Source organism: Armigeres subalbatus, chromosome 1, assembly GCF_024139115.2.
Source record: "Armigeres subalbatus isolate Guangzhou_Male chromosome 1, GZ_Asu_2, whole genome shotgun sequence".
Classification (NCBI taxonomy): Eukaryota; Metazoa; Arthropoda; class Insecta; order Diptera; family Culicidae; genus Armigeres; species Armigeres subalbatus.
The window spans coordinates 4,996,496-5,131,469 of NC_085139.1; the positions used below are offsets into that span (position 1 = coordinate 4,996,496).

At 41.3% G+C, this 134,974-nt stretch overlaps 3 protein-coding genes and 1 non-coding gene across 4 annotated transcripts; 2 read left to right on the forward strand and 2 right to left on the reverse strand.

Moving 5' to 3' along the window:
* Positions 1–4,129: 4,129 nt before the first annotated feature.
* Positions 4,130–60,487, forward strand: LOC134220046 (lipase 3-like). The gene is made up of 4 exons (XM_062698993.1): positions 4,130–5,385; positions 58,732–59,113; positions 59,178–59,377; positions 59,763–60,487. The coding sequence occupies exons 1-4, from the start codon at positions 5,014–5,016 to the stop codon at positions 60,306–60,308; spliced, it is 1,500 nt and encodes a 499-aa protein (XP_062554977.1). The 5' UTR covers positions 4,130–5,013; the 3' UTR covers positions 60,309–60,487.
* Positions 6,843–6,983, forward strand: LOC134208433 (U4 spliceosomal RNA). The gene has a single exon (XR_009978667.1). It is a non-coding gene; the product is annotated as a U4 spliceosomal RNA (small nuclear RNA).
* On the reverse strand, positions 30,911–32,225 carry LOC134211963 (lipase 3-like). Its single transcript, XM_062689388.1, has 2 exons — positions 31,539–32,225; positions 30,911–31,474 (listed from the first exon to the last, which is right to left on the reverse strand). The coding sequence occupies exons 1-2, from the start codon at positions 32,184–32,186 to the stop codon at positions 30,911–30,913; spliced, it is 1,212 nt and encodes a 403-aa protein (XP_062545372.1). The 5' UTR covers positions 32,187–32,225.
* Positions 42,097–52,381, reverse strand: LOC134211980 (lipase 3-like). Its single transcript, XM_062689422.1, has 3 exons — positions 52,337–52,381; positions 42,811–43,440; positions 42,097–42,740 (listed from the first exon to the last, which is right to left on the reverse strand). The coding sequence occupies exons 1-3, from the start codon at positions 52,379–52,381 to the stop codon at positions 42,168–42,170; spliced, it is 1,248 nt and encodes a 415-aa protein (XP_062545406.1). The 3' UTR covers positions 42,097–42,167.
* Positions 60,488–134,974: the final 74,487 nt, after the last annotated feature.

Here is a 134,974-nt window from a genome sequence, read left to right on the forward strand (position 1 = left end):
AGCCCCTGGGGTTGACCAACTACCAGGAGAGCTATTTAAACACGGTGGTGAGGCACTGGCTAGAGCGCTGCACTGGGTCATTACCAAGATTTGGGAGGAGGAAGTTTTGCCGCAGGAGTGGATGGAAGGTGTCGTGTGTCCCATCTACAAAAGGGCGATAAGCTGGATTGTAGCAACTACCGCGCAATCACATTGCTGAACGCCGCCTACAAGGTACTCTCCCAAATTTTATGCCGTCGACTAGCACCAACTGCAAGGGAGTTCGTGGGGCAGTACCAGGCGGGTTTTATGGGCGAACGCTCCACCACGGACCAGGTGTTCGCCATTCGCCAAGTACTGCAGAAATGCCGCGAATACAACGTGCCCACACATCATCTATTCATCGACTTCAAAGCCGCATATGATACAATCGATCGGGACCAGCTATGGCAGCTAATGCACGAACACGGTTTTCCGGATAAACTGACACGGTTGATCAAAGCGACGATGGATCGGGTGATGTGCGTAGTTCGAGTTTCAGGGGCATTCTCGAGTCCCTTCGAAGCCCGCAGAGGGTTACGGCAAGGTGATGGTAATACGAAGAGCAAGGATTAACACGAGTGGTACAATTTTCAATAAGTCCGTCTAGCTATTTAGTTTCGCCGACGACATAGATATTATGGCACGTAACTTTGAGAAGATGGAGCAAGCCTACATCAGACTGAAGAGGGAAGCTAAGCGGATCGGACTAGTCATCAACACGTCGAAGACGAAGTACATGATAGGTGGTGACGAAATCGAGGTGGTAGAAGAATTTGTGTACTTGGGCTCACTGGTGACTGCCGAAAATGACACCAGCAGAGAAATTCGGAGACGCATAGTGGCTGGAAATCGTACGTACTTTGGACTCCGCAAGACGCTCCGATCGAATAGAGTTCGCCGCCGTACCAAACTGACAATCTACAAAACGCTAATTAGACCGGTAGTCCTCTACGGACACGAGACCTGGACGATGCTCGTGGAGGACCAACGCGCACTTGGAGTTTTCGAAAGGAAAGTGCTGCGTACCATCTATGGTGGGGTGCAGATGGCGGACGGTACGTGGAGGAGGCGAATGAACCACGAATTGCATCAGCTGTTGGGAGAACCATCCATCGTTCACACCGCGAAAATCGGAAGACTGCGGTGGGCCGGGCACGTAGCCAGAATGTCGGACAATAATCCGGTGAAAATGGTTCTCGACAACGATCCGACGGGCACAAGAAGGCGAGGTGCGCAGCGGGCAAGGTGGATCGATCAGGTGGAAGATGACTTGCGGACCCTCCGTAGACTGCGTGGTTGGCGACGTGTAGCCATGGACCGAGCCGAATGGAGAAGACTCTTATATACCGCACAGGCCACTTCGGCCTTAGTCTGAATAAATAAATAATAACAGTTCTGAAGTACAGCGTTTTGTTTGGAAACTAACTTTCTTCAATGTATATTTTTCCTTTATTTTAACTAGAAAAAAAGGATGAACCCAAACTTTTCTCGAAGTACACGTTTCAGCAGCTCGCAAACGGCGCCGGCCAAGTCCTTACAGTCAGTTGGGAAAGGGAGGGAATGTGAGTGTGTGGTAATTGTTGCTACTAGAGACCGAGAATACCTCTGCATCTCCACAATTACCACGGGAAGGAAGTAGTGTTAGTTGGGTGGGGTAATCAGTAACATAGATCGGGATTCACCATGGAAAGCGATGTGACCTATGCAACTTCTACACAGCAGTATTAGCATTTCCTTAATTTGTTCAACTGTTCATTCATCGCGAGAATAAACAATCAATCGCTCAAAGTGAGCGATTGTTCATTTGAATTTCGGATTCGGCGCCCGCGTCATCATTTCTTTAACGTTAGAAAAGTAAAAAAGAAACGGGATTAAATTTGAAAATAATTGATAGTAATCGGAAAGCTAATGTCATTCAGCAACCCTTATTTTATCTCTATTTGTGGTTAAATACGAATGTAAATTTACGTTAATTTTACATGTCGTTTATTTTGCATTACCGCTTGCCGCTTGCCGTGACCAGTATACCGTAATCAGGATCTCACTGGTATTAATCCCGATGTGCCTGCTTATAGACACATGCAGCATTTTGTAGAGGTTTAACAGGGCCCACTGTCAAACCCCACCATATCCTAGGCAGGCCCCCAACTCGCAGTGGCCATGGGGAGGGGTCGTCAAGCCCTTGGACATAGTCCCTGCTGCCCCTAATATTTTCTTTGACTTTTAGGATGTTAGAGAAAATAAACTCATAATTGTGTTAGAAGTTAGTGGAAAAGAAGATGTTGTTTTCTGCAATAGCAAACCACCGTTATAAGGCCTGTAGATGAATTTGTATCGTATTTTGATCCTCCCTTTATGGAATTGTACTGTGGCGGAACTAAAAGGCGGAATGGCAACTGAGTACGCTTAACAAGGATGCCGCATCAGCTACGAGCCCCATGTGATCATAGTGATCGCTCTATAACAAAACCCTGATTGATCCACCTAGCGGTATTTGTGCCTTACTAAAAAAAAATGAGTAAGATTTTCTTAGCGTTTTTTTTTGTATATAAATCGTATTTTGGCCATAACTTTTGATCCCATAGCCCGGTCTGGCCAATTTTCAATAGAAAAGAATTATCCGTCGAATGCAACTTATTGCAAACAAATCGGATCCGGATCCCCGTAACGCTGGGTAGACACCTTTGCGTGGTGTGTTGCGGTGTAAGATCTACCACGGTCACATTGTCAGCTACAGGCAAATCCTGACCCAACGAATACCTTCCCCAATATCCAACTCCGTGGTACTTATGAGGGTGTCGCTGAGTCGGGGGCCTCTCGTTAAGTAAGTACTACACCAACACTTCCTTCCCCTCCCAAGTTACGGTGAAGATGGGCGTGGCCAGGAGTAGTAATCCTCATGCTTTTGTGATTTTTATCCTAGATTGAAATCAAGGACCACACCCACCTTGATTTCTGATAGCAATCTGAATAAGGATTTCAAAAGAGAAACATGAGTATCACTAGTGTCCAATCTACGAAGTACACCATAACTATGCTATGCTATGCTATGCTATGCTATGCTATGCAAATCGGATCTAGATAAGTGCCTAAAAGATGAGTGAGTTTTATTTTGCGCACATACATGCACACACGCACACACATACACACAGACAGACATCATATCACTAGACCGATAGTCTTCTACGGGTACGAGACCTGGACGATGCTCGTGGAGGACCAACGCGCACTTGGAGTTTTCGAAAGGAAAGTTCTGCGTACCATCTATGGTGGGGTGCAGATGGCGGACGGTACGTTGAGGAGGCGAATGAACCACGAGTTGCATGAGCTGCTGGGAGAACCATCCATCGTTCACACCGCAAAAATCGATCGACTGCGGTGGGACAGTAGCCAGAATGACGAACAGTAATCCGGTGAAAATGGTTCTCGACATCGATCCGACGGGCACAAGAAGGCGAGGTGCCCAGCGGGCAAGGTGGATCGATCAGGTGGAAGATGATTTGCGGACCCTCCGCAGATTCTTATATACCGCACAGACCACTTCGGCCTTCGGCCTAGTCTGAATAAATAAATAAAAAATCACCAACACTTGAAACTGACACGTTTGCATCAACTATTAGAGTAAATACAGATCCAACGATGCCTACCAACTAACTAATGTTCCTCCATGTAGTTTTCGTGGAGACGCAGAGGTTTAATTGGATTAGGATGAGGTTAAGGCATCTAAAGTTCCATGCACCGAGAGTTGTCTTCTTCGTCGCAATAATCTTAGCTCTCGTTTTCGTTGCTCTTATTTTCCGGAGATAATATTCAACATCAGTTCTACCTAAAGTATATGATTTATCAACATTCTAACCATTGAAAGCTTGTAAGCCTTATTAATATGAATGAATTGGAATTAATCAAGCTGACTAAATCATCCACATCGCACGTTCGCCTGGCATCCCTGCTTAATAGTCACATCATGCAGGCCGCAGCACTTTCTCTCGAGCGGCTCTCCCTATTCTGCTCGCTATTCATCCCTTTTCCCGCACATGCTGAAAAGAGCATCTCGGACGGACTCCTTCTGAATGGATGGAACACAAGCTTGCAATGGAGCGAACCCGTCCGTTCATAATCAGTCTTTCCCACGACGTGGGCCAATTAGGACTTATTTTTTGATTAGCTCTGGACCTAAAACGCTCGGAAAATATTGTGTTGGTGCAACACGACTGGTTGTTGAATAATCCTGTGCTGTGCATATTTGTGTACAAACAGTGAGTGTATTTCAGCCGTTTTCGTAAACTGAGTGACATCTTTGAAAGTTCGGGCGTGAAAGTTTTGCTACTGAGGCGATTGAAAAGTCAATTGAATCTCATTACAAAGAGTGTATCAGTGATTGAGGAAGCGCTTGTTGTTACACACGCTGGAAGACCAACAGGATCTAACTAATTCAGAGTTTGACTTTTGACCGAACTCTTTATCACAATTCGAACGCAATTATGCATAACAAGGAGTATCATGTTTACATACAGTTGTGATTAAGGTTGATAATCGAATTGCTGTTTTACGTCTTTTCTGAGACATCAACGCCGCGAGTGTATTTGATTCCGAAGGGAATTGTTTGATGAGTCATTGAATTCCGTGTTTATACGAGACGTTTACTTCTACTTGATAGCTAAACTCATTGTTGTGGTTATCGGATTGGCTTTTGAACCGGCGATTCGTACGAAAGTCTAAAGATCAACAAACTAAACCTCTTGGCCTATATTGTACGATAAAGTAAGCCACTTTGCTAGGTGATCGGTTCCCGTTATATATGCGCCGTGACGGAAGCCAGCGACAGAGATTTTCTGCTACTCTATATGTCAACCTGAACCGGCTTTCTTCAGTGTCCTCTTTCACAGCAGAAAACAAAAACACCAACCAGTGGCATAAAAATCCATCGTGAATTCATCAATAAAGCGCGCTCGTTAAGACACCGGGAACCGGTTCTCACCTGGCAGCATAACCATGACCTTGGCTAACGCGAACTGTGCGGCAGTCGTTTGGTTGGTGCTCCTCTGCTGCTTTGGCAACGGTCGACTGCCAACAGTTGCAGCAGGTGAAAGCATCTTCGATAACATCATCAATCAGCTGATGTCGACCGCGGCGACGGCACAGAACTATCTGGACACTACAGCTGAGTCGCCGCAGTCCCTCGGGGAGCCATCGGTGGATGTGTCCACTGCGTTTTTTGGTGTGACCACGGGAAATCGTGCTCCGACGACCAGTGGAACCTTTAGCAGCTCGAACGAGGCGATAACGCCATTCTGGAATCCGTTCACCTGGCTGAAACCACGAGCGGTATCCATTCCGTACAACCCTGATACGGATTTGACTACGGTAGGTTTTGATGAAATGCATTACACATTATTACCTATAATAATAGATGAGATCATAAATAGATTAAGAACTCATCTCGCAACGTTTGTGATTAATTTTTTGTAGTTTTTTAAATTCAGCATTTGCTTATGATGATACTCCTAAACCACCTAAACTATGATCCATTCCAAACATCTAACTCCTTGACATCTATGAGGGTTTTGGTGACTTAACTGTATCGTTAAGTAGATGTCATATGTGGTCATATCATCATTTCCTTTCCTTCCCTCGTAACGGAAAAGATGGGCGTGGCCGACAATGGTAGCTGGTAGTTTCCACGATTTATAATTTTGCATCCCCAATTTGGTTGCTATTAAGTTCCAAATATTAATCCATAAGTAGTTGGGGTAATAAAATCCAACAATATATTTACATGTCAGCTATCTGTATGAAATACTCCGTTACAACGCAAATCATTTTTGTAGTTTCAAATATTCAGTTGTTTATGGGATTATGTGTTATCGAATATACTAGTTATGGACCAAAATTTATTTTTAGTGAGATCTTGGATGACGCTATATGATTGGATCTTCTTTTCCGATTAATTGATTTCCTGGTAAATAGAATTAATATGCATACATTTCATAACACTCACCTAAACCAAATAAAATAAACTGATCGGATTTAACAATCAAAATAATGAAATAGCTTTTCAGTAAAAACTGTGTACATCGTTGAACAAATATTTGGTGGTTCAGCACAAACTTGAATGAATCTAGGACGATAGAAAAATTAAATTATAAAATGCTGATTCAGATATTGTGTATACTTACATTCCTGACTTTCATAATAATTCCAATATAATGAATTATTATAATATCATTTAACTAAAAACTCAATTAAACATTCACCTTGTCGTATTCGTACATTCACTGAAGAGCGTTGCTTCGTAATTTCGATCAATATAAAGATGATTATTTTCCCATTTCCATTCCCATTCTCGTGCATGTGTCAGATTCCAACTGGAATGCAACTACTCTATTTGGATTTGAAACACATTTATAACGTTCCATTTCGTTCTGAATGGGATTCTCTTTTCTGACTTTATGAGTCATACTCACACTATCGCGCTAAAGCACACCGACACCACACATTCGTTCCAGAGGTAGAGAGCGTGTAAGCATTCTCTCTGCAGGAGGGTGCCGGTTGCAGGCAGCTGTGCTGTGCCGCGTGTTTTCTATAAAAGAAGAAGCAGCCCTCTTTTCGGTTGTTTTTCGGCGCACTCGCGGCAAGACAACCGCGTGCGGTTGTGAATAAAACGGAAAAGAATAACAGCAGCGAAGCCGCTCCTCTGAATCCAATAGGAGAATAAGAGGTAGTGAAAACTGGTGAGGAAAAACACGATTGAAACGGAAAAATTTCGCTAGCGTAGAATGGCGCTCCGGAGTCGAGTGGCGGCCGGCGGCCCTGGTTGAGTTAGCTTTGCGCAGTGGCGATATCGTAACCAATGAGGTACAACCGAGGTGCGATTATTGCTAGTTGAAAACTAATACCAATACCCCGCCTTGAGGACGTGAAATACCGTCCGCTATGGCAATTTTTGACCGCCCCGGAAGGGGACATAATTGTAACATAAACATTTAGATCGGCTGGAAATCGGTGACCATCCAGTAGTGTCTATCTTGCGTGACGAATCCAAGTAAACACAAGAAGACACACGGTCACGACGGTGTTAACTGTGGCAGATCCTACAGCTACAGCACAGCGTAGGAAGATCATTTTAAAATGCCTAATATAATAAATTCAAGATAAAATGTAATTAAAATCTGATTGATGTACGATACGGAAAAAGTTCTGAAGTAGGGGTAACGGCTCAAACCTTGGCCCATTATGCTACGGTTGAGCACATTTATCGTTATAAATCTTCATATATTGCATTTCCAACCAAAATTATTCCACCAGCCGGCTTGCTTACATTTGGTTTTGACGCCAAACAGCAAAATACGACGATGTATGTCCGCAATATCTCATTTAAACCAGCGAAAGTCTCGAGAGAAATGGACAAAAGGTCGGCATCCTTGTCCCTATCAGGTGGATCATTTTTCAGCCCACTTAGGACGAGTGATTGTTGATTTCGAACATACGAAAGATAAAGATGGGTTGCTGTTTATAGTACCAGTCATTTTGCTTGCGTTGAATAAAGGCAGCATGCAAACAAATAGAGAAAATCAAATCATCTTATTGAGCGTGAATTCTAATTGGTTGCATGTAAAATACTACCACACTGATTGTGAGAGTGCGTTTTAGATTCCCCAATAGCACGCTTACCAAGGACATGCTAACGAAAATATTATTATATGACTCATTTATTTCCCAAGTATTTACCATATTTGCAAGTGGAGAAGTTTAGAAAAATGAAAACTGTATTAAAAACTACAATTGCAAAAAGGCTACATGTTCTAGCCCTCAAGTTGTGCCTTCAAACAAATTGCATACGTTAATTATTGGCTGCCGCATAATTTTGAGATTTACTGCTAGTTGAAACCATGGCAGTTGTGTTGCTCTCGCTCTCGCGATACTCTCAAAGAAACTTTTTTCCAAACCGTAAACAATGCTTTAGGTGGGGATGATGCATAACGCACTACTGAAGAAAGCCAATTGTAAAACTTATTGTAAGCAATTCCTTGCTTTGTAGTGTGCATAAACAGTTATAACTGTGCCAACTTCCTGATATTATTACACAATCATTCATAAATACAATTATTGGATGCTTGTTTTTAACTCTGCCTGCATTGAAGTTTCATGATTGGTACGTGCGTTTAATTCCACTCCTCTTTATATCGATCAGCTGTTGTGAATCCTCTCAAAACTCTCACGTGTTTCAACTTCCCGAGTTGAAAGAATACTTTTTCGGTATCATTTTACAGATCAAAATACTTTTTGCAAGCAATAATAAATCTAAATTATGATGAAGGTATTTGTCAAGTAATTTGACTTGAAATTATTCACATGAAATGACGTTGAAAGTTTATCTAATGAAACATACGATCCATTGTATCTATCCATTATTAAATGAGAAAATGTTTGTAGGTATCGTGCGAAAGATGATAAAATTAAATATTCATGCACTAACTGAATCATTTATTTGCGAAATTATGAAGAAAATGTTGTATCGAACCACGAAAGGTTGATGCTTGAATCGCTTTTGCTTCAATCGTGTTTGGAAGCCGTAAGGTAGGCAATTATTTTACTACATAATGTTTTAGGCTGTGGGAGGGTAATTGTCTGAGCGTTAATTACTTTATAAATTTCAGAACCCTACCATACATGAAGCATTACTAGAGGCTTGGTGTGGGTTGAGTTTAGCGTTATGTAATTTGCGAATGAAACTTAACCGCTGAGTGGATTAACCTGTTTTTACAAAAATTCTCAGCAACCTAATCGCAAGCATCGGATATTCTATCTGCAGCTTTCGGTTATTTTCTCCAGTACGGGTTATTGGTGAGAATGTTTTGATTTTAGAGTTTCACCTATACTAACGTAGTGCTACAAATGGAAAGCGTATGCCATTATTTGGATACGGGTGCCCCCAGTATTGTCCAAAAAAGTTTTGATTAATTATGTCGCTATACTATTGGAAATTGTGAAATAAAAATGATTGCTGACATAGTGTGGTTGATATCCATTCATCTGAAGTGCGAAAGCAGGTATGTTCATTCAGAAAACTCTTTTATTGGGCAAAAGAAAAACTCTAGCACAGCCAGCCTGCATAAGTCAACGAAACATGGCTGCTAAAAAACCGAGTCAAAGTGATTTTTCACGCAAGATAATTGTTTTTAATAGCTTAAGAAGTGTTTAAATCTAGAGTTATGAAGCAGATGTGTGTTTGATACACTTTTCTAAAGAAGCAGTGGTTAATATCTCCCTGCAAATTGACGTATTATCACTGAAATATTGATTTATTTGCGTGATGAGCCAATGTTACATCCAGGGCCAACATTACCGCCGGTTACCCTACATATTTGGAATGATTATTTATTTTTAGAGCGTCTTAACCTCATATTTGAAAGCTTATTTTTTGGCATTTATTTTTCAAAAATGTATCTATCATACAGTTCGGAACTTTTTCCGTATCATACGTGAATCAGATTTTAATTACATTTTGTCTAGAATTTATTATATTAAGCATTTTGAAATGATCTTTCTATGCTGTGCTATAGGATCTGTCACAGTTAACATCGTCGTGTGTCTTCTTCTTATTTTTACTTGGATTCGTCCATAGACGTGGACATGTGGCGTGGCTGCAAATCAGAAGTAGGTATGGTAGTGAGCTAATTCCCGTAACCAATGATTTACAGGCCTGTTTTGTAAATGTAATGTACCCGTTGTGGTACATATGATATAATGTGCGTATGGAAGATCTTCACGGTTATCCAAGAAATCCCTGAAGTGAAGGTCATCAGGTCTACAGGCATAACCAATGATCTACAGGCTTGTTTTGTAAATGTAATGTATCCGTTGTGGTACATATGATAGAATCTGCATATGGAAGATCTTCACGGTTATCCAAGAAATCCCTGAGGTGAAGGTCATCAGATCTACACGCGTAACCAATGATTTACAGGCCTGTTTTGTAAATGTAATGTACCCGTTGTCAACGTCAATTGTCAACGCATTCTGTTCTTTGTACTACAGAGAGCATGTACCATATTTGAAACCGGAAAACTGATCTTCAGTTACGCGTGTAGATCGAAAGGCCTTACTCCAGAGATTTCTTGGATGACCAAGAACATATGCTGTGAACGCATTCTGTTCTTTGTACTACAGAGAGCATGTACCATATTTGAAACCGGAAAATTGATCTTTAGTTACGCGTGTAGATCGAAAGGCCTTACTCCAGAGATTTCTTGGATGACCAAGGACATATGCTAAGAACACATTCTGTTATTTGTACTACAGAGAGCATGTACCATGAAACCGGAAAACTAATCTTTAGTTACGCGTGTAGATTGAAAGGCCTTACTCCAGGGATTTCTTGGGTGACCAAGAACATATGCTGTGAACGCATTCTGTTCTTTGTACTACAGAGAGCATGTACCATATTTGAAACCGGAAAATTGATCTTCAGTTACGCGTGTAGATCGAAAGGCCTTACTCCAGAGATTTCTTGGATGACCAAGAACATATGCTGTGAACGCGTAGGAAATTGTGCAAAAAGTCACAGTCGCAAAGTTAAATTTAACTGTATTTCAAGTAAGTAACACCGGAATGTAATTTAAATGAATGCAGATCGTAGTGTACACTTTTTTCTATCTCGCCAGATGATTAGTTTATTATGTTAGTTTACGATTCGTGAGTATTTAGTGATTTAGAATTTGATATGACGGATACTAGCGCCATAGACGAATTAGCGCATAACCCTATATGCTGTATTCAGGCACGCTTAATGCAAACAGCAAAAGCGAAAGTGTGAACACGATGTGGTATGATGTAAAATAGCGCTAATTTGCTAAGTTGTTTCACAGCAAATACAAATCAATTGTAATGGTTTTACTATTTTATTAAAACGTTGGTATTTCAAGCAGAGAGTCAAAACAAATTTGTTCGGTAAATAGCAGAGCATTAATGAATAAAGCTTCCAATGAATGATTAAATTGGTAATGATTAAATCATTTAACTCTATGATTAACGATTATGATTGATGATTTATTCATTTTTGACAATGATTAAAGATTATGATTAAAGAATAAAATATTTTTTTACGATGATTAACGATTATGATTAATGAATAAAACGTTTGAAGTATGATTAAAGATTACCGATCGTGATTAAATGTTGACAGAATATGTGTATGATTAATGATTAACGATCGATATGATTAATGAATAGTGATAATGAATAATCAAATTGAATGATTTGTACAGTGATCAATAGTCAAGAAACCTTTCTCTCAAATTGGGTTATTGAAAGGTATAGCATTATATGATTATGATTAAAGATTGATGAATAAAAGCAATGTATGCAATGATTAAAATTGATGATTAATAAATAAGCTTAAAACTATTATGAATACGATTAGTGATTAATGATTGAATGTAAAAGTATATGATTAACGATTAGTGACTAATGATTAAATCATATTTTTGGATGATTATGATTAATGAATAATGATTAAATAACCCATTATTCATTAATCATGATTAAATCTATGATTAATCATTAATGCTCTGGTAAATAGATAAATTGTGGAATCCAACATAAAAAAGTAAAATCCCGAGATTCCTGTCGGCAGCACAAGAATAATACAATTACATGTATCATTCTCAATTATGTATAACAACCTGTCATATAGGATTACTGTTTCTAGACTTCATCTCATAGCTCCGATATTCATCCCACGAAAAACAAAGCAATGAAAAGGTATTCGCAGTTCCTTATTTTTGTGATTTTTTTCAGTATTGAGTACGAATGTTATCAAAAAGTGAGATGGAAAACGGATCAGTTCCTCTACACAAATGCGTTATTATAGTTTGTTTGTGCAGCATTTATACAAGACTTTAACAAAAATAAGTTTGGTATTAGAATTTTGTACAAATTTATTTTAAGGATTAAACTATTAAGGAACTGAGGAATTAAGGAATAACGAAATTAAAGACTCAAAGAATTAAGAAGTTAGGTAATTAAGGAAATAAAGAATCAAGGAATTACGGTATCAAGGAATTAATGCATTAACGAAAAAAATAAGGAATTAGGATATTAAGAAATTACAGAATTAAGGAATTAAGGAATTAAGAGATTAAAAAATTTAGTAATTAACCCTTAAAGGCGCAAGGCGATTTTTTTAGAAATCGTTGGAAATATTTTTAACGTAAATAACCATTGAAATTATTAACATTAAACGTATTTTCGGTTTGTTGTTTTAAAACAACATTGCGCATTTAAGGTGTTGGGAACAAAATCCGATCATAGCAACCATAGATTAACAAGTTGCTAGGCTACTGAGCGCTATAACAAAAATTTTAAATTTTAATGCAATACATCAAAGCAATCATAGAATCTAAGTAGGTTGCTAGGCAACGCGGTTGAAGAAATTCAAATTAAACTTTAGGCATTCATTCGTAAAGTAAGCGTGATGGAGAACACGTGGAAATAAATTGAATTTGTAAACCGTCGAAACCGTTGTTCAGTGAAAAGTGGTGTTTATCCGAATTGCTAGCGTGGCCGTTAGTAAAAATAGCGATGGTATATCGGACGCATTGGTCCTTCTCTCCCCCGGCAGGTGAGCCCCGGTGTATATTGCGCTGCGTTGCAATTTGTAACATTGGTCCTTCTCTCCCCCGGCAGGTGAGCCCCGGTGTATATTGCGCTGCGTTGCAATTTGTAACATTGGTCCTTCGAGCCGGATATCCTAACCACTAGACAATATGGGAGGAGTAAACACTCATCCTTAGAAAGTATGTCAACCAAACAAATCAGGGCCTTAGAATTAAGTCAGCAGTTAGAAGATGAGGAGCTTAGGGCATCCTTAGAGACAGACAGAATTCAGGCAGAAACGCAATTGCAAGAATTGGAGATAAGGAAAAATTTAGAATTGAAGAAACAGCAGAAACAGATTGAATATTTGAAGAAAAAGCGAGAACGGGTAATGCTAATGGAAGAGTTAAGATCCCATTCAAGTGTGTCGAGTCAATGGTCCAATACGAACAGTTCAACAAATCGAGTGAACGATTGGGTGGAAAGTGTAGTGAACAATAATCGTGATCCCACTGGTCTGGATTTCGGTATACATACGTCTCCTTTGCCTAACTGGAATGAACAACCTACAATAAATCCCAACACAAGGAGTGACCTTCCACGTAATGCTGATGTCTCACCAGACATGACGGATTTACTTTCCCAAGCATTCAAAGCTCTACAAACTCGACATGTAAGAGAGCTGCCTGCGTTTAGTGGGAATATTATGGACTGGCCCGTTTTCGAAAACGAGTTTAAACTTAACAATCGCGATAATTTGCGTAGACTAAACATTGCTTTGCAAGGAAAAGCGCGTGAAACTGTTGAAGCTTTATTATCATCAGCTGAAAACGTAGACCAAATTATGAAAATGGTGAAATCAAACTTTGGGCGCACGGAATGGGTTGTTGCGAACCGACTGGAGGTACTACGGAAGCTGGATTATATCAAAGACGAGAACATTGAGTCGTTCAGATTTTTTTTCAATACCGTAGTTGGTACTGCAGTAGCGCTGAGAAACGTCGGGGCAGACGCATATTTGATGAATCCTGAGCTAATAGCACATCTAGTCGAAAAGCTTCCCAACTTTAGCAAACAAATGTGGATCCGATATAAGGCTGAACTGTTGAGGACAAACGAAATCGTTGACTTCCAGGCATTTTTGCGGTGGTTGGAGGAAGAAATGGACAACCAGTTAGCAAGCATAAATCCTGTATTTGCTGGGCGCAAGCAAATATCGACTACGAAGCAGAAAGCACCAGTTTTTTACGTCAATAACGAGAACGCAGAAACGAAGTGTCCCCTATGCAGCGCGACGGACCACAATTCTTTGGCAAAGTGTGAAAAATTCCGCAAACTCTCAGTGCAACAGCGTCGGTCTACGGCTAGAATTTGTAAAGTTTGCTATGTCTGTCTGAAGGCAGACCAAAATCGTCAGAAATGCACATCGAATAAGACGTGTTCGGTATGTAGCAAGAATCATCACGAGTTGGTACACTCGGATGATATTCCAAAGCAATCAACTCGCAAAGCGAGCATCGAATCTGAATCAGCTGAAAACCTATGCCACCTGACTGCAAGAAGTTCAAACACCTTGCTTCGCGTAGGTAAAGTTCGAATCCGAAGCGGTAGTGAAATACTCGAAATTTTCGCACTATTCGATGAGGGGTCATCCAGTTCAATGATTGACGCATCCCTGGCTGATGTGATGAACCTGTCTGGTCCGGTAAATCCAGTTACCTATCGTTGGACGAACGGAATCACTCACAGAGATGAAGACTCGATGATACTTTCGCTACAAATATCAGGGCCGTCTGAGCAATCCAAGTGGCATCAGCTTAACAATGTGCGTACCATCAAAGGAATTAATCTGCCGAAAGTGAATTTGGACATGGAACAAATACGGGGCCTGTATCCGCTGTTAGATGAAGGCAAGCTGGAAGCTATTCAAGGTGCTGTTCCGAGGATGTTAATTGGATCTAACAATGCTGGTCTAATTGTTCCTTTGAAAACTATCCAATACTCACTTCACGGTCTACAGCTGACGCGTTTAGAGATGTCGCAAATTAATCGATTACTTCGATTAATCGATTCATCGTTGTGATAATCGATTAATTTTGAATCGATTATTACCCAATGATTAATCGATTCAATAATCGAGATGAATCGTGAGTAATCGATTAGTTACTAATCGATTAATCAGAATTTTACGACATCATAAGGATGTCGAAAATTAATTGATTATTTCGATTAATCGATTCATCGTTGTTATAATCGATTAGTTTTGAATCGATTACTATACAATGATTAATCGATTCAATAATCGACAAGAATCAAGAGTAATCGATTAGTAACTAATCGATTAATCGGGATTTTACGACATCTCTAGACGCGTTGTCATCTAGGTTGGACGGTACATGGACAAATTGAATCAACAGAAGCTGATCGGGAGGAAGATCGCTTTCATGGCGGACATACAGGAGATGTTCCACCAAATCTACATACGACCGCAGGATCAAAATTCTCAACGATTCTTCTGGCGAGGATTAAACAGAACTGATGATCCAGGGATCTACGTAATGAATGTGATGATTTTTGGGGCGGTTTCCTCTCCGTCCATAGCGCAGTACATCAAAAACTTCAATGCGAAGGAAGTTGAAGAACGGCTTCCGGGTGTCGAGCGAGCTATAGTAGAGCAGCATTATGTTGACGATTATTTTGACTGTGCGGATTCTGTACAAGAGGCAGTGGATCTTATTCAGCGCGTGATTGTTGCACACGAAGCAGGAGGATTCAAATTGGTGAAGTTCCGTTCGAATGCACAAGCAGTGATTCAATCTATTGATCCTTCCCTTCGCGTAGATACAGATGATAGTCATGCAAAAATACTCGGACTAAACTGGGATTTGGATACAGATGAGTTTGTTTTCTCAATGCAATTTCCTCAGCTAGGAAGAACATTCCGATCTGGAGAGCAGATCCCCACAAAACGCGAACTACTTAAATTCATGATGAGCATATTTGATCCTCTGAACATACTGAGTCCCATCACTATACACTTGAAAATATTATTCCAAGAGCTGTGGCGTCTCCAGGTGGCATGGGATGATTCGTTGCCCGATGGTTTGATACCAAAGTGGAAGGAATGGCTAACCGAAACCGCAAGATTGGGTGAAGTCCGTATTCCGAGATACTACTTCCCGGAGCTCACAGCTTTCGAAAATGTTGAACTCCACGCGTTCTGCGACGCAAGCGATAAAGCCTTTGCCTGTGCGGTGTACCTGGTCCATAGATGTAACGAAAAATCACACGTTGCTCTTGTAATGGCAAAATCCAAAGTGGCGCCACTGAAATCACAAACCATTCCTCGCCTGGAGCTACAAGGCTGTGTTCTGGCCAGTCAGATAATGCGAACAATACAAGACGAACTAAAAGTTGAGGTAACATCCTGTCATTTCTGGACAGACTCCAAGATCTGTCTTGGCTGGCTCAGCACTAAGGAGAAGCAAACAGCTTACGTGGGATCGCGAGTGATGAAAATCAAAGACAACGGTCACAGCACATGTATGTGGCATTGGATACCATCGAACTTGAACGTCGCGGACTTGGGAACAAAATCGTCGAAGTTTCCGTGTATTACGGAATGGATGAATGGTCCTGACTTCCTTTACCATCCTCGTAATATGTGGCCATTAGAAGATGATGTCGTCATGTCCAGTGACGAATCGGTACACTTCTTGGAGGAATTAGAAGGTTATCCTGAAGAATTTACTTCGTGTCTTCAAACGTCAGCCGCAGAGGTGAAAGATCTGCCTAACATCAGCCGATTTTCCGATTATAATCGCTTGATTCGCTCAACAGCATACTACCTAAAAATGAAAAAAATTTTAGGTCTGCGTAAAATTGAAAAACCTGAACAGTTTAAAATCGATGTACATGACATAAACCAAGCCAAAGAAGCGTGGTACACGAAGATCCAACAGGAGGAGTTTGGGCAAGAGTTGTCCGATTTGAAAACAAAGGGGTTTGTGAAGAAAACGAGTCGGTTATATACATATTCTCCATTTCTACATAAAGGAATCATACGGATGAGAGGACGGATTCAATGTAGCGAAACGGCTTTCGATATAAATAATCCAATAATTCTGCCGAATAATCATAGCTTTACAACTTTATTAATTAGGATGTACCATATTTCAAATGGTCACCAAGGAATGGAAACTGTGATCAATAACCTACGGCAGCGCTATAGGATACTTCACATGAGATCGCAAGTACGGAAAGTAGCAAGGGTGTGTTTGAAATGTCGAGAACTTCGTGCGCAACCAAACGTAACACAAATGGGTGATTTACCTCTTGAACGGACGTCACCTGGTGTCTTTGCATTTTGTTATACAGGTATCGACTATTGCGGTCCTCTAATGGTAAAAGTAGGAAGACACTTGGAGAAACGTTGGGTTGTACTATTTACCTGTATGACCAGCCGAGCAGTTCATCTAGAAGTGGTACCATCTTTGGATACCGCCAGTTGTATCATGGCGATACGATGCTTCATGGCGGTACGTGGAGTGCCGAAGAAATTATTTACGGACAACGGTACTAATTTCACTGGAGCAAACAACGAAATGAAGAAACTGATTGCACAACTGGACCACCGACAAATAGACGAAACTTTGAGCGTGAGAGGAGTAGAGTGGTCCTTTATACCTCCTGGAGCTCCTCATTTCGGTGGCTGCTGGGAGCGGCTAGTACGTTCCGTGAAGACGGCTCTAAAAGTCATGCTGAAGGAGCGCCACCCAACAGATCTTGTTCTTCGAACAGCGTTGTGCGAAGTTATGAATGTTTTGAATAATCGTCCGTTGATTCAAACATCTGAAGACCCTCAAGACCCAGAACCTTTGACACCAAACATGCTTCTTCTGGGACGCAACAACCACATGCAATACGATCACCAGTTCGATGAACGCGATCTAGATTGCAGAGCAGCTTACAAACATGCACAAGTGTATGCAGATAGATTTTGGAAGAAGTGGATATCTACATACAGACCAGAACTTATTAAGAGGAATAAGTGGCAGGACAATAGAAACTATTATGAGTACAAACCAGGAGATTTGGTAATGATTGTCGATGAAAGTATGCACAGAGGATGCTGGCCCAAGGGATTGATTGAAAAGGCATTCTATGGTTCAGATGCCAAAGTAAGGACGGTAACGGTTCGTACCTCACAATCAACCTACACAAGGCCGATAAATAAGATTATTCTTCTGCAGAGCAATTCTACTTTGGTTCGGGATGATGTTGGGAACAAAATCCAATCATAGCAACCATAGATTAACAAGTTGCTAGGCTACTGAGCGCTATAACAAAAATTTTAAATTTTAATGCAATACATCAAAGCAATCATAGAATCTAAGTAGGTTGCTAGGCAACGCGGTTGAAGAAATTCAAATTGAACTTTAGGCATTCATTCGTAAAGTAAGCGTGATAGAGAACACGTGGAAATAAATTGAATTTGTAAACCGTCGAAACCGTTGTTCAGTGAAAAGTGGTGTTTACCCGAATTGCTAGCGTGGCCGTTAGTAAAAATAGCGGTGGTATATCGGACGCATTGGTCCTTCTCTCCCCCGGCTGGTGAGCCCCGGTGTATATTGCGCTGCGTTGCAATTTGTAACATTGGTCCTTCTCTCCCCCGGCAGGTGAGCCCCGGTGTATATTGCGCTGCGTTGCAATTTGTAACATAAGGGTTAAGGATATTGATGTGTACAGACAATTTAAGCTAAGCTAAAGAATTGAGTAATTAAGGTATTAAGGAGTTAAAAATCTAAGGAGTTAAGAATTAAGGAATGAAGGAATTAAGGAATTGAGGACCTAAAGAATTAAGGGATTAAGGAATAAGGAAATCAAGAAATTAAGGAATTAAGGAATTGAGGAATTGAGGAATTGAGGAATTAAGGAATTAAGGCAATAAAAAATTGAGGAATTAACTGCCCATGATCGCATATTTGTAACATTTGCATTTTCGGCGATTTTGAGTTAAGCTTAGGGATCGTCCCCAAATCGTTAGTTATTTAAGCTGACTAAGTGAAATCAGAAACTTGGAAAAACCATCAAGTTGTTTTGTAACATTGAGCGAAGTGACCGCATATCGGTAACACTGGAAAATTCTATCGCCGGTATGCCGTATTCCTTGAACAAAAAAATTCGCAATTAATTTGCACTCAAATAACAAGTAATGTAAAAGATGCTATGGAAAATTTCAACTGAAAAAAGTGTTTCTTTAATTTTTGATGATTTTTGGAAATTTAATTAGATTTCCATACTGATGTATATCACAAACTTAAACGTTCAATTTCTTCCATGCCTACTTTTGTCGATTGTTACAAATATGCGAACATAGGCAGTTAAGGACCTAAAAAAATAAGGAATTAAGGGATGAAGGAATTAAGGAATTAAGGAATCAAGGAATTAAGGAATTAAGGAATTGAGGAATTGAGGAATAAAGGAATTAAGGAATTAAGGAATTGAGGAATTGAGGAATTGAGGAATTAAAAAATTAAGGAATTGAGGAATAAAGGAATTAAGGAATTAAAGAATTGAGGAATTAAAGAATTAAAAGAATTAAAAAATAAAGAATTAAGAAATTAGGGGATTAATGAATGTTGGAATTAGAGAATAAAAAAGGAATTAAAGAATTATTGACTTGAATTAAGGAATTAAGGAAGTAAGAAAACAAAGATTTGAGGAATCAGGGAATCAAGTAATGTTGGAATAAGGGAATAAAAAAAGGAGAAATAAATGAACTTTGTTAACCCTTATGCGGCCGACGGGGTACCCGTGTTCCTTTTTCAAATTCAAGTGGTGATATTTCAATGAATTTTTATAGCTGAAAGCTGAAACTCAGTGACATCTAAGAACTCCATAAAATGTAGCATCTGTGAGAAAATCACGTTGATACAGTGAGGAGGGACGTGGGGAGGGGCATCTGATTTTTTTTACCACGTGGATGGCCGACAGGGTACCCGTGTTCCCATAAATTGATATTTTCATAACTTTAACAATTTTCAACCGATTTAGATAATTTTGAGTTTTGGAAACAGAAACTCGTATAATTTTTGCCCATTGTCAAGGTTTACAGCTTTTGTCCATGGTTATACAAGAAATCTTTAAAGTAAGGCTTAAGAGTCTACACACGTAACCGAAGAACTATCAACCAGTTTCAAATATATTACATGCTCATTGCGCTTCTTAGAATAGTCGGTGTTCACAGTATATATTCTGGGTCTCCAAAAACCCCTGAGTAAGGCCTCAGTCATCCAAAAAATCCCTGGAATAAGATCTTATGGTCTGCTGACGTAACCAAAGGTCTATCGTGCAAATTCGAAAACGGTACATGCTCTTTATGGTGCATAGCATATAATGCTTTCACAGTATATGTTCCGGGTCATCCAATGACCTTTTCTTAAAACATGTTTGCATTCCAAGTAGTTATTGTTGCTGTCATTGATTCCAGGTAGTCTACGAACTCCATACAGTCAAGGTCTTCGGATCAATCTCCTTAATGGAGGCAGTTAACGAAGAATAAACAAGTTGCGTGACCCCTTCTTTGTATATGTTTGTATTCTAAGTAGTTCTTGTTGTTGTCGTGGGCTCCAGGTAGTCTACGAACTCCATAGAGTCAAGATCTTTGGATCAACCTCAGTAACGGAGGCAGTTATTGAAGAAAAAACAAGTTGTGTGACCCCTTCTCGGTATTTGTTTGTATTCCAAGTAATTCTTGATGTTGTCATTGGTTCCAGGTAGTCTACAAACTCCATAAGTTCAAGGTCTGTGGATCAACCTCCGTAATGGAGGCAGTTAATGAAGAATAAACAAGTTGTGTGACCCCTTCTTGATAATATCTGTTTTTCATGTAGTTCCTGTTGTTGTCGTGAGTTCCAGGTAATTTCGAACTCCATACAGTCAAGGTCTTCGAATCAATCTCCGTAATGGAGGCAGATATCGAAGAATAAACAAGTCGTGTGATCCCTTCTTGGCATATGTTTGTATTCCAAGTAGTTCTGGTTGTTGTCGTGGGCTCCAGGTAGTCTACGAACTTCATAGATTCAAGGTCAGTGGATCAACCTCCGTAATGGAGGCAGTTATTGAAGAATAAACTTGTTTTGTGACCCCTTCTTGGCATATGTTTGTTTTTCATGTAGTTCTTGTTGTTGTCGTAAGTTCCAGATAGTCTACGAACTCCATACAGTCAAGATCTTCGGATCAATCTCCGTAATGGAGGCAGTTATCGAAGAATAAACAAGTAACGTGACCTTTTCTTTGTATATGTTTGTATTCCAAGTAATTCTTGTTGTTGTCGTGGGCTCCAGGTAGTCTACGAACTCCATAGAGTCAAGGTCGCTGGATCAACCTCCGTAACGGATGCAGTTAATGAAGAACAACAGGGAGGGACGGAAGGTAGCGGTTTTCCTCCAATAACTTTTCCGAACTTAATCTATCACATGTTGTGCATATGCATAATCGAGTTTCAGACAGTAATTAATTTCCACTCCGGGTGGCTCAATACCCGGAACATAGGCAATTAACTTTGAATGTACTGAAATCGAAAGGCGATCTCTCTTCGCTTATGTGGTCGGGTTGGGATCTGACGACCAACTGGCACAATCTCACACAACCCTACTTCATCGAGCGCCGTTGGTGATGAAGTAAGTGTGTAGGAGCCAGATAATACTAAATACTCATCCTACTTGGTTGGCATTGTACAAAAACATATATGAGAGAGTTAGTTATGAGAATGTATTGCGAGAGTTCGGCTACATGCTCGGTGCTGTGAATTTGGTTTCATCAGTACCCGCTAAGCTGCGGAGGACGACGGAGGTCCTTCGTAGCTTAGTAGGGAAAACACCTGTCTAGCGTACTGGTTTTGTGGGATCAAACCCCACCGAAGTTCTGTAGATCAATCTCCGTAATGGAGGCAGTTATCGAAGAATAAACAAGTTTTGTGACCCGCTCTTGGTATATGTTTGTATTCCAAGTAGTTCTTGTTGTTGTCTTAAGCTCCAGGTAGTCAATAGAGATAGTGAAATAGAGTCAAGGTCGATGGATCCACCTCCTTAATGGAGGCAGTTATTTGAAAATAAACAAGTTGTGAGACCCCTTCTTGGTATATGTTTGTATTTTAAGTAGTTATTTTCATAGTCGTGGGCTCCGTAATGAAGGCAAGGTAAAATACGTGAATGAAATCCGTATTTTTTGTCGAAGAGACTTACAAACTTACTTGTCTCTGCTTATGGAACCACCCCACCCATTTTTGGCCCTTCATACAGGAGTCTGATGAAATACAAACAGTAGTATAATCATGATCGAATCGTTTGTCAGATATGGCCAGTGCTATCGGCAGGTGCCTTGCTACAATAGATGGTAGTATCATCATCATCATCATCAAGAGACTTACAAACTTATTAACAGGTACTCATAAATGATTCATAATAAGCTACAGGCAGTGAAAGTTAATTCATGAAAATATTTATTGCTTGCGGCTAATTGGGTCGAAAATGTGATAAAATCGGGTTAGGCAAAATCAGGGGTAGACAAAATCTGAGAGTGACAAAATCGGGTCAACCTCATCTGAATGAATGTACGCACTCCTAGTACAGTAGCCGATCGATAACTGCAAAATGTTTACTTTTCAGTTATCGAATGCCGTTCGATAACTACAACGCACTCTAGACGTCAGACGGTTATCAATCGACGTCCGATGCAATAAAAGTGCATCTAAATGCACAGCGCAATGCAGCTGTCATTGAGTCTGACATCGGTTTGAAGTTTACCGGTCCGATAACTGTAAAACTGTTGCAACTATCGAATTGCAGTTAAATAGCATTGCAGTTAAATGACTTGCAGTTATCGAACGTCTGCTGTAGTTTTATTTGCCATGGTACTAGGTAGTCTATGAACTTCATATAGAAATGATCTGCAGATCAACCCACGAACGCAAGGCTATTGGTATATGTTTGCATTTCAAGTAGTTCAAGTTGTTGTCATTAGCTCTGGGCAGTTATTGAAGAGTAAACAAAATGTGAAACCTAATCTTGATATATTAGCATTCCAAGTAGTTATTGTTGTCTTGTTGTTGTTGGTTCCAGGTAGTATACAAACTTCATTCATATCACTAATATGAAGTTGTCTATTCTTTGGAAATGCAAAATGTAAATCAATTGTAACGATATAACTTCACGCCGAGAACGTGAGGGAAAAAAACGGACTAATATCGCAAAGATCATGTACCATATTAAAATTAGATCAAGGACACTCCTCACGGAATCCAAGTTTCAAAGTGCTCGCGTTTTCGGGGCACACCAATCGATACGGAGGCGGCGCACAACTGTCATTTTTGTTGATTTAGCTTTGCTGAGTCGCAGCATGCGTGAAATAATAAAAATGACAGTTGTGCGTTGCTTCCGTATCGAGTGGTGTGCCCCCGAAAACGCGAGCACTTTGAAACTTGGATTCCGTAAGGAGTGACCTTAAAGACCCTCTAGATATTCGTGTAAGCCTAGAAGTCTTACTCCTTACTTATTTCTAGGATGACCATTATCATATGCCATGAACGCATTTTATTCATGGGCCCCAAAGGCATGTACCAAATTTAAAACAGGTTGATATATCTTTAGTGTAGATCCTAATGCCTTACTTCAAGGTTTTCTTGGATGACCATGAACAATTGAAATGGGTGCATTGTATTCTACGTACCATAAAAGGCATGTATAACTATTCAAATAGGCCGAAAGAACTCTGGTTACGCGTGAAGTTTTTGAGGATTGTTCAAGTGTTCTCTTGGGTACCCATGAACATATGCAATGAAAGCGGTATATTCTATGTACCACAAAGGGCATATGCCACTTTTGAAACAATCCGAAAGGTATCTGGTTACGTGTGGATATCCTAAGGCCTATTCTAGCATTTTCTTGGAAGACCATAAACATATGCATTGAACGTATTCTATTCTATGTACCACGAAGGGCATGTACCACTTTTGAAACAAGCCAAAAGATCTCTGGGTACCCATGCAGATTTAAAGGCCTATTCCAGGGTTTTCTTGGATGACCATGAACCTATGCAATGGACGCAATCTATTCTATGTACCACAAAGGGCATGTAACACTTTTGAAAAAATCTGAAAGATCTTTGGTTACGCGTGTAGATCTTAAGGCCTTTTCCAGGATTTTCTTGGATGACCATCAACATATGCAATGAAAGCGCTCTTTTCTATGTACCACAAAGGGCATGCACCACTTTTGAAACAATCTTAAAGATCTCTGGTTACGCATGTAGACCTGAAGGCCTTCTCCAGGGTTCCCTTGGATGACCATGAACATATGCAATGAGGACTTATCCGAGAGATTTCTTCGATAGCGCAGAACATATGTAGTGATCACATCTGATTTCAAGATGCGCAAAGAGCATGTACCACTTTTAAGACAAGTCCATAGACCCATGGTTACGAGTGTAGACCTCAAGGCCTTACTCCAGAGATTTCTTGGATGACTCGGAACATAAACTGTGAACGCATTCTATGCTAAGTACCACAAAGAGCATGTACCGTATTTGAATTTGCATAATAGGCCTTTGGTTACGCGAGTAGATCTTTAGGCTTTACTCCAGAGATTTCTCGGATGACTAAGACCTCATTTCAGGGATTTTTGCATTACCCGCAGCATATACTATGAACACCTTCAATTCTAAGAAGCACAAAGAGCTTATAGCTTATTTGAAACTGGTTGAATGGCCTTTGGTTACGCGTGTAGACTCTAAAGCCTTACTTCAAAGATTTCTTGTATAACCATTGGCATAAGCTGTAAATCTTGACAATGGGCAAAAAGTATATGAGTTTCTGTTTCCAAAACTGTCAAAATTATCCAAATCGGTTGAAAATTGTTGAAGTTATGAGAATATCAATTTATAGGAACACGGGTACCCTGTTGGCCATACACGTGTGTTTTTTTTGTTGGCCGCATAAGGGTTAAACGTTCAATTTCTTCCATGCCTACTTTTGTCGATTGTTACAAATATGCGATCATAGGCAGTTAAGGACCTAAAAAATTAAGGAATTAAGGGATGAAGGAATTAAGGAATTAAGGAATCAAGGAATTAAGGAATGAGGGATTAAGGAATTAAGGGATGAAGGAATTAAGGAATTAAGGAATCAACGAATTAAGGAATTGAGGAATTAAGGAATTGAGGAATTAAGGAATTGAGGAATAAAGGAATTAAGGAATTAAAGAATTGAGGAATTAAAGGATTAATGGAATTAAAGAATTAAAAAATAAAGAATTGAGAAATTAAGGAATTAAAGAATTAAGAAATTAGGGGATTAAGGAATGTTGGAATTAGAGAATAAAAAAGGAATTAAAGAATTATTGACTTGAATTAAGGAATGAAGGAAGTAAGAAAACAAAGATTTGAGGAATCAGGGAATCAAGTAATGTTGGAATAAGGGAATAAAAAAAGGAGAAATAAATGAACTTTGTTATTAAAAAATGATATTACAAAAATCATAACTTTTTCAATTCTTGACCGATTTTGCTGATTCATTCAACCATATGTCAAAAATCATGCAATAAAAAAATAGAAGTTTTAAGCGTCATAAGATTTCAGTAAATTAAAAAGTGGCCACATTCCCAAAAGAATCAGATTCTCGGTTTGCTGCGGAACACGTTCGAACCCATCCAAGTGTCTTCAGTTATGCACTATTGATCATTTTTTGAAAAACGTCACAAGACGGATTTCAAAACATATCAACAAGTGTCACTTCCCTTGAGGAACCAGGTTCCCGGCAAGCCGCGGAGCATGCTCATACCCATCCAAGTGCCTCCAAACATACTCCATCGAGCATGATTTGTGTAATAATGAAGTTTGATATGCCCCAGGATGAGTTTCAAGGCTTGTAGAATGCGTTCACGAAAGTTCTATGAGAAGTTGAACCGTTCACGTAAGGGCCACGTGCCATAGCCCGATATGTGTAAGGACATAAACGGGAACCTTCTTACGAGCGAGCGTGAGGTGATCCAAAGGTGGCGGCAGCACTACGAAGATCGGCTGAATGGTGATGTGGCAGACAACGGTGGCGGTATGGAAATGAACCTAGGAGCACGCGCGCAGGGCATGCGACTTCCGGCTCCGAATCTCCAGGAAATCCTGAAAAACAACAAAGCCCATTGAGTTGACCAACTACCAGAAGTGCTGTTTAAACACGGTGGTGAGGCACTGGCGCTCTGCACTGGGTAATTACCAGGGTTTGGGATGAGGAGGTTCTGCTGCAGGAGTGGATGGAAGGTGTCGTGTGTCCCATCTATAAAAAGGGCGATAAGCTGGATTGTAGCAACTACCGCGCACTCACATTGCTGAACGCCGCGTACAAGGTACTCTCCCAAATTTTATGCCGTCCACTAGCACCAATTACAAGGAAGTTCGTGGGGCAGTACCAGGCGGGTTTTGTGGGCGAACGCTCCACCACGGACCAGGTGTTCGCCATTCGCCAAGTACTGCAGAAATGCCGCGAATACAATGTGCCCACACATCATCCATTCATCGACTTCAAAGCCGCATATGCTACAATCGATACAATCGATCGGGACCAGCTATGGCAGCTAATGCACGAACACGGAGAAATTCGGAGACGCATGGTGGCTGGAAATCGTACATACTTTGGACTCCGCAAGACGCTCCGATTGAATAGAGTTCGCCGCCGTACCAAACTGACTATCTACAAAACGCTCGTGGAGGACAAACGCGCACTTGGAGTTTTCGAAAGGAAAGTTCTGCGTACCATCTATGGTGGGGTGCAGATGGCGGACGGTACGTGGAGGAGGCGAATGAACCACGAGTTGCATGAGCTGCTGGGAGAGCCATCCATCGTTCAAACCGCGAAAATCGGACGGCTGCGGTGGGCCGGGCACGCAGCCAGAATGTCGGACAGTAACCCGGTGAAAATGGTTCTTGACAACGATCCGATGGGCACAAGAAGGCGAGGTGCGCAACGGGCAAGGTGGATCGATCAGGTGGAAGATGACTTGCGGACCCTCCGTAGACTGCGTGGTTGGCGACGTGTAGCCATGGACCGAGCCGAATGGAGAAGACTCTTATATACCGCACAGGCCACTTCGACCTTAGTCTGAATAAATAATAAATAAATTTCTCTGCGTTGGTGGGACGCCCGCAAGAAGAACGGTGTTATTGTGGATCGGAGAGATCAGGTGGAGGTGTGTTCGATAAAAGTTGAAGTGGTGGTAGTGATTGAAAGTACAAGTGAAATGTTGCTTCACGAGTTGCTAGTCGAGACGACCACTGCACGGAAGAGTGGTTTCCCATATTTAGGTGTGCAACTATTTAAGTGTGTTCTTTTTTGGTTTATTTTTTCGGTGTGAATGTTGATTATTAAAATAAACGGGAATATGCAATTTTAAACGAGTGTTACATGCCGCTATATTTTTTAAACAAGTTTTATGATACTTTGAAGGCATTTTGTCATATATTTATGTGATTTAGAAACATTTTAGATTTCTCGAATATTCTTGATATCAAGAAATATCAACACTTTTCGTACAGTGCATGCCATTTTGAAGTTTCCGACACTCAGTCTGCTTCTTCTTCTTTGCTCCGCAAAAATAGAATTTTTCTCTTTTCTCGCAATACTTGTTTACGAAAGCAGTGTTGTCGATTCTATTTTTTTCAGAATTTCCAATAGCATCATCACTAAGGGTATGCAATACCAAACTTTTTTATGTGGAATGTTGGTTGGAAACAAAATATCGGTTTATTTTTGAAACTTCAAAACCATACGGAATTTAGATCCAATATGATCAACACAAGGACCAATCTTTGGCCCTAGGTAGACAGTAATTGATCCTCTAGAAGGTTCTGAACGTCTAGAAAGTGAATAAAATAACAAATTAGTACTAGAAATTTACATTTTTCTAATAGTTTGTTATAGAAATCTTATTCACTAGGAGTTAATCCCAAAAGGGCACCATGTGTCCTTCGGAAAGACCCGGGAGGTAGTGGTAACTTGCTAAAAAAGGAGGACATTTTTGGCTGAAAGTGATTGTATGAAAAAAAGGACATGTCCTCCCAAAGGATACCATCTGGTAAGCCTTTACCTATATCCTTTAATCTTCGGAGGAAGAATCGCCAATTGGCCAAGTGGGACGAAATTGCACAATAATAATCGCGTATAAACGATTGTATTACTGTTTTTACTCAAAAATGTGCCCAATACTATTTCAGATATGACAAATAACGAATACAGTCAATATTTCTACAGATGTTCTACGCGCTTCAAACCATTCTGGAGCTCAGAACCTTGATCTACCAGGTCCATTGCGCTTGCTACAAAACCAATAGCAATCCATATGGTGTCCATGCAGAGAAGAATGCAGCATGGGCGAGATTGCTGCAACACCGCACGAGGGTGAACAAAGCATTTAGGGGGAAAGACGGCTTTGGCAGGTTTTGTTCTATTATTGGCAGGGGGTTTTTGTCGACCAAATTTTATGAAATTTGGCCACAATATTCTTTGATATGCAAAGAATGTTTAGGCCAAATTTGAGCCTAGTCAGTCATAAAAAAAACCCTGCCAATAATAGAACAAAACCTGCCAAAGCCATTCCCCCTAGTTTGTCTGTTCAACTTTTGTTGCTTTACGTTTCAGGCAGGTGTACAGTCATTCACGAACCAAATAATTTACTGTCTCTGTTTAAAATCGCCGGCTGTTACACGCAGTTCTCCACATTGTATGACAGGTTCTAGCGCAATGCATTGATAGAAGATATAGAAGAAAGGCAAAAACCTCATCGAACAATTACAAGTAATAAAAACAAGTTTATCAGAAGCTGTGCTTCTCACTTTAAGAGCAAAGTTTCATTATTTTCACTCTTCAATAAAGACATCAAAAACGAAACGGAAAAAGTTCAATTCTGTTGTATAGTGTAGGTACCTAACTTATTCTTTCTGTTATTGACAGAAGAATTTTCTAAAATAAATCAATATTAAGTAGACCAAATGAAATACATAATTCTCAAGTATTTCAAAGTCGTTTTGTTTGTATGTATGTTTGTTTGTTTTGCTATCCTCTACGTCTCCCATTAATTACACAACACTTGAAAGGAACTTTCTTCACAGCCATGCAACTATGTAATAAAAGTTCTGAGCGATCAGAAGTGCCTTGTGTTAAGATGCATGAAGATATGTTAATGGCGTTCAGGTTACACCTTCGAGTCACGAAACGTAGATGCCTTTTAGTAGGCCCACAGAACCGATAGGAAGCAGCGCAATAGGGCAGCTCACTCACTGTTGACGAGGTCATTTGAAACTCGTAAAAAAGAGCGAAAGGATATTCGATACTACGTTCGTGCATGCAACATTCCAATTAAAGCGAACCATGCACAGAAAAAAATAATGAAATGTGAACAGCGCGTAAAACTTGAGATGCGGAAATTTACACTATTCTACGCGGAAATGGAACTCTTCCTAACAAGTTTGCTTACAACTTGCAAGCAATATCGACGATTCACGTCAAATATTATATACATTTAGGCTATATCACGCATGGAATTAAGCTAATAATGGCGTTCCATTTATGTGCATGATCTTTAGCGTAAATTTCATTGGATTTTTATATCTGTGTGCTTGAGTTTTAATAAAACGCAGATGAATAAATTCTTAGAACATAGTAGTACCTTGATAGGTACATAATCGAGATTGTAAGAATAAGAGTTCATAATTTGTGTTGAATTCAAATGGTATTGGTTTTCATTTGAGGCTACTCAAGTATCATACAAATCAATACATCCATGGAAATAATTATAACATCACCGCTGGTTTTACATACAAAATGGTCATGTATAAGGATCAATATCTCGACTTCTAGCTATTATATTAAGGACATATTTTGCATCCCGGCCTGGTATGACCTGAATTTTCAAATAATGATTGTTATTTGTATGGTCAAACATGACCATTTTGTATGTAAAACCAGCGGTGGTGTTATAACTATTTCCGGGGGTGTATTATATTAGGTAATGAAAGAAACGAGCATACTTTCACTATCTAGTCTAGAATTTGTTTGTTTGTGGAAAGGTTTAATAATAAAAAGCTTAAAAACCGATAAACGAGTTTTATTACGAGTAATAACGTGACAACAAACTGTTAGAATATTCGAATAGAAAATATAAACAAAAAATAACACACTTAATTCCAACTTAATCGATATTGAAAGGACTATCGGATATTGAGTGAGAGAAGCAATCATTTGAAATTGTAATAATCTGTTTAGTGTTGCCAGTAGGTGCATAAGAGTAAAATCACTAATCGCGCAAACCTTGGAATCAACTTGCAAAATATACATAAGGCGGTTCTTCAACGAGTTGCATCACAGTTTCCTAATATTCATATTTGAAAATAAGAAAACATTGACATTGTAGGTACCGAACTTATGCACAATTGGCGACATCTTGGTTACTATGTTTGAGTCATGTTGATCATAACATTTTTTTTGGTATGACAGCGCCACTAACTTTCTTAAACTTCTGCTTCAAATATGTTATCAGAAATATCACTTCGAATTAGAATACACGTCGAGTTGCAGCACATCTAATAAGAGGAAGCATTTTACCGCTTTTCTTGGAATCTCTCTAATTGATAAAAGTTTGATAATCACGTGTTCTAGTAAAGCGGCGATTGTTGTGAAAGCATGAAGCATGTGCTTTTTGTACTGCGGACTTACTTTGCTTATTTATGAGAGGCCTAACAAATGATCGCAATAGTTGTCACTTTATTGCAAGGCATAGATGTGTAAAGATTTCAGTTTTTTCACACGATTGGAAATCGATTATATTTAAATTGTTGCACCACAAATGCACCATCATGGCTTGGTTTAACTTTGTTTTGCGTTATTGACCCGAGTATTATTTTAAGTGCCCCTTTGCTCCAGGTGAAGACAACGAATTTTTCTGTTCATTGGTTTTAGGATGTGGAATAATGCTATCGGAGGTAGGTATAGTCAGAAACGAAAATAATTTCATTTTTGCATTGAGTATTTTTCATAATAGCCATATTCTCGGGACTCTCGGTTTCTCGTTAAATGGTGTTGTGTTTCTGCAAAATCTACACCCAAGTGCTCAAACTTGTAACACGTTTATCGGTTGTTTTGTTGACATTCCTTTAGTCGATAATTTCCAGAACAGTTATTCATTATTCTCGTTGCCATGATAAAAATGTGATCAGCAGTTGAATTAATAAATCACAACTAGACCAGCTATGAATACTTCTCGGCTTTGTTCTCATCATACTGCTCCATCAAATCTATGACCCGATTGTACAGCAAACTTTTCGCCCCGACAGCGTAGATGAAGTCCAGATGGTTCCACAGTTTGTCCGGAATCCGAAGTAGTCGAGAGGTATTACCGAGTTGCCGGTGTAGCAGACGAACGTCCGGAACTGCTGCCAGCCAATCGTTGTCGCCGTAGTGTAGAAACACTGGCGCCGTTATGTTCCTCAGTGGATAGTCCGGTGGAGTTGTTGATCCATAATTGGCCACGTTGCCCAGTGTTCCTCGATCGTACTGTTGGAAACGACCACTGTTAATCCCTTGACCGTAGTGGATCAATTGTTTGACGGCAGCACCCGCTGGGATATGCTGCATAATAAGCGGTAGCATAGTGCGATTCAACTGAGGCGAATTGTATCCTCCGATTAGAAACAGTACATTCGCACAGATTTCTTGGAACATGGATGTATCCTTGCAAGCCTTTTGACCTCCTGAATCTAACATCTTGTTGCTAGGCATAAACTCGTTGACTCCCAACATACGCAACGTCCACTGAAAACATCCAAGTCAATGACTTGGTTAATTAAGTCAACTGGTGAAAGTGATGACAACTCACCTCCAGCTGGTTGGAAACTGGAACGATCGCTCGTATGAATGGCGACTTCAGTCTACTCATGAACGCGACAGGAGCCAGGGCATGCATTGTGCGAATTTTCGCATTGTAGCTCGGTTTCAACGACGCCATAACAAAAAACGCTGTAGTCCCTTGCGAGTGGCCTACGTAGTGAATCGATTTACTGCCGGTTTTCTTCAGCACGTAGTCGATCATCGCCGTCAAATCGTACAGACCGATTTCGTGCCAACTGAAGTCCCAAAACTGCGGTTTATCTGGTGACAGTGACACGTGCTTTCGCGAGTTGGTGTTCCCGCGGGCGTTGCCCAACCACACGTCGTAGCCACGAGTGGCTAGGGAATGGCCGAGAGATTTATCGGGACCCAAAATGACCCAATCGGCGGATGAGCCCAAGAGGCCATGTTGTAGAAGCACTACTGGGCAAGAGGTTCCATTTCCGGGAATGCGAAACATCGTAAGGAGGTAGCCATCGGTTGTCGGTACTTGATGTTCCTCAAGTGGCAGACCCATGCGTTTTATAAGTTGCTCCGTTCCACAATGCGTTAGGTGGATTAGCGCGAATATTATTAGTAAAACGTGTATTGATGCGTGCTGCTTTGGTGGAATCATTTCCTGCAGAAAATGAAACATTGAGAAATTAGGTTGTTGTCCAATTGAAATGTGGCTGGGAGCTGAAATTCGCCGTACAAAACAAAAAAAAAGGAAAATCACTCACCCTAATGACAAAACTGCACTTCTATAAAGCAAAGAGTGGCTGGAGTGACTCGAACCCACGAACCACGACCCTCACGAGTTCCATTGAAGGGAAAGTGGTTACCTCCAATACATTTTTCACATCAAAATCTTCCACAAACATACATATTCACATCTGAGTTTTCAGAACATTGTAAAATGTCCAAGTTGGGTGGTTTAACACCCGGAAAATAGGCAATTAACTTTGATTGAACATTCCCTGCAGGCTGGAAGCATAGCTACGCAATCGCCTTAACCAGTTGTGTGGTAAAGGTTATGGAACTGATGGTCAAACGCAAGCTGATTGATTAGATCTAATAATAGTTAGAATTTCACATTTTCTGATTTTATTTTAAAAGTAGGGAAAAATTGATATGCTACCATGTTAAAATTAAATGTAAAATGTTTGATCTGAATGTTTTTCTCCTCGTATAAAATTGTGATTTTCACAGTGAGAGCAATCAGAACAAAATTTGTAAAATTATCAAACCTACAAATTCATATTTTTAGCAACCACGACAACAAGAAAAATGTAACTGGCAGCTCATGACGATCTGTCAAGATATGCCCACCAAGTTTGTACGAAAAGGAAGAATTCGGATTATCTGCGATTTGTGGATAGAAAAATACAGTGATTACAGTATTCCGGAGAATCTAGATTTTTAAGGTTCCACAGCAGCAGCAGCACGCAACGAATTGCAATTAATCAAAATGACACTAAGGAACACTAAACACCGGTAAAGGGTTATGTTTTTTTTCGACGCGGCCAACAAAACTCGGCCGATACTGTCTTCAACGTCACCAGATAGGAAGTCTGTCGGAAGAATCATCCAGCTACACAGAAGATTATCCTATAGGCTGTATATAGCGCGTCCGATTTCTATAAAAATAGGAGTTACCGAAAAATTCGAAGCCGATTACGAATAGCCGACTAATGTATGGATTGCATTGTCAGCAACACCGTCTTCGACCACGATGCTGGGTCATTAGGTTGTGTTGGAACTAGGGAATGGAATAAACAGAATGGCACCTCGAATGTGCGTAGGAATCGGATAAAAATAACGGAACACCGGAGAACTAGTTTCGACACGTGTGTATTTTCTCGAACTTGTTTGGAGTTAAAAATGACAGATAGAAAAGGTACACTGTTTGTTTTTCTGCTCTGCTGGCCCTGTGACTCTGGGCGTTTACACCGTTTACACACCGACCCTCCTCCTCGATGATCACTTCCGGTAAGATTTCCGGTCACGGCGTAGACCTAGCTTCTCCTTAAAACATTGCATCTTGGTTGCGTCCAGAGGTTTGGTGAACACGTCTGCGATCATCCTATCGGTAGGGCAGTAATGTAGCTGGATGACTTCGCGGCTACAGAGATCCCGGGCGTGGTAGACCTTGGTATCGATGTGCTTGCTTCTTTTGTTTTGGCGCTCCAGTGAAACGAAGTCAATGCAACCTCGATTATCCTCGTTTAGAATGGTCGGTTGATGTTGTACGTGGTCAAGCTCACCCAGCAATCGTCGGAGCCAGGTCGCTTCCTGAGCTGCTTCGGATAGCGCGATATACTTGGCCTTTATAGTCGATGTTGCGACACACGCTTGCTTCCAACTCGCCCAACTAACTCTTGCTTCTCCTATCTGAAACACGAAACCGCTTGTAGAATTCCGACCGACGGTATCGCCGGCCCAATCAGCATCGCCGTATCTCACCAATTCCAAATTCTTCGTCCGATCGCTGACTAGTTTCAGTTGATAGTCCTGGGTTCCAAGCAAATATCGCACTGTACGCTTCAGCTCCAACCAGTCTAGCTGCGTTGGACAGTTGGTTTTTCGGCTCAAAACGGAGACTGCCGCCGCGATATCCGGTCTTGTGTTAGTAGAGATGTAGAGTAAAGCGCCGACTAACTTGTGATACTGTGTATTGTCCGGAAGTATCTCTCCGCCGTTGAGGCGGAAATAGCCAGGGTCCACTGGATACTTCGATGGTTTTGCGTCCAGTAATCCAAAGCGATCCGCCACTTCACGAATCATGCACTTCTGGCTCAGACTGTACATTCCGCTCTCGTCCTTCGTCACGCAGATGCCGAGAAATTGCTTTATCTCCCCGAGCGAGGAAATCTCAACATGCTTCCGCACAGCGACCTCGACCTCGATGCGACGTCCATCCCGACACACCAGGATCATGTCATCAATATAAATCAAAATATAAATCCACACACCGTTCGGTAGTTGCTTACTGAAGAGACAGGCATCCGCCTCCGACTGCCAGAATCTAAGACCGATGAGCACCTCCTTGATGGTCGCATTCCACACTCTCGCCGCCTGTTGGAGTTCGTACAGGCTACGAGTCAGCTGACAGACGAGCTCCTCCTTTCCCGCCACCGAGTAGCCAGGCGGTTGGCGCATGAAAATCTTCTCTTGTAGCACTCCGTTCAAATAAGCGTTCTTCACATCCACATGCCACATTTGAAGCTTCTTATGGCCCGCCACAGTTAGCAGTACTCTGAACGTTTGCTGCAGTGCAACTGGTGCGTGCATCTCGTCGAAATCTTCGCCTTTTTGCCTTTTTTTTACAAGGGAGAATGCATTTACACACTAACCCAGCACACGAGCATTGTAGTTGCCAAACTACCACACGGAAGTGTACTGGAGTGCCGGACTCGACCGTACCGGTAATACCGACTAAACTTCCTTGGGCTCCGCCATCGTTTCCCCCAGGAACTACCTCCCAGTACTACTTCTGGGGAAATCTTCGCCTTGCCCTGGGCAACCAGGCGCGCTTTGAATCTCACGGTAAGTCCATTTGAGTCCTTCTTCTGTTTAAAAACCCACTTCGACCCGATTGCGTGGCGCCCTTTTGGCAGAGGAACGAGCTTCCAAGTATCGTTCGAAAGTAGCGATTCATATTCACTCTCCATAGCCTTCTTCCACTCCTTCTTATTCACACTTGCTACTGCTTCTTTGTAGTTCTTTGGATCACGCTCCTCCATTTTTGCCACGCCCACCACAAAATTATCAAGTTTCTTTGGCAAAATGTCCGCCGTACTTCTCTTCGGCCTTGTATCACTCACTTCATCACTTTCTCTATCACTTTCTTCATCCCTTTCTTCGCCATCAGGCTCTTCCTCCGAAAACCCAAGGAACTCCTCATCACTTTCCGTCACCTCGGTCGGCACTGATTTTTCTTCACCTTCTTCGCCGTTGTCCCCGTCGCTGAGCATCGGCATCGCCATTGGTCCGCTGGCCGATGCTTGCACCTTCGTTTGTAGCTCCTCCTCAATTTCACCACCGAGTTCCAGAAATTTCGCGTCGCGGCTAATGATGATTTTACCGGTTTGCTTATTCAGGAACCGGTACGCCTTCGACCCGCATTCGTAGCCGACGAACGTCAGCTTTTCAGCCCGCTTGTCCATCTTTTTACGCTTGACGTCCGGAATGTAAACATAGGCGTCACATCCGAACACCTTCAGTCCGCCCAGATCCGGTTTTTGTCCGCTCCACAGTTCCATTGGTGTCTTTCCCACCGATCTCGAAGGCAACCGGTTCTGGATATAACCCGCTGCAGCAATCGCCTCTCCCCAGTACCGCTTTCCGAGAAACACAGACAATATTTTGACCATAGTCCACCAGCTTCGAAGAATCCGATCCAGAACCGCTGGATCACGATGACCGAACCTTCTGTGCCAAGTGTGCTGACAGTTCACCGAATGGCACGCATTTGACACCGCTGCATATTCCTGGTCCTTCAGCTCATACAAGCCGTCGTTCCGTACACCCGTGCCACAACATTCTTCGATTGGTCAATGATTTCAACACTGTCGAGATCCGGCGGGAATAAAACGTTGTCCAGCCGAACATCAACGGACTACCCAGCGTCGTCGACACACTTCACTAATCCGCTACCGTGGCCGCCCGACTTCGTGTGGTTCACATGGTTTGCCATCACAACCTGAACGCTATTCGACTCATCTAGCATGTCGGAAAATTCGTTGCTGCTTGTCATGTAGCACGACGCACCGCTATCGACGGTCCACAAACGTTGTTGCGCCGCTGTGGCACGACTGACGTAGCTCTCCTCCTGCACGAGAAAGCTCACAGGCTCCCATTTCTTGTTTGTGACTTGCTTCGCTTTGGCTTTGCGTTGACCACCGCCGTTTGACTTACCGCCGCTGGACGATCCTGCTCCATCTTATGAGCCCTTCTCTGCGAGCCACTTCCGACAATCCTTTTTAAAGTGGCCGGGGTGCTTGCAGAATAAGCATGTCTTGCTTGACTGCGTCTTGAGCACCTGCTCGCCACCGGGTCCATTACCGTCTCTCTCGCGCCGCTTATGAAACACGTCCAGTAGTTTCGATTTGACGAGCTGCATGGTAATATCTGCGTCCGAACGTGCCTCTAGGGCCGATGCCAAATGGTGGTAGGACGCTTGTATGCTGCGCAACACCACGGCTACCTTCATCTTCTCATCCATAGGGACATAGGCACTCTGCAACCGTGCAAACAACGTGTCCATATCGAGTAGATGTTTTGTCGGCATCTCCGCAGTAACCTACCCAAGAGGGGGGTCCTCCTTAGCTGTGCGGTAAGACGCGCGGCTACAAAGCAATGGATACTCTGGATACTCTCGACTTCCCTGGGCATAAAAGTATAATCGGGTTGGCCTCATGATATACGAATGCAAAAATGGTAACTTGGCTTAGAAACCTCGCAGTTAATAATTGTGGAAGTGCTTAATTAACCCGCTTTTCACCGATCCGCTTCTGGGACCATCACCTGTTGGAACTAGGGAATGGAATAAACAGAGTGGCACCTCGAATCTGCGTAGGGATCGGATTGAAATAACGGAACAACGGAGAACTAGTTTCGACACGTGTGTATTTTCTCTTCTTCTTCTTCTTCTTCTTCTTTCTTCTGCTTCGGATCTGACATTTGTAGATCCTAATGTTGAGGGCTAGCTGCTATGGCTATAAGGCAATCCATAAGACAGCTGCGAACAGCTGACTATTTTTGTTTACCTTGATTTTTTGACAGATTCTGACCGGACTGACAGAACAATTCAAAGGAAATTGTTAAGCGCGGCTTACACCAGAAGTGAGTTTCGTTCAACTGCATACACACTTTGTTTTGATTTCGATTGTCAGTCCCATCGCTGAATGTCCTCATGGATAGCCTAATATGCCCTGTATTTTCTCGAACTTGTTTGGGGTTAAAAAAATGACAGATAGAAAAGGTACACTGTTTGTTTTTCTGCTCTGCTGGCTCTGTGACTCGGGGCGTTTGGTATCAGTGCATCAGCGCCCTGTGGCTGGATACACCGACAGGCTGAAACTTAGGCCAAATTAGTGGTGTGGAATGAGTATTGCAAAGTGAGGAAGAAACAGAACGGAAGAAGGAAGATGGAAGATGGAGGAAGGAACCAGAAAGAAGAATGAAGAAAGGGGAAAGGAGAAGGAAGTAGGAAGAAGTAAGAAGGAAGAAAGAAGAAGAAATAAGGAAGAAGGAAAAAGGAAGAAGGAAGAAGAAAGAAGGAAGAAGTATAAGGGAAAAAAAGAAGGAACAAGGAAGAATGAAGAAGGAAGAAGAAAGATAAAAGAAGGAAGAAGGAAGAAGAAATAAGGAAGAATGGAAGAGGGAAGAAAGAAGAAATATGAGGAAAAAAGGAAGAAGAAAGTATGAAGAAGGAAGAAAGAAGAAATACCCGAGCAGCACAAGTTAGACGAAAATAGCTGCAGCAACTTGATTGTGACTGAATCCGGTCACATATGAGTTGCAGTAACCTATGAGGAATTTGTGTGCTGCTAGGGTAAGAAGGAAGAAGGGAAAATGGAGAAGGAAGTAGGAAGAAGGAAGAAGGAAGAAGGAAGAAGAAAGAAGAAACAAGGAACAAGGAAAAAGGAAGAAGGGAGAAGGAAGAGGAGGGAGGAAGAAGGAATAATTGAGAAGAAAGAAGCAAAAATGATGAAAGTAGAAGAAGAAGGAAGGACAAAGAAGAAAGGAGAAGGAATAAGGAAGGTAAAATAAAGAAGAAAGAAGGAAGAGGAAGAAAGAAAAAGAAAGAAAGAAGAAGAATGAAGGAAGAAAGAAGGTAAAAGGAAGAAGAAATAGAAAAGAAAGAAGAAGAAAAAAGTAATAAAGAAGAAGGAAGAGCGAAGAAGAAAAAACGATAGAAGAAGAAAGAAGCAAGAAGAGAGAAGGAGAAAGAGGTAAGATGAAGGAAGAACTTCTCATGTTTCACTTTTTGCTTCTTTCTGTTCATTCTGTTCGGTCTTATGACCATTCGGCCTAATGATCTTCGACCAAATGGCCTGACATCTTCGACCACATGTCGTACATACCGTCGTGCGGGGCTTCTTTTGATAAATCGGAGGCAACTTTGGACATTTTGAAGCAAGAATTGCAACGTTTCTTATTTGGTATTTTTCCGTTTAATTTGTTTACACTCAACAACCCAAAGTAGCCCTCGGAGTCAAAAGAAGCCTCGCACGACGGTACTAGACCTGTGCGCCAATTTCAATGATATCGGCGAGGGCATTATAGATCATTTTCAGCCAGTGGCAGCAGCGCGGCGGTGTGGGTTGGCGTGGGCTTATTTTATGCATAGAAAAATCTGCGATTTCGAAAAGCTTCTAGGAGTTCCCCCGTAGGTTCCTCCAGGAATTTTCACGGAAGTTCCAAAGTTCCTCCAGGAATTCCTCCAGGAATTCCTCCGGAAGTTCCTCCAGGAATTCCTCCGGAAGTTCCTCCAGGAATTCCTCCAGAAGTTCCTCCAGGAATTCCTCCGGAAGTTCCTCCAGGAATTCCCTCGGAAGTTCCTCCAGTAATTCCTCAGGAAGTTCCTCCAGGCATTCCTTCGGAAGTTCCTCCAGGCATTCCTTCGGAAGTTCCTCCGGAAGTTCCTTCAGGCATTCCTCCGGAGGTTCCTTCAGGCATTCCTCCGGAAGTTCCTCCAGCAATTCCCTTGGAAGCTTCTGAAGGAATTCCTCCGGAAGTTCCTACAGGATATCCTCTGGGAGTTCCTCCGGAAATTCCTTCAGGAATTCTTCTCCGAAAGCTCCTCCAGGAATTCCTCCGCAAGTTCCTCCAGGAATTCCTCCGGAAGTTCCTCCAGGAATTCCTCCGGAAGTTCCTCCAGGAATTCCTCCGGAGGGTGATCCAGGAGTTCTCTGGAAGCTCTTTCAGGGATTCTTCCGGTATTTCTCCCAGCAATTGCCCTTGAAGTTCAACTAGGAATATATCTTAAATTCCTCCAGGAATTCCTACGGAAGTTTCTTAAGGGATTTCACCGGAAGTTCTTCCAGGGCTTCTCAGGATAATCATCCCGAAATTCCTCCGAAAATCTTCCGAAAGTTCTTCCGGAATTTTCCCTGGAAAATCTTCCAGGAGCTCCGCCAGGATTTCCATCACGAGCTACTCCAGAAACTCTTATGATAATTCGATTAGATTTTTGTATAAATCATCTCGAGAACTCCTGAAATTTCCTTTGAATTCCTTTCGAAATTCAGCTCCCGGGAATTCTACTGGAAATTCCTCCAGCTATTTCTCCCAAAATTCATCAAAGAATTCTACTCGGAAATCGTTTAGAAATTCTTTAGAAGTTCCTTCAGGATTTCTTCTGCAAGTTCCTAGAAGAATTCCTTCAGAAATTCTTTCGGGTATTCTCGAAATCATGTACAGTGAGAATAACTTTCTAATCCCAAGAAGACTATTCAATTGGTGAGATAAGCATATTTGTTGTTTCTTGGCCAATCACGACTATCAACTACGATAAGCACAGTCAATCAAGCTAAGCTAACCTACATCCGACCAATCGAAATGACAAAGCAAAAAAACGTATTTGATACTTATTAAAACTGCTATCGCCGAAGGACCTTATGTGTGTATCTTCAATTGAACTCCCACTGTCCGGCAGTGGTATTATGGAAAAAAGCTGTCTTTAATAAAGTCAGCTTTAGCCCGGGAGTTAGAAGGTGTTAGCTCTACTGCAGCTTCAGTGACCCATTTCAGACTGCCTGGTAACTCACGTCCAGTCCGAGGTCACTTTCACTTGCAATAATCCCCGCCTGTTTATGCTACCATTATCAATTGGATAATGGATCCATAAACAAACTTCCGGATTTTTAAATCCAGCGCGAATTTAGTTTTGGAATCATATAAAAACATATTGAAATAATCACCAAATTGATCCAAATAAGAATACACTTGAGTAAAAGTCACCAAACTCGAAAATCGCAAACATCAAATAACTTAAACTTTTTTCTTCTAGTACATATGCAAAATATATACATCAGCCGAATCTATTTCTTGCAGAACCGAACAAAAACCGTGACAGCAAATTTAAAAGCAACCGTCCGCGCGCATGGTTTGCTGCGATCTCATCCTATTGCCGATGGACCTTAGCCACAAAAATACAACTTCATTTGTCAACCCCCATATAACTTCTCCAGAATTTACTCCCGAATTTCCCCTTCAAATAATTCTCCAGGTTTATTAACAGTTTATCAAAAATCGGAAATTCGTTTTGAAAATCCTCACATATCTTAAAAATCTATTAGTTCCTTCATAAATTTAATCGTGAAATTTTTATGTTGGGTTATAACTTGCAATAATTGCTAATAACTTGTAATCGAAAGAAGTGTTTGAAACATTCAGACCGACCAACATGAGAAATAATCGCTCTAAACTGTCCAAGAATGGTGAGCAGTCTATAAATAAACTTAAATTACGAGGAAAGCAAAACTCTCTTCCAAAATTGAACAAAAAATTGTTTTTAACCAATTTACTTACCTATAAACTAGACCAACTGAATAACCGAATTTATGAGTATCACGAGGTCGAGTTTTTCCTAATAATTCAAAATGACTCCACGTAACAAGTCCATTCTACGTCTTCAATGCTTTGCAGAACCCCTGAAAGGCACTTTCTTCACCGCCTTGCAACTATGTTTACCGAAAGTCCACTGTGTTCTGATGTGCTTTGTATTAAGATGACTGAAGATAAGCCAATGGCATTCCGGGCTACACCGCACTTCCGAGTCACGAAACGTTGATGTCCCTGGCCTCTGACATAGAACCGATTGGAATAAGCAGTAGGGCAGCTCACTGGTGACGAGGTCATTTGCAACACGTAAAAAAGGGCGAAAGGATGTTCGATACTACGTTCGTGCATGCAACATTCCAATTAAAGCGAGCCATGCCAGTGTTTGAATGAAACGCAGATGAATAAATTCTTAGTACATGGCTAGGTACATAATCGAGATTCCAGCATGCAAAATAGTTCATAATTTGCGTTGAACTCGAATGCTCTATGCCGAGGCCACTTAAATATCACACAAATCAATATTAGATTAGACAATGATAGTAACAAATTTATCTTTCAATATCGAATCTAATTTTGTATTGTTGGGTAAAAAGGTCTAATAATAGATAGCTTAATAACCGATAAACAGGTTTCATGTCGGGTGATCACGAGTAACGTGATGTCATGATGGATATAAATTTTCACTTTTCCAAAAATACATGCAGCTCCATGCTCATCGTGTTTCATTCAAGCTTGCGGCGCACGCATTGTTCATATCAACACGAATGAGATTTAATCATGAGTATTTTAGGCATTCTAACTTGAGGACAAATTCAATATTAAAATTTAAAAAAATCTTATGAAATGATGCAACTGAATATGCTTACGAGGAATTGACAATGGCAATGTTGAAGCTGGAACGCAAATCAATCACTTTTTGCATGATACTAGTTCTTTATAACCACTTTTTTCACGTTATTCGACTGTTTTGTTGATATTTCTATAGTCGTTAATTTGCCTAATAGATATTCATTATTTTCGTAGCATTAATACAGATTTGTTCAGCATTTGAATCAATACGTCGCCACTAGACCAAAGAGGTATATTTCTCGGATTTGTTCTCATCATACTGCTCCATCAGACCTATGACCCGATTGTACAGCAAACCTTTCGCCCCCGTACCGTAGACGAAGTCCAGATGGTTCCACTGTTTGTCCGGAATCCGAAGAAGTCGAGACGAATTACCCAGATACCGATGCAGCAAACGGACATCCGGAACTGCTGCTAGCCAATCGTTGTCACCGTAGTGCAGAAACACCGGAGCTGTTATCTTTTTCAGTGGATAGTCCGGTGGAATTGTTGTGCCATAATTGGCCACGTTTTCCACTGTGCCCCGATCGTACTGTTGGAATCGACCGCTGTTAATCCCTTGAGCGTAGTGCATCAATTGTTTGACAGAAGAACCCGCTGGTACATGCTGTAAAAGAAGCGGCAGCATTGTACGGTTCAACTGGGGCGAATTGTATCCACCAATTAGAAACAGTACATTCGCACAGATTTCTTGGAACATGGATGAATCTTCGCAAGCCTTCTTACCTCCTGAAACTAACATCTTGTTGCTAGGCAAAAACTCGTTGACCCCCAACATACGCAACGTCCACTGAAAACATTCAAGTGAATGTCAATAGCTTGGTTAATAAAGTCAACTGGTGAAAGTAACGACAACTCACCTCCAGCTGGTTGGAAACTGGAACGACTGCTCGTATGAATGGCGACTTCAGTTTACTCATGAACGCAACAGGAGCCAGGGCATGCATTGTGCGAATTTTCGCATTGTAGCTCGGTTTCAACGACGCCATAACAAAAAACGCTGTAGTTCCTTGCGAGTGGCCTACGTAATGGATCGATTTGCTGCCCGTTTTCCTCAGCATGTAGTCGATCATCGCCGTCAAATCGTACATACCGATTTCGTGCCAACTAAAGTCCCAAAACTGCGGCTTATCTGGTGACAGCGACACATGTTTTCGCGAGTTGGTGTTCCCGCGGGCGTTTCCCAACCAAACGTCGTAGCCACGAGTAGCCAGCGAATGGCCGAGAGATTTACCGGGACCCAAAATGACCCAATCGGCGGATGAGCACAAAAGGCCATGCTGTAGAAGCACTACTGGCGAGGTCGATCCATTTCCGGGGATGCGGAACATCGTCAGGACGTAGCCATCGGTTGTCAGCACTTGATGCTTCTCAAGTGGTAAACCCATGCGTTTTATGAGTTGCTCTGTTCCACAATGTGTTAGGTGGATTAGCTCGAATATTATTAGTAAAACTTTTATTGATGCGTGCTGCATCAGGGGAATGATTTCCTGTAGAAGATGAAACATTCAGAAATAAGGTTGATTGTTTTGTGTTCATTAGTATGTGATTTTTTTTTTGCGTAGACCCTAATTGCAAGTAACTCGAGAACTGAATCCTGTGAATCTTAAAACCCAATGCGGATTCTCAAAAATGCTTCTTATAGCCTGATAGGAGATAATATTCCTGATGAAGCTGTGCAGATATTCTTTGACGCCCTTAAGAAGTTCAAGGACTCCAGGGCACAGTGTTTTATTTAGTCATTTTTATGATCGTAAAAGTATTGATTTTAGATATGTGATCTGTTCTGTTGGTTTGAACAATTTTAGGAGCGCATCTTTTGATGAGTTGAGAAAATTATTTTTCCACCAGAATGAGATGGAAGTAGTTCGGATTTAGTGCCTGTTGGTTGACACATTTCAAAGAGAAGGTGATCAATGATCAAGAGATTTCAATTCTAATGCAGCTGTCAAGGAAGTTGTGTCGTTCAAACTCTATTTACAATATAATTGGGTGAGTGTTGTTCTGACGCACCTCACAAGCAGTTCACCCTGCTTCAATCCATCTAAGGTCACAATAATTGAGGCTGATACGTCTGCAATCCGAATACTTGATTTCAAGCTATCATGCATCAGTCTAATCAGTTTCGATGGAAAACCATGTTTAGACATTATCTGCCACAGCTCATAAATTTTCACTGAATCGTACGCTGCTTTAAAATCAATGAACAGATGGTAAGTCTGCAAGTTGTACTCCAGTAATTTATCAAGGATCATTTGACAAATGACACATAATTTGGTTAAACATACAATCCGCCGATGATCGGGCCTCACGAAAACCTGCCTGGTATTCGCCGACGAAGGGCTCAGTCTGCTAAACATAATACGCGACACAATTTTGTAGAAGAGTGATCCCTCTGTAATTCTAGTCTGTCTGTGCCCTATCTTTTATATTGGGCATTTGAGGCCATCCAAACAGCCGACAGGCAGTTCTTCATCCTCCCATATTTTCTGAATATTTTTCCCCACATATAGTGGAAATTCTCGAGAGGAAAGAGAGGAAAGAAATTCTGAAGGAGTTCCTGAAGGACCTTCCGGGGAAGTCCTGAAGAAACTTCCAGTAGGAATTGCTAGAGGTACTTTCGGAGTAATTCCTGGAAGAAGAAGGAATTTAGAAGGAATTCCTAGAGGACCTTTCGGAGAAATTTCTGGAACTTCTGGAGGATTTATTGGAGGTATTGTTGGAAAAACTTCCGGAGGAATTTATGGCGGAACTCCATGGGTGAGCCCTGGAGAAACTTCCTTTACTGAGGATTTGAGGACTTGCTGGATGAACTAATTCTTGAAGAAATCGATGATTTCTGATAATTCCTGGAGGCAATTTCCAAGGACTCAATGGATATCTTTATAGAGGAATTGCTGGAAGAACTTCCGAAGCAGCACCTGAAGGCATTTCTGGAGGATTACCTAAAGCAAGTTTGCAAGGAGTTCATGAACTTCTGGATCAATTCCTGGAGGGAATTGTCATGCCTGGGGAATTCTTAGATGAACTTCCTAGGGAACTTCTGGAGGAATTCCTGGACGAAGTAATATCTGGAGTAACTTTCTTAAGAATTTCTGGAGGAACTTTCGGTGGAATTCCTGGAAGACCTAATTGAGTATTTCTATAGTAAAATTCAACGTAATCAAAAGAAAAATTTCTGTTTTGCATTCCGAAGAAATTTGAAATGAAAAATCTTGGAGATTCAGCAGAATTAATTATATTTGTTTGTTTGTTTGTGTGTCTTTACTTACTTGATACTTGATGGGCTACAGCTCTTCGATGAACCTACGCCGAATGGAGTATCCTTCTCCACTGGACTCGATTCTGGGCCAATCGCTTCCAGTCGCCCTGATTCTGGGCCAATCGCTTCCAGTCGCCCTGAACATTGAGCGCCCTCAGGCCCACTTCAACTGCAAAAAGCCATCGTGTACGCGGCCTTCCACGGAGGAATCGGACCTGGGGACCCTGGACGTTCGGGAAACTGGAGGAACATCACCTAAGACCGACGATTATGGAGCTCTACAATACGCCAGGCATAGGTGTATCGACGCTGTAGCCAACCAGGTATCCAGGTTGGTATGGTGCAGAACTTCATAAAGCTGCTCACTGCCATGTTTGAGAAGTTCAGCCGGAAGCTGGCCCTTCCCCGCAGCGTTATTGATAACATCCGGGTTTCACCATTTGGGTGTATCCAGGTGTGCTTTCGGATGTTCTTTCGTGCAAAGTAGGTGCTACTGATGGCCATCCCTCTGGCAGCAGCGAAATTTACTAGCCGTAGGCCGTTGTCATTGGTAGCGGAATGAAGGCTCTCCCTACCGATTATGGGACGGAAAAAGTCCTCTCTACCGACCTGAGTGTTAGCGTTCCCGATAACAATTTTTACGTCATGCTTTGGGCACTCTCCATAGGCTTTATCAAAAATAACGTTCTTTTTTTCTTCTATCTCCATTTTTCGTGGTATTTGAGAGGCTTCAGTAAGCCACCTTACCGGGGACGGGTTACCTACATCGCGCTAGTGGGGCTGCCACTTAAGGTATAGCTGACGCGATACAGCATTTAGTTAATCAGCCGCTGAATACCAGGCAGACGCTGTTTGAGCCGCACCTTCCGGTGAACAGACGCTCAAGGCGTACCTTCTCACTCTAGCTGATGCCAGGTGGACAATAGCCCAGGCTGCACTACCAGCTAACTACACAACCCTTAGAAGGCGGTCTTTTGTCATCGGACGATCCGTGGAAGCGTGAGATACGAACTTGTTGGGACCAGAGCTATGTTGGGCGCTCCTTGCTTGATGTCAACCCACCATTTTGCAGTTCAGTGTGTCTTTAGTACACAGATATTTCACTCTTCTCAAAATCTCAGTAGGGTTACCTCTCCTAAACCTCTAGCGTTGCCATTGTTGCGAATGAGTTTTCTCCGATGATCGCAACGCCATCAGCGGTTCTCAACTTTTTCTTGAGAGGTACCCCTTCGAACTTATGCATTAATTGAGCTACCCCCAATTTTTTGCTGTAAATGAAAATAAGTGTAAATCACGGGATCCTTAAAAATGGACCTGAAAACTAACGGGATATATGGCTTTCCATAAGTTGGGCTGAAATTTTCATTATTTCGTGAAACTTTCCAATTCAAGTTGAGTCTATACATCAAGCTTTCGAATATCTTGAAAGTAGGCTTCCGAGCCTCTTGAAGGGAAGTTTCTGAACCTCTTGAAGGGAGGGTTCCGAGCCCCTTTAAAGTCGGCTTTTCAGCTACTTAAAAGGAAGCTTCTGAACATCTTGATAAAACGCCTCTGAGCCTCTTTAAAATAGACTTCTAAGCCACTTGAAAGAATGATTCCGAGCCCTTTGAAGGGAGGTTTCCGAGCCACTTGAAAGGGGTTTTCCGAACCTGTTGAAAGGAGTTTCCGAATCTCTTGAAAGTTGGCCTCTGAGCCTCTTGAAGGGAAGCTTCCGAGCCTCCAAAATGGCGGCTTTTGAGTCTCTTAAAAGGAAGCTTCCTAGAATGTTGAAATGACGCTTCTGAGACACTTGAAGGTATGTTTCCAAGTCTCTTTAAAGAAAAATTTCGAGCTTCTTCAATGGATGTTTCCCAGCCTCTTGAAAGAAGGCTTCCGTCCCACGTGAAAGGAGGCTCTTGAAAGGAGTCTTCCGAGCCTTTTGAAAGAAAGCTTCCGCGCCTCTTAAAAGCGGCTTCCAAGCCTCTTGAAAGGAGGCTTCCGGGTATTTTAAAAGGAAGCTTCCAGGTCTCTTGGAAGGAGACCTCCGAACCTCTTGAAAGGAGGCTTCCGGGCCTCATGAATGGAGGCTTCCGGGCCTCTTAAAAGAAAGATTCCGAGCCCCTCTTGAAAGGAGGTATCTGGGCCTCATGAAAGAAGGCTTCTGGGCCACTTGAAAGAAAGCTTCTGGGCCACACGAGCTGGAAACAGCTGTCATAGTGATGGGCGATATGCAAAGGCGCGTGATCGGGTGGTGGCCTCCCGTATCGGTACACCTGGAGATCACCACTGCAGACAGAATCACAAATGGACCACGTTCTGATTGATGGACGGCACTTCTCCAATATTATCGACGTCAGAATATATCATGGCGTCAACATCGACTCTGACCACTATCTGATGATGGTGAAACTGCGCCCAAAACTATCCGTCATCAACAATGTTCGGTACCGACGACCGCCGCGGTACGACCTAGAGCGACTGCAGCAACCTGATGTCGCCACTGCATACGCGCAGCATCTCGAGGCAGCGTTGCCGGAAGAGGGTGAGCTCGATGGGGCCCCTCTTGAGGACTGCTGGAATACAGTCAAAGCAGCCATTAACGACGCAGCGGAGAACAACGTCGGGTATATGGGTCGAAGTCGACGGAACGATTAGTTCGACGAAGAGTGCAGACAGATTCTGGAGGAGAAGGACGCAGCGCGGGCGGTCGCGCTGCAGCAAGGTACCCGGCAGAACGTGAAACGTTATAGACGGAAGCGGAGACAGCAGACCCGCCTTTTTCAGGAGAAGAAACGCCGCCTGGAAGAAGCGGAGTGCGAGGAGATGGAACAGCTGTGCCGTTCTCAAGAAACACGCAAGTTCTACCAGAAGCTCAACGCATCCCGCAAAGGCTTCGTGCCGCGAGCCGAAATGTGCAGGGATAAGGATGGGAGTATCTTAACGGACGAACGTGTGGTGATCGAAAGGTGGAAGCAGCACTACGAGGAACATTTAAATGGCACTGAGAGTACAGGCAGTGAAAGTCAAGGCAGCGGAGGAGATGACTACGTCAGTTCAGCGGACGATGGAAGCCAACCAGCCCCCACCTTGAGGAAAGTTAAGGATGCTATCCAACAGCTAAAGATCAATAAAGCAGCTGTTAAGGATAAGCTCCGATAAGCTCATCAAGATGGGCCCGGAAAAGCTAGCCACTTGCCTGAACAAACTGATAGTCAGAATCTGGGAAACTGAACAGCTACCGGAGGAGTGGAAGGAAGGGGTTATATGCCCCATCTACAAGAAAGGCGACAAGCTGGAGTGTGAGAACTTTCGAGCGATCACCATCCTTAATGCCGCCTACAAAGTGATATTCCAGATCATCTTCCGACGTCTGTCACCATTAGTGAATGAGTTCGTAGGAAGTTATCAATCCGTCGTCGAGCGGCCGTCAAACTCGACAAAGGACCAGATCTTCACTGTACGGCAAATCCTTCAAAAATGCCGTGAATACCAGGTCCCAACGCACCACACCACCACACACACACACACACACCGTGAATACCAGGTACGTTGATTTCAAGGCGGAATACGACAGTATAGACCCCGTAGAGCTATGGAAAATTATGGACGAGAACAGCTTCCCTGGGAAGCTTGCCAGACTGATCAAAGCAACGGTGGATAATGTGCAAAACTGTGTGAAGATTTCGGGCGCACACTCCAGTTCGTTCGAATCGCGCCGGGGACTAAGACAAGGTGATGGACTTTCGTGCCTGATGTTCAACATTGCGCTAGAAAGTGTCATGCGGAGAGCCGGGTGTAACAGCCGGAGTACGATTTTCAACAGATCCAGTCAATTTATTTGTTTCGCGGATGACATGGACATTGTTGGCCGAACATTTGCAAAGTTGGACTGGTGGTGAATGCATCAAAGACAAAGTACATGCTTGTGGGCGGAACCGAGCGCGACAGGGTCCGCCTGGGAAGCAGTGTTACGATAGACGGGGAAACCTTCGAGGTGGTCGAGGAATTCGTCTACCTCGGATCCTTGCTAACGGCTGATAACAACGTTAGTGGTGAAATACGAAGGGACATAATCTGTGGGAGTCGGGCTTACTACGGGCTCCAGAAGAAACTGCGGAAGTTTGGCCATCGCCTCAAATGTGTCATGTATAAGACGTTAATAAGACCGGTTGTCCTCTACGGACATGAAACATGGACAATGCTCGAGGAGGACTTGCAAGCACTCGGAGTATTCTAGAGACGAGTGCTTAGGACCATCTTTGGCGGTGTGCAAGAAGACGGTGTGTGACGGCGAATAATGAACCACGCGCTCGCCCAGCTCTACGGCGAACCCAGTATCCAGAAGGTAGCTAATGCCGGACATGTTGCAAGAATGCCGGACAGCAACCCTGCAAAGATGGTGTTCGCTTCCGATCCGGCAGGCACGAGACGGCGTGGAGCGCAGCGAGCGAGATGGGCAGACCAGGTGCAAAACGACTTGGCGAGCGTGGGGCGTATTCGAGGATGGAGAGATGCGGCCTCGAACCATGTATTGTGGCGTCAAATTGTTGATTCAGTGTTATCTGTTTAGATGTATACTAAATAAATTAAATTAAATGTTCGAACTTTTTCTTCAAAACGACGATTGGTGCTGCTTATTTGAAGGAATTCACAAGAGTTATAATGTTATGTTATGCTACTGTAAACGGTCCAATTCTTCAACAACTTTTTGTACACCATAGAAAGGTACAGGCCACTTCGGACGAAAACTGGCTTTGCTTGTGGTCTCAGAAATAGCTTAACCTTCGACCACCTGCAGTCCATTTTAAGATTATAAAAACACCTGTGGCGAGACACAACTATAATGCTTATCACACCATTTGTATGATAAAATAACATCCAGTGATGTGACACACAGTAGCTACTCACACATTGTATCACAGTCACTCAACAGAAAATATCCTATCGAATGTAATATAGATTTTAGTATTAAATTGACTCTACTACCGATAACACGTATCTTTCACTCCGTGAAATCTTAGGAACACCCCAAATTTTGGTGACCCCGACGTGATCGGTACGTCAAAGTCGCGAATCGAAAAGCTGTAGAATTTGTCGCGTACCCGAAAAACCGCGTGTGCGAAAACTCCGTGCCACTTTTGTGAAAAGTAAAGCACTATTGTGAACCCAACCGCACTTCGTGACATCTTGTCTCGAACAATGTCTGAAGACGACAAAAAAGACATGTCCGGTACGTCGCACTAAGGGGTAACTGGACCAAAATCCTGGCCAAAATTATATTTCGGCGTTTTCTGGTAGGTTTTGCATTTATGATGCAAAAACATAGTAACAATCGATTTTCGAACATTTTTACAGGTGCAAATTCACCTACCAGTGAGAAATGACCTTTCTTGATATGTTCAAAAATGAAATTATAAACTGACACAGAAGCGACAGCTCCATGACAGTTCATTTTTTCACACACTTTTGTCCTTAATTCACGTGGGAAACGTGGAAAATGAAAAATCTCGCGTAGCATTTGATAAAGGCCTATTACAGAAAGGTAAACATTAATCGATTCAAAACAAAACATTAGATTTTCAGCTCCTATTTCACAAGTTTATTATATTTTTGGCAGCGAAAGCTACCCAGAACGTACAATCAACACTGATTACTCACGCATAACATCAGTTGCATCGTAAAATTTGAAATTGATTAAACAAAAGTCTGGCTATTGTTTTCGCACCCTTATGGGTCGTTCATAAACTTTTTTAGCTTAAAACATCTTCATCTTACAATAACATAGGATTGATTATTTTTGGAGAGGAAATGTTTCTTTCTATGTCCTGTTTTGGTCCTATGTACAAGGTTGCTTCATATGGTTACTTCACTTAAGACCAAGTAGACTGCTTATTCGAATTGTTTCTATTTAGCTTGAAGTGGCACTTGCCCGTTTTATCCCCTACCCCATATTATTTCTTTGCTTCAACTTGTCTACATAATATCAGCTATTATGTATTTAAGTTATATCGAGTTTTACATAGGGGAAAAGACAGCTTTGGCAGGTTTTGTTCTATTATTGGCAGGGGGTTTTTGTCGACCAAAGCCACAATATTCTTTGATATGCAAAGAATGTTTAGGCCAAATTTGAGCATAATCAGTCATAAAAACCCCCCTGACAATAACAGAACAAATCCTGCCAAAGCCGTCATTCCCCCTATCTGTTGTCAATGCAATCGCCAAATTCAATACAATTGATATTTAGATTTTCCATAAGATTGGTTAGTGAGAAGGAGATGAAAGATAATAGAGCATTATCTATGCTTTGTAGAGATTTAAATGAGTAGCAGATGCCCCAAACTAACATTATTATTTGAGGGTTGGGTTACAAAATTGTATTTAAAAAAAAATTATTCGGCTCCTTAACGCCCTACAGCATTTGAGCCTACCAAATGAACGAATGAATAACAAAAAAACAGAGTATGTTACTGTTGTATTCAATCATGTCTATGTGTCAAATGCCTCGAAAACCAGAAAAACCAGCTATCTGCGGAATTTTTCTGCCTATATACTGTTGAAAACAATGGCGGAAAATATGAAAACAACCTATTTTGAAGTTACTCGCAAATTCGTTTGCGGACGAATGCGGATGATCTTTAATCCGCAATGGAAAGATGAAATCCTATATTTTCATGTGTACAATCTCGTAGCGGAATACGAGAGAGTACTTCTACTTTTTTAATAATGAAGTTTGTTAAAAAATGTCAAAAACTCCATGTTATTTATGTTTATGAAATAATATCTTAATGTTAAATATAATTCATTTCAACTCATGGAGGTCCTAGGGCAGTCTATAAATGATGTTTTGTGTACTATAAACCTAACATTATATGTGTTATTTAGATTAGTCAGCAGTGGTAACTGATCTTTGTCTTACGGCACGCTAAAAATCATCAAATTAACATGATTTTTGATACGTTGTCATTAATACTAACAAGGAACATAGGTCAAAATTTCAATGACACATAATGGAGATAATATTAAAGAATATTCTAAAAATGTAATACCGTGCAAAAGTATGAAAAAAAGAATGGGTTTTTGGCCAGCCATTTGTTCTAGCTACTCCACCGTGCGTCGTCGGGCTTATCGCGAGTGAATGAACCCACTATTATCGCGAAAATCGGATATCCGGAGTTCGACGCCGATGACATAGATACCTGGTTTATGTGCTTGGAAGCAGCGTTTAGTGTCAACCAAGTGAAAATGGACAAACAAAAGTTCAACGCTGTCATTGTCGCTCTCGGACCCCGCGCCAAGTTCGTGTATAGCACTATCGCGATGTGCAACGACGCTAGCAACAACGATCGCTACGATACACTCAAAGCCGCTGTGATCGCTCACTTCCAACCATCGGAAGCTCAAAGGTTGACTAGTTTACTGTCTGGCATTACACTCGGTGACCAAAAACCTAGTGTTCTTTTGTCAGAAATGCGTCGTCTTGGCGGAAAAGGGTGCACTGATAGCGTGCTGATGAATTTGCTTTGCCAACCACAGTGCGCTCCACCATCGTCGCCATACCTACGGCCACCTTGGACGAACAGGCGAAAGTAGCCGACAAAATCATGTAAGCCCCTAGGAACGAGATTTCGGCAGTCCAATCGACCAGCATTCCGCAGCATATTGATTTGGAGCAACGTATCGAGGCGTTAACACATCGATTGGAACAAGCTCTTTCCGGAAATTTCCAGCACCTTCAGCGGCCTCGTTCGTACAGCCGATACTCTGGGCGCCGAAGATCATCGACGCCATCGCAGCCGAAGAACCGCCGATGAATCTGTTGGTTCCACTATCGTCATGGCGCTCAGGCAAGGAAATGTGAAAAACTAAAAGGCGATAATCCCAATGTTGCCTACATTTTCTACGATGGAAAAATACCAGTGTATGTTCGCCAAGAAAAAAAAAGTACGTGCAGTCCCCTGATTGCACGCAAAATTCCAAACCCCTGTTTGAATCAACCATCTCGAAAGAAGCCAGCACCGATCTGAACCACCCCATACACATTCGCCGTATTCATGTCCACGATCAAAAATCGACCCAGTTTTTCCTCGTCGATACTGGTGCGGATATTTCCGTAATTCCGCCATCGCCTAAGGAGAAATTCCACCCAGTGAAATCAAGACAACTTTTCGCTGCGAATGGAAGCCCAATCCCGACATACGGAACGAAACGTCTCACTATTAACATCGGCCTTCGTCGCCCCTTTGAGTGGATTTTTACAATTGCCGACGTGAAATCACCTATAATTGGCGCAGACTTCCTCAAGCACTATGACTTGCTAGTGGATCTGCGGAATGGCAAGCTTGTAGATAATACCACGCGACTAGAAATCAACACCATCAAAGCGGATGCCGAATCTAGCACCATTACCACCTTCGACGTAAAGAACCCTTTCGCCGAGATAATGAAAGAATTCTATGACATAACCCTGTTGAATATGCGGCATCAGCCGACACAAGCAAAAACTCTTCACCACATCATCACCACAAGTCAACCCGTTTTTTGCCGTCCCCGAAGACTCCCGATAGACAAATTGAACGAAGCGAAAGCTGAATTCAAATTCTTGATGGAGCAAGGAATATGTCAACCCTCCAAAAGCTGCTGGGCCAGCCCATTGCACATGGTGCGCAAAGGGAATGGAAAGTGGAGACCGTGCGGTGATTATCGGGCTTTAAACGCAATAACAGTACCAGACCGTTATCCCATTCCGCACATCCAGGACTTTTCCACCATCCTACACGGAAAGAAGATATTTTCGTGCATTGATCTTCAACGCGCCTATCATCAGATTCCTGTCGCGCCAGAGGACATCCCGAAGACAGCAATTACAACTCCTTTTGGACTTTTTGAGTTCAAATTTATGACTTTCGGCCTACGGAACGCTGGACAAACATTACAAAGGCACCTTCATGAAATTCTTGGTGACCTAGGGTTTGTATTTCCATATGTGGACGACTTCATCATCGCTTCAGTCGGCATCCGACCTACCCCAAAAAAAAGTTGAAGCCGTGCTGAACTTTCCTCGGCCGACCACAGCGAAAGAACTAAAACGTTTTCTCGGCACCATAAATTTCTACAGAAGATTTATCCCGCATGCAGCAGAACGACAGCGAATTCTTCAAAATATGATCCACGGGAATGTGAAGAACGACCGGACACCGCTCACATGGGACGAATCCACCAACCAAGCCTTCCAACAATGTAAACAAGATCTCGGAACTGCAGCACTCCTGGCACATCCATCTCCTGATGCTAAACTGGCGCTCGAAGTAGATGCCTCTGGCACTGCAATAGGCGCTGTACTCCATCAACTCGACGAAAGCGGCTTACGACCATTGGCATTCTTCTCACGTAAACTGAGCGATGCCAAACAAAAAGCAAGCACCTACGATCGAGAACTTCTGGCTATGTATGAAGCGGTTAAATACTTCAAAGATCTGATAACTGCCCGTGAATTCTGTATCTACACGGATCACAAACCTCTCGTTACCGCATTTCAACAGCGCTCTGACCGAGCGACACCAACACAGCAACGTCATCTTAGTTTCATCAGTGAGTATACAACTGACATTCGACACGTGCCTGGAGAGGCGAACAAGGTTGCTGATATGCTAAGCCGCATTACTTCGATCACCACCACCATCGATTACGACCTCATGGCAAAGCGGCAAAACGACGATCCAGAGCTGCAGCAGTATTTAAAATCACCACCACAGGGATGCGGTTTGATACTGAAGGCACTGCAATCACCGTTGTCTTCCTCACCTATGTATTGCGATATCTCCACAGCAGCAATCAGACCATTCGTTCCGAGAGAATTCCGGGACTCAATTGTCGCAAACCTACACAACGTTTCACACCCTGGAGTCCGAGCAACAGCCGCAACAGCCGAGCAACAGCTGGTAGCCGATCGTTTCGTGTGGCCGTCTCTCCGACGAGATTGCAAAATTTTTGTCACGCATTGCATCCCGTGTCAAAAACCGAAAGTATATAGGCACAACAAATCACCAATACTGCAGATCGCCACCCCAAATGAAAGATTTGCTCATCTGCACATGAATTTAATTGGACCCCTTCCACCAGCCGATGGATTTGTCTACTGTCTAACACTAATAGACAAGTTCTCTCGCTGGCCAGAGGTTATCCCCATCGAGAATATGACAGCAGCCACGGTAGCCCGAGCTTTCATTAGTGGTTGGGTCGCACGATTCGGAGTACCCATCAGAGTCACTACCGACCTCGGTCGGCAATTCGAGTCCGATCTATTTCGGGAACTGACGAGAGTTTTGGGAATAACACATCTAAAGACGACGCCATACCATCCGCAAGCGAACGGACAAATCGAGAGAATGCATCGGCAGTTAAAAGCCGCGATCATGTGCCACCCCAATACTAAGTGGACAGAATCGTTGCCGATCGTTCTCCTCGGATTGAGATCATCTCTACGAGAAGAACTGCAAGCATCATCAGCCGAAGCTACGTACGGAACTACGCTTCGTTTACCGGGAGAATTCTTCTCCGAAGTTCCCACCAAGCCACTAACACCAGAGTTGGTTATGGATCTCAAGACGATCATGGCTAAACTTCGGCCGAAACCCATGAGCAACCACACATCCTCTCAACCGAATCACAAAGTCAGGCAGCTGCTGAAACTGTTTTCAACCAAGCGTCTCCATCAAGTTGCCAAAATGACGTGGAACCAAAGCCATACCAAACGAAATCAGGACGTCATGTCAGGATTCCTCAAAGGTTTTGGTGAAGGGGGAGCAGTGTGGATAGACACAACTATAATGCTTATCACACCATTTGTATGATAAAATAACATCCAGTGATGTAACACACAGTAGCTACTCACACATTATATCACAGTCACTCAACAGAAAATATTCTATCGAATGTAATATAGATTTTAGTATTAAATTGATTCTACTACCGATAACACGTATCTTTCACTCCGTGAAATCTCAGGAACACCCCAAAAACCTAAATAAAGATTTGAAAAAGTATCCTGCAGTGCATCTTTGAAAACTTTGGGAAATTGAGTAAGTTAACGGTTTCCGCTATCAGGATTGGAAAACGGCTAATTTACCTGATTACAGATGGAGGCGAACGGGTTTTTCGGGGGTTCGATGAAATCAATTTCCAAGAGGTTCAAGTTCTGGATTAATTGTTGATGGTCATACGGCATTGGAATTCAATACAAAATTTTCAAAACGACTATTCTGCTTTCGTAAACAAAGATTCAAACGTCGATTTGACGAATCTGACAACGCCATCAATGCGTAGGTGAAGCCTTCTGCTACTGCTACCTGTTGATGGTGTTGGTATTACGTGGGAGTCAGATCTATCAGATTCGTCAAATCGACGTTAGAATCTTTGTTTACAAAAGCAGATAAGTCGTTTTGAAAATTTGGTATTGAACTGTCCCTTCAGCGCCTGAAGCTGTATTCGCACGATAGAATAAATTGGTGATTGATGGTGAACCAAGCTTCTTTCACGATTGGACGGAGATGATTGTAATTTCCGAACCACAATCGAGCTGTAGATTATCAGTTTATTGTTTTTCAGTTGCGAGTAGGTGCTGCTACTGCGTAGACGGGAAGAATATGATGTAACTGCGGGCCCTCCTTAGCCGTGCGGTAAGACGCACGGCTGCAAAGCAAGACCATGCTAAAGGTGGCGAGGTTCGATTCCCGGTACCGGTCTAGGCAATTTTCGGATTGGAAATTGTCTCGACTTCCCTGGGCATAAAAGTATCATCGCGCTAGCCTCATGATATACGAATGCAAAAATGGTAACCTGGCTTAGAAACCTCGCAGGTAATAACTGTGGAAGTGCTTGATGAACACTAAGCTGCGAGGCGGCTCTGTCCCAGTGTGGGGATGTAAGGCCAATAAGAAGAAGAAGAAGATGGTGTGACTGCGATGAATTCTTGCCTGGATATTCGTTGATAAACCAAATGCAGCTCCTGACTTTGAATTCTTCAAAATTTGCATTTATGGATTGAAAATTGACAACTCTTGACGAACTGCATGGTACTACATTGCCAACAGGGTGTTCGAGGAGCCTTCTCGACGATTGAATGTTGAGTACCAGTAGATTTCGGTTGCTTTGGTTCCGGGCCATTCTACCATCGAAGCAATTCGAGCGGTAACGGATACGGCCAAGATAGCGAAAGGTTTAAACAGAAGAGGTATTAGGTACTGCGCGTTGATTACACTTGATGTAAAAAACGCGTTTAACAATGCTAGCTGGGCAGCAATTGCTGACTCCCTGCACCGATTGAGAGTTCCGGATTACCTGTGCAGGATACTGAAAAGTTATTTTCAGAACAGGGTGCTGATATACGACACGGATGCTGGTCAAAAGTCGATCGTAGTGTCTGTGGGTGTTCCACAGGGATCGATCGATCAGACTGAAGGCTTCATACGCGATTGGCAGAGTGGAGGAATGGCTCAACTCGAGACGGTTGTCCCTTGCACACCACAAGACGGAAGTCATGGTGGTGCATAACCGCCATGGGTTGCAGCAAGCGAGGATAAGAGTAGGGACCTGCACAGTTAACTCCGTGAGGTCTCTCAAGCATCTGGGCGTGATGATCGACGATAAGCTCAATTTTACGAGCCACGTCGATTATGCATGTCAGCGGGCTTCATTGGCGATAAAATCTTTATCACGAATGATGTCCAACAAATCGGCGGTGCATAGTCAAGTGCGTAGGCTGATAGCTGGCGTAGCATTGTCTATCATCCATTATGGCGTGCCGGCATGGGCCGTAGCACTAAATGCCGAGTACTTTGTAAAGAAATTGATCAGAGTACACCGGCTGATGTGCCTCCCCATGTCCCGTTACACTTTATAAATGAAAGAATTCCTACAGCTTCAAACTATCTTTTGGCGCCTTTCCACGGTGGAACCTTTAGTAAATTCGCATATACCCTTAAATTATTCTTAAACTGATGAAAATTGTCGAAAAAAGCTAGTGTGTTTAGGCGAGCAATCGTGTATGAGGCAGAAACATTGCTCCAAGAGACATGCTGCAGGTTAACTAACTTACTCGAGACACTTAATCCGAAGCTATGCGGAGGAGATGGAATTGGTCTTTAACGTTTTCAGCTTCATTTTCCTTTCATGCTCAAAAGAATGTGCAACCAAACTAAAACACAGGATGCAGAACTCGAGATTTACAAACCACGTTTAACAAAGACTTTCAAGGTTTTATAAATACGCACTGAATAAACTTACACTGCACGTGTTCCCACAAAATTTATGACTCGCGTTAAAAATTATTCGCTGGATATTAATTCGCCCATTTCACGCGAATAGCTGGTCGCACCGAAGTGACCCTCGAAATATATAGGCATCATTTGTGTTTCATTATTCCTATTGATACTGACGATTAATTAACAACGAACGTTGCGTGACCACCGAACCGATAGATTATTATTACCCACTTCAATGTTCAACGGACATTTAAGCGAGCACTCATTTTTGTCTCTTGCAGCCGGAAATCGCAGTCCGCCATGGCTATCCGGCCGAGTCGCACACTATCAAAACGGGCGACGGTTATCTACTCACCATGCACAGGATCCCGTGTGGGCGAATCGGATGCTCCGGCGGGAAAGGCTCCGGCCAACCGGTGTTCCTCCAGCACGGGCTCCTGTCGAGTTCGGCCGATTGGCTACTTAGTGGGCCGGAAAAGGCACTGGCATTCATCCTGGCGGATATCGGATACGACGTATGGCTCGGCAATGCCAGAGGCAATACGTACTCGAGAAAGCATGTTTCGATGAGTAGCGATGAGACGGCATTTTGGGATTTCAGCTGGCACGAAATGGCCCTGCATGACATTCCGGCGGAGATTGACTTCGTTTACGCAATGAGAGGTGAGTATCTGCTGAAGTAGAATAGAAGGCACTTATGTATAACCCAGAGCTCCTATGTTTTCAGAATTGGAACAAAATAACACCCAGCGGAACTTGCTTTACATTGGACACTCGATGGGAACGACAATGGCGTTCGTAATGCTGGCCAACAAACCGGAGTATAATGAGAAGATCCAGGCGATGTTCGCTATGGCACCGGTGGCCTTCATGGGTCACGTGAAGAGCCCTATCCGGTTGCTGGCTCCCTTTTCCCACGACATTGAGGTAAGTTTGCGGAAGCGTTGAAGATCGCATCCTCCAGGAAACTCATCTTCTCGCAATTCTCATCCACTTCGACGTCGCTCGACAGATTGCACTAAATCAGTTCCCATCTCTCCATGTTCCCAATTGGGTAGACGGGGTCGCGACTGATATCCTCAAGCGGTTATCGTTGCGTCTATTGGTGAGTTTTGTCTCAGTTCCGTTCGCTACAGCGACGACTTCCGTTAACACAAACCTGTAAATAGAACAATTCTATCAACACGCGCTAATCCATTCCGCTTTAAAGCTGCTTCACCACTCCTCAATTGGGATCAGGAAGAACTTTCGGTTAATGATTGAACATCTTACTGTTTCACGCCTTAACTTTTATTCCATTCTATTCTCGTAGATGATCCTGAAGTTCTTTGGCGGTAACGAATTCATGCCGCAGAACAAAATCATCCGCTATCTGGCCAAGTATGGCTGTGAGTTGACTGAGGCGGAAAAATACATCTGTGAGAACACCGTTTTCGTCCTGTGCGGGTTCGACAAGGAGCAATACAATGCCACCCTGATGCCGGTGATTTTTGGTCACACCCCGGCAGGAACGTCCACCAAAACGGTAGTGCACTATGCCCAGGAGATTCACGACGATGGCAATTTCCAGCAGTTTGATTACGGCGAGTCGGAGAATCAACGGCGCTACGGACAGGCGCAACCTCCAAGCTACAATCTGGGCCAGATCAACACTCCGGTGGCGTTGTTCTACGCCAACAATGACTGGTTGGCAGGGCCAGTGGATGTGGCCAACCTGTTTAACCGGCTGACGAAGACGTCGATCGGCATGTTCAAGGTGCCGAACGACAACTTCAACCATGTCGATTTCCTGTGGGGTAACGATGCACCGGAAGTGGTCTACAAACAGCTGCTCATGCTGATGCAGAGGTATAAATAGAGTAGGGTAGCTTAGCTTTTAGGGAGATTTTAGAATAGAAAATGTGGCATTTCAACACCCAACATGACAAAATCGATGCTTTAATATGTTGTTACACTTTTAGGCCGTAGTATACGTAGTTGATGTCTAGATGACATTAATTTTTACACACACTTTATGTATAAATCAGTTTATAGATTGTGGAGCATACTTATTGAATCCGAAAGTCCTGGACAGATGATAATGCCACAATGTTTAGTTGTAGAGTTGAGATGCACAAACATCTGTCTAAAAATGCTGAATCAACATTGACTTCGCTAAGCTTGAGAGCAAAACGATAACCCGTTCTGATGTGGTGAAATCGCCGAATATGATTACTTAAATTGATATCTTTTTGGTCGTTTTAACGGTTATAATAACAAAATGTATAGCAGAAAAATCTTACTGTGGCATCAAATCGATAACTGTTCCTGCTATCGTTGAGAGCAAATGGAAAACTAAATTTGATATTGGTTTCCGATAGCAAAATAAGTACACAGTTTGATGTCATATCATACAATTAAGAAATCTACAGCAAAATGAGATCAAAATATGTATTCAATCATGATGATTTATATTTGAACACAAATTATGATTTCAATTTGATGTCAAAATCAAAATATGTTTTCAATGGTTGTAGGTCATTTGGCCTAAAGTCGTTTGGCCTAATGACGTTTGGCATAAGGTCGTTTGGCCTAATGGTCATTTGGCCTAAAGTCGTTTGGCCTAATGGTTGTTTGGCCTAATGGTTGTTTGGCCTAATGGTCGTTTGGCATAATTTGAAAAACGTAAATTATTCTTTGTAGTAAAATATGTGAAAATGTTAATATTTTATTTAATGCTACATTTGGAAATCAACATTACTATTATTGGTGTATAACAACATCATCCGATAATCATCGTCAGTCACATACGATATGTACACTCCCGGCCAAAAGTTTAGGTTCACCCTAAAAAAATATAGGCAAAAGTTTTTGGTCGTATTTTCGCCGTCTTACATTCGATTTCGGGTATTGTTAGCTCGATACAAAGAATTTGAGTAGATCTTGCACCGTAGGTATTTGAAACTAATAATTTCCAATTTTTTATGTGCTAAAATATTACATTAAGATACTCATTTGTCTTATTATTATGTTGTAAAAATATGTTGATTTTCATCTAAATTGAGCCCACAAAATTTCGAAATGAAAAGTGAGATGGAACCCAATTTTATTCATCTTTGAGGGACGTTGATAATTTTTAGGCGGAAAAAATTGTTTTATTTTTAAAAATCAAAATGTTTACTCAAGTGCATAGTATGCATCGGCCAAAAGTTTGGGTTCACTTATTTAGCCGCTCACAATTTTAGCCGAATATTGTCTGAAGTACACTGCCGTGAATCGCATATTTTTCCCATATGAATAGGAAACCCAGCAAAGATGGGAAAGATATGCGATTCACGGCAGTACAGTTCTTGATGTTTTTTTGGAAACTCACTTTCTTCAATGTATATTTTTCCTAAAATTATACTAAAAAAAATGATTAAAATTGGGTTTCATTTCACTTTTCATTTCGAAATAAAATTCTGTGGGCTCAATTTTTGAGAAAAATCAACATATTTTTACAACATAAATATTAGAAAAATCAGTATATTAATGTAAAAAAAGGTCACAGTGTGTCTAGCGTCACAAAAAGTGAAGAAATGTTAAAGTATCATAAGAAAACAAAAACCATTCGATTTTGGCAACATAAATGTTCCAAACGTGATGCCAAAATCGAATGGGGTCCGAGTTTTGACATTGGATAGGTTACATACAATCTTTACAATATGGTTCACACTTAAAATAAATCGCCGACCGCGGTAAAATTTTACCGAAATCTCAACCGCTGAACTGTTCGGTAAATTATTTTACTGATTTTAGGTGATTTTGACAGTTGAGCAATGGAAAAAATTACAAAAAATCTGTAAATTAATTTACCGAACAGTTGATGCCAAACCACGGGCAAGAGTTGCAGTACAAAAAGGCGTAGAGATAATTGGAATCAATCATTGAACTAAATTAAAACAAAATTAATTTGATTTCATTAAATTTTTCTTGTATTGAGTTTTCAAAGCGCAGAGTATAATATATAAAATAAAAGTGGGTGGTAATCCACTTGCGACAAAAATACTACTCGACTACGATAGAAGATTTAAACGATACCGATGCTCCGGTTGTTGAAACGCTTGCGTCCGCCACTGTGGTTGATGACTTTTCGCTTCAATCATTGATTTATTCAGCAATCCACGTTCAAAACAGTTTATTGGAAAAATAAAATGTGAGCATTGTAAACATGAGCTTGTTCAGACTTCAGAACATATTGAGGCCAACAAAGCTGATCTTTTAATTTGCAAGATCTCGAAGACGGAGTTAAAAATACTTATTAACGATTAACCGAAATACGAACTTCAACGTCGGGAAACATTATGCGCAGCTTGGATATCACATCGTTATGAACATCTACAACACCCACCAACATGTTTTCTTAACAAGTTAGCTTAACACATTTTAGCACAGGAAGCCATTAATAATCATCGAAGTATTTTGATGAACTTAGCCATTGATTTTAACCTGAAATATTGGCTTGAACAATATGCCTAAAATTTCGAAGGCATAAACAATTCATCCGTAATAAAACTCATAAAACTGATTCTTTTCCGCGCCGAATAAAGCCCCAAACACAATGTTAGCGGAACGGAAAGGACAAATTTGACAGAAAATATATGGGCTAACTGTTGTCACACGTTGTTCTATTTCAATAAAAATATAATGACTTAAATTAGACAAATATAACCATTTCTACTAATGTCAAAATTTGCTATTTAAAGTGAAGAACTGAACTCATTTCAAAATTCACTAAAATAAAGAACAAAAAATTTTGCTATTCGCTTTTATCACACCCATCTGAAATCAAATGAACAAAAACTATCTCAACAACAACACAGTAACCATCGAACTGTCAAATTGTAACTAAAAGTTAATCGAATCGGTGGAATGGTTCACAGCCTAAGTACTCCTATAATTGTTTCGATTATTCCAGCGCCAAATCAGGTTGTGATGATATCTATATAATTCATCACCCAGGTCCGTAGAGCTTGTGTATATACGAGCCTATATCAAAATAACTAATGTGTAATATAATTGTGTGATAAATGAATAAAAAATATATATAATTAAAATTTGGGTTTATTTTTAACTTTTTACGCCGTATTCAGGAAATGCTCACGAAATAATCGAGTTTGACAGAACCACCTGAACCAATTTTTCGGGGTACACTGACAATGTACTGGAGCTGTCAAGTTGCTCACGGGTTGGTTGACACCTTCTTTAAAGCATGAGCTGTTCTTTCTAGTTTTACTGCATGTTGCTTTGGTATTGCATATGACAAGCATTTTCCAAAAATGTTGATGCCTTCTTTGAAGCATGATCAGTTCTTTCAAGTTATACTGTTTTCATATGTCGACATTGCCAAAATATATCTGATTCATTGTTTTTTATACCTTCCTTTTTATAAATTCCTGGTTTTATTGTATTATAAAAGTGATTTGCAATATTTTAACGTTAGTTTGTATTACGCTTTTTGATCACATTCACATGGCTTTATTTTGCACCTACAAAAAGAATTTCATATAACAATATATTTCAACCGTTTACGCCTATGTGTACCTATTATGCCAAACGACCATTAGGCCAAATGACCATTAGGCCAATCGACCATTAGGCCAAACGACCATTAGGCCAAATGACTTTAGGCCAAACGACCTTATGCCAAACGGCATTAGGCCAAACGACTTTAGGCCAAACGTGGCACAATCGTTTTCTATATGCTCTCAATATGTTTTCAGACTTTGCTGGGGTAACGCTTTCAGGCCCACGGGGTCAAATATGATGGATAAAAGTGAACACTGTCTTTAACCAAGTTGATTGGAATTAACTCCACTATCAGGGGCCCTCCTTAGCCGTATGGTAAGACGCGCGGCTACAAAGCAAGACCATGCTGAGGGTGGCTGGGTTCGATTTCCGGTGTTGGTCTAGGCCATTTTCGGATTGGAAATTGTCTCGACTTACCTGGGCATAAAAGTATCAACGTGCTAGCCTCATGATATACGAATGCAAAAATGGTAACCTGGCTTAGAACCTCGCAGTTAATAACTGTGGAAGTGCTTAATGAACACCAGCTATGGAAAAACTCACTCACTCACACGAATCACGCAGATTTAAAATCCCTATCCATCAGCGAACACACGATTGCAAAATGAATGCTACTCAACCCAACAGCGAACCAACAAACAATTCATACCTACTGAGTGTCTCCCCAGCATAAATAAGTGAAACCAAAGATAGTGCGAAAAGAAATCGAGACTTGAGGATAAACCGATGTGTAGTGAGTGCAGCAGAAAATACTGAGTTGGACTCAAAAGATTGATTCAATTTAGACTCAATGATTCGTTTTGCGGGCTGAATCTTTCTGCCGAGTCCTCACTCACCACTCAATTGCGATTTCATTCGTTTACGAACCGAATGTAAACAAATACTCGACTATGCATCATTTGCTATCTGTGGGAAAGATTCGGTGATGAATTTTGTCTGTTTGTTTTTGGCATGATTCGTTACTAACTGAAGCCAAACGGTAGACAATCGAATTTGAAAATTTTGGAAGGGCTCGTGTACAGTTGCCTAATTTGCGATTGTGTGTAGATGTGAGTGAAAGATTAGCGCTAAATGACCCGATTTTTCCCATACCTGATGAACAATAAGTTGCGAGGCGGCTCTGTCCCAGTGTGGGGATGTAATGCCAATAAGAAGAAGAAGAAGAATCAGGGAAAAATAATGCATAAACTTTGCAGCCTCCCGCGGAATGGTAATCCGAAGCACTTTCTTCCCCCGCAAGAATATCCAAAAGGTCACATGGAAATCACCTAATCATGTAACGGAAAACCAAATCGACCACGTTCTAATCGACGGTAAATTCTTCTCCGACATCACGAACGACCGCACTTAGCGCAGTGCGAATATTGAATCTGACCACTACCTCGTTGAGTATGCCTGCACTCAAAACCCTCGACGTTGTTCAACACGCGTCGTAGTCGTTCGCCGTGGTTGCGTAATGGCGGATGTATAACAGTTTCAATAATTTTTTTTGATAAAGTTCTGAAGATTTTTGATTCTTAAACTTTGTCTTCGAATCCTGCTTGGCTGGGGTAAGCAGGATTCGAAGACAAAGTTCAATATAGTGTATTAAATAAGGGCAAAAGGGGACAAAAGATCAAAAGGACAATGCATCGAATAAACTAGAGAGACTCCGAGCATCCTCAAGGAGCGTAGACTGGTTTAGATCCTACGTTCAGTCAGCGTAAAAATAGGTTGTTCGGAATCCCAAGTGTTTGCCAATAATTCTGGAGCACCACAAGTCAGCAATCTTGGGCCACTTCTATTTTCCATTTTCATAAATGACGCCTCCCTGTTGCTGCCACCTGGATGCCGCAGAAGACACAAAAATAGTCAAAATAGTAAAATATTACTTTGACTGCTACTATTAACAAAACATGGTAAACATCGTTGCTAAGTGGTGCACAAGAAACTTGCTAATACTAAGTATCGAAAAATGCAACATTATCTCGTTTCATCGAAAAAATCAGCCATTCACATTCGACTACGTCCTCAACGAACAGACTCTTCTTCGGGTTCAGCAAGTTAAGGACCTTGTATTATCCTGAACAGTGCCCTCACATTCCGTTTCCAGTATAACGATATCGTGACCAGATCTAATCGTCATCTTGGCTTTATGTTCACAATCGCTGATGAGTCCAGGGATCCGATATGCCTCAGGTCTCTCTATTGCTCCATTGTGAGATCTTTATTAGAATCGAATGCTGTTGTGTGGCGTTCTATTCAAGCCAATTGGATTGTTCGAATAGAAGCCGTTCACAAACAAATGTGTTTGGTGTGCACAACGCTTCATTGGTTGGCGTGACCAATAGAATTTGCCACCGTACGAGGAACGCTGTCGTCTTTTGAGAATCGTGAGAAGAAGATTCTCCCAAGCAACGTTTGCAGGAAAATTGCTCACAGGTAACATACATTGTCCAGCATTGCTGGCCCAAATTCAAATAAACGCACCAGAAAGACCGCTTCGTCATCGTAACTTTCTTTTTTTGAAGTCGTGGGGCAGCAATTATGCTTTAAACGAGCCCGTCCGTGCAATCTGCCATCAATTAAATCAATACTTTTCATACTTTGACTACAATGTTTCTGCTGACGTGTTTCGACAACGACTACTATAAGCTTTCCGTACCGCCGGACGTTATCAAATGGATTTAGAATAGAAAAAGTCATATTCATTGAGACAACCATTGTTAGATAATAAACAAACAAGTTTTAAAAATCTTCAATGTATTCTACCTGAACGAAACGAAATGTTGAATAATATGTTTAGAATATGTTTCTGTACTAAAATCTAGAATATAAAGGTTCGAAAGCCTTTATATAAGAAATATGAAAGCCTTTTTCTGACTAGCTTCGTTGCAAATGGCTTTGAAGCCTACTTCTAAGTGTCTCAGGAGCCTCCTTCTATGCAAAAGGGGGTTTATTACCTTTCAAGAGGCTCGGAAGCCTCCTTTCAAGAGGCTCGGAAGCCTCCTTTCAAGAGGCTCGGAAGCCTCCTTTCAAGAGGCTCGGAAGCCTCCTTTCAAGAGGCTCGGAAGCCTCCTTTCAAGAGGCCTCCAAGCCTCATTTCAAGAGGCTCAGAAGCCTCCTTTCAAGAGGCTCAGAAGCCTCCTTTCAAGAGGCTCAGAAGCCTCCTTTCAAGAGGCTCAAAGCCTCCTTTCAAGAGGCTCAGAGCCTCCTTTCAAGAGGCTCGGAAGCCTCCTTTCAAGAGGCTCAGAATCCTCCTTTCATGAGGCTCAGAAGCCTCCTTTCAAGAGGCTCAGAAGCCTCATTTCAAGAGGCTCAGAAGCCTCCTTTCAAGAGACTCAGAAGCCTCCTTCAAGAGGCTCCAGAAGCCTCATTTCAAGAGGCTCAAGCCTCCTTTCAAGAGGCTCAGAAGCCTCCTTTCAAGAGGCTCAGAAGCCTCCCTTTCAAGAGGCTCGAAGCCTCCTTTCAAGAGGCTCGGAAGCCTCCTTTCAAGAGGCTCGAAGCCTCCTTTCAAGAGGCTCAAGCCTTCTTTCAAGAGGCTCAAGCCTCCTTTCAAGAGGCTCGGAAGCCTCCTTTCAAGATACTGCACCCGCCCTCAATCGAGTGACCACTTTCCAGAAAGATCCCGCTTCCTTCGACGCTACCGTTTCCGGAGCTCCTGCTGCTCAGATTCGCCTTTCTTCACTCTCCGACGAAAGATGCACGATCTCGGAGGACAATCCATCCCTACCCGACTCAGGACACCAGCTCAACCGACTGACTGGTCCAGGTAAAGCTAAGATTAGTATATGTCCGCCCGAAGCAAACGAAGATACTGCACCCGCCCTCAATCGAGTGACCACTTTCCAGAAGGATCCCGCTTTCTTTGACGCTACCGTTTCCGGAGCTCCTGCTGCTGAGTTTCGCCTTTTTCCGCTTTCCGACGAAAGGTGCATGATTTTGCCGGACAATCCATCTCTGCCCGACTCAGGACACCGGCTCAACCGACTGACTGGTCCAGGTAAAGCTAAGATTAGTATATGTCCGCCCGAAGCAAACGAAGATACTGCACCCGCCCTCAATCGAGTGACCACTTTCCAGAAAGATCCCGCTTCCTTCGAAGCTACCGTTTCCGGAGCTCCTGCTGCTCAGTTTCGCCTTTCTTCACTCTCCGACGAAAGATGCACGATCTCGGAGGACAATCCATCCCTACCCGACTCAGGACACCAGCTCAACCGAATGACTGGTCCAGGTATAGCTAAGATCAGTATATGTCCGCCCGAAGCAAACGAAGATACTGCACCCGCCCTCAATGGAGTGACCCCATTTCAGATTGAAACCGAAAACCCAGACGCTATTATTTCCGGAGCTCCCATTGCCCAGTCTCGTCTACCTCATGAGAATCAGATCAACAACATCCAGTCTAATAGCAGCAATAATCTTCTGGTTTATTATCAGAACGTCAGAGGCTTACGCACAAAGATTGATAGATTCCTATTAGCCGTGTCTGATTCACATTACGACGTCATCGTGTTGACAGAAACATGGTTAGATGATAAGATCTATTCAGTTCCTATTCGGCGAATCTTATTCCGTCTTTAGAAACGACCGCAACAGGAAGAACAGCACCAAATCTCGAGGCGGTGGAGTACTAATTGCTGTATCTTCTAAACTAAACTGTTCCGTCGATCGTGCTCCCGTCGATGACACTCTTGAACAACTGTGGGTTCTGCTAAAATTACCAGATAGAAATCTTAGCATCGGCGTTATATATCTACCGTGGGGCATCAAAATCCGTACACTTAAGCACCTTCGTATATGAAAAAGTCATTAGAAAATAGGAATCGAATGTAAATAACACGTTTGTCATTCACACAGGCGCATGAAGGCTTCTAATTTTGAAGTGTTTCACATTTACTCATTAAAACTACGAAAAACATGATAAAATAATCAATTAAATCAACTACTCCTGACTCGAAATCTGTCCACTGTGGACGGATTTTGAATCAAAGGATCAAAATCCGTACAGCTATTTCTTAACTAAATATCTAAATTTGTAACAACCTGATTGACTAAACTACCACTGTAAATAGTTCGATATGCACCTTGAGAAGCGGTTCCGTCGATTTGTATTCCGCTTATCTTATGTAATGATTTGCAATTAGCAATTAAAACACAGTTACTTTTGGTGCAATTATGCTCTACCCGAAAACAAGATGGCGGCACAAACTCCGCGTTTGGTGGGTGGAGATTTGTTTTTGCTTTTTATGGTTTTAATTTCAACGCCTTCTTTCCAATTATATGCCCTAAAAGCTTACTGTCAAGTATCTGAACAGAATAAGATTAATTATTCCTACATTAATTACCTTTAACCTCTCTTAATTTATTGATATCTCATGAGGTGGACGGATTTCGGTACTGTACGGATTTCGGTCCCGCACGGTACCTCCTGATCGTAAGAACGATTTGCAGAGCATAAATAATCATGTTGAATCTATCCATTCTGTGCACGCTAATCTCAGGCTGCACGATCACGCTGTCTTATTCGGAGATTATAACCAGTCAGCATTAGTTTGGAACACTTCAACAAACAATCGACTCTATGTAAATGCAACAGATTCGTACATTTCTACGCTGCACTTCTTGATGGCTTCAATTTAAGCGGTTTAAATCAAATCAATGGAATATCGAATAGAAATGGACGGTTTCTTGATCTGGCACTAGTAACCGATTCTTTGTTGAGCCAGTGTGGTCTATTCGAAGCAGCTGAACCTTTAACTCCCCTCGACGCAGATCATCCAGCTCTCACTTTGGAAATCAAAATTCAATCCGATCTGATGTTTGAAGATTTCTCTGAGAGACTCGATTTAAATTTCCGAAGAGCAGACTTTGTCGCCCTGACCAATGAATTAAGTCAAATTGATTGGACCTTTCTAGAATCGGTGACGGATGTTGATGAAGCTGTGAATAATTTTACACAATTGATTACACAAATTATACCGGAATATGTGCCTGTGCGTAGGCCAATTCAGAAACCAATCTGGGGAAACGCTCGCTTGCGAAATCTAAAAAGAATCAGATCAAAATTGCTTCGAAAGTACTGCAGAACTCGATGCCCTTTTGTGAAACAGAAATTTGTACAAGCAAGCAATAATTACCGGGTATACAACAGTTTTTTATATCGAAAATACGTTGTTCGTACACAAGAGAAGCTTCGGAAAAACCCTAAACAGTTCTGGTCCTTTATGAACGACAAACGCAATGAAAGAGGCTTGCCGGTAGAGATGTTTCTGGAGATGAAACTGCAAGCACGCCAGGCGATAAAAAGTGAGTTGTTTGCAAAACACTTCAAAGGTGCGTTCAATACGTCCATAGCAACACATGATGAAGCCCTAGAAGCATGCGTTGATACACCACTCAACGTGTGTGAATTAAGAAACTTCAACATAAATCACCAACAGGTAGAGAATGCAATCTACAAGCTAATGTATTCTACTGCTGCTAGTCTTGACGGAATCCATCTTGCGTACTAAAAAGTGTTGTGGAGCTTTGATTCATCCTTTGATGCTACTATGTCGCTACAACAGGGTACATTTCCTTTCAAATGGAAATCGTCCATAATGTTTCCAGTGTTCAAGAAAGGTGATAAACAAAACATTGAAAACTACCGCGGAATTACCTCGTTATGTGCGTGTTCGAAGGTTTTTGAAATTATCATCAACGATGTACTGTTTGCTTGCTGCAAAAACTATATATCTCCGGAGCAGCACGGTTTTTACCCGAAAAGATCAGTCTCCACGAACCTAGCCCAATTCACCTCATTTAGCATACGACACATAGACGCTGGCGCTGGATCACAAGTGGACGTAATATATACCGATCTAAAAGCTGCGTTCGATCGAGTTGATCATGAAATATTGCTGTCAAGACTTGACAAGCTCGGCATATCTTCCAGCCTTATACGATGGTTTGAATCCTACCTTACAAATCGAATGATAAGCGTATTGATTGGTGGCGAATCGTCAGACTTTTTTCAAATCTGTCTGGCGTTCCTCAAGGAAGCAACTTAGGACCACTTTTGTTCTCAATTTTTGTCAACGAGTTAGCCGATATACTGCCACCGGGCTGCCGGTTATTTTACGCGGATGATGTAAAATTATATTTTGTGATAAACTGCATACAAGATTGCCACGTATTACAGGGTCTGATCAACAAATTCGCAGATTGGTGTACCAGGAACAAATTGACCATAAGTATAGCGAAATGCAATGTGATAACATTCCATCGGAAATTAAATCCTATAATTGGTGACTACACAATTTTGAACCAACGGTTGGAGCGCGTAGATCACATTCGTGACCTAGGAGTCATTCTAGACTCAGCTTTATCATTCCGTCTACATTATGAACACATGATAAGTAAAGCAAATAGACAGCTGGGGTTCATCTTCAAAATTTGCGACGAATTTCGTGATCCTCTATGTCTACGGTCATTGTTTTGTGCACTAGTCCGTTCAATTTTGGAGACAAGTACAGTTGTCTGGTGGACATATCATACCAACTGGATTACCAGAATCGAAGCCAAACAAGGAAAATTCGTGAAAAAAGCCCTTTGCAGACTTCCATGGCGTGACCCGAGAAACCTACCACCGTATAAAGATCGATGTCGACTCTTAGGATTGCAAATGTTGGAACACAAAAAATGTATCAGTCAAGAGAGCTTCGTTGAAAAAAATTTGCTGGGAGATATAGACTTGATGGAAATAATAAGCCAGCTGAACTTATATGCCCGAAGCGAAATCTTCGGCAGCGTGATTTTCTGCAGCTACAGTCGCGCTGTGTATGGTCTTCACGACCCTATCCGATTCATGTCTGCAAGGTTCAACGTAGTATTTCATCTTTTGACTTCAACTGTTCTGCATCCACATTTCAACGCAAACTTCAGGAAAGGGGACCATCACTATTGAATAGGTGAGTTCCAGTCCAATGCTAATTAAGAAGAAGAATCGTTCTACTTGATGCCTTTTCTTTTCTCGATAATTACCATCGCTGAGCATATTTCCACGGATTCCGGAGAACCCCGACTACGTTTGATAAGGCAGGATGACCTCAAATATTTATAAGTTAATTTTAGTATAACTTTGACTCACTCTGTTTGTTTGTTTGTAAAATCTTATTTATGTACTGTACTGTTTTGAAAAGATATGAGGTTTTTATGCCAATTTGAGTAAGATGTTAGTCTACTCAAACTGGCTTTTCCTTGTCACACTTCATTAAGCATCAAGCAGATGAAGTTGAATCAATAAAATAAATAAAATAAATAAAATAAATAAAATAAATAAAATAAATAAAATAAATAAAATAAATAAAATAAATAAAATAAATAAAATAAATAAAATAAATAAAATAAATAAAATAAATAAAATAAATAAAATAAATAAAATAAATAAAATAAATAAAATAAATAAAATAAATAAAATAAATAAGATAAATAAAATAAATAAAATAAATAAAATAAATAAAATAAATAAAATAAATAAAATAAATAAAATAAATAAAATAAATAAAATAAAGAGCCTCGGAAGCCTCCTTTCAAGAGGCTCGGAAGCCTCCTTTCAAGAGGCTCGGAAGCCTCCTTTCAAGAGGCTCGGAAGCCTCCTTTCAAGAGGCTCAGGAAGCCTCCTTTCAAGAGGCTCAAGCCTCCTTTCAAGAGGCTCAGAAGCCTCCTTTCAAGAGGCTCAGGCCTCCTTTCAAGAGGCTCAGAAGCCTCCTTTCAAGAGGCTCAGAGCCTCCTTTCAAGAGGCTCAGGCCTCCTTTCAAGAGGCTCAGAGCCTCCTTTCAAGAGGCTCAGAAGCCTCCTTTCAAGAGGCTCAGGCCTCCTTTCAAGAGGCTCAGAAGCCTCCTTTCAAGAGGCCTCAAGCCTCCTTTCAAGAGGCTCAGAGCCTCCTTTCAAGAGGCTCAGCCCTCCTTTCAAGAGGCTCTCAAGCCTCCTTTCAAGAGGCCTCGAAGCCTCCTTTCAAGAGGCCTGGAAGCCTCCTTTCAAGAGGCTCAGGCCTCCTTTCAAGAGGCTCCAGGAAGCCTCCTTTCAAGAGGCTCAGGCCTCCTTTCAAGAGGCTCAGAGCCTCCTTTCAAGAGGCTCGGATGCCTCCTTTTCAAGAGGCTCCAGGCCTCCTTTCAAGAGGCCCAGAAGCCCCCTTCAAGAGGCTCAGCCTCCTTTCATAAGGCTCAGAGCCTCCTTTCAAGAGGCTCAGAAGCCTCCTTTCAAGAGGCTCAGAAGCCTCCTTTCAAGAGGCTCAGGCCTCCTTTCAAGAGGCTCAGAAGCCTCCTTTCAAGAGGCTCAGAAGCCTCCTTTCAAGAGGCTCAGATGCCTCCTTTAAGAGGCTCAGAAGCCTCCTTTCAAGAGGCTCAGAAGCCTCCTTTCAAGAGGCTCAGAGCCTCCTTTCAAGAGGCCTCAAGCCTCCTTTCAAGAGGCTCAGGCCTCCTTTCAAGAGGCCTCAGAAGCCTCCCTTTCAAGAGGCTCAGGAAGCCTCCTTTCAAGAGGCTCAGGCCTCCTTTCAAGAGGCTCAGAAGCCTCCTTTCAAGAGGCTCAAGCCTCCTTTCAAGAGGCTCAAGCCTCCTTTCAAGAGGCTCAAGCCTCCTTTCAAGAGGCTCAGAAGCCTCCTTTCAAGAGGCTCAAGCCTCCTTTCAAGAGGCTCAGAAGCCTCCTTTCAAGAGGCTCGAGCCTCCTTTCAAGAGGCTCAGAGCCTCCTTTCAAGAGGCTCAGAAGCCTCCCTTTCAAGAGGCTCCAGAAGCCTCCTTTCAAGAGGCCCAGCCTCCTTCAAGAGGCTCGGAAGCCTTCCTTTCAAGAGGCTCAGAGCCTCCTTTCAAGAGGCCTGGAAGCCTCCTTTCAAGAGGCTCAGAAGCCTCCTTTCAAGAGGCTCAGAAGCCTCCTTTCAAGAGGCTCAGAGCCTCCTTTCAAGAGGCTCAGAAGCCTCCTTTCAAGAGGCTCAGAGCCTCCTCCTTTCAAGAAAGGCCTCAAGCCTCCTTTCAAGAGGCTCAGAGCCTCCTTTCAAGAGCTCAGGCCTCCTTTCAAGAGCTCAAAGCCTCCTTTCAAGAGGCTCAGAGCCTCCTTTCAAGAGGCTCTCAAGCCTCCTTTCAAGAGGCTCAGGCCTCCTTTCAAGAGGCTCAGAAGCCTCCTTTCAAGAGGCTCAGGAAGCCTCCTTTCAAGAGGCTCAGAAGCCTCCTTTCAAGAGGCTCAGAAGCCTCCTTTCAAGAGGCTCAGAGCCTCCTTTCAAGAGGCCTCAGAGCCTCCTTTCAAGAGGCCTCAGAAGCCTCCTTTCAAGAGGCTCAGAAGCCTCCTTTCAAGAGGCTCAGAGCCTCCTTTCAAGAGGCTCAGCCTCCTTTCAAGAGGCTCAGAATGCCTCCTTTCAAGAGGCTCAGATGCCTCCTTTCAAGAGGCTCAGAGCCTCCTTTCAAGAGGCTCAGAAGCCTCCTTTCAAGAGGCTCAGAAGCCTCCTTTCAAGAGGCTCAAGCCTCCTTTCAAGAGGCCTCAAGCCTCCTTTCAAGAGGCTCAGAGCCTCCTTTCAAGAGGCTCAGAGCCTCCTTTCAAGAGGCTCAGGAAGCCTCCTTTCAAGAGGCTCAGGCCTCCTTTCAAGAGGCTCTCAAGCCTCCTTTCAAGAGGCCTGGAAGCCTCCTTTCAAGAGGCTCAGAAGCCTCCTTTCAAGAGGCTCAGGCCTCCTTTCAAGAGGCTCGAAGCCTCCTTTCAAGAGGCCTCAGAAGCCTCCTTTCAAGAGGCCTCAGGCCTCCTTTCAAGAGGCTCAGAAGCCTCCTTTCAAGAGGCTCAGAAGCCTCCTTTCAAGAGGCTCAGGCCTCCTTTCAAGAGGCTCAGGAAGCCTCCTTTCAAGAGGCTCAGAGCCTCCTTTCAAGAGGCTCAGCCTCCTTTCAAGAGGCTCAGAGCCTCCTTTCAAGAGGCTCGAAGCCTCCTTTCAAGAGGCTCAGGAAGCCTCCTTTCAAGAGGCTCAGGAAGCCTCCTTTCAAGAGGCTCAGAAGCCTCCTTCAAGAGGCTCAGAAGCCTCCTTTCAAGAGGCTCAGAGCCTCCTTTCAAGAGGCTCAGCCTCCTTTCAAGAGGCTCAGAAGCCTCCTTTCAAGAGGCTCAGAAGCCTCCTTTCAAGAGGCTCAGGAAGCCTCCCTTTCAAGAGGCTCAAGCCTCCTTTCAAGAGGCTCGGAAGCCTCCTTTCAAGAGGCTCAGAAGCCTCCTTTCAAGAGGCTCAGAAGCCTCCTTTCAAGAGGCTCAGAGCCTCCTTTCAAGAGGCTCAGAAGCCTCCTTTCAAGAGGCTCAGAAGCCTCCTTTCAAGAGGCTCAGGCCTCCTTTCAAGAGGCTCAGAAGCCTCCTTTCAAGAGGCTCAGAAGCCTCCTTTCAAGAGGCTCAGAAGCCTCCCTTTCAAGAGGCTCAGAAGCCTCCTTTCAAGAGGCTCAAGCCTCCTTTCAAGAGGCTCAGAAGCCTCCTTTCAAGAGGCTCAGGAAGCCTCCTTTCAAGAGGCTCAAGCCTCCTTTCAAGAGGCTCAAGCCTCCTTTCAAGAGGCCTGGAAGCCTCCTTTCAAGAGGCCTCAAGCCTCCTTTCAAGAGAGCTCAGAGCCTCCTTTCAAGAGGCTCAGAAGCCTCCTTTCAAGAGGCTCAGAAGCCTCCTTTCAAGAGGCTCAGAAGCCTCCTTTCAAGAGCTCAGGCCTCCTTTCAAGAGCTCAGAAGCCTCCTTTCAAGAGGCTCAGAGCCTCCTTTCAAGAGCTCAAGCCTCCTTTCAAGAGGCCTGGAAGCCTCCTTTCAAGAGGCTCAGAAGCCTCCTTTCAAGAGGCTCAGGCCTCCTTTCAAGAGGCTCGGAAGCCTCCTTTCAAGAGGCTCAGAAGCCTCCTTTCAAGAGGCTCAGAGCCTCCTTTCAAGAGGCTCAGAAGCCTCCTTTCAAGAGGCTCAAGCCTCCTTTCAAGAGGCTCAGCCTCCTTTCAAGAGGCTCAGAAGCCTCCTTTCAAGAGGCTCAAGCCTCCTTTCAAGAGGCTCAAGCCTCCTTTCAAGAGGCCTCAGAAGCCTCCTTTCAAGAAGCTCAGAAGCCTCCTTTCAAGAGGCTCAGAAGCCTCCTTTCAAGAGGCTCAGAAGCCTCCTTTCAAGAGGCTCAGAGCCTCCTTTCAAGAGGCTCTCAAGCCTCCTTTCAAGAGGCTCAGGAAGCCTCCTTTCAAGAGGCTCAGGCCTCCTTTCAAGAGGCTCAGAGCCTCCTTTCAAGAGGCTCAGAAGCCTCCTTTCAAGAGGCTCAGAAGCCTCCTTTCAAGAGGCTCAGAGCCTCCTTTCAAGAGGCTCAGAAGCCTCCTTTCAAGAGGCTCAGAAGCCTCCTTTCAAGAGGCTCAGAAGCCTCCTTTCAAGAGGCTCAGAAGCCTCCTTTCAAGAGCTCAGAAGCCTCCTTTCAAGAGGCTCAGAAGCCTCCTTTCAAGAGGCTCGGAAGCCTCCTTTCAAGAGGCTCGGAAGCCTCCTTTCAAGAGGCTCGGAAGCCTCCTTTCAAGAGGCTCGGAAGCCTCCTTTCAAGAGGCTCGGAAGCCTCCTTTCAAGAGGCTCGGAAGCCTCCTTTCAAGATGTTCGGAAGCTTTTTTAAAAGCTTTTTTCGGTTGCGCAAAGTTTATTTGAGTATTCAATCGTGATCATTAGGTCTTATAAAATGTGAGAAAATCACCTCAAGGTAGTTCTGGGATATTCTGGGTTATCCAAACTATTCTTGAATTCGGGACTGGAGATCTACAGCTGCTTAGAAGGTATTTTTTTCAGTGCTAGAGCTTCCATATGCATTTAATTATGTCCCTTACACCTCCTGGGAGATCAGTGAATATCGTGAGATAGTTTTAAGATATTCTGGGGCATCCAAACTGTCCAAAATGAGTTCGAGACTTGAGCATGAACTGTAATATGGAATGATCTGGGTTTGTAAATCCATAAACTTGCAATTTAAAGGGGGGTGGGTGTTTTTTGACTGGATGGGATATACGGTTCGAAGGTTGGCTTTCTCTGTTCGAAGTATCAAAACGATGGTTTATTTACTTGCCCGACGTTTCAGCCGATGGGTTGTGGCCTTTTTCAAGGGTCGTATAGACGATAGCGATTGATTGTTTATTTGTTTAATCGATTCATTTACCAAAAAATTAATAATTTCGATCCCTCTAACTATTTAAAAAATTGAAAGCTAAAAAAGCTGAATTGCAGCACTTTTTTTTAAATTTTATTTTATACTATATAAAGCAAGCGAAAGGATCACATGATCACAAATAGCGAGATCGGCCAAGTCTCGCGTTGATATGCAGCTACGATGGAATCTTGCAAGTAGCGATACTCCGACAAATTTGCTTCGCGTTTGTTTGGGGTACTTTTATGGAACTTTAATTTAACCTCAAAAGATTGTTATGACCATAATTCATAATAAGAAAACTGTTTTGATACTAACGATGTGGTATACGATATTTATAATGTGACCAGACGTCCGCGGGACGCTCCATTTTTCAACTTCATTTTACAAATTTGTTTCATTTTATACAGCCTTACAAATATTTTTATAATTTTTTTTGAGCCAAAATTTATGCGAAATGCACTTTTGGAAGATACATTTTCGAGACAGATAGGTGTTCCGCGTTTCGCAGGATGCTGCTGGTCACATTGGATATTTAAAACAATTGGGACATAGCATGTATGTATCTGACAGTCACAAGAAGGCAAGGTGCGCATCGGGCAAGGTGGATCGATCAGGTGGAACATGACTTGCGGACGTTGGTGTGCAAAATGTAATGTTTTGAACTTGTGATGATGATGTTAAAATTTTCCCAAGAAGTCAGTATCTAAATGATTTTCTTTTCAATCTCAATAAAGAAAGATGGTAGAAAAGTCTCCGTTATCTATCAGATATTTCCAAGTAATCAAAAGTTGCTTAAAAAGTACGGTTTTCGTGTAATCAGCTTGACTGACCTGTTTAAACGAAAAGCGTACTTTTAAAAGAACTTTACTTGGGTTTTGATCATTGATCATTGAATTTGTAGCTACATGACAGGAAAACCAATCTGACTCAGTTCAGAGACAATTTGCAAGCATCAATGTAGATCTCAAATTGGAAATTATGGTTCAACTAGACTCACTTGATGATTCATTAGTTCAAGTGACGATTCATTAGCTCAAGAAGATGACTCATTAGTTCGTGGTTAGCCACATTGGACGTGGTTAGCCTATCCGGTAAAATTCTGATTGAATATTTGGACATAAAGAATGGTGCTTCATCTCGTGAGTTATTCGGTGCGGAGGCGAGCCAGCCTAGGGCTGAAAGTCTGCTTAATAAAGATAAAAAAAGTTATTCGGTGAAAAACATTTGAGTCAGTTTTGGTGTGCAATATACGAATGGTATCCCAAAGTTGCGTAACAAGCTTTGAAGATTCTAATACTGTTTGCTCCTATATACTTATGTGAGAATGAATTTTCAACACATTTTCAAATGAAGTCCAAAGAGAGAAACAGATCGGAAATTGAGGCCGATTTGATATCAACTTTATCAGACACGCCGCTGGTATAACAAACACAAGTAAAGGTTCTCAGAAAGAATTACTGCTGGAAAATTTAATATTCGAATGAATAAAAAAATTTATATAAATAAGCTTAAAAATGTATGTTTATTCTTGATTTCGACATAACAAATTAAGGGGGCCGTGGACCACTTGACTGATCGTCAATGGGGTCGCTGCACTTAAAAGTTTGGGAACCACTGTCCTAAACTATAAATAAAATTGTGGCATTTATTTTTGAAAGCTCTATAAAAGTTTGTGCGAACTTTAATAAACTTCCACCTGTTAGATTCTAAGCAAGCTGCTAGGGTAAAACGCCCAATAGTGGACCCCCTAGTAGCGGAATTTTGCTCTTCTTGTCATAAGGCTTAAAAAAATTCAACATATTAACACTGCCTGATCTCTACTCAAAAAGAAATACCAAAAATAGCAGCAGTACACAGAATTGGAGACAGAGCATGGAACGAACCATCGCTGGAGGTGGACTGGGAGATAAAGCGAAAATATAAAGTGGGAGATTCTCCCAAAAAAGCCCAACAACTGTTTCTGTCGCTATGTACAAACAAGTATGCTTCGCATCGTCAGATATTCACGGATGGATCAGTAGATAGTTGTAAAGTAGGATTCGGCGTCACATCCGGAGAACTGAATTCCAGTAAGAAGCTGCCACATGAATGCTCTATTTTTCTTTTGAAGAAGCAAGCCATTTGGTTTGCTATAGACAAAATATGCGTCGGAGGATTTCAAACAGTGATATTCTCAGACTCGGCCAGTGTATTATTGGCTCTTGAAAAAGGACAATCTCGTCACTCTTGGATTCAAGAAATTGAGACCTCACCAAAGGGAAAAATAGTCACGTTATGCTGGGTCCCAGGACATGCAGGTATTACCGGAAATGACAAAGCGGATTCGCTAGCGAAGGCTGATGGAGACGAAGAATTTTACCATTGCAGCGTTCCTAGTGGGGATGTATTAAAATATTGTAAAGCAGAAATTTGGCTTGCTTGGGAAAATGAATGGAGAACCAGTACAACCTTCCTAAGAAGCATCAAATGTACAGCTGTACAGTGGAAGGACAGGCATAGTGCTACCGAAAGAAGAGCTATTAGTCGCCTAAGGATTGGTCACACAAGAATGACTCATCAACATCTTTTCAACCATGGGGACAACATATGCTTAAAATGTGGAGTGCCTATAACAGTTCCTCATCTACTCTCATCTACATCTACACCATAGAAGCAAATGCGGCCTGGGTCAACAAATGGAGAAATTCTCAATAACGATGAAGAAGGTAAATTACTTAAGAAAATGTCAATTACTCAATCAAATTTGAACTGTACAATATGTAAAAATATACGAATGGGATGAATAACCTCTACCGAAGTTAAACCCAAAAAAAAAAAGAAACACTGCTTGATCTCTAACAACAAGCTCTGCATTCCCTCTTCACGATACATACATAAAACACTCAAATACACGGCGTTATTCGTTGAAATTAACATTTTAAAGTCTAACTGAATTCGCCCTATAGTAGACCCCCTGGGGGTCCATAATAGGAAATTGCTTCCCTATAGTCGACACTTCATTTGATTTTCATGTCCCGTTTCGGGACGTTCTTCTATTATGGACCCCCCAAAATATTCTTATAATGGACACTCTCGTGTTTATTTTTTATAGAATTGTAAAAAATCATCTAATTTTACTTTCCATAGCATTTCCAATGCATGCAATCAAATCATAGGACTGTAAGGTAGGTTCTCCCGATAGAATTTCATAGCAAAATGTTGACATTGTGCAGTAATAATGCAAAAATGGCTGGAGGGTCCACTATTGGTTGGGGGTCCACTATTGGGCACTTTACCCTATGTTTTCCCTTTTCTTTCATAACCATCCTTTCTCCTTTTGTTGACCATTCTTCCCCAACCATAGAAGATTTTTTTTTCATTCTCTCTAACTGCAGTCGTCTGCTCATGGTTAGCAACAGTAGGTGGTGTTCAGTGCCACGTGTTTTCCTCACTGATTCCAGACAAAAGGGGGAATAATTAAAAGAGATGCGTGGGTGGCAGTGGGTTGCTGACTGTCTCTCCGCACGCTACCGCTTAGGTGGACACTTTTCCCTTTGGTTTACCGTCTCTGTAGCTTTTGGTATATATACACATCTCCCCTCAACGGATTCGCAGACGACCACGATTCCAGATTACGATGGCCACTGATGTGCTGACGTTACAGTTCGATAGGCAGTCTGCACGCTGGCCCTTGAACGCACTGTCTGTATTTTGGCGCGTGTATGTGTACAGTAAACAGAAATTATTTCACAGCTAGACGTCGGGCCATCTCTCTTGTTCTCCGGCTCCAGTGCGATGGGATGATGAGTTTTTGGATATTCCCCGACTCCCGGAACTTTGGGTGCCAGACAGAAATGGTTGTTCTCTTGGTTGATGCTACTCGCCTGGTAGAACGGTCGCTTAATGAGTGAAAACTAACGAGAGCATGTACAGGAAAGAGCTCCCCCATCTCTGTTTGATTCAGTAAGAACAAATGAGTGGGTAATTAAAACAGTGTAGGGGACATTTTTGCCACGCAGTGCTTCTGTTCGATGCAACCTGCTGCGTAACAACGGGAGCAGCGACAGTGAAAGTGCCTGGCTTCAAAATAATGATGTTTCGTGTGAGAGTCCTTTGCTGTCAATATGATTTATGAATGCATAAAACGGTTGTCTTAGAAACGGCGGAGCTAATAATTGCAAATATGTATAAAATTATATCCACCTACTGAAATTGTGCATGTAATTCTAATAAATAAAAAGCCTTTGGATACAGCGGCATACCTTAGCGTTTAAAATAGATCATGACTCTTAGGTATTGTGATTGCAAGTCACGTTTAAAAAAATCCTTTTCTTGGGTTCACTGGTCGAATCCTTGAGGTTCAATAAATCATCCAAACTAATTGCAAACGGATCGAGCATTTAATTGCGATAATTTTCTCCCGTTACTTCGAATATAATTATAAGCAGTAGGTGCATCGGTCGAGTTCAGTGCTTCTAAAATCTGAATAGCTTATTATTTTGTTTACGCATCTCGGAGCGCTCGGAGCTAGGAATGAGTTTATGACTTCTCAGGTTAATAACCGGAGGAATCGTTTAATTGATTGAGCCAAAGCTCAACAGAGTGTACTTCTCGATGGTACCAGTGGCAGTCGTTCTATTCTCGTTTTTGGTTGTTGTACTGGTCATGCATGTAAATACAAGCATTGCAGTAACAAACGTTCCGACCAAAATAGAATAATTTACGCTTCGTTTAGATTGGGCAAGAAATTGAGCAAGTCGTGTGAATTAAACTCTGAGGTCTAAACGCCGTTGTTCAACTAGTGGCAAGTCAAATGGATTCAACTGAGTTGTTCAATTCACTATTAATTTTTCATTGGAAATTATTTGGATTTTCCACGGAACTTCCTCAAATTTTCCTTAAAAACGCCTAATTCCCAAGTGGATTCCTCCAAAGTTTCTTCGGATTTTGCATTGGAGATTGTTTCGTATTGTTATTAAAAAATCGTCGGAATATCCAAGATTTTTTTTTTGTTTCAATGAAAGATTTTTTCTTATTTTCTCAAGAATTGATCGAAGATTGTTTGGAATTTTGGCACATTCTAAGCAATTAATAAAGAAATTCAAAATTTTTAACAAGCTCTTTGGGATTTTTCCTGAATTTCCACGAGAAATTCTTTTGAAGTCACTTAAGATTTTTGATGAAAAATAATCGGCGTGAAAAATATACACAAGTGGCGTGACAGGTTTTGAGAAGCAGTGCGCTGATTCAAAAATATCGGCGGCGCGACGTGGCGAAAATATATTTTCTACATCATAGTCTTAGATATGTTTGTGTGTTACATCCCAAAATTCTTTATGAAAATGATGAATAGGTTCATAATAAACAGAATAGCTTTTTTTGTTTGATTTTCTTGGACTGAAACAGAATCTTAAAACGCGTTTCGCGTGGTTCATGTGCTGACACCCCCTCCCCCCTTCCCAAAATGTGTTTTCTCGGGGTCATTTTTCAACCCCTCCCCCTCTATATGAGCACGTGTTTTCTGGACGCGGCATGATAATTTTTTATAGTTACGTACCTTCCTATTACGTTAGGTTAATTAACTTCACAACCGTATTTTATTTTAAATTATGGAATTTTTTAACCTTGAGTCTCAACGTGTATGTACTTTGGTCTATGCTCCTCCTCTACAAACTTTTAATGACAAAATGAAATCAACTCTCGCGTTTAGTATCGTAAGGCAGCAAGCTCGATTCCAAATCAATTGATAACTCAATTGTTGTATTCTTGTCACAAATATTGAATGTTTTCCATTTTTACCAAAAATCCCCACTAGTGGTTTGGGGTCAGAAAAAATCTGAAACTTTTGTCCTTATAAGTACCTACTTATGGAATTTTTTAATTGTGCAAACAAGAGCAAGGGCTTCTAAATGCAAAATGGGGTACTTCTTTTAAGCTGCTTTAAAGAAAATGAAGAGAAACAAATTGGTTTTTCAACCTCGTCAATAATATGAGCAATTACTCCTCTCAATCCATAGCCAGTAACTACAATGATTGGTTTCTCCGGGTCATAAAATTCCAAAAAATCCGTTTTTAGCAACAATTGCTTTGAATTTTCAAAAGCAGTATTGCAATTGGGATCCCATTCAAATTTTACATTGCTCTTCAACAAATTGTACAAATGATACAATTTTAAAGACAAATTTGGAATGAATTTATTATAATAGTTAATAAGCCCTAAATATGATTTAAGTTCTGTCACATTTGTTGGAATTTTGGCTTCCTTTATAGTTGAAATTTTACTAGGGCAAGGCGTGCTGTAAACTGGTTCGGAATCAATACAAATATTGAAAAGTATAAATTTTGGGAATAACTTACCTGTTGATTTTCTGGCGATTGCTAAAGGGACAAAGAAGGATAAATTTCTGCAGGAAGTTATATATTTTGTGCGGCAATTCAAATAAAACGGGTCGGCTCCTCGGTCTCATTGGAAAATCGGTTGTTTCGTGGTGAGATTGACCAATTCATCGGGTGAGTAGCACAATTTTGGTCCTCATTGGCGTTTAATTTTTACTTTTCCCTTTTGCCAAATATTGAGTGCGTAATAAATTTAATTATTGAAAAAAATTGCACAGAGTGTTGCATGCTAATTGTTAAATAGATTGTTTAATTATTTAATTGTGTTACCTTTTGTTTTATGAAAAGTTGCGCAATCAATACAAAAGAAAAGTGGGACGCATTTTAAAATTTTTATTCATTTTGGAGAACAGTGAGTGATAATGCTTTTTGGCTTTATTTAATTATTCAAAAGGAATAGAACACAATAAGAAGCTTTAATGGACGAGGTGGAGTACGGAGACTCTAGTTCAGAAGCTTAAGGATTCGGTCCTCATTCAGCGGTACAATTTTAGCACCAAGGTACAACAGCCTGGTGAAACCGCGAGCGATTTTATTTTCACGCTCAAGCTGCAAGCGGAAAATTGCGAGTTCAGCGATCAGAAGAATCGGCTCATTCTTGATCGGATCCTGTTTGGTCTGTCGGACAACAATCTTAAACATCGCCTCCTCACGGAGGATAGTTCTAAATTCACGCTTGAGCAAGCGGAAAAAATTATCGCTACGTGGGAAATGGCGGCAACTCACACCAGGGCTCTATCGAACAATGATGACATCGGATTGGTAGCTTCCATGAATGATCGTCACCCTCTAACTGGAGGAAGAGGCGCAGTAGTTCGGCGGATGAAGGAGTTAGCCGAAGGTTTCCGTCGTCCGGTGAAGAGTCGACTTGGTGTGCGACCAGAAATTCGTCCTGCGGAGGAGCGCCATCACTATTCGCCGCGGCCTCGCTTCCCATCGCATACTGCACAGCGCCGGGATCAGTCAGCTGGTCCGTCCCATCAGCGAAACAGAGCGAATGACCAACAACGGGTAGATCAGCGTATTTGCGACTACTGTGGCCGCAGAGGTCACGTGCGGAGGAAGTGCTACAAGTTGAAGCAGGAAAAGAAAGGGACTGTGCAGCACATCGACACCCTTGCAGCTGCATCCAGTACTGGTAGCTTGGCTGAGCGATTAACACGATTGAGGTCCATGGATCGGGACTCGGATGGTAATGATTCAGGTGACTGACTTAAAATGTATGCATGTTTCCTTTATAAACAAAATAAGTAATCCATATTTATTAAATGTGTTTATTATTTTATTGAACACCTTACTATTCAGATGGAGATTGATAGTGGCTCTTCGGTATCAGTTATGGGAAAAAATATGTTCAATTCTAAGTTCAACCTGCCTTTATCAAAAAGTTTGAAGTAGTGGTTAATGGTGCCAGGTTAAAGATTGCTGGCGAAGTGGAGATATTGGTTGAATTAAATGGCAAAAAGGCTCGATTAAATATGTTGATACTTGATTGCGATTATCAGTTTATTCCATGGGAAGTACATGGTTGGATGATTTTTTTCCCCACTGGAATTTTTTTTTTGGTAATTCTATGCCAGTGAACAATTCATTGGACAAATCAAATGATGTACGAATTGCAAATATTAAGCTGAAGTTTGCTGATGTAATTGTCAATAATTCGAGTGTGCCTGTGAATAATTGTGAGACAGATTTGGCTTTAGAAAACAATTTTCTTATTTTTAATAAGGATTTAGACGTTCCCTGTTTTGTAAGGGTGAATTATTTAAAATATTTGTTGACTGATTCTGGCACCCAGTTTAAAATGTCATTAAGTGTGATTTTTGCGGATTTGATATCGCGGTTCCAGTCCAATATGTCAGTTTCTACAGAATGTGATGAATTTGTGATAATTGAAGTAAATAGCTCTTTTGCTAAATTTTTGGTCATTGCCAGAGAAGCAAATAATGATACATTTCCGCAAGAAAATGTCCCTCCTTTCAAGAGACCCGGAAGCCTCCTTTCAAGAGGCCCGGAAGCCTCCTTTCAAGAGGCCCGGAAGCCTCCTTTCAAGAGGCCCGGAAGCCTCCTTTCAAGAGGCCCGGAAGCCTCCTTTCAAGAGGCCCGGAAGCCTCCTCTCAAGAGGCCAGGACGCCTCCTTTCAAGAGGCCCGGAAGCCTCCTTTCAAGAGGCCCGGAAGCCTCCTTTCAAGAGGCCCGGAAGCCTCCTTTCAAGAGGCCCGGAAGCCTCCTTTCAAGAGGGCCAGAGCCTCCTTTCAAGAGGCCCGGAAGCCTCCTTTCAAGAGGCCCAGAGCCTCCTTTCAAGAGGCCAGGAAGCCTCCTTTCAAGAGGCCCGGAAGCCTCCTTTCAAGAGGCCGGAAGCCTCCTTTCAAGAGGCCCAGAGCCTCCTTTCAAGAGGCCAGGAAGCCTCCTTTCAAGAGGCCAGGAAGCCTCCTTTCAAGAGGGCCCAGGCCTCCTTTCAAGAGGCCCGGAAGCCTCCTTTCAAGAGGCCCAGGCCTCCTTTCAAGAGGCCCGGAAGCCTCCTTTCAAGAGGCCCGGAAGCCTCCTTTCAAGAGGCCCGGAAGCCTCCTTTCAAGAGGCCCAGGCCTCCTTTCAAGAGGCCCGGAAGCCTCCTTTCAAGAGGCCCGGAAGCCTCCTTTCAAGAGGCCCGGAAGCCTCCTTTCAAGAGGCCAGAAGCCTCCTTTCAAGAGGCCCGGAAGCCTCCTTTCAAGAGGCCAGGCCTCCTTTCAAGAGGCCCGGAAGCCTCCTTTCAAGAGGCCCGGAAGCCTCCTTTCAAGAGGCCCGGGCCTCCTTTCAAGAGGCCCAGAAGCCTCCTTTCAAGAGGCCAGGAAGCCTCCTTTCAAGAGGCCCGGAAGCCTCCTTTCAAGAGGCCCAGAAGCCTCCTTTCAAGAGGGCCGGAAGCCTCCTTTCAAGAGGCCAGGAAGCCTCCTTTCAAGAGGCCCAGGCCTCCTTTCAAGAGGCCCAGAAGCCTCCTTTCAAGAGGCCAGAGCCTCCTTTCAAGAGGCCAGGAAGCCTCCTTTCAAGAGGTCCAGAAGCCTCCTTTCAAGAGGTCCGGAAGCCTCCTTTCAAGAGGCCCAGGAAGCCTCCTTTCAAGAGGCCCAGCCTCCTTTCAAGAGGCCCGGAAGCCTCCTTTCAAGAGGCCAGAGCCTCCTTTCAAGAGGCCCGGAAGCCTCCTTTCAAGAGGCCCGGAAGCCTCCTTTCAAGAGGCTCAGAAGCCTCCTTTCAAGAGGCTCAGAAGCCTCCTTTCAAGAGGCCAGAAGCCTCCTTTCAAGAGGCCAGAGCCTCCTTTCAAGAGGCCCGGAAGCCTCCTTTCAAGAGGCCCGGAAGCCTCCTTTCAAGAGGCCCGGAAGCCTCCTTTCAAGAGGCCCGGAAGCCTCCTTTCAAGAGGCCCGGAAGCCTCCTTTCCAGAGGCCTGGAGGCTTGGAATTCATTTTTCTAGGAGCTTGGAAGCCTACGTTCAAGGCGCTTAGAGGCACCATTAGAAGCCTCCTTTTAAGTGACTTGAAAGCCGCCTTTCAAAAAGCTCGGAAGCCTCTCTTTAAGAGCTCTTAATACAATTTCAGCCAACTTTTTGGAGAGTCATATATTCCGTTAATTTTCACTTCCATTTTTCATATATCTTATGAGTTACACTTATTTTCATTTACAGCAAAAAAAATAGGGGGTACCACAATTAATTCAATAGTGCGAAGGGGTACCTCCAAAGAAAAAGGTTGAGAACCGCTGCTGTACAATATAATTCAGAAGGTAAGACGTTGACTAAATCTGAAGATATCCGATCATGATCGCTCGATCTGATGATCCACTCGGATATAATTCAGTGCCACAAGAATTTACCCCATCGGCGTTTGATTATGAGATTCTTCAAGTGAAGATAGCAGCACGACACCACAAGTACCGGGAATAAATTTACCAAGATTCAGTGGAAATCCGGATGAATGACCTCTCTCTGTTTTTAACTTCAAGAAAACAACCCCAGACAACACAATGTGACTTAACAATGTTGTTCATACATTCGTTTATCGATACAAATTGCATTAAAATCGCATTATGGCGCCAAACTTATCAGCACCGTAGGATTTATTTTTGGAGTTTATCCTAGGCACATTTGTTGACATCGTGCGATTCCCGCAAACAATTGAAATCGTATTATTTGTCAAACCGAGTTTGTTATCAGAGATTACATTGCAATTAATAGAAAAATCAATCGCTTGGATGTCGGGAATGTCCAATGCGATACCATTTAAATTCATATAAAAACACACATAGGGTGTATGGCTCAAACCTTGGCCTAGTTCTGGTATGAGTTCATCTGAAAACTACATAACGCTAAATTAAATATTTCAAGCTCCACCCTCACCCCCCCTCGTAATTGTTTTTGTAAACGAAGCTTTTAAAATTTGTGTAGATCATAACGCTCCGACAAACCACCGTCCCCACCCTCTAAAGTGTTGTTATGCAATTTGTGAGTAGAGCCTATCTTTGGGATTAGCAAGATAAAATTACGAGCTCAATTGACATTGCAGTACCAGCGCTGCAGCTTATAGTATCTAAAGTTAAGACAGTTCGCCATAGCAAGTTAGGATGGTTTATTTTCTCATGTCAGTTGCTGTTCTGCGTACTTAATGGGAGCACTTAGGCTCTGTCTCATTTGGAGAATTAAACTTAAACGTGACAGTACGAAAATTAGCAAATAACCCAATCATAAGAATGGTTGGTGCTACCCAGCAATTCCAATAAGACATCGATGCAAAATGATTCGATATCTGTCAAAAGTAATCTTGCTCTGCGAGCAGGGTTATTTGATAATTATTGAAATGTCACTTTTAAGTTTAATTTCAGTTTAATTCTCCAAATGAGACAGACCCTTAGTGGACTGAACTGCCCATGATCACATAGTTGACGTATAAACCAAAATGACACACTTTTTTGCGGATATGGATTCTTCGTACGGTTATACATATGCTCCATGAAAAAATATTCATGTTTAGTTCGGAAACATTCGAGTTATGGCGATAATTGTTTTTGGAAAAATGGTCATTTGATCGCATAAGTTGACGTACCTCCATTACCTGCTGCAATATGGAGCAAAAACCTGTCTCATATTTTTTCGACATTCACAATCCACTAATTAAGCATAACAGAGGTTTTCGATTTACTTTGTCGTATTTCAAGACTACTTTATGATTTGGGCGTAACTGATTTTGTAATCAAAAATTAATATGCAAGTTCCTGCTAAAGCAAGCATTTCTTGTGAAATCCACGGTATAATCCGACAAAATAAGCTTTCATCCATCGAGGTGTAGCTCTGGAGATAAACGTTTACATTCTTCTGAATCAATAAAATAATGTTTGTTTGCTAAATATTTTCGCCAAAAGTTTTGATTTAAGCGATTGATCATTCAAAAGGAAATATAATATAAAAGAAGAATGAAAATCCATTAATTATGTAACGCAATGATTAGCCATTTGTGTCACACTTTTTTTAGAAGCATATCAAAATTGTGTGTGGGAAATCATACTTATCTAAATCCCCATTCCTCCTCTAAAGTGTAGTAATTTATGGGTATTTTCTAAAAGTGCATATCAGAACCAAAATCTAGCTTCATTTTCTGCGTGGCAGGAGAGGTCTGCCACTGAGGACTTAACACATAAGAATTAGTGTGTGTAAAATGGCTTTTTATTTGTACCTTAGCTTGATAATATTGGTATGTATATCTCGAGCACATTTACCGGGAAGTGCCCTAATATATTCCACGGCTGTTATTTTAGTTTTTACAATTGTAATGCAATTCTTATTCATGTTTTTCATTACCTTACCCGGACAGAACTGAATTATAAAACATGATATTGATTGATGTAGGATTCAAAAGAGCAGGCAAAAATATCAACAAAAAAATGCACCGAAGTGTTATTTAAATATCAAGATGTGTTAAGGATAAAAACAAACTAATAGCTCGAGATATTAATCACTTCTTCCAAATACCATTAACTGATAACCTTGTCGGGGTTTCATTTCATATACACTAAAACACCAAACTCAAAATCACATTCTTTTCTTTAAATTTGTTTTTTTATTGTAGGCTTCCATTTTTTTCAAATTCGTATTTTTTTATTTCACTTTTTTACACCGTCCGTTCTCAACACTAATCGTCACAAAACTGAGGCTCTCGTATTCCCTGCATGATGAAATGGAGCACCTCTCCGCTCTCCGCTCAGTTATGTATCTTAAGCTCTCGAATACGAATCACGGCGTGCGCTACGCTATTGAAATACTTTAACATTAATATTATCAACATAGCATATCGTTTAGACACTAAATTATTGGATTTTTCATGTATGGCTCAACATAGAAGTATATTGTCATTTTTTTATATTTCTTCTAGTTACTTCCTACATCTTTCCTCTCCACTACTCTCAGCATTTCAAATTTATCATATATTTTATGAAAAAAAATCCCAAAGCTCTACAAACTAAGACAACTAATAATTTAAAAGAAAAAAAAACCTGATCAACGTCATAACTATAATATTTTATTGTTTCTGAAAAGAGAAAAAATGTTAATATCACATATAATAAATAAATATTGAACGATGCTTACCTTGCTACAAGTTACAATATGGTTTTTTTTAATAAAGAAACGTCAAAACTAATAAAAAAATAACAATAATCATTGCATTCATGTTATAACTTTTAACACAATACTATAGCTTTATTGTCATGCAATCAAGTATAGAACTAACCAGGCTCTTAATTATCAATCTTGCATCAGAATCTGAAAATTATCAATAATATTCTCAGTTCAACTCAGTTTACACTTTCTAACTCTTTACACAAGGCAGTCGCTGATCTTGGTTATGCAGTCATGGATAGAACTTACCAGGCTCTTGAATATAAATCTTGCATCAAAATCAGAAAAAAAATATCAACAAAATTCTCAGTTCAACTCAACTTTCTAACTCTTTACACAAGGCAGTCGCTGATCTTGGTCATGCAGTCATCGATAGAGCTTACCAGGCTTTTGAATATCAATCTTGCATCAAAATCAGAAAAGTATCAACAATATTCTCAGTTCAACTCAGTTTACACTTTCTAACTCTTTACACAAGGCAGTCGCTGATCTTGGTAATGCATTCATGATTAGGGCTTACCAGGCTCTTGAATATCAATCTTGCACAAAATGAGAAAATAGCAACAAAATTCTCAGTTTACACTTTCTAACTCTATACACAAAACATTTATTGTTGATTTTGTTGCTCAGAGATTTAATTAAGCTTAGATAGAATCCATTCTTGTTACACGTCCTCACATAGACGCACCAACCCACTCGTAGGGTGGATTTTGTTACGTGTGATCCACCCGGATCGAACGTTCACTCAGAGACGCACCAAACCACTCAGAGTTTGGATTTCTCTCACATGATCCACCCGGATCGAACGTCTTCTTAGAGACGCACCAACCCACTCAGAGATTGGATTTCTTCCAAATGATCCTCAAGGATCAAACGTCCTCACAGAGACGCACCAACCAACTCGGAGGTTGAATTAACTTGTATTCAACTGCTAATGGTATACATAAGGAATCATTTGATCATGGTATGCAGTCCGGATAGAGTTCACTAAGTTTCTACACATTAATCTTGCATCAAATTCAGAAATATATCAACAATATTCTCAGTTTACATTTTCTAACTCTTTACACAAGGCAGTCGCTGATCTTGGTCATGCAGTCATGATTAGGGCTTACCAGGCTCTTGAATATCATCAAATGCATCAAAATCAGAAAAGTATCAACAATATTCTCAGTTCAACTCAGTTTACACTTTCTAACTCTTTACACAAGACAGTCGCTGATCTTGGTCATGCAGTCATGGATAGAGCTTACCAGGCTTTTGAATATCAATCTTGCATCAAAATCAGAAAAGTATCGACAAAATTCTCAGTTCAAGTCAGTTTACAGTTTCTAACTCTTTACACAAGGCAGTCGCTGATTTTGGTCATGCAGTCATGATTAGGGCTTACCAGGCTCTTGAATATCAATCTTGCATCAAAATCAGAAAAGTATCAACAATATTCTCAGTTTACACTTTCTAACTCTTTACACAAGGCAGTCGCTGATCTTGGTCATGCAGTCATGGACAGAGCTTACCAAGCTTTTGAATATCAATCTTGCATCAAAATCAGAAAAGTATCAACAAAATTCTCAGTTCAACTCAGTTTACACTTTTTAACTCTGTACACAAGGCAGTCGCTGATCTTGGTCATGCAGTCATGGATAGAGCTTACCAGGCTTTTGAATGTCAATCTTGCATCAAAATCAGAAAAATATCAACAAAATTTTCAGTTCGACTCAGTTTACACTTTCTAATTTTGTACACAAGGCAGTCGCTGATCTTGGTCATGCAGTCATGGATAGAGCTTACCAAGCTTTTGAATGTCATTCTTGCATCAAAATCAGAAAAATATCAACAAAATTCTCAGTTCGACTTAGTTTACACTTTCTAATTTTGTACACAAGGCAGTCGCTGATCTTGGTCATGCAGTCATGGATAGAGCTTATAAGGCTTTTGAATATCAATCGTGCATCAAAATCAGAAAAATATCAATAAAATTCTCAGTTTACACTTTCTAACTCTATACACAAACCATTTATTGTTGATTTTGTTGCTCAGAGATTTAATTAGCTTAGATAGAATCCATTCTTGTTAAACGTCCTGACATAGACGCACCAACCCACTCGTAGGGTGGATTTTGTTACGTGTGATCCACCCGGATCGAACGTCCACTCAGAGACGCACCAAACCACTCAGAGTTTGGATTTCTCTCACATGATCCACCCGGATCGAACGTCTTCTTAGAGACGCACCAACCCACTCAGAGATTGGATTTCTTCCAAATGATCCTCAAGGATCAAACGTCCTCACAGAGACGCACCAACCAACTCGGAGGTTGAATTAACTTGTATTCAACTGCTAATGGTATACATAAGGAATCATTTGATCATGTTATGCAGTCTGGATAGAGTTCACTAAGTTTCTACACATTAATCTTGCATCAAAATCAGAAATATATCAACAATTTTCTCAGTTTACATTTTCTAACTCTTTACACAAGGCAGTCGCTGATCTTGGTCATGCAGTCATGGATAGAGCTTACCAGGCTCTTGAATATCAATCTTGCATCAAAATCAGAAAAGTATTAACAAAATTCTCAGTTCAACTCAGTTTACACTTTCTAACTCTGTACACAAGGCAGTCGCTGATCTTGGTCATGCAGTCATGGATAGAGCTTACCAGGCTTTTGAATATCAATCTTGCATCAAAATCAGAAAAGTATCAACGAAATTCTCAATTCAACTCAGTTTACACTTTCTAACTCTTTACACAAGGCAGTCGCTGATCTTGGTCATGCAGTCATGGATAGAGCTTACCAGGCTTTTGAATATCAATCTTGCATCAAAATCAGAAAAGTATCGACAAAATTCTCATTTCAACTCAGTTTACACTTTCTAACTCTTTACACAAGGCAGTCGCTGATCTTGGTCATGCAGTAATGGATAGAGCTTACCAGGCTTTTGAATATCAATCTTGCATCAAAATCAGAAAATTATCAACAAAATTCTCAGTTCAACTCAGTTTACACTTTCTAACTCTTTACACAAGGCAGTCGCTGATCTTGGTCATGCAGTCATGGATAGAGCTTACCAGGCTCTTGAATATCAATCTTGCATCAAAATCAGAAAAGTATTAACAAAATTCTCAGTTCAACTCAGTTTACACTTTCTAACTCTGTACACAAGGCAGTCGCTGATCTTGGTCATGCAGTCATGGATAGAGCTTACCAGGCTTTTGAATATCAATCTTGCATCAAAATCAGAAAAGTATCGACAAAATTCTCAATTCAACTCAGTTTATACTTTCTAACTCTTTACACAAGGCAGTCGCTGATCTTGGTCATGCAGTCATGGATAGAGCTTACCAGGCTTTTGAATATCAATCTTGCATCAAAATCAGAAAAGTATCAACAATATTCTCAGTTCAACTCAGTTTACACTTTCTAACTCTTTACACAAGGCAGTCGCTGATCTTGGTCATGCAGTCATGGACAGAGCTTACCAGGCTTTTGAATATCAATCAAGCATCAAAATCAGAAAAGTATCATCAAAATTCTCAATTCAACTCAGTTTACACTTTCTAACTCTTTACACAAGGCAGTCGCTGATCTTGGTCATGCAGTCATGGATAGAGCTTACCAGGCTTTTGAATATCAATCTTGCATCAAAATCAGAAAAATATCAACAAAATTTTCAGTTCGACTCAGTTTACACTTTCTAACTCTTTACACAAGGCAGTCGCTGATCTTGGTCATGCAGTCATGGATAGAGCCTTCCAGGCTTTTGAATATCAATCTTGCATCAAAATCAGAAAAGTATCAACAATATTCTCAGTTCAACTCAGTTTACACTTTCTAACTCTTTACACAAGGCAGTCGCTGATCTTGGTCATGCAGTCATGGATAGAGCTTACCAGGCTTTTGAATATCAATCTTGCATCAAAATCAGAAAAATATCAACAAAATTTTCAGTTCGACTCAGTTTACACTTTCTAATTTTGTACACAAGGCAGTCGCTGATCTTGGTCATGCAGTCATGGATAGAGGTTATAAGGCTTTTGAATATCAATCGTGCATCAAAATCAGAAAAATATCATCAAAATTCTCATTTACACTTTCTAACTCTATACACAAACCATTTCTTGTTGATTTTGTTGCTCAGAGATTTAATTAGCTTAGATAGAATCCATTCTTGTTAAACGTCCTCCTCACATAGACGCACCAACCCACTCGTAGGGTGGATTTTGTTACGTGTGATCCACCCGGATCGAACGTCCACTCAGAGACGCACCAAACCACTCAGAGTTTGGATTTCTCTCACATGATCCACCCGGATCGAACGCCTTCTTAGAGACGCACCAACCCACTCAGAGATTGGATTTCTTCCAAATGATCCTCAAGGAACAAACGTCCTCACAGAGACGCACCAACCAACTCGGAGGTTGAATTAACTTGTATTCAACTGCTAATGGTATACATGAGGAATCATTTTGATCATGGTATGCAGTCTGGATACCCGAGCAGCACAAGTCAGACATAAATGGTTGCAGCAACTTGATTGTGACCAAATCTGGTCACATATGAGTTGCAGTAACCTACGTGGTACATGTGTGCTGCTAGGGTAGAGTTCACTAAGTTTCTACACATTAATCTTGCATCAAATTCAGAAATATATCAACAATATTCTCAGTTTACATTTTCTAACTCTTTACACAAGGCAGTCGCTGATCTTGGTCATGCAGTCATGGATAGAGCTTACCAGGCTCTTGAATATCAATCTTGCATCAAAATCAGAAAAGTATTAACAAAATTCTCAGTTCAACTCAGTTTACACTTTCTAACTCTTTACACAAGGCAGTCGCTGATCTTGGTCATGCAGTCATGCTTAGGGCTTACCAGGCTCTTGAATATCAATCTTGCATCAAAATCAGAAAAATATCAACAAAATTCTCAGTTCAACTCAGTTTACACTTTCTAACTCTTTACACAAGGCAGTCGCTGATCTTGGTCATGCAGTCATGGATAGAGCTTACCAGGCTTTTGAATATCAATCTTGCATCAAAATCAGAAAAGTATCAACGACATTCTCAATTCAACTCTGTTTACACTTTCTAACTCTTTACACAAGGCAGTCACTGATCTTGGTCATGCAGTCATGGACAGAGCTTACCAGGCTTTTGAATATCAATCTTGCATAAAAATCAGAAAAGTATCAACAATATTCTCAGTTCAACTCAGTTTACACTTTCTAACTCTTTACACAAGGCAGTCACTGATCTTGGTCATGCAGTCATGGATAAAGCTTACCAGGCTTTTGAATATCAATCTTGCATCAAAATCAGAAAAGTATCAACAATATTCTCAGTTCAACTCAGTTTACACTTTCTAACTCTGTACACAAGACAGTCGCTGATCTTGGTCATGCAGTCATGGATAGAGCTTACCAGGCTCTTGAATATCAATCTTGCATCAAAATCAGAAAAGTATTAACAAAATTCTCAGTTCAACTCAGTTTACACTTTCTAACTCTTTACACAAGGCAGTCGCTGATCTTGGTCATGCAGTCATGCTTAGGGCTTACCAGGCTCTTGAATATCAATCTTGCATCAAAATCAGAAAAATATCAACAAAATTCTCAGTTCAACTCAGTTTACACTTTCTAACTCTGTACACAAGGCAGTCGCTGATCTTGGTCATGCAGTCATGGATAGAGCTTACCAGGCTCTTGAATATCAATCTTGCATCAAAATCAGAAAAGTATTAACGAAATTCTCAGTTCAACTCAGTTTACACTTTCTAACTCTGTACACAAGGCAGTCGCTGATCTTGGTCATGCAGTCATGGATAGGGCTTACCAAGCTTTTGAATATCAATTTTGCATCAAAATCAGAAAAATATCAACAAAATTCTCAGTTCAACTCAGTTTACACTTTCTAACTCTTTACACAAGGCAGTCGCTGATCTTGGTCATGCAGTCATGGATAGAGCTTACCAGGCTTTTGAATATCAATCTTGCATCAAAATCAGAAAAGTATCAACGACATTCTCAATTCAACTCTGTTTACACTTTCTAACTCTTTACACAAGGCAGTCACTGATCTTGGTCATGCAGTCATGGACAGAGCTTACCAGGCTTTTGAATATCAATCTTGCATAAAAATCAGAAAAGTATCAACAATATTCTCAGTTCAACTCAGTTTACACTTTCTAACTCTTTACACAAGGCAGTCACTGATCTTGGTCATGCAGTCATGGATAAAGCTTACCAGGCTTTTGAATATCAATCTTGCATCAAAATCAGAAAAGTATCAACAATATTCTCAGGTCAACTCAGTTTACACTTTCTAACTCTGTACACAAGACAGTCGCTGATCTTGGTCATGCAGTCATGGATAGAGCTTACCAGACTTTTGAATATCAATCTTGCATCAAAATCAGAAAAGTATCAACGAAATTCTCAATTCAACTCAGTTTACACTTTCTAACTCTTTACACAAGGCAGTCACTGATCTTGGTCATGCAGTCATGGACAGAGCTTACCAGGCTTTTGAATATCAATCTTGCATCAAAATCAGAAAAGTATCAACAATATTCTCAGTTCAACTCAGTTTACACTTTCTAACTCTTTACACAAGGCAGTCACTGATCTTGGTCATGCAGTCATGGATAAAGCTTACCAGGCTTTTGAATATCAATCTTGCATCAAAATCAGAAAAGTATCAACAAAATTCGCAATTCAACTCAGTTTACACTTTCTAACTCTTTACACAAGGCAGTCGCTGATCTTGGTCATGCAGTCATGGATAGAGCTTACCAAGTTTTTGAAGTTCAATCTTGCATCAAAATCAAAAAAATATCAACAAAATTCTCAGTTCAACTCAGTTTACACTTTCTAACTCTTTACATAAGGCAGTCGCTGATCTTGGTCATGCAGTCATGGATAGAGCTTACCAGGCTTTTGAATATCAATCTTGCATCAAAATCAGAAAATCAAAAAAATTCTTAGTTTACACTTTCAAACTCTATACACAAACCATTTATTGTTGATTTTGTTGCTCAGAGATTTAATTAGCTTAGATAGAATCCATTCTTGTTAAACGTCCTCACATAGACGCACCAACCCACTCGTAGGGTGGATTTTGTTACGTGTGATCCACCCGGATCGAACGTCCTCTTAGAGACGCACCAAAGCACTCAGAGTTTGGATTTCTCTCATGATCCACCCGGATCGAACGTCCTCTTAGAGACGCACCAACCCACTCAGAGATTGGATTTCTTCCATATGATCCTCACGGATCGAACGTCCTCACAGAGACGCACCAACCAACTCGGAAGTTGAATTAACTCGGAAGTTGAATCCATTCTTGTTAAACGTCCTCACATATCTCTCATGTCCTCTCAGGGACGCACCTACCCACTCAGAGATAGGATTTCTGTAATATGATCTGTTCTCACCAATCGATTATATTTGGGCAGTACTATTGCAAATATAATATAATTAAGACACATATGTTCTATATTACAGTTGTGATTCAAAAATTTTAAAAACAAAAAAAATGCGGTAAATTGCGGTCTCAAACTGCCCTCCGATTTAGGCTATGTTCAATGATAATCCTTACCAACCCTGTACTGCGCGTCCATTTACAAAACATGACACACTTATCCAAATGAAAATACAAGTGTATTGCAACTTCAAAAATAACATAATAAGAATCATTACAAATCGCGAAATAATGAATCGCTTTTTACTTATTTCTGATTATTTTCTAAATTCAAGAATACCAATTCGATAACTATTCTTGTACCGCCTGATGTTTAACTTTCAGTATTGGCTACCAACTCGACAACTATTCAAAACGGAAAATCGAACGAAAACAAAACACGACTTGCCAAAATATCATGGTTTCTCCTGGCGTGACACAATAAAATAAATTAATAAATATCAACTTACGTGTATCATCGAATGTCGCATAAACTTAACTTCGCTGAAAAATGTGCGAAAGCATCAAATGGAATATGGATGATATGGGCAGTGCATCTATTTTCACTGCTGCACCAATTTCACCACTTCCACAAAAAATCACAAAATGGCACGTCAATGGCGCACAACTTCTACCGACCATGCCATTGTCGGGGTTTCATTTCATATACACTAAAACACCAAACTCAAAATCACATTCTTTTCTTTAAATTTGTTTTTTTATTGTAGGCTTCCATTTTTTTCAAATTCGTATTTTTTTTTATTTCACTTTTTTTACACCCGTCCGTTCTCAACACTAATCGTCACAAAACTGAGGCTCTCGTATTCCCTGCATGATGAAATGGAGCACCTCTCCGCTCTCCGCTCAGTTATGTATCTTACGCTCTCGAATACGAATCACGGCGTGCGCTACGCTATTGAAATGCTTTAACATTAATATTATCAACATAGCATATCGTTTAGACACTATATTATTGGGTTTTTCAAGTATGGTTCAACATAGAAGTATATTATCATTTTTTTATATTTCTTCTAGTTACTTCCTACAAACCTCATGATATTTCATAGCAAATATGGATATTGTCTTCTGATATTTTGTGCTTTCATATCCTACATATAAATCAGGCCCATATCTCATTTTGCAATCTAATCACGATTGATTTACTTCTAATTCTCGTCTACTCGGGTATTTTAAAATAGGGATTGGAAATTAAATTTGGTTGGAACGAGGACTTTGACCAATACATGAAAAGGGCAACTGCTTGCACACTTGTTACAGAACCATTCTAATGCTGTAATAGTGCAAAAAACCGCGTACGGTACTGATTAAATTCTTTGCAACACGAACTCTTCCACACATAATTTTATCTTTACCACATAATTTTAATTTTCACGGAAAGAGCTATCCGAAAAACCTTTCCCGGAAACTCGAACTTTTCAAAAGATTTCCCTTCTTTAATCAATGAATCGTTGGAACTAACTACAATTATTCTTTAGCGCTATATAACCACACATAGTAGCCTGGTTTTTACGCCATGTTATGGGAACAAACATTTCACAAAACGTTTGTTTGATCGCATAAACTGTCGTATGCATATTTTGACCACTTCAATCAAAGGAATAATAATTTATTCCCCGCGGCCTTAAAATAACTACTAATATTGTCCATTTAGACAGATTAGTTAATGTATTTTGTTGATTGATATGATGATTCGGGTAAAATTAATAAAAATGCGTTTTCCTCGCATCGATGGTGCTGGTTGTTACGTCAACTATGAAATCATGGGCAGTGGAAGACTATGATGGGCAGGGTATGCTGCAAAAATGCCGGATAGCAATTCTGAAAAGAGGATGTACGTTTCCGAACCGGCAGCTACAATTAAGAGGGTGATGAGCGCAGTGAGCAATGTGGGGCAGAACTGGTACAGAACGACTTGGCGAGCGTGGGGCGCAATCAAGCATGGAGAGATGTGGCATCGAACCGTGTATTGTGGCGTTAAATTGTTGACTCAGTGTCATCTGTTTGGATGTACGAAAGCTAAATAAATGAATCGTGGACTGATTGTTATGTAGCGGATCAGATATGTAACGAATTGTGTACCACAAATATTTTATAGCTTTATGGGATCATGTTAATGAAATTCCGCGAAAAAGTTTTGCTCATTAAGTCAAAATCGAACCAGGCTAACATCCAAAGCATTAGAAAAATTCTCCAGGTCAATTCCTTCCAGCCCGCACCCTTTCTCAGGTTGCTTTGATTTCCAGCAGTCGTAGTTCGTAATCTTTGTTTCCACCACCCCGTACCTAATATTCGTTTCTCTGCCTTTACCAGGGTGCGAAAACGTCGTAATGAGTAAAGGGGCACAACGAGAAAAGGGTATCTGTGTGTAGGTGCGGAGGGGCTAGCAGAACTTCCCCTTTGATATCAAAGCATGTGCTTCGGTACATAGGCATCTGTCCGTACCAGATACGGCTGCGCTAATTAATGGAAGAAACGAAAAAAAGGCCTCCGTATTGCTGAGAAAATATCGTCCTCGTCTTCATCCCCTAAGAGCAGCTACTGTAACTTGATTTACTCACATAAGTTCCAACAATTTTGCTGTGATCGGACATCAGACGACATGAGGAAAAAATATTTTAATCTCGTATTCCATTTCATGAAAAACCCCAGCGTTGATGGTGCTTTTCTCGCGTATAATAAAGACGAGAAAAGAATATAAGAGAGATCGAAATAGTATTTTAAAGGGATACATCTAACTATTTCCATCAATGCAAATCTATTTGAGGGCTAATTTAAACCAAGCCATGTTAGTGCCAATATTGCAGAAATTCCTGAAAAAAAAGTTTTTTAGAATTTGAATGTTTTTCCGAATGGCGGACTCTTGAAAAAAAAAACAATATTTACCCAGTAGCTCTAAAACACAATGGCTGATCGGGCCAATTTTCAATAGGAACCACCAGCATTCCGCGTCGATTGCAACCTGTTGCGAGCAAATAGAATAGTGCTAAGTACCAAAACGTGAGTTTCACATTTTTGTGCTATCAAAAGTTCACTTTTGGAGTGATCCTATAGCTTTTATGTGTTTTGCATACTTATAAAATTATCATTTATCAGTAACATGTTGAGAAAAACTGTAATTTTATTATGAATAAGGTGACCAGACGTCCCGCGTTTCGCGGGACAGTCCCGCATTTTCTCCATTTGTCCCGCGCTGAAAAGAGTCCCTCGAAATGTCCCGCGTTTCACTTATTTCAAAATAATGTCCCGCGAAATAAAGAAATATGTTAAAAATAGCAGTAATTTAGTAAACGTTCTCCAAGAACTTATAAGATTTTGAAATTTATTATATTTATTAATGGTTTTCGATTTTCGATTTTCGTCACATACAAAGCATCGCTCCAGAGGCTTGATGAGTAGTCTTTCACCCAACGCCACGGCAACACTCGCATGTGGTTTAAACAAATTTGTTTAGCTCTTCCTTATAGTACGTTCAGATTATGAGCTATATCACTTGATATAGCGAATCTTGACATGAGATGCCATATGCATTATTTCCAGTGAAAACTAGATGTACAAACACTGATGTCAAGATGCTCTATATCAAGTAATATAGCTCATAATCTGAACGTAGTCTTACTCTGTTTGTTACTGATGATAATTGTATTTAAGATGTAAGAAATATAATTTGGACGCAGAAAAGAGGTTTCTCCAAGGGTTTCTCATATTGTCATCAACGTCATTTGTATCTTTCCGTCTCCCACAAAATTATAACTGTGGTAGTGCACCGCCGAGCGGCAGCACAAGCACTCACTTAAAACACGTGTTTGTTGATTTCCAATTTCATTTCATCCTAAACTCTAGCGAGTTTGAGGAATTTTGACAAGCCTGCTTTGGTGTATTTTAGGGATCCTAGGCAAATCCTCATGGACACGAGAACGAGGAAAGATGTTTATTTGGATACCTACTAAAAAAGCTGTAGTAAGTAAAATGGAAGGTTTGAACGTGCTATTGAGGAATATTTTACTCAATCTGCAACAATAACAATACTTTTGAAGTGAAGAACTAGAATCATTTCAAAAATTCACAGAAATAATAAATTTTCGAGATTTTTCGGCTATACAGTCTGATTTATTGGAAATTTTTTAAATTTTGTCCAACGTTTCAGTATCAGGTTCGATGTCTTCTTCAGGGAAAAAATGTTTTTGCTCTTTGTAACGGAACGCCTATCATACTTAACAAAAAGCGATCATTTTTTCTTCTGGAAGAAAACATCGAACCCGATGACGAAACGCTGGACAAAATTTAAAATATGTTCTAATAAATCAGGCTGAATAGCCGAAAATCTCGAAAATCAACACTACAGTAGAAGTAAACAACTAGAAATAATAAAAAAAAAACTCAACTTAATTCACCGAGTAATGATATTGCCTTTCTCGCATTTAGCCAAGACACCAACCTTATATGGTGCTAATATGGTTAAATGTACCATTTTCTTCATAACTTTTAAACACAACGTTCGATCGTTATAAAATTCGATAGTGATCAACAAGGCTTTGTCCCCTGTCGGAACTTGTTGCGAGAAAATCGGTTAAGAATTACTATATGAAAAGTTGTCTAATGTTTTTCGTAGCTTTTGTGCACACATACACACACACACTTACACACAAACATACACACGGACAGACAGACATTTGCTCAGCTCGTCAAGCTGATTCGATTGGTATATAACACTTTGGGTCTTTGAGGCTTCTATAAAAAGTTCGTTTTCGGAGTGAAATGATAGCCTTTCGGTACAACTTTGTTGTACGAGAAAGGCAAAAACCATTTTAATTCATCGAATAGTGATGCTGCCTTTCTAGCATTTAGTCAAGACACCAACCTTATATGGGGCGTATGTGGTACGATGTACTATTTTCTTCATAACTTTTAAACACAGCGTCGATCGTTATCAAATTCAATAGTGTCTGTATGTCCGTGTGTATGTGTCTGCACAAAAGCTAAGAAAAACATTAGACAACTTTCCATATAGTAATTCTTAGCCGGTTTTCTCGCAACAATTTTCATTCGACAGGGGGCGAAGCCTTGTTGATCACTATTGAATTTTAAAGTGATCGACCGTTGCGTTTGAAAGTTATAAAGAAAATGGTACATCGAACCATATCAACGCCATATAAGGTTGGTGTCTTGGCTAAATGCGAGAAAGGCAGTATCACCACTCGGTGAATTAAGTTGGGTTTTTTGTGTAGGCATTATGAGCAAATTTGAGCGCTCTGCCTAATTGCATAATTGCAAAACGAATAATACGATCACTTCGAATGATAGTTAAACGAATCATGTAATCAATACAAATAAGTTTAGCCATCAGGAACTCGCACCGTTGTAAAAAGTTGAACAGAATCATTCACAACAGAGGTGGGATTGTGTGATTGATCCAGGGCCAAGTGAGTCCCAGAGGGGTTTATCAAATTTGAAAGTTTTGACTTTTTGAATAAGAACAAGGATTTAAAAAAAAATTGTCCCGCGCTGGCACAAAATATATCTGGTCACATTAATTATGAATCTTAGGGAAAAGAATAGAAAAAAATACTGTGCGTATACAAGAAGTTGGTTTATATACCAGACACATAATGCAATTAATTAATTGGGAGGGAGAGTGTCACGTAGGGATTTCTTGGAGTCGATTGCTTTACTTTCCCCTTACGGTGAACTAGGTCAAGTAAACGGCATTGAGAGCGAAATATTCCGAAAGTTGTCTGGATAAACAATTAGATACATTTTCGGGTGTTCTTTGATGGGGTTTGAGTGAAGCGTAGCCTCGGCCTCTTCACATGGCTTCGCTCCTGACACAATGTCATCCTAATGAGTCGAATAGAACTTTGCGATTTAATTACTATCTGTCTGAATGTCTGAATATACGCATTACGCTACAATTAAATAGCATGACAATTTTAATTAATATTTGCATCTAATGGTCGTCGGAGTCTTCCTTTGCTCATCGCTAGGACGGCGATGTGAACAGACGTGACTGTAGACTGGCTGGGTTCAAATCTCGGTTCGGTCAAATCTATTTGCGAGTGCGAAATTGTAGCGTTGCCTGCGGAAGCGTTGAGCGAGGAGGCAATGTTCCAGTCGTGGAATGCGATGTCATTGAAGAAAGAAAAGGGCTTTCTACTGTTTTCTAGACAACGAATTCTATGCTTGTCACTTACTTGTCATATAATTGAACTCATTGTTAACACATGATTTCTTCTTGTGTGGTGTGGATCAGTTTATAACGTGGATAGGGAAGCTCTTGCACACAAAATATCTACAATAAAGAATTTTTCAAGAAACTAAAATATATTAGCAATAAAATTTCAAAAATTTTGATTCACCCAAAATAGTAGTTTGTGCAACTAGTTGCAAAAGGATGATTTTTTCAGCACGAGTTGTACGTTGAGCTTTAATGTGACAAATCTGTACCAAAATGGTACAACTGCATTTACTTCACATGATAAATCTTGTCAAAATGTCATGCTGCTGCAGAAAACAAACATATTTCATGTTATCGTGCCACATTGTATGCTCGACAGACCATAAACCGATAGATAAACCTGCTTTTAGAGAATTTAATCTCATGTCCATTAAATTATTTCATTAATTACGTGACACAGAAAATACACTGTTTGAACACTCACCCAAGCTAATTGAGTTAAATCTGGTCATACAACTATTGTTCTAATGCTGGCTTTTCATTATAGCACCCAAATGAGTGCTATTATGGATATTATGCAACCCATTTGAGTTGTATAATGTTCATTAAAGCACCCATTTCATTGGTATGGAAAAGTAGGCCGTTTTATTACTCAAACGCCAACTGTAAACCAGGTATTATGATCAGGAATCGCAAAATTTTTTTTTGCAATTCCTGATCATAATATCTGGTTTACAGTTCGCCGTTGAGTCATAAAACGGCCTACTTTTCCATACCAATGAAATGGGTGCTTTTATGAACATAATGCAACTCAAATGGGTTGCATAATATTCAATATAACACTAATTTGGGTGCTATAGTGAAAAACCAACATTAGAACAGTTGTATTATGACTACATTTTGATGAATTAGCTTGGGTAAGTGCTCAAATAGTGTATTCTATGCGCCCCGTAATAAATTAAATAGTTTGGTGGAAATGACATCAAAAATTTCCAATGGCAAGTACATCTATCGCTTCACGGCTTATCGAATTATGCAATGTGCCACTGTAACATGGAATCTGATTGTTCTCCGCAACAATATAATTTATTTATTATAAAAATGATCATGTGGAGTAAATTAGACTGTACAATTTTGGCTCAGACTAAAGTTAATTTTTCGTCATTGCAAAAAATAGCGTGTGCAACTCGTTGCAAAACTCGATTTTTTCTGCACTCGTAGTAAACGTACAACTCGTGCTGAAAAAATCATCTTTTTGCAACTTGTTGCACAAACTACTAGGGTTATGCGCTAATTCGTCCATGGCGCTAACATTCGTCATATCAAATTCTTCTTCTTCTTCTTCGTTGGCATTACATCCCCCACTGGGACATTGCCGCCTCGCAGCTTAGTGTTCATTGAGCACTTCCACAGTTATTAACTGCGAGGTTTCTAAGCCAAGTTACCATTTCTGCATTCGTATATCATGAGGCTAACACGATGATACTTTTATGCCCAGGGAAGTCGAGACAATTTCCAATCCGAAAATTGTCTAGACCGGCACCGGGAATCGAACCCAGCCACCCTCAGCATGGTCTTGCTTTGTAGCCGCGCATCTTACCGCACGGCTAAGGAGGGCCCCTATCATATCAAATTCAGAATCACTAAATACTCGCGAATCGTAAACTAAAATAATGAACTAATCATCTGGCGAGATGGAAAAAAGTGTACACTACGATCTGCATTCATTTAAATTACATTCCTGTGTTACTTACTTGAAATACAGTTAAATTTAACTTTGCGGCAGTGACTTTTTCACAATTTCCTACGTTATCCGTGCGACGAAGGAAAATCCAGTTCATTTACTGCTGTAGAAGACGCGCAACACCGTCACCAAAATCAACGTAATTCAATGATTCTCACCGCACTTTTTCCCATAAATTTCTCACTGCGCACTAAATAAAGGCCTTTCGATCTACACGCGTAACTGAAGATCAATTTTCCGGTTTCAAATATGGTACATGCTCTCTGTAGTACAAAGAACAGAATGCGTTCACTGCATATGTTCTTGGTCATCCAAGAAATCCCTGGAGTAAGGCCTTTCGATCTACACGCGTAACTAAAAATCAATTTTCCGGTTTCAAATATGGTACATGCTCTCTGTAGTACAAAGAACAGAATGCGTTCACTGCATATGTTCTTGGTCATCCAAGAAATCCCTGGAGTAAGGCCTTTCGATCTACACGCGTAACTGAAGATCAATTTTCCGTTTTCAAATATGGTACATGCTCTCTGTAGTACAAAGAACAGAATGCGTTCACTTCATATGTTCTTGGTCATCCAAGAAATCCCTGGAGTAAGGCCTTTCGATCTACACGCGTAACTGAAGATCAATTTTCCGTTTTCAAATATGGTACATGCTCTCTGTAGTACAAAGAACAGAATGCGTTCACTGCATATGTTCTTGGTCATCCAAGAAATCCCTGGAGTAAGGCCTTTCGATCTACACGCGTAACTGAAGATCAATTTTCCGGTTTCAAATATGGTACATGCTCTCTGTAGTACAAAGAACAGAATGCGTTCACTTCATATGTTCTTGGTCATCCAAGAAATCCCTGGAGTAAGGCCTTTCGATCTACACGCGCAACTGAAGATCAATTTTCCGGTTTCAAATATGGTACATGCTCTCTGTAGTACAAAGAACAGAATGCGTTCATTGCATATGTTCTTGGTCATCCAAGAAATCCCTGGAGTAAGGCCTTTCGATCTACACGCGCAACTGAAGATCACTTTTCCGGTTCCAAATATGGTACCTGCTCTCTGTAGTACAAAAGAACAGAATGCGTTCACTGCATATGTTCTTGGTCATCCAAGAAATCCCTGGAGTAAGGCCTTTCGATCTACACGCGTAACTGAAGATCAATTTTCCGGTTTCAAATATGGTACATGCTCTCTGTAGTACAAAGAACAGAATGCGCTCACTGCATATGTTCTTGGTCATCCAAGAAATCCCTGGAGTAAGGCCTTTCGATCTACACGCGCAACTGAAGATCAATTTTCCGGTTTCAAATATGGTACATGCTCTCTGTAGTACAAAGAACAGAATGCGTTCATTGCATATGTTCTTGGTCATCCAAGAAATCCCTGGAGTAAGGCCTTTCGATCTACACGCGCAACTGAAGATCAATTTTCCGGTTTCAAATATGGTACATGCTCTCTGTAGTACAAAGAACAGAATGCGTTCACTGCATATGTTCTTGGTCATCCAAGAAATCCCTGGAGTAAGGCCTTTCGATCTACACGCGCAACTGAAGATCAATTTTCCGGTTTCAAATATGGTACATGCTCTCTGTAGTACAAAGAACAGAATGCGTTCACTTCATATGTTCTTGGTCATCCAAGAAATCCCTGGAGTAAGGCCTTTCGATCTACACGCGTAACTGAAGATCAATTTTCCCTTTTCAAATATGGTACATGCTCTCTGTAGTACAAAGAACAGAATGCGTTCACTGCATATGTTCTTGGTCATCCAAGAAATCCCTGGAGTAAGGCCTTTTGATCTACACGCGTAACTAAAGACCAATTTTCCGGTTTCAAATATGGTACATGCTCTCTGTAGTACAAAGAACAGAATGCGTCCACATCGTATGTTCTTGGTCATCCAAGAAATTTCTGCAGTAAGGCCTTTAGATCTACACGCGCAACTAAAGACCAATTTTCCGGTTTCAAATATGGTACATGCTCTCTGTAGTACAAAGAACAGAATGCGTTCATTGCATATGTTCTTGGTCATCCAAGAAATCCCTGGAGTAAGGCCTTTCGATCTACACGCGCAACTGAAGATCAATTTTCCGGTTTCAAATATGGTACATGCTCTCTGTAGTACAAAGAACAGAATGCGTTCACTTCATATGTTCTTGGTCATCCAAGAAATCCCTGGAGTAAGGCCTTTCGATCTACACGCGCAACTGAAGATCAATTTTCCGGTTTCAAATATGGTACATGCTCTCTGTAGTACAAAGAACAGAATGCGCTCACTGCATATGTTCTTGGTCATCCAAGAAATCCCTGGAGTAAGGCCTTTCGATCTACACGCGCAACTGAAGATCAATTTTCCGGTTTCAAATATGGTACATGCTCTCTGTAGTACAAAGAACAGAATGCGTTCATTGCATATGTTCTTGGTCATCCAAGAAATCCCTGAGTAAGGCCTTCCGATCTACACGCGGAACTGAAGATCAATTTTCCGGTCTCAAATATGGTACATGCTCTCTGTAGTACAAAGAACAGAATGCGTTCACTTCATATGTTCTTGGTCATCCAAGAAATCCCTGGAGTAAGGCCTTTCGATCTACACGCGTAACTGAAGATCAATTTTCCGGTTTCAAATATGGTACATGCTCTCTGTAGTACAAAGAACAGAATGCGTTCACTGCATATGTTCTTGGTCATCCAAGAAATCCCTGGAGTAAGGTCTTCCGATCTACACGCGTAACTGAAGATCAATTTTCCGGTTTCAAATATGGTACATGCTCTCTGTAGTACAAAGAACAGAATGCGTTCACTGCATATGTTCTTGGTCATCCAAGAAATCTCTGGAGTAAGGCCTTTCGATCTACACGCGTAACTGAAGATCAATTTTCCGGTTTCAAATATGGTACATGCTCTCTGTAGTACAAAGAACAGAATGCGTTCACTGCATATGTTCTTGGTCATCCAAGAAATCCCTGGAGTAAGGCCTTTCGATCTACACGCGCAACTGAAGATCAATTTTCCGGTTTCAAATATGGTACATGCTCTCTGTAGTACAAAGAACAGAATGCGTTCATTGCATATGTTCTTGGTCATCCAAGAAATCCCTGGAGTAAGGCCTTTCGATCTACACGCGCAACTGAAGATCAATTTTCCGGTTTCAAATATGGTACATGCTCTCTGTAGTACAAAGAACAGAATGCGTTCACTTCATATGTTCTTGGTCATCCAAGAAATCCCTGGAGTAAGGCCTTTCGATCTATACGCGCAACTGAAGATCAATTTTCCGGTTTCAAATATGGTACATGCTCTCTGTAGTACAAAGAACAGAATGCGCTCACTGCATATGTTCTTGGTCATCCAAGAAATCCCTGGAGTAAGGCCTTTCGATCTACACGCGTAACTGAAGATCAATTTTCCGGTTTCAAATATGGTACATGCTCTCTGTAATAAAAATACCAGAATGCGTTCACAGCATATGTTCTTGGTCAACCAAGAAATTTCTGGAGTAAGGCCTTTCGATCTACACGCGTAACTGAAGATCAATTTTCCGGTTTCAAATATGGTACATGCTCTCTGTAGTACAAAGAACAGAATGCGTTCACTGCATATGTTCTTGGTCATCCAAGAAATCCCTGGAGTAAGGCCTTTCGATCTACACGCGTAACTGAAGATCAATTTTCCGGTTTCAAATATGGTACATGCTCTCTGTAGTACAAAGAACAGAATGCGCTCACTGCATATGTTCTTGGTCATCCAAGAAATCCCTGGAGTAAGGCCTTTCGATCTACACGCGTAACTGAAGATCAATTTTCCGGTTTCAAATATGGTACATGCGCTCTGCAGTACAAAGAACAGAATGCGCTCACTGCATATGTTCTTGGTCATCCAAGAAATCCCTGGAGTAAGGCCTTTCGATCTACACGCGTAACTGAAGATCAATTTTCCGGTTTCAAATATGGTACATGCTCTCTGTAGTACAAAGAACAGAATGCGCTCACTGCATATGTTCTTGGTCATCCAAGAAATCCCTGGAGTAAGGCCTTTCGATCTACACGCGTAACTGAAGATCAATTTTCCGGTTTCAAATATGGTACATGCTCTCTGTAGTACAAAGAACAGAATGCGTTCACAGCATATGTTCTTGTTCATCCGAGATATCCCTGGAGTAAGGCCTTTCGATCTACACGCGTAACTGAAGATCAATTTTCCGGTTTCAAATATGGTACATGCTCTCTGTAGTACAAAGAACAGAATGCGTTCACTGCATATGTTCTTGGTCATCCAAGAAATCCCTGGAGTAAGGCCTTTCGATCTACACGCGTAACTGAAGATCAATTTTCCGGTTTCAAATATGGTACATGCGCTCTGTAGTACAAAGAACAGAATGCGTTCACAGCATATGTTCTTGGTCATCCAAAAAATCCCTGGAGTAAGGCCTTTCGATCTACACGCGCAACTGAAAATCAATTTTCCGGTTTCAAATATGGTACATGCGCTCTGTAGTACAAAGAACAGAATGCGTTCACTGCATATGTTCTTGGTCATCCAAGAAATCCCTGGAGTAAGGCCTTTCGATCTACACGCGTAACTGAAGATCAATTTTCCGGTTTCAAATATGGTACATGCTCTCTGTAGTACAAAGAACAGAATGCGCTCACTGCATATGTTCTTGGTCATCCAAGAAATCCCTGGAGTAAGGCCTTTCGATCTACACGCGTAACTGAAGATCAATTTTCCGGTTTCAAATATGGTACATGCTCTCTGTAGTACAAAGAACAGAATGCGTTCACTGCATATGTTCTTGGTCATCCAAGAAATCCCTGGAGTAAGGCCTTTCGATCTACACGCGCAACTGAAGATCAATTTTCCGGTTTCAAATATGGTACATGCTCTCTGTAGTACAAAGAACAGAATGCGTTCATTGCATATGTTCTTGGCCATCCAAGAAATCCCTGGAGTAAGGCCTTTCGATCTACACGCGTAACTGAAGATCAATTTTCCAGTTTCAAATATGGTACATGCTCTCTGTAGTACAAAGAACAGAATGCGCTCACTGCATATGTTCTTGGTCATCCAAGAAATCCCTGGAGTAAGGCCTTTCGATCTACACGCGTAACTGAAGATCAATTTTCCGGTTTCAAATATGGTACATGCTCTCTGTAGTACAAAGAACAGAATGCGTTCACTGCATATGTTCTTGGTCATCCAAGAAATCCCTGGAGTAAGGCCTTTCGATCTACACGCGTAACTGAAGATCAATTTTCCGGTTTCAAATATGGTACATGCTCTCTGTAATAAAAATACCAGAATGCGTTCACAGCATATGTTCTTGGTCAACCAAGAAATCTCTGGAGTAAGGCCTTTCGATCTACACGCGTAACTGAAGATCAATTTTCCGGTTTCAAATATGGTACATGCTCTCTGTAGTACAAAGAACAGAATGCGTTCACTGCATATGTTCTTGGTCATCCAAGAAATCCCTGGAGTAAGGCCTTTCGATCTACACGCGTAACTGAAGATCAATTTTCCGGTTTCAAATATGGTACATGCTCTCTGTAGTACAAAGAACAGAATGCGTTCATTGCATATGTTCTTGGTCATCCAAGAAATCCCTGGAGTAAGGCCTTTCGATCTACACGCGCAACTGAAGATCAATTTTCCGGTTTCAAATATGGTACATGCTCTCTGTAGTACAAAGAACAGAATGCGTTCATTGCATATGTTCTTGGTCATCCAAGAAATCCCTGGAGTAAGGCCTTTCGATCTACACGCGCAACTGAAGATCAATTTTCCGGTTTCAAATATGGTACATGCTCTCTGTAGTACAAAGAACAGAATGCGTTCACTGCATATGTTCTTGGTCATCCAAGAAATCCCTGGAGTAAGGCCTTTCGATCTACACGCGTAACTGAAGATCAATTTTCCGGTTTCAAATATGGTACATGCTCTCTGTAATAAAAATACAAGAATGCGTTCACAGCATATGTTCTTGGTCAACCAAGAAATCTCTGGAGTAAGGCCTTTCGATCTACACGCGTAACTGAAGATCAATTTTCCGGTTTCAAATATGGTACATGCTCTCTGTAGTACAAAGAACAGAATGCGTTCACTGCATATGTTCTTGGTCATCCAAGAAATCCCTGGAGTAAGGCCTTCCGATCTACACGCGTAACTGAAGATCAATTTTCCGGTTTCAAATATGGTACATGCTCTCTGTAGTACAAAGAACAGAATGCGTTCACAGCATATGTTCTTGGTCATCCAAGAAATCCCTGGAGTAAGGCCTTTCGATCTACACGCGTAACTGAAGATCAATTTTCCGGTTTCAAATATGGTACATGCTCTCTGTAGTACAAAGAACAGAATGCGTTCATTGCATATGTTCTTGGTCATCCAAGAAATCCCTGGAGTAAGGCCTTTCGATCTACACGCGTAACTGAAGATCAATTTTCCGGTTTCAAATATGGTACATGCGCTCTGTAGTACAAAAAACAGAATGCGTTCACTGCATATGTTCTTGGTCATCCAAGAAATCCCTGGAGTAAGGCCTTTCGATCTACACGCGCAACTGAAGATCAATTTTCCGGTTTCAAATATGGTACATGCTCTCTGTAGTACAAAGAACAGAATGCGTTCATTGCATATGTTCTTGGTCATCCAAGAAATCCCTGGAGTAAGGCCTTTCGATCTACACGCGCAACTGAAGATCAATTTTCCGGTTTCAAATATGGTACATGCTCTCTGTAGTACAAAGAACAGAATGCGTTCACTGTATATGTTCTTGGTCATCCAAGAAATCCCTGGAGTAAGGCCTTTCGATCTACACGCGCAACTGAAGATCAATTTTCCGGTTTCAAATATGGAACATGCTCTCTGTAGTACGAATAACAGAATGCCCTCACAGCATATGTTCTTGGTCATTCAAGAAATCCCTGGAGTAAGGCAATTTGATCTACACGCGTAGCTGAAGATCAATGTTCCGATTTCAAATATGGTTCATGCTCTCTTCATATTGAATACATTTGTGTTGAACTTGATGTTAAACTTAAAAAACACACAAATAAAGGGATGATTCAAATATGACGTCCACTATTTTTTGAGATTTCTAGACTCCCCTAGGATTGGTTACGCGTGTAGATCTGAAGGCCTTTACTTCCGGTATTTCTTGGATAACCGTGAAGATTTTCCATACGCAGATTCTATCATATGTACCACAATGGATATATTACATTTACAAAACAGGCCTGTAGATCATTGGATACGCGTGTAGATCTGAAGACCTCCACTTCAGGTATTTCTTGGATAACCGCGAACGTCTTCGATACGCAGATTCTGTTATATGTACCACAATGGGTACACTACATTAACAAAATAGGCCTGTAGATCATTGGTTACGCGTGTAGATCTGAAGGCCTTCACTGCCGGTATTTCTTGGATAACCGCGAACGTCTTCCATACGCAAATGCTGTTATATGTACTACAATGGGTACATTACATTTACAAAACAGGCCTGTAGATCATTGGTTACGCTTGTAGACCTGAAGGGCTTTACTTCAGGGATTTCTTGGATAACTGTGAAGATCTTCCATACGCAGATTCTATCATGTGTACTACAATGGGTATATTTCATTTACAAAATAGGCCTGTAGATCATTAGTTACGCGTGTAGATCTGAAGGCCTTCACTTCCGGTATTTCTTGGATAACCACGAACGTCTTCCATACGCAGATTCTGTTATATATACTACAATGGAAACATTACATTTACAAAACAGGCCTGTAGATCATTGGTTACGCTTGTAGATCTGAAGACCTCCACTTCAGGTATTTCTTGGATAGCCGCGAACATCCTCCGTACACATATTATATTCAATGTTTCACAATGTACACATATCATATTCAGAACAGGCCAATATTAATTGAATTTATGTCTGAAACTTGATTATGCATATGTACAACATGTGATAGATTTAGTTCGGAAAAGGTATTGGAGGGTAACCGCCCCTTCGGTGGGGTTTGATCCCACGACCCCAGTTCGCATGACAGGTGCTTTTCCTACTAAGCTACGAAGGACCTCCGACGTCCACCGCAGCTTAGCGGGTACTGATGAAACCAAATTCCCAGCACCAGGTACCAGCCGATCTCTCGCAATGTGTTGTACATATGCATAATCAAGTTTCAGACATAGTAATTAATTTCCACTCCGGGTGGCTTAATACCCGGCATATAGGCAATTAACTTTGAATGTACTGATCTCGAGTGGCGATCTCTCTTCGCTTGTGTGGTCGTGTTGGGATCTGACGACCAAACTGGCACAACCTCACACAACCCTACTTCATTGAGCGCCGTTGCTGATGAAGCAAGTGTGTAGGAGCCGGACAATACTAAATACTCATCCTACTTGGTTGACATGTGTACAAAAATACATTTGGGAGAGTTAGTTCTGAAAATGTATTGCGAGAGATCGGCTGGTACCTAGTGCTGGGAATTTGGTTTCATCAGTACCCGCTAAGCTGCGGTGGACGTCGGAGGTCCTTCGTAGCTTAGTAGGGAAAGCACCTGTCATGCGAACTGGGGTCGTGGGATCAAACCCCACCGAAGGGGCGGTTACCCTCCAATACCTTTTCCGAACTAAATCTATCACATGTTGTACATATGCATAATCAAGTTTCAGACATAGTAATTAATTTCCACTCCGGGTGGCTTAATACCCGGCATATAGGCAATTAGACTTTGAATGTACTGAATTGAATTTATGTTATTTTTATTTAACACGGTATGATACCACATAAAAAACTAATTTGGTGTACTTGTAGAAATCGCACACCAATACCAACAGATTTATTTGACAGCAATCCATCGAGTTTTAGACTGGACGAATGAAAATTCTCATGGACGTAAACAGATTTTCGTAAGACAAATTTGAAAAATTTGAAGGGTATTTTTGATTGCCGATTCTCAATAAACTATGATTTGTTCAATGCGCTAATAGTACACAATGAAAACTAGGAACTCTAAAATACGTGTTACATACAACTTAGTTAGAGTAAGTAGTTGGGCTGGCGTATAAATTAGATTTTAAAACCAAGCACTACCTACTACGACGGGAATTAGCTCACTACCCTACATATATTCACATAAAAAAATAAAAACTTTTCGCAAAACAATAAAAAATATGAAAATTTTCTTTAGAAAATAAAACGCAATAATGCTGGCCAGTGGAGATATATCAGCTTCCACACTGATATTCTTCCCTTCCCCTTCATATGGGAGTTTGGCAGAAGGAAGGTCGTGCGATATGTGCCATCACAAATATTGCCCTCCGCTCGCTTTCAAATCAACTTCTATAAAAACATTCTTCATGCCTGCCGTATGTTAACGGGAACTATCAATTCTATACTTTCGCCTCTAATTCTATCATGAACATGTACGTCTAAGTTTGGAAGATGATATTAGCATTTCCATATCATTGTAAAATCTTTATATGTTTGAGAATGAAGGTAATGTCATTTACATATAATATAAATAAAAGGGGGTTAAGATGAGAGCCTTGTGGAACTTCTGAAGTGACTTGAATGGGATTGGATTTCTTTCCGTTAAATTTTATCATTTGTTGCCGGTATGTGAGATAAGATTCAAGCCATCTAAGGAGTCCTGGCTCAATTCCAACTTTTTGCAATTTGAAGAGTAACATTGGAATGCCAATGCGATCAAACGCCTTGCTAAAGTCAGTGTTTAGAGCTTCCACGTAGTTACCATTATCCATTGCATTAAGAAAATAATCAATGAATTCTATTAAATTTGTAGCGGTAGAGCGACCTTTGAAAAATCCATGCTGCTTATTCGTAATTCTGTTTTTAAGTTGTGAAAATAATTTTTCATTGATAATGGATTCAAAAAGTTGCAAGAGATAATGGCTATTCCACGGTAATTACGAATGTCAGATTTTTTGCCTGATTTGAAGATAGGCACAAGATAGGAGCTTTTCCATACCCTGGGAAAATTTCTGTTTGTTTGTTTGTTTGTTTTTATTAGCGGCATTTCTGGATTTCAATGACAATCTGAAGAGCCAAAACAAAGCTGCAGTCAGCTCTTTAGCCAGAATCTTCATAAATATCGGTGGAATACCGGCAGGACCAGGGCCTTTAGATGCATCTCTCGCGCTTAGTTTCATTCTTTTCGTCGATGTTTTCTTTTTATTATTGTACCGGATTGCGCTAGTTTTTCAATGATTTAATGGTTTGGTGTGATAAAGGATGATTGTATCTTGCACCAGAATCAATAATCACGGTTGTAGCGTTTGAAACAATTGAGTTATTAACTAAATATAAAATCGATTAAAAGAAATCAATAATAATATAATAATCTCCAAAAAGATTACAGATATCTTCCGAGCAATTACCGACGCGTTCATCTAAATACATGGATGATGGAAAATTGTCTGATTTTGATTTTACGTAATTGAAGAAGTTCTTTGGGCATGACTTTATTTCGTTTTCTGTTTTCGTGTTGTGTTCTTCAAGTGCTACATCTATTGCTAATTTTGATTGATCGCAGGTGTCTAAATATTTTCCAAATTTTCATTCGTCTTGTCTAGCTTGTAAGTTTTATTTAATTTTTGCTTGCGATTCTTTAAAATTTTTATTTGCCTATTGTACCAAATTGGATATTTTGAATTTCCGCTCCTTCGTTTTCTTCTTTTTGGAACCTCGTCAATAATAATATCAAAAATGATGTTATAAAAGACATCAACGGCGGATTCAATATTACCTTCATTCTCTAAAATTTGCTTCCAGTTAAATGTACTTAGTCTTATGTTGTCATAGTTTGCTTTATTGTACTCAAGGACTTCTTCACAGTCACAGTCGCTGGGTTTTTGATATTCATGAACGAACACAGAGTATTCGATATCCGCGTGGAATGTTTCGTTTTTCCATAAGGGATTCAATGATTCAGTCACACAGAAATCTTCTTGAATATTCGTTAGTAGCAGATATGTTCTGTTGATTTTTAATGTGATTGATTTGGTTAAGTCCTAGGCTAGCAGTTCTGTCAAATATAAACATAAGTGTTTCATTTTCCCCAGCGACTGGAAGTAGAATTTGTTCGTTCTCTGAATCCAGAATAAAGTCAACGGTGCGATGCGTTGATTAAAGTCTCCAAAAATATGTACTTTGACTCCAGGGGGAAGTCCCGATTAAATTTCTTCAGCAGTTTTTAAAAAGCTTTCATAAGATGTTGTTTGCGCATGTTCCGGTGGAAAATACACAGAGGAGAAAACATGGGTTTCTCCTGCAATATTAGATTTCACCCAAACATGCTCAAAGTTCTTATATTTTTTTGGTAGTTATTGATTCTGAATCAAAATTGCTAGAGATTGCGATTAGCACTCCAACGCCAGACTTTTTTTTTTAATTCTAAGGGTCTGTCTCATTTGGAGAATTAAACTGGAATTAAACTGAAAAGTGACATTTCAATAATTATCAAATAACCCTGCTCGCAGAGCAAGATTACTTTTGACAGATATCGAATCATTTTGCATCGATGTCTTATTGGAATCGCTGGGTAGCACCACCCATTCTTATGACTGGGTTATTTGCTAATTTTCGAACTGTCACTTTTAAGTTTAATTCTCCAAATGAGACAGAGCCTAAGAAATCGCGATCGTCCCTGAATACATTACGACATTGTTGTTTCAAAAGGGCGAATGTCGCAAACGTAAACAATGACTTATTCTGCAGATTTCAGGAAGATTAGATACTTCTGGCGGTATTTTCCACCGTTCGATAGAAGGCGCGGAGCGTCACCAGTTTCAAGTGGTTGTTAGCTGGGAGCGGTCCTAGTTGTTGAGGCATTTGCAGGAAAAGGCATTGTTTACGTTTCCGACATTGGCCCTTATGAAACAACCGTGTCGATTAAAGCTGCTTCCAAAAAGTTCTTCACTATTCACGCTTTCATCCCAGCTGGTTTCAGTTGCCAAAATAACCGAGAAGGGTGAGCTTAAGATGTTATTATGAATTTTCTTCATTTTAGCTGGGCTTTTCATGCGATTGAAACAGTAAAACAAAACTTCAGTCGCATGCTGTTTTGATGAAGAACTTGTTGGAAGTACGTTGGTTGTTAAAATATTTACCCCGTTGGTCGATAAGATAGTGTTACTTTCTTCAGCCGAAGAAGGCGTCCTTACTTGCAAAAATGTCTGGGGGAAGGAGAGTGGTACCTCGTTGTGCTCTCCCGTAGCTGTTGCAGGCGATGTGACCACTCGCTGGACAGGTATTGTCGATATGACTGTAGATCAGCTCATAAGATGGTTGATAGCTTCATTTTCAAGCATATTATAAGCGTTTTCCCATGAAAAAGTGATATTTTTCTGAGCATTCTACTGCAGCTAGTAGCAAATATTAGCAAAAATTTCAATCGTATTCTGAAAGTATACATGCAGGCCCATCAAATCCATGGTATTTCATTTGTCCATCTTTATCCACTTTTGTTTGAAAATCATATTAATTTGTGGATGAAAAATCAGCTATTCCATGGAAAACACATATATCTGTTTTTCGCAATATTTAGTAGAAACATTCTTTTTGGAGAATGAATAAACTCACTTTTTTTTTGTTTTGTCCGATACACTAATCTCGATTCAGGGTGGTCGAAAAAATCAACATTTTTGAAAAAATATTTTTTTAAAACATAATTTTTGAACTACTAGACCGATTATCAATGTTCATGGAATCACCTGTAGTCATTGGAGACCCTCACTTAGAAACTGCGAAAATGGAATTGTTCTGCGAATCAACTTGAATTTTATGGTTTCGTTTTTCGCCACAAAAGTAGCGCTCTTAAGCATTTATTGTATGTACCTTATATACCTCGAAAATCGGTGCAGTGGTTAAAATGTCAAAATGATTTTTTCGACTCCTTTTCCACACGAGTTGATTTAAATATTTTAGATAAAGAACGATTCTTTGTGGGCTTTGTGGCCGTGCGGTTAGCGACGTCAATCGTCTAGACGCATGTGATATGGGTTCGATTCCCGTCCCGGTAAGAAGGGAACTATTCATGATCGAACAATTCTTCACCGGTCTACTGAGTATTATGTGTCCTGTCCGTTGTCTTGGTGTTCTGTATATACGACCTCTGGTCGAAGACTGTGTTTCTGTTTTTTATTCTACCGAATATTGGGAAAATCCTAAAAATGGTATAACTGTTCACACTTATTTTTTTTACCGGGATCTCAGCGAAATGCTGAACTTTTACCGAGATTCGCACAGCTGTGCTCCAGAAAACATGTTTCATGCCGAGATTTCTGTCAAAATGGCTGAAAATCAACAAATATTTTGCCGAAAATCAGTTAACAAACGTTAAATGTTTGAAAATGAAGCTATTTACCATCTTATGTAACCAAAAGATGCGCTTTCCAAAGACCGTGAATCGATGCTTTTTTTGTTTTGACAGTTTTTGACAGTTTTTGAAAATATTTTGAATTGGTGAAAGTGGAAGCTAAAGACTATTTTTTTCCGGGGCCACCCTATCTAAATTTAGTAATTTTGTCATAAAACATTACCTATATGAGATAAAATAAATGTTTATTGCGCAAAAAAACTTAGTATTAAATTCTCTATAACTTTGTAGAATAATATGATCTCCTAACTCAAAAGGTTAAAAAAAGGTTTACAAAAAAAATTCACAAAAGGGCCATTCTAATGGCAATTAACACAAAAAATAGACCTTTTCTTGTAGATCATTTCTTCTGAAGACATCAAAACTCTAGCACTGATAGTTTTCGAGTTATCGATTTATGTCGTGAAATTTGACGAATTCGACCATTGTGCACTCTTTTCAATCCCAGCCCTTCGTATTACTCCTTCCAAAGCGATGTTGAATAGCATACTCGAAAAACCATCATCTTGCCGTCCTCTGCGCGTTTCGAAGGGATTCGAGAATTCCCCTGAAACTCGAACTACGCACATCACCCGATCTATCACCGCCTTGATTAACCATATCAGTTTATTCGGGAATCCGTGTTCGTGCATTAGCTGCCATAGCTGGACCCGATCAGGGTATCATATGCGGCTTTGAAGTCGATGAATAGATGATGTGTGGGCACGTTGTATTCGCGGCATTTCTGCAATATCTGACGTACGGCGATCACAAGTGAAAAAAATCTTATATTCGTTTTGCTGCTGTTAGTGACTGGAAAGGGGCATGAGATATTTTTCTTTTTGCTAGTGGCGGCCGTCGACGGTGCGGTGCGGTAAGACGCGCGGCTACAAAGCAAGACCATGCTGAGGGTGGTTAGGTTCGATTCCCGGTGACGGTCGAGGCAGTTTTCGGATTGGAAATTGTATCGACTTCCCAGGACATAAAAGTATCATCGTGCTAGCCTCATGATATACGAATGTAACTTGGCTTAGAAACCTCGCAGTTAATAACTGTGGAAGTGCTTAATGAGCACTAAGCTGCGAGGCGGCTCTGTCCCAGTGTGGGGATGTAATGCCAATAAGAAAAAGGCCGTCGACGGTTGCTGCATAATTTTTATGCAAGTGTAAATTTCTCTCTCATTTTATTCTCGCTGCCAACAAACCTGCTTTACTAAGATTTTTAAACAAATTCTATTGGGCATCGGCAGCTCTAATGACGACCCCACGATGATTTCCAGCAAAACGGCAAACGCACGCGGGGAAGCAGGTTTCTGGACTGACTTGAGAGATGCCCCAAAACGCCTTTTTGCTATTCCCTCATAATTCCTGTGTTTGATATGTTCGAAAGAAAACTAGACCTGAAATTATGTAGTGTATGTAGTGTAAAAGTGTCAAAATAATCGAAAGGGTGGTAGGAAAACCGATATTTTTCACATTTTGATGAAACATATAACATTTTAGCGAGGCAAAACGCCTTTATGGGACTAACCTACCATGTACTATACGCATCCACGCACTAACCATACCAGAATTCTGTTTCGTCGACGCGTGGTGCATTGTTCCTTAAGAGCTGTTAGCAAAATACATTTCTAGAAAATTGTTCTTCTAAATATGTAGATGTGTATTGTAACTACATGCCATCTGAATGGTAATTTTCAATCAAAATTGATATGTTTCCAAATTTTAATAAACTCATTCAAAACTGATCCTGTTATCAGCTGCAGAGCAACACATTTATCCGTTATTTTTAAGGCATCTTACTCAGTCAGCGATGCCTACGAATTATTTTTAATCCCGAAACAGATGCAAATTGGCAATTAATGTATGTAGACTACATCCTAATTGAAACATTTATCCTCCTGGTAGCCTTCCGTTCGGTCATCGTTCGCTCTCGCGGCAATTCGGAAAAATCAATTTGCTTTATTTTATGATTGTTTACCACACACGATGACTCGACTGCTGCTGCAAATTGAGCGGGCAACAAGTGCGGACAATACGCGCGCGAGTACCGCGTAAAATGTGCATTTAAAATAATTACGTTCGGTGGGCCCCGCGCGCCCAATTGATGATTATTGTTGCGTTAATTGATAATGGTGCTTCGGAATCATGCTCGTCTGATTGGGGCTCCTTGGGGCGCATCTTCGCGACTATCGGCACTTGATAAGATGGAGAAGATCGGTAACCGCAATGAGGCGTCTTTTGTGGTAGAGAAGTCGCCCGGCTCATTTTTCTCTATTTGCGGTACCGATAAGGAGCACCAACAAGTTCGTGGAATTTTCGTCTACTAACAGGGATCGAGAATGTCAGGAGGCAGGCCATTAACAGCCTGTAATTAGGGTCGTCGATAACGTGATTTTCGATACTGTTTGTCGAATTTTATTTTACATATGCAATCGTGATGTTTACGCGTATCATCTTTTTGCAACATCGAGCTCACAGATAGTGTCAATTAGACCAAACATGAGGCGACGCTATTTTTGGTTGTGTGAGGCCGTAACTCGCGGTCGATGCGGCACGATTGTAACAGGAGCCGATGATTGGACGATCGATAAGTGCACTTGCACTACGCTGGGAAAACCCGGAAGGAAATGCATTTCGTCAATTATGTCATATTGAAACGAGGTTATTGAAGTCATTGAATGCACTGGCGTGGTGGCGTTTGCGCTCGTTTTATCAAGGTTGCTATGGTGCGACAACAGGAGGAGCATCATCACGTCATCGGAAATTGAACCAATAATGATTCGAACTTATTGAGCGACTACCAGGAAAACATGACAGATGTGCATCTAGAATCGCGTGTATGCGGGATAACTGTAATGCAACAAGAAGATTGTGAATGCTATATTTGATTAATTCAGATTAATTGAGGACTATCAAATAGAGTCGGTATATGAATGTGTCTACACTCGATTTTCAACGTTCCTACCACATGAACACAAAGTCATGAATTACAATTCATAAAGGAAACAGGACTCATCATATCAATCATTTTAAATTTAGTTCGTCATGTTCCTTATTATATTTCTTTATCTGAAACTTGCTGGGATTCAATATGGGCGGAAGGGTTTCACGTGTTGAGTACTCTCCCCTCACCTCAGATAATTCGTTTTAATGCAATTTAAATTTAAAATTCATCGAACACCAAAATCCCTACACATAAGCACATCAAAATCTTCAGTATCTGTAAAACATACCTCGAACAGTAGTCTTGCGAGCAACTGTGTAGGATTGCCAATCCGGAAATGGCGAACTCGATTTTCGGTCCAGTCTAGGATGTTTCCGGGTTGGAAACTTTCTCGAGACACTGGGCATAGTGTATCCATTGTATTTGCCACACAAGATAGGGTATATGCTCCTATGTCCATCTCAGACCCAATATTAATCTCATTTTGCGATCGCTTAGCTTCTTGCGTAAAATAAACAGTTTTTCGGAGTTTATTTGAACTGACAACTACAAAACTGAACTGGCATCTACAAAACGCTAATTAGACCGGTAGTCCTCTACGGACACGAGACCTGGACGATGCTCGTGGAGGACCAACGCGCACTTGGAGTTTTTGAAAGGAAAGTGCTGCGTACCATCTATGGTGGGGTGCAGATGGCGGACGGTACGTGGAGGAGGCGAATGAACCACGAATTGCATCAGCTGTTGGGAGAACCATCCATCGTTCACACCGCGAAAATCGGACGACTGCGATGGGCCGGGCACGTAGCCAGAATGTCGGACAGTAACCCGGTGAAAATGGTTCTCGACAACGATCCGACGGGCACAAGAAGGCGAGGTGCGCAGCGGGCAAGGTGGATCGATCAGGTGGAAGATGACTTGCGGACCCTCCGTAGACTGCGTGGTTGGCGACGTGTAGCCATGGACCGAGCCGAATGGAGAAAACTCTTATATACCGCACAGGCCACTTCGGCCTTAGTCTGAATAAATAATAAATAATAATAATTGAACTGACAACTATTGCAGCACATTCCCATGGGATTAATTTAAGTGATACTATCAATAGTTTCAGAAATAATTCACTAATACACAGCAAAAAATATATTAATATGCCGCGACGGAATTTCTCAAAACGTATACAATAATTCTATACAAAAACAGATTTTACGTATTTTTACGTCAAATCGATGGGTTTGTACATCGCTCAACGTAAAATCTAATTGGCGAAATTATTTTTATGTCTGCGCTGAACCAGCATAAAATTGCCTCTTTACCTATGTATTTTGCTACATTCAAAATGCTGCACATCATTATAGCTCAGAAACAAACAGAATATTACATTGGAATCCATGTAATATTACGTAACGAAATCAGAACTGTCATCTCAGTCAAGCATTGAGTCTGATTTCGATTGTTTGTATTTCGTTCCGAGTAACGCTCTTTGCAAGAAAAGATATTTTGTGGCAGCGGAAAATCTTTTAAATGACGACCTGAAGCTATCTCACGGACACTCGATCGAGAAAACTCGATGTTTGCCAGGAAGCAGCATACACCCGGAACAAATGAATCCAGCAGGTAAGATTATCGTCAATACACGAAAGTTCCAACACTTTTTCAAACTGTTGTTCCTTTTTTGTTGCAGAACAAATCCGGCGGAATAGAGTGTATATTTTTCTGCGCCGATGGCAAAATGGTGCTGAACGGAACTGCACCGTTTCTATAAACGAGTGATTCCAGTGCAAGTTTGCCTAAACCGGTGCAAGCGGTGCGAGTAGATGAATACGACATTATTACCAGGACCAACAATAATGATGATGGAGCGGGAGACGCATTGAGCCCCGGGCGACAGGAAAAAATGGAAAATAATATCCAGCATAGTTAACAGGTAACACCCTTCAGGGTACAAATATTAGAACGGATTAGCTTTAAAATTTTTAAAATTTTAGTTTTTTTATTCTTTATCACCAAGACATTCAGCCCGAGACTGGCTCGTCTCGATATTTTAGTTCTTTGGATTTTCAAAGTTTTTTTTATTTGTTAAGGCATTTTTTAGATTTTAAAGTAACGCAAAAGTGATTTTTTAAATTTTTAAACATTAATTTTTTTTGTTAAGTTTAGTTTACAAAACTTTTGAAATTCTCCAATTTTTAATTTTTTTTTGTTATTTTTTAATCTTCAAGTTTTCAAACTTTCAATTCCTGAGTTTTTTCAATTTATAATTTCAAAATAAAAAAAAAAGGTTTTAAACATTTAAGTTTTAAAAATAATAAACGTAAAATTTTTAAATTTTTAAGTTTTAAAACATTAAATTTTAATGTTTTAAAACTTTATTTTTTTAATTTTTAATCTTTTTTATTTAAAAAAACTGATCTTGAAATTTTAATTTTTCAAACCCAAAACTTTCAAACCTTAACACTTTTAAATTGTCAAGTTCTTAAATTTTCAAATTTGATTTTTTTAGATCATTTTGTATATTTTTTTTTATATTTCGCATATATTTTAAGTATTTCGATTTTCAAGTCAATAGGAATTTCCTGGGCAACTTCTGGGGGATTTTCTGGAAGATCTCCTGAAGGAATTTTGAAGAAATTGTCGAAAGAAGTTGTATAAGAATTTTCCAAGCTATTCCTGGATGAATTTCCTATGGAAGTCCTGGAGGAATTTCCGATCGATTTTTTGGAGAAATTTCCAGAGGCCTTTTCGAAAGATCTCTAGGAGGAAACTCTTGAGGACCTCCTGACGGACTTTCTGTAGAAACCTATGGAGTAATTTTCAGAGGAATTGCTGGATGAATTTCCTATCGAGCTCCTGAAAGTTTTTCCGAAATAATTTGCGGAGGAATATGTAGAAAAATTTCCGAATGATCCCCTTAAAAGAATTTCCGCAGGCATCGTACGAATTTCCGGAGGAGCTCTTGGTGGTTTTCCAGAGGAATTTGCAGGGAAATCCTGGAACAATTTCTGTAAGTATTCTCTGAGGTATTTCCTAAGCAGTTTTAGGATACTCTTTGGAGGAATTTTGGGAGGAATTTCGGGAATTTCCAAAAGACTTATTGGAGGAATTACGGGACAGTCCGCAAGTTCTCTTGGAGAAATTTCTGAAGAAACTTTTTAAGGAGATCCGGGATAATCCCCTGGAGGAATTTCCAGAAGAACTCCTGGAGAAATTTGTGGAGGTATTTTGGAAGCAGTTTTTGGAGAAACTTTTTGAGGAACACTTGGTGGAATTTCTAAGAGAGCTTTCGGCGGACTTTCCATAGAACATTTTGGGATTTCCGAAGGAACCCCTGAAGGTCTTTCCATAGGCACTTCTGCAAGAATTTTGGGAGGAATTTTTGGAGGAACTTTGCGCAGACTATGTGGAGGAAGTCCTGTGGAAAAAAATCTTTGAAAAATTTCCGGAGCAAGTCCCGAAAGAATTCTTGGAAGACTCGTGGGGGAATTTCGGAAGAAACTCATGGAGGAAGTCCTGGAAGAATTTGCGGGTGTATTTGCGAAACAGTTGTTTGAGTAATTTCTGGAAGAATTCCTGGAAGAATTTTCGGAGAAATTACGGGATGAATTTTCGAGGAGGAAGTCCTCGAGGTATTTCCGAATAAACTCCTGAAGGAATTTCCGGAGAATCTTCTGAAGGAGTTTTCGGAGTAGCTCTTTGAAGTATCTTCGGAGGAATTTTTGAAGGAATTCGTGGAGGAATTGTGGAAGAACTCATTCCAGGAGAAATTAACCGAAGGAACTTCTGGAGGAATATTCGAATGAACTCCTGGAGGAATATTCGAATGAACTCCTGGAGGGATTTCCGGAAGAACTCCTAGAGGATTTTTCGGAAAACTCTTGGAGGAATTTCCGAAGAAACTCCTGGAGGAACTTGCGGAGGTATGTCGGAAATGGTTTTTGAAGTTACTCCCGGAGGAACTTCTGTAGGAATTTCTGAACGAAATGGAGAACTTTCCAGAGGAACTCTTCCAGGAATTTTCAGAAGAAGTCCGGGCAGATTGTCTGGACTAACTTTCCGGAGAAATTTCTGTTTGAGTTTCCGAAGGAACCCTTTGAGGATTTTCGATGTAATTACGAAGGATCTCCTGGAGGAATTTCCTGAAAAACTCCCGGTAGAATACCTGTAGGAACTTGCGGGGGTATTTCGGAAGCAGTTTTTGAAGTAACTTCAGAAGGGACTCTTGGAGAAATTTCTAAAAGATACCAGATGTACTCTGCATTGGAAATCCTGAAGGATTTTTTAAAGGAACTCCTGGAGAACTTTCCAGAGGAACTCCTGCAAGAATATAGAGAGGAATTTTCGGAGGAGCTCCGAACAGTTTTTTTTTTCACAAAGATCGTCTGGTGGAATTTCCGAATGAATTCCTGGAGGAGTATCTGGAGGAATTTATGAAGAAAGTCGTGGAGGAGTTTTCGGAGAATTATCTGGAATAATTACAGTAGGAATTCGTAGAGGAACTTCCGGAAGAAATGCTGGCGGAATTGCTAAGGAACTCCTGGAGGAATTTCGTGAAAAATTTATGAAACAACTACGGACTTTCCGTAGGAATTCTTGGAGGATTTTCCGCAGGAAGTCCTGGATGAACCTCCGAGATAGTCGTGGAGGAGTTTTCAGAAGAACTGTTGGAGAAAATTTCCGGAAAAAGTGATGGAGGAATTTGAGGAGGTATTTTCGAGATAATTGTTGGAGCGATTTCTAAGAACTCTTGTAGAAAATTTCCGGAAAAAGTCATGGAGGAATTTTCATAGGACATAAGAGGTATTTTAGGAGGAATTTCTGAAGGAATCGCTGGAAGAGAACTCCTCAAGAAACTTCCGAAACTCCTGAAGGAATTTACGGAGGAATTTCCGAAGGAGTTTTTAGAGTAATCTACCTAGGAACTCCTGAAAGACTTCATGAAAATCTACTGGAGGAATTTCGGGAAGAATTTTTCAAGTAATTCCTGGAGGAATTTCCGAAAGAACTGCTAAAGGAATTACTGGAAGATTTCTTGGAGGATTTTTCTGGAGAAATTTGTGAAGAAACTTCTGGAGGAACTTGCGGAGGTATTTCGAAAGCAGTTTTTGAAGTAACTTCCGAAGGAACTTCTGGAGGAATTTCTGAAAAACAATACCTAGCGAATTTCGAGAGGGGAAACTCCTGAAGGAATACCAGGAGGAATTTTCAGAGGAATTCCGTGCAGCTTTTCCGGAGCTTGTACGAATTTCCGGAGAAATTGTTGTATAAATATCTGAAGAAATTCTTTAGGGAATTTTCGGAAGAACTCTTGGAGTAATTTGCGGATAAACCTCGAGGAATTAGCGGAGGTATTTCCGAAACAGTTTATAGAGTAATTTCCGGAAAAAAATCGTGAGGAATTTATGAAGGTACTCCTGGCAGACTTTCCGTAGGAACTCTTTGAGATTTTTGGATAAATTCCTGGATACATTTCGAAGAACTTCTGGAGGAGTTACCGGAAGAAATGCTGGCGGTTTAGGAATTTTTGTAGAAATTTCGTCAGAAACTTCTGAAACAGCTCCTGGTGGACTTTCCGTATGAACGCTTCGAGGACTTTCTGGAGGAGTTCTAGGACGAACTTCCGAAAGAACTGCTGAATGCATTTCTGGAGGAATTCTTGGGAGAATTTCCGAATAAACTCCTGGAGGAATATTCGAAGAAACTTTTGGAAGAATTTTCAGAGGAACGGGAGGGATGAATAAATAATGATAAAGAAATTTCCGGAAATATTGCTGAAAGAATTTCTCAAGTAGTTCCGAAAGAAGTTGCCGAAGAAATTTACGTGAGAATTTCCGAAGGGGTTTTTGGAGGCATTTTCGAAGGAGTTCTTCATTAAGTGCAGTGAATCAAACATTGACAAGAAGTTCAAAGTATAAAATAAGTCTATGCCGATCCATTCCATCGCCATCAAAAAAATAAAAATAAAATACCAAACCAATCCGTTAAGCTTGAAAAACTGAAAATCTAAGAATAATAGTCTTAAGAACTCTTAACTTAAGAACTAAAAATATAGTATTGCCATTTTTTACATAAAATCGTTGTGTCGAAATACCACAGTAATTGTAACGAAAAACAATAATTTGTTATTATTTTGTAAATTGAAGTACAAAATTATGAGAAATAAAATAAAGTTTAACTTTTTTTTAATGTATTTTGGAAAGAAAATTCCCGAACACCCCTAACCCAGTTGCCAAAAACGAGGTTTCTGTTGGCTGGTTATTACGTCGTTTTTGTCATTACGTTGAACATATTACGTTTTACATAGTTTCATTTTGGCGAAAAAATGCCAATTACGTCACTTTTAGTTACACAAAACAGATGTAATAACACATGCGATTTACGACGGCGATGATGTGCATCAAATCTGATGTGATATTACAATTTTTTTTTGCTGTGTAATATTCAATTTAATAAAAAGAGAAAAGCACTTACTGATATGGGATGAAAATCTTACTTTATAAGATTGATTCTCTACACTCGCTCATACGTATTACGCCGATTGTATAACATTTCACCAAAAACTATTTCGCGGAATTCATTTTCGCGGTTCAACATTTCGCGGAATGACATTTGGCGGTTTGTAACTTTTCGCGGTACGACATTTGGCGGTTTGTACCTTTTCACCGAATAACTTTTGGCGGAATGTACCATTTCGCGGAACGCACCATTTCGCGGAATATTAATAATAATAGCCTTTGTTCATTCAGCATTCTCACAATTATAACCTGCGAGGTTTCTAAGCCAAGTTACCATTTTTTTTGCATTCGTTTAACACGAGATAAACACGTTGAAACTTTTATAAAAGCCGAAAAAAAATGTCAATAACCAATAAGTTTCCTAGACCGGGTCAGAAGTTGAACCCAGCCTCCTTCAGCATAGTCTTGTTTGGCAGTCACGCATCTTCCCGCACGGCTAAGGAACGCCTCCCAGAATATTTAGAAATAGTTTCAATTGCCCCTTATACCAGGCTGATACACCCATTTAAAGAAGACGTTACCCCTCCCATTGTCCTTTACCGGGCAGGCGCGTTCTTTTAAAGAAGGCATTATCAACTCGCCTTATACCGGGCAGATGCATCCATTTAAAGAAGGCGTTTCCCTTCCCCTTCTCCTTATACCGGACAGACGCGTTCTTTTAAAGAAGGCATTATCAACTCCTTTCGCCTTATACCAGGCAGATGCATCCTTTTAAAGAACGCGTTACCCCTCCCTTCGCCTTAAACCGGGCAGACGCTTTCTTTTAAATAAGGCATTATCAACTCCTCTCGCCTTATACCGAGCATATGCATCCATTTAAAGAAGGCGTTACCCCTCCCTTCGCTTTATACCGGACAGACGCGTTCTTTTAAAGAAGGCATTATCAACTCCTTTCGCCTTATAGCTGGCAGATGCATCCTTTTAAAGAACGCGTTCTCTTCGCCATAAACCGGGCAGACGCGTTCTTTTAAAGAAGGCATTATCAACTCCTTTCGCCTTATACCGAGCAGATGCATCCATTTAAAGAAGGCGTTACCCCTCCATTCGCCTTATACCGGGCAGATGCATCCATTTAAAGAAGGCGTTACCACCCCCCTCCTTCACCTTATACCAGGCAGATGCATCCATTTAAAGAAAGCGTTACCCCTCCCTTCGCCTTATACCGGACAGACGCGTTCTTTTAGAGAAAACATTAGCAACTCCTTTCGCCTTGTAACGGGCGGTAGTTATGGTGGGGTTTCAGGTTTTGAAACCCGCAACCCGAGTCGAACCCGATGGGTTCGGGTTTGAAAAATTAGTACAACATCGGGTTCGGGTCGGGTACGGGTTTGTGAGATAAAAAAAATCGGGTACGGGTCGGGTACGGGCTTAAGAAATAAAATACTGAAAATTATTTTATTCAGTTTTATTAATTGAGAGGCTAGTGCTTTTCTTGTAATTCTTATGTGTTTTCTTGTTTTATAATACACTAGAAAGGCACCATCACCGCTAGGTGGATTATTCTGGGTTTTTAGCTCTGGTATACGGTTTGGAGTCTCGATTTATTCTAAGCATTTCTCGTATATATCAACAGGAATGAGGCTGTGAAATTATAAGGAAAATTACTGGATTGATATCAACACCGCCGCGAGCTTGGATGCAACACACACCAAACGGTATCTAGTCCAGTCCTATTCTGCTATCTCCCGGTTGCGCTACCAGGGTCCAGGAAAACGATATATACTTATGCCTTTCTCGATGAAGGCTCGGGAGCAACACTGCTCGATCAAGATCTAGCCGACGAGCTGCAACTGAATGGTACGCCGAGCCCAATAGGTCTACGCTAGACGGGTAGTACTGAGCGGTGTGAGAAGAACTCTTGTATCACTCGTCTACAAGTAGCCGGATGACATGGAGGAGTAGAGAAGTTCAAATAAGAGAACGAGCATACGGTCAAAGAGCTGCTGCTGCCGTTACCGACCATAGACATCGACGAACTGAGGCATTCGTACCAATTCCTGAAAGGATTAAGTGGAAACGCAATGGAGTGCGGCAACGGAACGGCAACGGCAGGATGCGGCAGCTGTCACTTTTGAAGGAATTTCTGGAGGAACATCCGAAGGAATTCCTGGAGGAACTTCCGGAGGAATTCATGGAGGAACTTCCGGAGGAATTCCTGGAGGAACTTCCGGAGGAATTCCTGGAGGAACTTCCGGAGGAATTTCTGGAGGAACTTCCGGAGGAATTCCTGGAGGAACTTCTGGAGGAATTCCTGGAGGAACTTCTGGAGGAATTCCTGGAGGAACTTCCGGAGGAATTCCTGGAGGAACTTCCGGAGGAATTCCTGGAGGAACTTCCGGAGGAATTCCTGGAGGAACTTCCGGAGGAATTCCTGGAGGAACTTCCGGAGGAATTCCTGGAGGAACTTCCGGAGGAATTCCTGGAGGAGATTCCTGGAGGAACTTCTGGAGGAACTCCTGAAGGAACTTCCGGAGGAATTTACGGAGGAATTCCTGGAGGAACTTTCGGAGGAATTCCTGAAGGAACTTCCGGAGAAATTCCTGGAAGAACTTCCGGGGGAATTCCTGGAGGAACTTCCGGAGGAATTCCTGGAGGAACTTCCGGAGGAATTCCTGGAGGAACTTCCGGAGGAATTCCTGGAGGAACTTCCGGAGGAATTCCTGGAGGAACTTCCGGAGGAATTCCTGGAGGAACTTCCGGAGGAATTCCTGGAGGAACTTCCGGAGGAATTCCTGGAGGAACTTCCGGAGGAATTCCTGGAGGAACTTCCGGAGGAATTCCTGGAGGAACTTCCGGAGGAATTCCTGGAGGAACTTCCGGAGGAATTCCTGGAGGAACTTCCGGAGGAATTCCTGGAGGAACTTCCGGAGGAATTCCTGGAGGAACTTCGGAGGAATTCCTGGAGGAACTTCCGGAGGAATTCCTGGAGGAACTTCCGGAGGAATTCCTGGAGGAACTTCCGGAGGAATTCCTGGAAGAACTTCCGGAGGAATTCCTGGAGGAACTTCCGGAGGAATTCCTGGAGGAACTTCCGGAGGAATTCCTGGAGGAACTTCCGGAGGAATTCCTGGAGGAACTTCCGGAGGAATTCCTGGAGGAACTTCCGGAGGAATTCCTGGAGGAACTTCCGGAGGAATTCCTGGAGGAACTTCCGGAGGAATTCCTGGAGGAACTTCCGGAGGAATTCCTGGAGGAACTTCCGGAGGAATTCCTGGAGGAACTTCCGGAGGAATTTCTGGTGGAACTTCCGGAGGAATTCCTGGAAGAACTTCTGAAGGAATTCCTGGAGGAACTTCCGGAGGAATTCCTGGAGGAACTTCCGGAGGAATTCCTGGAGGAACTTCCGGAGGAATTCCTGGAGGAACTTCCGGAGGAATTCCTGGAGGAACTTCCGGAGGAATTCCTGGAGGAACTTCCGGAGGAATTCCTGGAGGAACTTCCGGAGGAATTTCTGGTGGAACTTCCGGAGGAATTCCTGAAGGAACTTCCGGAGGAATTCCTGGAGGAACTTCCGGAGGAATTCCTGGAGGAACTTCCGGAGGAATTCCTGGAGGAACTTCCGGAGGAATTCCTGGAGGAACTTCCGGAGGAATTCCTGGAGGAACTTCCGGAGGAATTCCTGGAGGAACTTCCGGAGGAATTCCTGGAGGAACTTCCGGAGGAATTCCTGGAGGAACTTCCGTAGGAATTCCTGGAGGAACTTCCGTAGGAATTCCTGGAGGAACTTCCGTAGGAATTCCTGGAGGAACTTCCGGAGGAATTCCTGGAGGAACTTCCGGAGGAATTCCTGGAGGAGCTTCCGGAGGCATTCCTGGAGGAACTTCCGGAGGAATTCCTGGAGGAACTTCCGGAGGAATTCCTGGAGGAACTTCCGGAGGAATTCCTGGAGGAACTTCCGGAGGAATTCCTGGAGGAACTTCCGGAGGAATTCCTGGAGGAACTTCCGGAGGAATTCCTGGAGGAACTTCCGGAGGAATTCCTGGAGGAACTTCCGGAGGAATTCCTGGAAGAACTTCCGGAGGAATTCCTGGAGGAACTTCCGGAGGAATTCCTGGAGGAACTTCCGGAGGAATTCCTGGAGGAACTTCTGGAGGAATTCCTGGAGGAACGTCTGGAGGAATTCCTGGAGGAAATTCCGGAGGAATTCCTGGAGGAAATTCCGGAGGAATTCCTGGAGGAAATTCCGGAGGAATTCCTGGAGGAACTTCCGGAGGAATTCCTGGAGGAACTTCCGGAGGAATTCCTGGAGGAACTTCCGGAGGAATTCCTGGAGGAACTTCCGGAGGAATTCCTGGAGGAACTTCCGGAGGAATTCCTGGAGGAACTTCCGGAGGAATTCCTGGAGGAACTTCCGGAGGAATTCCTGGAGGAACTTCCGGAGGAATTCCTGGAGGAACTTCCGGAGGAATTCCTGGAGGAACTTCCGGAGGAATTCCTGGAGGAACTTCCGGAGGAATTCTTGGAGGAACTTCTGGAGGAACTTCCAAAGGAACTCCTGGAGGAACTTCCAAAGGAACTCCTGGAGGAACTTCCAAAGGAACTCCTGGAGGAACTTCCAAAGGAACTCCTGGAGGAACTTCCAAAGGAACTCCTGGAGGAACTTCCGAAGGAATTCCAGGATGACCTTTCGGAAGAATACCTGGAGGAACTTCCGAAGGAATTTTCGCAGGAACTTCTGAAAAAAAATCCTGAAGGAACTTCTTAAGGAACTCCTGAACTTCCGAAGGAATGTAGAGGAACTTCCGGAGGGGCTTCTGGAGGAACTTCCGGAGGAGCTCCTGGAGGAACATCTGGAAGAACTTCTGTAGGAATTTCCGGAGGAACTCTTGGAGGAATTACTGGAGGAACTTCCGAAGGAATCTTGAGAAGAAATTTGTGGAGGAGTATTCGGAGGAATTCCTGGTGGAACTCCCTTAGGAATTTCATGAGGAACTTTTGGAGGAATTTCCTGAGGAACTCTTAGAGGAACATCCGGAGGAACTTTTGGAGGAACTCTTGGGGAAGCTTACGAAGGAACTTCCGAAAGATTTTTTGCAGGAACTTTTGAAGAAATTCCTGAAGGAACTTCCGAAGAAATTACTGGAGGAACTTTCGAAAGAATGTCCGATGGAATTACTGGAGGAACTTCCGAAGAAATCTTGAGGAGCTTGCGGAGGAATTCCTGGACAAATTCGTGGAGAAGCATTCGGAGGAATTGTTAGAGGATCTTCCGGAGGATCTTTTGGAGGAACTTTCGAAGGTACTCTTGAAAGAACTTTTTTTTGCAGGAACTTCCGGAGAAATTCCTGGAGGATTTTCCGGATGAACTGCTGGAGGAACTTCCGGAAGAACTCCTGGAGGAACTTTCGGAGGAACTCATGGAGGAACTTCCGGAAGAACTTCTGTAGGAATTTCCGGAGGAACTCGTGGAGGAATTTCCGAAGGAACTCTTGGAGGAATTTCCGAAGGAATTCTTGAAGGAACTTTCGAAAGAATTTTGAGGAACATCCGGTGGAATTCCTGGAGGAATTCAAGGAGGAGCTTTCTTAGGAATTCCTGGTGCATCTCCATGCGGAATTTCTTGAGGAACTCTTGGGGGAACGGAGGAAATCGTGGAGGAACTTCCGAAGGAATTTTTGCAGGAGCTTTTGAAGGAATTTCTGAAGGAACTTCAAGGAATTCCTGGAGGATTTTCAGAAGGAAATACTGAAGAAACTTCCGAAGAAATCTTGAAGAACTTCTGGAGGAATTTCTGGAAGAACTTATGGAGGAATTTCTGGAGGAACTTCCGTAGGAATTCCTCGAACAATTTCTGGAGCCACTTCCGAAGAAACTTTCGGAAGAAGCGCTGGAAGAACCCCGAAGGAATTTGTGGAGGCACTTTCGACTTTATTTTGTGTTTTTTTTTTCATCGCAATTAAGTACAACAAAACGGAGCTTCCTGAGAACTTTTTGGAGGATTTTCCGGAGGAATTCATTGACAAACTTCCTGAGGAACTTCCGAAGAAATTTCTGGAGAATCTTCATGTAGGAACTTCCGATAGAATTGCTGGAGTTTTCTCCAGAGGAACATCCGGAGCGATTTCAGCAAAAACTTCCGAAATAATTTCTTGATGAAATTTCAGTGCGATTTCTGAAGGAACTTTCGAAGGGATTTGTGGTGGATCTTCTGGAGAAATTGGTGATGGAGCTTCTGTTCAAGCTTTATCAATGACGGAATAAAGAAGTCCTACTGTAGCAGATTGGTAGCAGCCTCATAACAATTGCCGTCATAAAATTCCAACATTTGTGGTCGAATATGCGTATGTATTCCTGTGAATTGCTTCGCATTTATTGTTTCTAGCTACTGCAATATGTGTTCAGCTAAAAATGTATGCCATTATGAAGTCTATAAAATCATCTTTAAAAAAATAAGAATTTCCTCAAAACTTGAAACGTTATATGAAACCTGTCCGGCAAATCCGCATGCATTGCGTTTTGCAACTGCGGCAATGATGCGGAATTTTTTAGTATGTACAAACCGTCGACAAACCGCTTGCCGTTGCCGCACTCCATTGCGTTTCCCCCTTTACCCATATCACGACGCTCGTCCCCAATTTTGAATAGGAACAAAGCATCCGCATTTGGGTTTAACCTCAAGAGTCGCGAAGGAAAATTCGATGAACCGATTGCAACC

Excerpts from the sequence above, each read along its gene's own strand:
- LOC134211963 (XM_062689388.1), bottom strand. The coding sequence starts at position 32,186 with ATGTTTCATTTTCTGCAGGAAATGATTCCACCAAAGCAGCACGCATCA. Across the intron at positions 31,475-31,538 it reads CAGTTTCCAACCAGCTGGAG|TGGACGTTGCGTATGTTGGG; the intron begins GTGAGTTGTCAT and ends GGATGTTTTCAG.
- LOC134211980 (XM_062689422.1), bottom strand. The coding sequence starts at position 52,381 with ATGTCATCGGCGTCGAACTCCGGATATCCGATTTTCGCGATAATA. Across the intron at positions 43,441-52,336 it reads ATCCGATTTTCGCGATAATA|GAAATCATTCCCCTGATGCA; the intron begins GTGGGTTCATTC and ends CATCTTCTACAG. Across the intron at positions 42,741-42,810 it reads CAGTTTCCAACCAGCTGGAG|TGGACGTTGCGTATGTTGGG; the intron begins GTGAGTTGTCGT and ends GAATGTTTTCAG.
- LOC134220046 (XM_062698993.1), top strand. The coding sequence starts at position 5,014 with ATGACCTTGGCTAACGCGAACTGTGCGGCAGTCGTTTGGTTGGTGCTC. Across the intron at positions 5,386-58,731 it reads CTGATACGGATTTGACTACG|CCGGAAATCGCAGTCCGCCA; the intron begins GTAGGTTTTGAT and ends TGTCTCTTGCAG. Across the intron at positions 59,114-59,177 it reads CTTCGTTTACGCAATGAGAG|AATTGGAACAAAATAACACC; the intron begins GTGAGTATCTGC and ends CTATGTTTTCAG.